Source organism: Ornithorhynchus anatinus, chromosome 9, assembly GCF_004115215.2.
Source record: "Ornithorhynchus anatinus isolate Pmale09 chromosome 9, mOrnAna1.pri.v4, whole genome shotgun sequence".
In the NCBI taxonomy this organism is placed as follows: domain Eukaryota; kingdom Metazoa; phylum Chordata; class Mammalia; order Monotremata; family Ornithorhynchidae; genus Ornithorhynchus; species Ornithorhynchus anatinus.
In genome coordinates this window covers 21,870,079-22,001,382 of record NC_041736.1, presented here as the reverse complement: position 1 = coordinate 22,001,382, position 131,304 = coordinate 21,870,079, and the positions used below count along the sequence as shown (strand labels likewise).

The window sequence follows — 131,304 nt, the reverse complement described above, 5'->3', positions numbered from 1 at the left end:
CTTTCAGAACTTTTGATTCTTGGCCCCCACGTCCTAAATTAGAACTTAAAAGGGAATTGGAGGTGTTATCTGGGATTGATTTGAAAACTCCTACAGTTATCATCAAGCTAAAATGGTCTCCGCCTTCAAGGTGGTGACCGGTAGCCCATCCAAAGTAACAGTGGCCCATGCTTTTCTTAAAGGGTTTGGGTTTCCGCAACTCCTGTCAGAAACCCGTTTACAGGGCTTTTTCATTCTGGCTGTCAAGAAAGATAATAATAAGACTTGGGATATTTGATAAGGGCTGACAATAATAATTATAATAATAATGGTGGTATTTGTTAAGCTCTTACTATGTGCAAAGCACTGTTCTAAGCGCTGGGGGGATACAAGGTGATCGGGTCATCCCACGTGGGGCTCACAGCCTTCATCCCCATTTTACAGATGAGGGAACTGAGGCACAGAGAAGTGAAGTGACTTGCCCGAAGTCACACAGCCGGCAAGCGGAGGAGCCGGAATTAGAACCCATGACCTCTGACTCCCAAGCTCGGGCTCTTTCCACTGAGCCGCGCTGCTTCTCTATAACAATATAACAGACGCATTCTAGGTTTCAGTCTCGAGGGGAAGACAGACATTACTATAAATAAATAAATAAATTCCGCACGGGCCAGGGAGTCAGAAGGACCTGGGTCCCAATCCCAGCTCTGCCACTCGCCCGCTGCGCGACCTGCAAATCTCCGTGCCTCAGTTCCCTCATCTGTAAAATGGGGATTAAGACTATGAGCGCTGTGTAGGATCGGGACTTTGGGAGGATCGAATAAAATGATGGCATTTGTCAAGCCCTCACTACGTGCCAAGCACTGTATTGACCATTAGGGCAGATTCAAGGTAATCAGGTTGGACACGGTCCCAGTCCCACATGGAGCTCATAGCCTTAATAGGAAAGAGAACAGGTACTGAATCCCCTTTGGCAGATGAGGAAGCTGAGGCACAGAGAAGTTAAGTGACTCACCCGAGGTCACACAGCAGGCAGGTGGCAGAGCTGAGATCAGAACCCAGGTCGTGTAACTCCCAAGCCCGTGCTCGTTCCGTTAGGCTGCGCTATTTCCCCCAAGATGAAGTTCCGCTAAATCAATCCCCCGGGCTTTTTGGCATGTTGCCACTGCTGTTTCAGCTAAGTTTGGAAAACGGTATTAGGTTTTTCTAACTAATTCATTCAGAAGAGAAATATTCGAAACAAGGACGTCTGTGCCGCCAGCGCTTCAGATCCTGCAGAGGTTGAGCGGCACAGTTTTCTCTCCCAAATTCTTTCACAGGCGGCTAGCTAAGCTCTTAAAGATCTTTCCAAGCTCCTGAAAAACAAACACCTCCCGATGCAGATAAGTGTCATCTCGTCTCCGCGGGTACCTTTCGGCTCCGTTTCCCTCACGAGCCTTCCCCCCCGCCAAAGTCAGGCTAGTAACTTCCTCTGACTTAGAAGATTCTTTCCCTTGAAGAGACCCTGAACAGAACGAGTCTCCTCTCCTCAGCCTGAAGCTGGAGTCGGCGTCTCCCCAGACCCCCGGCGGCTCGACGCTTCCGCAGCTTCATTCATCGGGACAGAAAATAATCGTGGCGTTTGTTAAGCGCTTACCCTGTGTCAGGCACTGTACTAAGCACCGGGGAAGGTTCAAGGCGATCGGGTTGGACACGGTCCCCGTCCCACCTGGGGCTCCCGGTCTTAATCCCCATTTTCCAGACGAGGGAACTGAGTCAGAGAGAGGTGAAGCGACTCGTCCAAGATCACACAACGGCAGAGCCGGGAATGAGAACCCAGGGCCTTTCATTCACTCAATAGTATTTATTGAGCGCTGACGATGTGCGGAGCACTGTACTGAGCGCTTGGAATGGACAAATGGGTAACAGATAGAAACAGTCCCTGTCGCGTGGCCTTCTGACTCCCAGGCCCGCGCTCTATCCGCTAAGCCACGCCGCTTCTCGCTGATCCCCTGTGAGCACAGATGCTTTCCAAAGCGTTCCTTGTGTGAACATTCATGAGCTCCCAATAAAGCAGTTCTCTTTTTGGCAGCCGTGGGCTGAATCGGTTCAAACCTCAGCTGTTTTAGGATGGAAAAATCTTTCTTTTCAGCTGACGGAGCCCGCGGTTGTGTGGGATAGGTGCACGACAGCCTGCCATCTTTCGATCTGTGACATTTTTTCGCGTTTCGTTCCAACATGTCGCCACTCCCGCCTTGGTTGTCGCGCTCCTCTCCCCCACCTCCTTTCACCCGGCCCTCCCCACGGCCCTAGGAAACTCCGTTCCCGCCAATTGCCTGCCCTCCCTCATCGAACCCTTCGATAACCAAAGTGCCGCCATCCATCCCTTCATCCTAAGGGTAAAATGGGGAATTAAAGCTCTGAGCCCCACGTGGGACAGGAACCGTGTCCGACCTGCTTAGCGCGTACCTACCCCGGCGCTTAATACAGTGCCTGGGACATAGTAGGTGCTTAACAAATCCCATTTTCCTAAAAAGATGGCTGATTTTGGTCCTTGTGGCCCTATTTTTGATCTAAGGTGGGGAAAAAGCATTGGAGTGTAATAACTGGGGTCCAGAACATCTCACGAGTGATCTAAATCCCGTGAAACTGAAAACTTCCTCTGAACGTCCCGCAGAATAACCTCACCGTGGACTGATTCTCTGATCCTAACCCAACCCTAACCCTGCTTCTGTGAAACAAGGGAAACACAAGAGGGGCCTTCATTTTCCGGAGGAAGCAACTGAGAAATGTAGAAGTTGAGAAATTTGTTGGAAGCATCTCATGAGTTGGGATGAACTGAGCTTTCCAGTATGCGTTTATATATTTGTTAAGCGCTTACTATGTTTCAAATACTGTTCTAATTTCCGGAGTAAATCGTGGGTTCCAATCCCGACTCTGCCACCTAGTTGCTCTGTGACCTTGGGCAGTTCACTCCCCTTTTCTGTGCCTCAGCTACTTCATCTATAAAATGGAGATTGAGACAGTGAGCCCCACGTGCGACAGGGACGGCCCAACCCGATTTGCTTGTACCCGCCTCAGCGTTCACTACAGTGGCTGGCACATAGTAAGTGCTTAACAAAGACCACAATTATAATTATTATTATTACACGTTAATTAGGTGGGACGTAGTCCCTATCCAACATGGGCTCACGGTCTAAATAGGAGAGAGAACAGGAGAACTGAGGCACAGGGAAGTTAAGTGACTTGCCCAGCCATTCTGATACATGTCCTTTTTTTCTCTTCCCTCTCTCTCAGGCAACCTGGTTAGGACAGAATCCGAGGTTTTGCCGTCATTCGTGTTGCGCACCTAATACTGTCGTGCATTTTAGAGGCTGCAAATTCTTCCGTCTTGACCGCAGAACTCAGAAAACCCATTTCCGAAAGAGAGGCGGGTAGGGATTTCCCCGGGAGAATCGGCACGTTGGAAAAGGACAGAGTCACGGCATCACGGATTTCATCTCTGCTGAAGCGAATTCCACAGCCTCGCTGAGACATTAACGAGCGACGGTTTTGCGCAGAGAGACAAGTGATTTACGAAGTTACCTTGCTGATTTAATAGAGTGCGAGAAAGGATTGTTGTTAGACCAAATAAAAAAAAAAAATCATAAAATGGTAATGAATGTTATAAAAAAAAGTCATGAATACTTCACTGGAAGGCAGGCCGTTGCATTTCTGGGGAGGTTAAAGAACGCACAGAATATAAATCTGGTCAGCATTCAAGACGCTTGAAGTTCACAGTAGGTGAAAAGAATAGTTTAGTCTTGACCTAAGGACATTTGGGCGTGTTTGTTCCGTCTATATGCCATATATATATATGATATACATCTACACATGTATTCAGTGTATATTTTATTAATATGCATTCATTAGGCATTTACTATGTGCTAGGAACTGTACTAGGTGCCGGGATAGAAACAAACTAATCAGGTTGGACACAGTCCCTGTCCCGCCCGGGGCTCACGGTCTTAAACTCCATTTTACAGAGGTAAGCGAAGCACCGAGAAGTGAAGTGACTTATCCAAGGTCACACAGCAGACTTGGGGCAGAGCCGGATTAGAACTCAGGCCAGTGCTCTATCCACTAAGCCACGAGTCTTCTCAGTGCCATTAGTGCCATTCGAGTGAATATAAAAATCATAGCAATGTCATTTCTGCTTTAGCATGGGCGCGAATGGGACCAAATAAAAAAATCAAGATGCGTATTTTAAACACGTTTCGGCTCGTTCCGTCTAGCCCTCTGGCTCATACTGGAGGAGGGCGTGAGCGGATTCGGGGATCTAGGACTTATCCACCGTGACAATCACAGTGGTTGCCCATCAACATCTGCATGAAGCTAAAACTCCTCACTGTGGGCTTCGAGGCTCTCCATCACCTCGCCCCCTCCTCCCTCTCCTCCCTTCTTCTCTCTCTCTACCGCCCACCCCGCACGCTCCGCTCCTCCGCCGCCCACCTCCTCGTCGTCCCCCCGTCCTCGCCCATCCCTCCGTCGACCCCCGGCCCACGTCCTCCCGCCGTCCCGGAACGCCCTCCCTCCTCACATCCGCCAAACTGGCTCTCTTCCCCGCTTCAAAGCCCTACTGAGAGCTCACCTCCTCCAGGAGGCCTTCCCGGGCTGAGCCCCCCCCCCCCTTTCCCCTGCTCCTCCTCCCCTCCCTATCGCCCCGACTCCCTCCCTCCGCTCCGCCCTCTTCCCCACCCACAGCACTTGTGTATATTTCTACACATTTCTTATTCTATTCATTTTATTGACGATGACTCTATCTGTAATTCTATTTATCTCTTTTGCCGCTATCGATGCCTGTCTACTTGTTTCGTTTTGTCGTCTGTCTCCCCCTTCTAGACTGTGCGCCCGTTGGGTTGGGATCGTCTCTGTTGCCGAATCGTACTTTCCAAGCGCTTAGTACAGCGCTCTGCACACAGTAAGCGCTCAATAAATACGACTGAATGAATGAATGAAATGACTTCAAAAGGAACCCAGGTTCAGAGAACCATTACCTCAGTTGTGCTTGACAGCCAGGACACTGAGAACGTATAAACTCCCTGATCTGCTCTCAGGATCAAACACGGAGTGAGTTTCCAGGACTCTACCGGTCTCGGCTACGGGAGGAGGGAGAGTCGAGCAGAGGCCTCCCCATCCCTTGCTTGGGCAGTGGCTAGCGGGGGGAAGGCGAGTCGAAACACTCACCCGTGCAGGGCAGCAGCAGTGAAGGGCAAAGACTCAGGTTTACCTCATGGAAAAGGCAACAGAAAACCGCTTCCATATTCTGATCCGGGGAACTCTGTGGATCCACTACCAGAACGCACGGAGATGGAGGTGGGGCGTCCACGGAGTCTCTATGGGTCAGACACGGTTCGACAGCGTAAGACCAAACAAGGCAAGCTCCTTGGGGACAGAGGTTGCGTGTTATATTTTTGTCGTTCTCTCCCGAGCGCCTAGTACTCTGAAATCAGAGAGCCCTCAACAAATGCCGGTGATGGACTAGTCGGTAGTACTCTCCGAGCACGTAGTAGGGTGCTCCGCGCGCAGTAAGCACTCGGTAAAAATGACCGAATGGACGCGATGCCATGTTTCATTCCTTCGTATCTGGTGGCAGAGACCTCCGTCAAAGTGATAAGAGCTCGAACTAGGCCGTGGGCATAATCAATCAAAGGTATTTGTTGAGGAGATATGGGGAGCAGAACACTGCACTAAGTCGAACTGGAAGAGATAAAAGGTGGGATCTCTACCTTGAAGGAATCCGCGCTCTATTTGGGAAACACTCACAGATAAATGTACAGAATGGAAAGCCCAGTGAAACTGTGCTTCCAATTCATATTCGCCCCATACCCAACCCCACACAGCACCTCTGTGAATATCTTAAATTACATATTTAATGTAATTTAATGTAATGTACATTACATTCACGTAATGTAATCTTAAATTACACTTTAATGTAATGTACACGGGAAGCAGCGTGGCTCAGTGGAAAGAGCCCGGGCTTCGGAGTCAGAGGTCATGGGTTCGACTCCCGGCTCCGCCGCTCGTCAGCTGTGTGACTCTGGGCGAGTCACTTCACTTCTCTGTGCCTCAGTTACCTCGTCTGTAAAATGGGGATTAACTGTGAGCCTCACGTGGGACAGCCCAGCGCTTAGAACAGTGCTCTGCACATAGTAAGCGCTTAACAAATACCAACATTATTATATTACAAATTACTAATTTACTCATATTAATGGCCGTCTCCCCATCTAGACCGTAAGCTCATTCGGGCAGGAAACACGTCTGCTAATTGTGTCGTATGACACTCTTCCAAGTGCTTAATACAATGTTCCGCACACAGTAAGCGCTCAATAAATACCACTGATTGATTAAATAATAGAGTATGTAAATCAGTGAGCACAAGAATCCTAAGGGAAGTTGTAAGCACATAAGTACTAAGGTGGAAATGAAGAAGCTATAACTAGAGGTGCGAAATTAATCCATCCATCAGTGATAGGAAGGCAAACTCTTCATGAGATTTGATAGTGATCGTGATTTATTTCATTCTTGATAATTAATCATATTAATTGAGCACTTACTGCGTGCAGAGCACGGTACTAAGCGCTTGGGAGAGCACCAAACAACAGCATAACAGAGTTGGAAGATGCATTACTGCCCACAACGAGCTTACAGTCTAGAGGGGGAGATAGCCATTAATATAAATAAATAAATTACGGCTATGGACGTAAATGCAGAGGGGAGGGGAGGGAGAATAAAGTGGGCAAATCAGGGAGATGCAGAAGGGACTAAGAGATGAAGAAACGAGGGCTGAGCAGGGAGATCCTCTTGGAGGACAAGTGCCTACCATACGGCTTTGAATTTATAATGTAGAAGAAGAGAGGCAGACTGCAAGCTGTCTCCCCGCCCCGGCCTGTAAGCCCGCTGTGAGCAGGGAACGTATCTGTTCATTCTCGTACCGTGCTCTCCCAAGCGCTTAGTACAGTGGTCTGCACACTGTAAGCACTCAATAAATATGACTGAACGAACTGAATGAATGAATACTGTGGGCAGCACCTCTGGCCTGGAACCTCCTTCCTCTTCATATCGGACAGATGGTTACTCTCCCCGTCTTCAAAGCCTTATTGAAGGCGCATCTCCTCCTCCTGACTAAGCCCCCCCTTTCCGCTTCTCCCACTCCTTTCAGCGTCACCCTGATTTTTTCCTTTTATTTACCCTTCCTTCCTTCTACTCTTCTGAACTCCTTAGTACAGTACGCCTCACACAGTAAGAGCTCAATAAACACGATTGATTACTTGATCGCTGGTGCTTTGACAACCGTGATCCCACAGTCCCACTTGGAAGAGGCCAAATTATTCCTTCCCTCAAACTACCCCACCACTGGCTTCCATTCTACTCTGCTGAGTTATAATGATATCACCTCCTCGGATCCGCGCTGTCTTTCAAATATGGAAATGCTGCCCTTAATTTACAGAGGAAAGCAAATTCCATTGCTTTACCCCGTACTCTCCTGCACATAATGAGCAGCACTCAGCCAAGGAAGCCGTTTATCCAGTCTGCGTCCCTTTCCGGTCTGACAGACAGAAGGGAGAGAAGACGACAAAAGATTTCCCGCAAAAGATTTGTAGTCAGAATGGGTTTTATATGTTTTCATTCATCTCGAATGACTCCGAAGAATAATCTCGCTGCTAATACAAATGCAGCGAACTGAGCCATTAAATTGACAGCGTGATCTATCCCACTTCACGGGGCTTTGTAAGTAAAATGTATCATTCTCGGGAGCTTTCTTCGGGTTAAATAATTGGAAGGAATAGATCTCTCACCGTTACTTCTACTGATAAAACCCGACGCGTCATCTTGATTCATCCTTCCACCGGTGTACTCCGTCCCCATCCGCTATGTGACTGGGATACCGAGCGCTCCAAATCCCGCTCCCGGATTGAAAGCCTCCATCCACTCGTCCGTTACTTTGTCCTGAAGGGATGCTTCAGTGTGCCATCTGTCTTCTTACCGGATCTTCACCAGAGCCGCACCTCAGGGATTCAGACTTCCATAAGGGATCTCCTTGGTTGCCCGTCCACCTCCGCCTTAAACAGAAACTCCTCACCATTGACTTTAAAGCCCTCTATCCCCTCGCCCCCTCCTACCTCACCCCGCTGCTCTCCTGCTACAGATCAGTTCGCACACTTCGCCCCTCTAATGCCAACCTACTCACCCTACCTCGATCTCGTCTAACGTCACTGCCGGCCTCTCGCCCGTGTCCTCCCCCTGGCCCGGAGCGTCTTCCCTCTTCAGATCCGACGGGAGATTACTCTCCCGTCCTCCAAGAGGCCTTCCCTGACTAAGCCCCCCTTTCTTCTTCTCCCACTCCCTTCTGTGTCACCCCGATTTGTTTCTTCTATTCACCCTTCCTTCGGCCCCACAACACTTACGTACATATCTGTGGTCTATTTCTATTGATGTCCGTCTGTCACCGTGGGCAGGGAATGTGTCTACCAACCCTGTTATACTGTACCCTCCCAAGCACTTAATACGGCGTTCGGCACACAGCGAGTGCTCAATAATTATGATTGATCGATGGATTGATTGGGACCAGTGAAGATGACAAAGCGCTCAGTGCTTTGTGCAGGTATGGCAGAGTTCAACCTACCCGGGGGCTGTCATTACTGGATTTAATAATAAGAAGAAGAAGAATAATGTTGGTATCTGTTAAGCGCTTACTACGTGCAGAGCACCGTTCTAAGCGCCGGGGGAGATACGGGGTCATCACGTCGTCCCACGTGAGGCTCACGGTTAATCCCCATTTTACAGATGAGGTCACTGAGGCCCAGAGAAGTGAAGTGACTGGCCCACCGTCACAAAGCTGACGAGGGGCAGAGCCGGGAGTCGAACCCGTGACCTCTGACTCCGAAGCCCGGGCTCTTTCTACTGAGCCACGCTGCTTCCCGTTTTGATTTGGGATGCAAGGAATGTTTTCACTGGCTTTGGAGCGTGAAGCAGGGCTATTAGGAGCCGGAATCTGGACCTGCGTATTTAAACGCCGTATATTTCCTTCCCTTCATTCATCTTTCAACTAGGCTGGTATCTCGCAGTTGCTCTTCAAGAGTGGAGACCTTTTACGTTTCCTCACTGAAGAGCATTGGCAGGCGTAAACATTTCTCCTAACACGCGAGGCCTTACCGGGGCAGCGCTGAAATTGGCAGGGGCCGGTTTTTCACTTACTGGTTTTGGTTTTCTTGGTGAAATTCTTTTATGGCTGAAAGCCAATCTTGTCTATCCATTCAGGAGCAGCCTGGTCTAGAGGAAAGCACACGGGCCTGGGAGGGAGAAGGACCCGGGTTCTAATCTCAGCTCCGTCACCCGCTTGCCGTGGACCTTGGGCAAGTCACTTCACTTCACTGAGCATCAGTTTCTTCAACTGTAAAACGCGTGAGCGGGAAAGGGTGGCCCACCCAATTAGCTTATGCCGACTCCCGTGTTGAGAACGGTTTTTGCCGCAGAGTAAGCGCTTAGCAAATACCATTAAAAACGATCAAGCAAAGGTTTAAAACTGAAACCTGAATCGGGTCTCGGTGTAGCTCAAATGAGCGTGTTTGGTCTGTGGGTGTGGGAGTGTGATACACACTCACCCCGTATCGTATAAATGATTTGGGCTCTGTTGGTTTTACACCTCAGTGGCAACCAAATCTGAAGGTGAAACTGAATTACTTTGAAAGAATTCGTATATCATTTAACGCTATCCGTTCGATTTAAGTAGTGGCTTGGGCAATTCACCTCAAACCAGATCGACTACTTTGACAAGGGATACTTGGTTAGCTTCCGCTGCCACTTTTCCGTAAGAAGCGAAACCCGTCATCCTTCCTGCTGGTGGAAAGAACCTCGTGAAGACAAAGAACACGGGGATGTACCGATTCACATCATATATAGCTCTGCGTTTCTTAAGCGAGCATATGACGAGAAAGGAGCCGTGGTTTACAACATTAACTTACCTTCTTAGTGCAAGCGCTTAGTACAGTGCCCAAGCTCTTAGTACAGCGCTCTGCACAGAGTAAGCGCTCAATAACTACGACCGAATGAACGAATCCTCTAAAAGATCTCGTTCCGGGCTCTAAGAAAACGCTTCATTCACTTCGGTGTCTGCCGTCAGAACGAAATCTCTTCATATGATTAAAATCTACAACCCCAGGAGAAACTTCGGAAGCTTTATATTTTAGCAACTCTTCTCTTTTTTCTGAAAACAATCCTTTGGATTTGCCAATTATAAAAATAATTACTCGTCGAGTGAGGTGTCCGTCTAATAATAATATTGGGATTTGTTAAGCGCTTCCTACGTGCGGAGCACCGTTCTAAGCGCTGGGGGAGATACAGGGTCGTCAGGTCGTCCCACGTGAGGCTCACAGTAAGTCCCCATTTTACAGAGGAGGGCACTGAGGCCCAGAGAAGTGAAGTGCCTTGCCCACAGTCACACAGCTGACAAGTGGCGGAGCCGGGATTCGAACCCGTGACCTCTGACTCCTAAGCCCCGGCTCCTTCCACTGAGTCACGCTGCTTCTCCATCTTCCACGTGTCTTACAAACGCCTTTCAATCGCTTAGGCGGCAGCTTGGCCTCGTGGGATAGAGCCCGGGTCTGGGAGTCAGAAGGGCCGAGGTTCTAATCTGGCTCCGCCACTTGTCTGCTGGGTGACCTCGGGCAAGCCACTTCACTACTCTGTGCCTCAGTTCCCTCGTCTGTAAAATGAGGATTAAGACGGTGAGCCCCAGGTGGGACGGGGACTGTGCCCGTCCCGATTAGTCTGTATCTACCCTAGCACTTGGTACAGCGCCTAGCACATAGCGAGTGCTCAACAAATACCATAAAAAGCTAGAGAACGTAACCATCACGTTCTCTGAGACGTACCCTTGTCCAGCCTCCCAGTCACGTCGCAACCGTGATTTGAAAGACTGTAAGCTTGCTGTGGGTGGGGAATGTGAATGCGTCTGTTTATTCTTGTATCGTACTCTCCCTAGTGCTTAGTAATAATAATAATACTGTTGGTATCTGTGAAGCGCTTACTACGTGCCGAGCACTGTTCTGAGCGCCGGGGGAGATACAGGGTCATCGGGTCGTCCCACGTGAGGCTCACGGTTAATCCCCGTCTTCAGATGAGGTAACCGAGGCACGGAGAAGTTAAGTGACTCGCCCACAGTCACACAGCCGACAGCGCTCTGCACATAGTAAGCACCCAATAAATGCGATCGAACGAATGAACCTACATCTTAGCTGAGCCCAAATTCAGAATTCCTGTGACCTAAATAGATTACTGGAGAATTATTATCATTATCATTTCATTATATTCGTTAAACCCTCGCTGTGTGTCACTGGGTTCGAATCCCAGCTCTGCCACTTGCCTGTTGTGTGACCTTGGGCAAGTCACTTCACTCCTCTGTGCCTCAGTCACCTCATCTGTAAAACGGGGATTAAGCATCACCCTATTTGTTAATGAAATGTACATCGCCTCGATTCTATTTAGTCGCCACTGTTTTTACCAGACGTTCTTCCCCTCGACTCTATCTATCGCCATCGCTCTCGTCCGCCCGTCTCCCCCCGATCAGACCGTGAGCCCGTCAGACGGCGGGGACCGTCTCTATCTGTTGCCGACTTGTTCATTCCGAGCGCTCAGTACAGTGCTCTGCACGTAGCGAGCGCTCGATAAATCCTATTGAGTGAATGAATGAATGACTGCGAGTGTCCTGTGGGACAGGGACTGCTTACAACTCGACGACTTTGTAGCTAGCCCAGCGCTTAGTACAGCGCCTGGCACATAGTAAGCGCTTAGCAAATACCATTTAAGAAGGAAAAAGCAAAGAAGCACTGTTTTAAAAGCTGGCCGTACGCAGGCCCTGTTCCACAGGGGACCCATGGGCTAATGAAAGACTGACAGGAGCGCGGCTCGCCTTTTTAGACGGAGGATGTCTTGGGGGGGGCGATTAAATGAACACGTCTGAGTTATTAATTATCGGTTTGCAGTTGGTCTTCGCTTGGCAAAACAATTCACTTTGCAAAGCTTGTCTTGGACACAGCTACAGTGAACATTTGTGTTTGCTTTAAAACCTGGCCATCCCCACATATGTTCACTGTGACTCCAGGACTATCCGCACTCGCAGTAAACAAGGTCTGCCTCATTCAAATGATGTAGACAGATAATAGAGCGATATAGGTTTTGGCCAGCTGTGTCAAAGACATAATGATATTCGTATTTACTTCACACCTTCCCTCTGTGCCTCCCAGCTCTTTGAGACGGTGACACCTTTCCTCCCCCCTCCTCGAAGGCCCAGAGATTCCATTTCAAGAAAAGTAGAAGAACAGTCGGTAATTAGCCGGCGTGTCGGTTTACGGCCAGGTGAAGCCTAAACCGCGAATCTTCATTTCTGATCGGATGGGAAAAGTGAATCCTTCCCCGTGTCCCACCTCTGTTTTTCTAAGGGGGCCTGCGGGTGTTTCTCAGACGGTTAAGAAGCGCTCCTCGGGAAACGGCAGTGTGGCCCAGTGGATAGAGCCCGGGTCTAGGAGTCAGAAGGACGCGGGTTCCGATCCCAGCTCCGCCGCTTGTCTGCTGTGTGACTTTGGGCAAGCCACTTAGCTTCTCTACGCCTCAGTTACCTCATCGGTAAAACGGGGATTAAAACCGTGAGCCCCTCGTGGGACAGGCACCGTGCCCGACCTGATTAGCCTGGATCTATATCAGTGCTCAGTTCGGTGCCTGGCGCGTAGTAAGCACTAAATGAAGCCCGTTAAAAAAAAAAGGCTATGAAGTGTGAAGTGTTGTGTCCCCGAACACCGATTTGTACACTCCAAGCGCTTAGAACAGTGCTCGGCACATAGTAAGCGCTCAATAGATACTATTGAATGAATGAATGAACACGATGAGATCATGGCCTCCTTCCTCGGGTTGGGGTGGGGCTCTGCGGGGATGGTCCTAAAAGTAGTTGACGACTACATTTTCGGGTCCGGGTGAACCCAGACCCGAAAATGATGACAATAAACACATCTGTTGTTTATTTAGATTAAGCTGTGTCTCCCCTTCTAGATCGTAAGCTCACTGTGGGCCGGGGACGTGTCTGTTATATTGTTATATCGTCCTCTCCCAAGAGTTTAGTACAGTGCTGCGCACACAATAAGCGCTCAGTAAATACGATTGACTGACCGACTGTGTAGACTCATCACCGGCAGACCCAGGGTGAGCAAATGGAAAGAGCAAGGGGCAAGGAAGCAGGAGACTGTAAGCTCACAGTGGGCAGGGAACGCGTCTGCTAATTATTTTGTATTGTGCTTTCCCAAGCTTTCAGTTCAGTGCTCTGCACACAGTCAGCACTTCGTAAATATCACCGAGTGATCGAGACCGGAGTGTCAACGTGTTTCTAGCTTTGAACGAAAGTGTTTTTTTAAGAACGCTGTATTTTCTCGCAATAAAGCCCACACCCATTGACGTCTCTATCCTCTGGTCCTGGGAGCACGGGTCGTGAATTCGTTCGACTCAGAAACGGCCGTGATCGTTCGTTAACGCTGACGGGGGGGCCGAAATCAACAATGCGCTCGGCGACGTGCAAAAGGCCGAAGGGTTATTTCTCACGCGGCGTCCACGAGACTGAGAAGGGCAGACGGGCTTGAATACTCAAAAGAGGACTCCACGTACACGAACCCTAGGATGTACGCGAAGCGATCCTCCTCTGCGGTCGGAATTAGCCGATCAGAAAGGGTGGGCCCTATCCAAGGTAGGGAGTTTTCACCTTTTGGCTCAAATCTCCACCCCAGTTTCCTCTCTCTCACACACACACACACACGCCAGTGGATGCTATCCCAGATTAGCAGGTAAATCGCCACCCTCCTGTTTGCCAAAGAAAAAATGAAGCGACGGATTCTGAAATCACCCCGTTTTAAGCTTTTGGAAATGGTACGGCCCTTTATTAATAGGACCGTGGTGAACAAAAAGAACCACAGGTGGATCTGAAAAAGCCGCCTGGTTTCCAAGGCGGTGACGTACAGAAACTCTAATGGAGGCAGATTAACTCGGGGGGAAAGAAATAACAGTCTCCCACTGCCTCTGTGGACCCGCTGCCTTTCATCAAAATGTTCCACGTGTTGTGCATCCTCTGGGCAATTTCACTTCCGAAGCGATCACCCCAGGGCTTCGGAGGGGAAATGCCTTGAAAATATTCCAAGGGTGAAATTCGCCTTCCCGCTGATTTTCCTTTTCCCTCTGCTAACGTAGCAAGCACATTGTAATTATTAAGTGCGTGGGAGAGTACAGTATAATGATAAACCGACACATCCCCTGCCCACAACAAACCTATAGTCTAGAGGGGGCGACAGACACTAATATGAACAAATTAATTAATTAATTATTTAATTAAAATGTGTCTATTAAGTGCTGTGGGGCTGGGTTCCGAGTTCCTGAGTTCCGTAAATTAAGTTATATCCCTCTGCTCCACCTCCCGCCACACGGCGCTTGTGTATAGATGTAGCTATTTATTATTCCATTTATTCTATTAATGACGTGCATATATCTCCGATTCTATATATTTCCATCGACGCTACAGATGCTTGCCTATCTTTCTTTCTCCTTTCTTCCCTTAAGAAAAGACTCACATCTCCGGAGCAGGGATCTCCGTGACGGTGATTCTTTGGCCTGCACTTTTTTTTATGATAATGAATTCCACGCGCTTAACACAAGCTGTGCTCCATCTGTTGGGCTCCAACACTCGCCGTCAAAGCTTCCGGCTTCGACGGGGGTCCCCCTCACCCCTACGTTTACGGAATCGTCGGTCAGCAAACCTGCATTCACCCTCTCCGTACCTTTCCGATCTGATCATCTTTAACCCCGATGTAGGTCAAGAAAGGCGAGAGGCTGGATCATCTTCCAGTCAGCCCCTCCGGTCCCGCTTTGCCCCATTTGAGCGGTTGGCTTCAGAGGTTTACCGAGGGATTTGGGTTCATTAGAGAATGCACTCTCCCCAGCACTTAGTACAGTGCTTTTCACACAGTAAGCGCTCAACAGATCCGACTGAACGAATGAATAGAGAAGCGACGTGGCTCGGTGGAGAGAGCCGGGGCTTGGGAGTCGGAGGTCGTGGGTTCGAATCCCGGCTCTGCCGCTCGGCAGCCGTGTGACTGTGGACGAGTCACTTAACTTCTCCGTGCCTCAGTTACCTCATCTGTAAAATGGGGATTAAGACTGTGAGCCTCACGTGGGACAACCCGATGACCCTGTATCCACCCCAGCGCTTAGAACGGTGCTCCGCACATAGTAAGCGCTTAACAGATACCAATATTATTATTATTATGAATGGATTTGAGCTCTCAGACTGACCCGCGCACTGGACCTCTTTTATGGTATTTGTTAGGCTCCTACTATGTGTCAAGCGCTATCTAAGTGCTGCTGCCCCATTTTGTCTAGTGATCTCCCCTAAGAATGCCCTCATCCGCGGTTCTATTCCCTTTTTATTTTTTTAATGGTACTTGTTAAGCTCTTACTATGTGCCAGGCACTGTACTAAGCGCTGGGGCAGATACAAGCTAATCAGGTTGGGTACGATCTACATCCCACATGGGGCTCACAGTCTTAATCCCCATTTTACAGATGAGGGAAGTGAAGCACAGAAAAGTGATGTGACTTGCCCAAGGTCACACGGGACACTAGTGGCGGGGCTGGGATTAGAACCCAGGTCCTTCTGACTGCCAGGCCCGTGCTCTATCCACCAGGCCACGCTGCTTCTCACTAGGCCCCGCTCTTTCTCCATGAGCCTTAATGGTAGCAGAATCGGGATGGCAGCATTCAATATTGTATTGAATATAAGGGGAACACGAGGGGAAGCGACGTGGCTCAGTGGAAAGAGCCCGGGCTTCGGAGTCAGAGGTCATGGGTTCGACTCCCGGCTCTGCCGCTCGTCAGCTGGGTGACTGCGGGCGAGTCACTTCGCTTCTCTGGGCCTCAGTTACCCCGTCTGTAAAATGGGGATTAACCGTGAGCCTCACGTGGGACGACCCGATGACCCTGTATCTCCCCCGGCGCTCAGAACGGTGCTCGGCACATAGTAAGCGCTTAACGAATACCAACATTATTATTATTATTGCTGATCAGCTTTGACTGTAATGTTTCCAGCTGAAGACTGACACACAACCTCTTTTGTTCAGGCTGAGCTTACTTGGCAAAATGATTCACGAATCACCTAAAGGCCTCCGTCTTTTTCAACCTCCAGCAATCCCTGGCTGACGGTCTCGAAGACGTTAGATGATGCTCAGAATCTTCGGCGTCGGAAGAATTGTCTCAAAGTTCAGAAGCGTATTCAGGTGTCTACACTCTCAAGCCTGTTGGAATGAATAGGGTCGGTTTTCCTGTGACGCAGCATTGCTTTATTGAAGAACCGTATGTCGAAGGGAAAATCACAGCATCGTACCCGCGCCTTGATCCGACACCTCGCATGCGCACGCGTTCGTTTCTTCCCGAAGTGCCTCGGGCTCCAGCTCGACAGACACGCGTCGTCGGAAGAATATTCCCCGACTCAACGGTCGACTCCCCCAAACCAGTAGCGAAACGGCACGTCGTGTGATTAACGAATGAAGGTCGAAGAGGGCTGTGCCTAGCACACAGACCCGCTTCACTCTGAACACAATAAATAATAATAACAGTGATCACCGCGGCATTCGTTAAGCGCTTACTATGTACTGGGCACTGGGTTGGACGCAGTCCCTGTCCTACAGGGAGCTCACGGGCTTAATCCCCGTTTTACAGATGAGGGAACTGAGGCACAGAGAGGTTAAATGACTTACCCAAGATCACGTGGCAGACAAGTGGTGTGGTAACACCGCTCCTCTAAGGGTAAACTGTCAAGACTACAGAAAATCACCATCTCGTCACGCCGTACGAGAAGCGACGCGACCGAGGGGATAGAGCCTGGGCCCGGGAAGTCAGAAAGACCAGGGTTCTGATCCTCGCTCCGCCACTTGCCCGCTGTGTGACAATCACTTCACTTCTCTGTGCTTCAGTGACCTCAGCTGTAGAGTGGTGATTAAGACTGTGAGCCCCGGGGTGGGATAGGGACCGAGTCCAACCTGTTTAAATCGTATCTACCCCAGAGCTTAGTACAGTTCCTGGCACTTAGTGAGTGCCTAGAAAATACCAAAGTTTTCAACTTCACTTCTCTGTGCCTCAGTTACCCCATCTGCAAAATGGGGGTGAAGACCGTGAGCCCCACGTGGCACAACCTGATTCCCCTGTGTCTACCCCAGCGCTTAGAACAGTGCTGTGCACTTAGTAAGCGCTTAACAAATACCAACGTTATTAAACCAAGTCACCAGATCTCAATTTCCAATTTCTCAAGGTCCGTTTTACCGTTTTATTTATTTCAAGCTTGGAATTATTAAAAAGACAGGTGCTTCCTCCTAGAGAGCTCCCGTTGTTTTCCAAACAACCCACTAGCTAAAAGGAGCAATGTTTTGACAGACCTCAGCCATGAACTACAATTATACCGCGAGAGGCGTGAAGCGGCATAGGGCCGTGTGTGTTTTCCATCGGTCTAGCTGTATAAAAAAAGACGTGACAGCCACGAAGGATAGCATTCATTAGGAGCGGCGAAGAAGAATCGCATGGGTTTTTACACACCCCGTATATCAAATCCCACTCTGAAGGGACAACGGAAATCAGTTCGGTTCAGGGAGGGGAGGGATTGAAATGTTCAAAGACCAGAGGGGAGAAACCACTCAACTTGCAAGGCTCTGGCTTAAATCCAGCCCCTCCTTGCAAGCGACTAAGACAAAGCCCAACTCCGTCTGAGGAAAATAAATCCCGACATAGTTAGCCGCAAACAACTCCCCTTGAAATGTTGGGCCCTTAGCTGGACCGGGGAGGGGGTGATATCTTTGTTCATTCATTCGTTCAGTCCCGTTTATTGAGACCTTACATTCATTCATTCACTAGTATCTACTGAGCGCTTACTATGTGCAGAGCACCTACTAAGCGCTTGGAATGGACAAATCGGCAACAGATAGAGACGGTCCCCGCCCTGTGACGGGCTTACGGTCTAATCGACGGGCTTACAGTGTGCAAAGCACTATACTAAGCACTTGGGAGAGTACCCTACGGCAATAAAGAGACACATTCCCTGCCCGCAACGAGCTTGCAGTCAGGGAATGTGTCTACCGACTCTGTTGTGTTGTACTCTCTCAGAGCGCTTAGTTACGGTGCTCCGCACGCAGTAGGGGCTCAATAATAATATCGATAACGATGGTACCTGTTGAGCGCTTACTCTGTGCCAAGCACCGTTCTACGAGCCGGGGTGGATACAAGTTCATCAGGTTGGACACAGTCCCTGTCCCTCACGGGGCTCACATTCTTTTCCCCATTTTACAGATGAGGTAGCTGAGGCCCAGAGAAGTGAAGAGGCTCGTCCGAGGCCGCACGGCAGACGAGAGGGGGAGCTGGGATTAGAACCCAGGTCCTTCTGACTCCCGGGCTCTATCCGCTGAGCCTCGCTGCTTCTTGATATATACGATCGGTTGATTGATTATCGATCAATCGATTGGCCTCGGCCTACTCATCCTTCTTGTGGCGGCCACCGCGCGGCCCACGAAGAGTCTGGGGGAAACCGAAGCAGAAATGAGGCTCGCGTCCAGAGTTCTCAGAGACACAGCGACCACCACAGCGAGGTAATGATGACGTCGGTATCTGTTAAGCGCCTCCTATGTGCAGAGCACCGTTCTAAGCGCCGGGGGAGATACAGGGTCATCGGGTCGTCCCACGTGAGGCTCACGGTTAATCCCCATTTTCCAGGTGAGGTAAGTGAGGCCCAGAGAAGCGAAGTGACTCGCCCACAGTCACACAGCCGACAAGCGGCAGAGCCGGGAATCGAACTCATGACCTCTGACTCCGAAGCCCGGGCTCTTTCCGCTGAGCCACGCTGCTTCCCGCTGACGCTCTATTGCGCTGGGAGTTGAGGCCTGTGTGCCAGACCGCCCGCCTCAGGCCTGTGGGGGTCTCAAACAGGGTCCTTCCGGACCTCGCGCCGAGATTCCAGGCGTCCGGATTGCCCCGGTGGCATGGCCCACGTGAAGAAGAGCAAGCGGTTCAGGTTGCCACAGAGCGTGGACAATCACGAGTGACAAGATCACAGGCCTGGGAGTCAGAGGACCTGGGTTCTAATCCCGGCCCCACCGTTTACCTGCTGTCACTCAACTTCTCTGTGCCTCGGTTACCTCATCTGTAAAATGGGGATGAAGACTGTGGGCCCCAGGTGGGACAGGGACTGTGTCCGTCTCGATCAGCTTATAACTACCTCAGCCCTTAGTACAGTGCCTGGCACCTAATCAGAGCGCAGCAAATGCCACAGTCAACGTTATTATTACATGGCAACCATCAGCCTTTCCACATCCGGTGAAGGGGCTAAAGAAACCAGACTGAAATGAGGGGAATCTGTAGAGGAGACCGGCCGGTCTGGGCCCGGCGCGCCTACCTGGCATGATGGGGAGATGTGTCCTAGCGGCTAGAGCACCGACCTGTGAGTCAGAAGGACCTGGGTTCTATTCCCGGCTCTGCCACCTGTCTGCCGCGTGACCCTGAGCAAGTCACTTCACTTCCCCGTGCCTCCGTTACTTCATCCTTAAAATGGGGATTAAGACCGTGAGCCCCACGTGGGACAGGGACTGTGTCCAACATCGTATCCGCCCTGTGGCCTCCCGCGTAGCAAGCGCCTAACAAATACCATTAAAAAGAAAAAAAAAAAAACTATCCCCTACACACTTAAGTACTCACTCCACTTTCATAACTTCTGCACATATCCTGATACTCTATTTCTTCTCCTACTGTAACTTCTTTTAATGTTCGTCTTCCCCACTAGACCGCAAACTCCTTGAGGGCAAGAATCATATCTACAGACTCTAATTTACTCTCCCAAGCACCTAGTACATTGCTCTGCACACAGTGAACGTTCAATAAATTCCACAGAATGAATGGACTCCGTCTACCACTATGTGGAAGGAAGGCATCACAGTTCGGTTCTTTTAAGACCTCTAAAGGCATTTCGATGTAGAAAAAAACCAAACCAAAACCAAAAATATGATCTTTTAACCAACCTGAAACTACGAGACCGCAAAACAGATCTATTCTTCTTTTACGGGCCCACATTTTTGCCAGAAGTGAATCCGATCGCTGCAGGGCAGACAAGTCGGAGAGGTTGAAGGGAGAGTGGAATTCAGCTTGACTTGATGCCTAACTGTCACACGATTAACAGAGCTCACTGTCAAAACATGATTGAGACAGGTCCCGGGGCTGACTGATCCTCCTTAGAAAAGGAGTATGGAGTGACAGACCAAGGAAAGGTCTGCTTCTTAAACCTGGGAAATCACCTGTCATAAACACTTCGACAACCCTGGCTGGAAAATTAGGAAGAAAAGACAACGTGCCCTGACCAAATACGGAGCCAATCTGTGGGATAATGAAGCAGCATTGGCCTAACGGACAGAACACGGCCTGGGAGTCAGTGTGACCTCGGGCAAGTCACTTCACTTCTCTGGGCTTCAGTTCCCTCATCTGTAAAATGGGGATAGAGACCGTGAGGCTCGTGTGGGGCGGGGGACTGTGTGATATGTAGCTCGTATCTACCCCAGTGCTTAGAGCGATGCCTGGCAAATAGTAAGCGCTTAACAAACACCACATTTCTTACTAATTAGGAGGGAGAAGAGGTATCCCCAGTTTACAGTTGAGTCAACTGAGGCACAGAGAAGTGAAGTGACTTGCCCCAGGTCACGCAGAAGACAAGCGGAAGAGCCGGGATTAGAACCCAGATCCATCTAACCCCCGGTCCTGCGCTCTCTCCGCTAGGCCACGCGGCTTCTTGGAATAGCGCTCTGTCCACCGTAAGCACCCAGTAAATATCAATGACGTTGATACGCACTGTACTCTCCCGAGAGGTTAGTACAGTGCTGTGAGCATAGTAAGCGTTCAATAAATACCACCGATTGATTGATATACCTCATCTATCTTTCCGAGCATTTAGGACAGCGCTAGGCCCGTGGTAAGATACTTTTACAACTGCCAAACCCGCTCTCATATTCCTTCCCGGACTGCTCGCGGAATAATGTCCTGCTCTCCGTTTTTAAAATGAGGGAGATCGGCTTAGCCTCGCCCTGTTGTGTATAATGAAAAGATAAAAACGACAGACCAAACTGGCCAAATTTAGCCCAACTAAAGCGTCGGATGGATGCCCGTTGATAAGATTATACATTCACGGTACTCGGAGTCCTCAAATAAAATGCTCTTTAGAAGACCACAGTAGTTTTATGAGAAAAGGATTGAAAACACTATCTTTCAACAACCACTCTAATCTATAATAATCTATCTTGTCACCAAGGCAGTTAAACTGTGGCTTGGTCGGAGGTTGAGGTCGGCAAGTATTACTGCAGACTGTCAGTTTGCTCTCTACGTGGTGCACCACACATTATTTTTAAATGATACGCTTGTGTTCGATATTTGATTTGACTGACGGATAACTGCATCTTTGGAATTTACTGCCGTGTTCACTTGTAGCAGAAGCGTGCAATCTGGCTTTAAAATACCACTTTCAGGCTAACAGCTAGCATAACGGAAGCCAAACTAGCAACTACCAACCTTCGCGTCTCATTCTTCATATGCCATTTGAGTGTTTTATAGTTACGTGGAAAATATTGCCGCTAAAATCAGAGATACAAATAGGACTTAGTCATCCATCTATTCTCCTTCCCTCTTCCCCCTCTTCACCCCCTACTGGGTGAAGATATTTTAAATATTTTTATTATCCAACTGGTGTTTCTGCTATTCGGTCTTTGCCACTAAAAACAATCAATATTTTCTCACTGCAGACACTTGCCACATAGCTGGCCGGGTACCAAGCCGGAATGAAAACATACGGAATGTTTAAAAAACAACAACTCGGAATTACTATTATTTGGTACAGGTCTTGATTCATCCAGGTGAAACATTAACAGCTTCATATTTTATTATCCTATTCAAAAACACACTTGCCTTTCAGAACACTTCCCCCAGTGATTTTTGCAGTGGGCTTTTTTCCTCAGTCGAACTCAAAGATAGCGCCGTGCTCTGAGGACTTCCCAGCCAACCTCTTTGTTCAACAGAAATCAATTAGCTGCTCTCCAGGAGCTCGGATCATTTACGATATCGAAGGTGGTAGACTGAGCGTTCTTGTTGCGCAAAGGGAAGAAGGGAGAAATAGATGTTTTGGGATGAAATCATGACATTTAAAGAGAAAGAGATAAATAGAATTTCACTTATCAAAGGGAGACTACCACGATCTTGGGGCTCTGGTTGCCGGTAACGCAAATGTACTTTTCTTATTCCTAAATATTTGGAAGGGGAGTCAGGGTTGTTGGACAGCTAGAGGAGGAGGATAGGAATTTCTCCAGTCTCTTAATCCCATTATTTTTCCCTAGTGTCCCCATCTCATTACTTTTCCCAAGCCTCCCCAGTCTGAAATCTCAGCAATCTAAACTATGTGGGCTCCAGACAATAACTAGATGTTAATTTCTTCACTGTGTTTTTCTGAGAAATGTGTTTCTATAAAGATAATTTGGGGGAAGTAGCGTGGCCTAGTGAAAGGGGTGCAGGCCTGGAAGTCGGAAGACGTGTGTCCTATTCCCCGGCTCTGTTATTTGAGCAAGACACTTCACTTTTCTGTGCCTCAGTTACCTCATCTGTAAAATGGAGATTGAGACTGTGAGCCCCATGTGGGACGTGGGCTTTGTCCAACCTGATGAGCTCCTATCTACTCGAGCCCTTAGTACAGTGCCTGGCACATACTAAGGACTTAACAAATGCCGTAAAAGAAATAATGAAAAAAGAAACAAGTAAGGGAAGGTGTAGTGTGGGGGTGGGGAACGAGGGGAAAAGAAATTCCCAGCAAACCGTATTCCAGAGAGAGGGAGAAGCAGCATGGCCAAGTGGATCTAGCACAGGCCTGGGAGTCAAAGAACCTGGGTTCTAATTCTGGCTCCGCCACTTGTCTGCTGTATGACCTTGGGCAAGTCATTTCACCTCCCTGTGCCACAGTCTCTCATCTGTAAAATGAGACCGTGAGCCCCATAAGGGACATGAACAGTGTCCAACCTGAATAGCTCGGATCTACTCCAGCACTTAGTACAGTGCCTGGCACACAGTAAGCACTTACCAAATACTATAAAAAAAGTCCCCGGGTTAGGCCGATCATTCATTCATTCAATCGTGATTACTGAGAGCTTACTGTGTGCAGAGCACTGTACCAAGCGCTCGGGAAGTACAGTTCAGCAACAGATAGAGACAATCCCTGGCCACGATGGACTCACGGTCTAGAACGGGGGAGACAGACATCAAAACAAGTAAACAGGCATCAGTAGCACTATTATAAATAAAAAGAATTATTTCTCCCCACCTTCAAAAGCCTTATTAAAAGCACTTCTCCTCCAAGAGGACTTCCTCAACTGAACCGTCACTTCCTCTTCTCCCACTCTCTTCTGCATCGCCCTTACATTTGGATTTTCACCCTTTATTTACCCCTCCTTCTGTCCCGCAACACTTAGGCTCCTATTTTAATTTATTTATTTATATTAATGTCTGACTCCCCCTCAGACTGTTAGGACGTTGCGAGCAGGGATTGAGTCTTTCAACTCTGTTACACTGAACCCAAGTGCTTAGTACAGTGCTCCACACACAGTAAGCACTCAGTAAATACGATCACCTGATTGCCAGCTAAAAGCGCAGTTGGCAAACACTTCGGAGCACTTTAGAGACATCAGATTCAGTACTCGATTCAAAAATAATAATCTCTTGGGTACTTTTTGAGTTGCAAAAGAGGAGACTGGAACGTTACTGCGTTAGAGTCTGCATGTAAGCAGTACGGACTAGAAGACAGAGCTCAGGTCTGGGAGAGTCGGTGGAACTGGATTCTAATCCCGATTCCAGCACCTGTCCACTGTATGACCTGGGGCAAATCATAACTTTTCCGGGCCTCAGTTTCTTCACCTGTAAAATGGGGATTCAATACCCGTCTTCCCTCCTCCTCGGACCGCGAGTGCCGTTATGTTGAACCCGACTATCTCGCACCTACTCCGGCCCACAGTAGACGTTCAAATACCACAGTCGTCATCGTACAGTGCGCTAACAAGAAGAACCAGGGAGACGGAGAAGTCTTGACTTCACGACTTCATTTCAGGCAAAATCCATACCGTTTAATATCGCCCTGCGGAGCTATCGGACTTCCTTTTCAGTAACTTCAGGAGAGCTCGTAACGAAGATAAGTCCTCACCGCCACCGGGACACAAATGACATCTTTTTTTTTGCGTGTCAGATCCACAGAGAGCGGTGAATCAGCCGTCCGGGTGACTAATGGAATTCTGCTCTCGGATGAAACCTAACGGGCTGAAACGTGACCCTGATAAGACCGTGCCGGGATTGATAGACAGGAGGAAATAATATGAGAAGTAGCCAAAAGAAGACCCCGAACTGGCAAAGGTGAAGGTATACACTTGGAAGACTATTCGATTTGTCACCGCTGCTCAGATAGAGATACTTCGGGAGCCACTGCTCATGACCGATTTTCGCTCACTCGATTTTTTGGGTCATTCCCTGTTACCACAGAGACCTTACAAAAATGCTTCGCCCGTTCATCGCACTGAATTATTTTGATAGGTTTTACCTAGGTTTAGAATATCAGATTAGGCGAAGGCTCTGCCGAGGCCCAGAGACCCATGTGGACGTTCAAATCACAGTCACCTGGTAGTAGTCATGATGTTCATTAAGCGCTTACCACGTGCAGGGCACTGTACTAAGCGCCGGGAAAGAAGACCCGGGGGAACTAGATACAGGCCCTGTCCGTCAGGGGGCTCAATCTAAAAATGCAGAGGGGAAGAGGGACACCGAAGGAGAGAGAAAAAACAACACTAAAGCTATCGTTCTTTCTGTCCGTCTCCCTGATTAGACCGTAAGCCCGTCAAAGGGCGGGGACTGTCTCTATCTGTTACCGATTCGTACATTCCAAGCGTTTAGCACGGTGCTCTGCACATAGGAGGCGCTCAATAAATACTATTGAATGAATGAATAAAGACCTGAGCAGAAACCCAGATTAAGAGCACGGCTCTATAGCGTAGATTGTGTCCATCTGCATTATTCTTTCTACGCTATCTGCGAATGCTGTAACTTAGCTGTGATACGTTTTCTTTTTATTTCTTTTCTGTGGAATTTCTTGAGCGCTTACTCTGTGCCAGGCACTGTACTGAGCACTGCGGTAGATACAGCTAATCAGGTTGGACGCAGTCCCCGTCCCCTGTGGAGCCGGCAGTCTCGATCCCCGTTGTGAAGATGAGGTGACTGAGGCACAGAAAAGCGAAGTGACCTGCCCAGGGTCACACAGCAGTACAGTGCTCTGCACATAGTAAGCGCTCAATAAATACTATTGAATGAATGAACAGCAGACAAGTGGCGAAGCCCGGATTAGAACCCGGGTCTTTCTGACTCCCTGACCCAGGCTGCGTCCATCAGACCACGCCGCTTTTCTTGCTTTCTGATATTGGCAGCAAAGAGTGTCATACGGGACAGAGATTCTCCAGCGTTGGTTCGGGGCTGTGAAGATCTTGCCTCTGGTTATTTCCAGTTAAACTCTGAGGAGTAAGCTCATTTTGGGCCGGGAACGTAGCTCTCAACTCTGTTGTAGTATACTCTCCCAAGCGCTTAGTACAGGGCTCTGCACACGATAAGCGTTCAATAAATGCCACACTGGGTGACTTCGGTGAGGGTCAACCCATTAAGTAGAATATAAATGGGGCCAGGAAAATGTCAACGTTTTGATGATTAAGGAAGGCCGATCACAGGCCGTAAGCTCCTTGGGAGTGGGAATCGTGTCTGACAACTCTGCTGTATTATACTTTCCCAAACGCTTAGTACAGGACTCAGCACAGAGTAAGTGCTCGAAGTAGATCACCGATTGATAGATAAATTGGAGTCCTGGAAAATTTCTCTCCTGTTTTACTACGTTTTGACTAATTTATATTTGTAACCACACATTTGGGATTTTCACCTCCATTCTCCACGGATTTCCTACACTGGAACCCTAGTTGAATTTAGGAAAGAGCACAGACTTGGGAGTCGGAGGTTTTGGGTTCTAATCCCACTCTGCCGCTTGTCAGCTGGGTGACTTTGGGCAAGTCACTTCACTTCTCTGTGCTTGAGTTACCTCATCTGTAAAATGGGGATTAAGACTGTGAGCCCCTCGTGGGACAACCTGATCACCTTGCATCTACCCCAGCGCTTGGAACAGGGCTTGGCCCATAGTAAGCGCTTAACAAATCCCATCATTATTATTATTATTGCTCTTACTGAGAGCATCATGCTGCTAAGTGATATTGAAACGAAACAGGCGTGTTTAGGCACTGACTCTCCCTTGTTTCGAACTTTCAGATGCTTTTTTCTTCGAATAATATTTTATAATCGGTTTTTATCTAATTACAAAAAAGTTCAACTGCTCAGAAGTGTCTTTTCTCTGCTAATTCTCAAAGATTATCTCCACCACCGATGGTATTTTTGAATGGCAAGCAAAAGATCAAATGACCAGAAGAGAGTCAGTCAGTCAATCCTATCTAGTGAGCGCTTACCGTGCGCAGAGCACTGCACTAGAGTGCAATGTGACAATATAAGAGGCCCGTTCCCTGCCCACAATGAGTTTACAGCCTCGAGGGAGAGGCAGACATTAATATAAAAGAATGTTCTGAGGTCATCACTTCTTTCTACCGCTTTTGCCTTTTAACTCGACTTCCCCTCATCACACATTCAGGACACATTCGGATCTTGGTATGTTTAATGATGAGATTCAAAAACAGCATCTGAACGAGGAAGGTTCCAAGATGAGGATTAAAATCTATTTATCGGCCCCCAAAAGATCTAGTTCCCAGATATTTACTGTGCCCAGAGTACAGATAACGCTGCACTGGGTGCCTGTGGTGTGTGTTGAAGAATCGGCATAATCCTAAATCACTAGATGCTCGAGGCCTACTGCGGGAAACAGGACAGATGAACATACAGTCCAAAAATGTCAACGCAGAGGCAGTGAGCACTGCGGTCAGTGGAGCGGAATGGTTGGACGGTGGAGGAGGTCGGAAAACGGAAAGTCAGACGGAGCGAGAAGAAGCGTCGCCCAGTGGCTAGAGCGTGGGCCCGGGAGTCAGAAGGACTTGTCTGCTGGGTGACCTCGGGCAAGATCGGTTGGGCGAAGACCCCGTCCGACATAGGGCTCGCAGTTTTAATCCCCATTTTTACAGATGAGGTAACCGAGGCCCAGAGAAGTGAAGCGACGAGTGGCAGAGCCGCAATTAGAACCCAGGGCCTCGGAGTCCCAATTTAGTTTTGCCCTCCTGGAAGACCACAACCTCCCGGCGTCACCGCCTCTCCTAGAAAGCTCGTTCTGTCAAGGGCAGCGTTTGCATGGGGCGAGATGTTGTGTCGCATTCTGAGAAGAGAGGGCTTTCTAGAAGCTTCTAAGAATGCTGGAAACCTCCTCGCCCTAGCATTAAGGCTCTTGACAGTCCAAAATTACTCTCTGAAGAAAGATGGGGAGGATGAGATTCTGCAGAGTCCTTGTTTCATTTCCCAAGGGACACATTCGTTTTTATACCTGCAAATCCGTTCCTAAACCTTCGGGATCATTTTCGAGGGATAGAAATTGTTGTTGACAGAGTTTTAGAAATTAGGATTAAGCTGCTGGCAACTTCACTGCCAAGCAGCGGAGCAGAGAGTAAAAGGATGAAATGTGAGAAGACGGGCTCACTGTGGAAGAAATAGATCTCAGGGCCACAGTTCTCTCAGCCAAAGTCTATTTAAATGATTTTTTGTCCATCAAGAAGACCATGATTCTGACATTCTAAAGCCCACCACAGATTACCGTGTCTTAACCTGTGGCTGCTGCTGCTTTTTTCTTCAACCGAAGACAGGTAGCTCTCTGTAATTAATCACTAGCAGCTGCCACTCTGGGCTAGCCCAGCTTGGCTAAATATTCTCCTAAACTGTTTCCCCTCAACTGAAATCATAGACCATGGCTCCATTCGCCATCTTCGGGAATGTCTGACGATTAGAATAGACGTAGCTGATGGATGTTGATCATGAAGCAATCCAAGATTTTAGCCTCCGCACGCATCCATCAGAAATTCTCTCCCGGTGCCTCTAGATTCAATTTACTCATGGTAATCTAGCAGTCGAATTTTCCGGATTGCTCTAATGAAGTTGATTTTCTCATCTTAATTTTCGAGTTTGTTAAGGGGCCTCACTCCTTATTCGTTTCCACGATTCCATCCTCTAGACGGCAAACTCATTACGGGCAGGAACCGTGTCTCCTAATTCTGCTGCACCGTGCTCTCCCGAGAGCTCAGAACAGTGCTCTGCGCGGAGTAGGCACTCGATAAATACCACTGATCGACGAAGGGGGTTTGCTCCCGCTTTCAGCCTATCGCATCTCAGGTCTACGGAATCCTGTCAGGTCCTGGGTCACCAAAAAATTCAACTGTCAGATTTTCCCCTCCACTTGCAGATGTCAGAATGTTCTAAGCTTGGTCCTCACTGCGCTTCGCTCTTTCCCTAAGAGTTGGCCTTTGCATTTGAACCTACACTGGTGGCCAAATTCATATTTGTGAGAAACGAATACCATCCCTTTTTCTGGTAATATCCTTATCTTTGGATTTCAGTCGATCAGTCGATCGCATTTCTTGAGCACTTACTGTGTATCGAGCAGTGTAATAATAATAACGGTAATAATGTCGGTATCTGTTAAGCGCTTACTATGTGCCGAGCACTGTCCTAAGCAGCTGGGGTAGATACGGGGTCATCAGGTTGTCCCACGTGAGGCTCACGGTTAATCCCCATTTTACAGATGAGGTAACTGAGGCCCAGAGAAGCGAAGTGACTCGCCCACAGTCCCACAGCTGACGAGTGGCAGAGCCGGGATTCGAACTCACAATAATAATGTGGGTACCTGTTGAGCGCTTACTGTGTGCCGAGCACCGTTCTAAGCGCTGGGGTAGACGCGGGGGAATCGGGTCGTCCCACGTGGGGCTCACGGTCTTCATCCCCATTTTACAGATGAGGGAACGGAGGCACCGAGAAGTGAAGTGACTTGCCCAAAGTCACACAGCTGACAAATGGTCGAGCCGGGATTCGAACCCGTGACCTCCCAAGCCCGTGCTCTTTCCACTGAGCCACGCTGTTTCTCTACTGTGTACTAAGCGCTTGGGAGAGTACGATATAACCAGAGTTGGTAAACACATTCCCTGCTCCCAAGGAGTTTACAGTCTAGAAGGGGAGACGGTCTAGAGCGTCTGACAGATGCTGCAATTATTATTATCTTTCTATCCGAACAAAGGTATCTACACTATTTTAAAAGACCTTACTGCCAGCTCGACTTTCTGTTTCAGTTTAGTCTATCTTTCCCTCCCTAGCTGAGGTTTCAGCCCTAATGAACCGACGCTAATCACTTTTGTGGCAACCTTAAGGGGGTGTATCTAGACAAGGAAATTAAATTTTGCTACAGAAAGACCCACCCTCTCAGCCTACGAGCAAGGGAGGTTCAGAAGGGTTTATGCCTGGCACCGAGAAAGCCGGCCACCTCGTCACTTTAGCCCGAAAGGTGCTATCTCAGCCTTTCCCGCTCGCCTTGGCCCTGCTGGTCAATCAACCATTAATCAATCATATTGATTGAGCGCTTACTGTGTGCAGAGCACTGTAATATTAATAATAATAATAATAATAATAACGTTGGTATTCGTTAAGCGCTTACTATGTGCCGAGCCCTGTTCTCAGCGCTGGGGGAGACACAGGGGAATCAGGTTGTCCCGCGTGGGGCTCACGGTCCTCATCCCCATTTTACTGATGAGGCGACTGAGGCCTAGAGAAGTTAAGTGACTTGCCCACAGTCACCCAGCGGACAAGTGGCAGAGCCGGCATTCGAACTCATGACCTCTGACTCCCAAACCCGGGCTCTTTCCACTGAGCCACGCTGCTTCCCGCGTACGACACAACAGACACACGGCCGTCCGGCTAGCTCTGCTGGCTCTCAGCACAGGTCTCCGAGGTATTTTTGTTTGCTTTTTTCTTTACTTTATGGTATTGGTTAAGCGCTCACCGTGACTCAAGCACTGTTAATAATAATGTTGGTATTTGTTAAGCGCTTACTATGTGCCGAGCACTGTTCCAAGCCCTGGGGGAGATACAGGGGAATCAGGTTGTCCCACGTGAGGCTCACCGTTAATCCCCATTTTACAGATGAGGTAACCGAGGCACAGAGAAGAGAAGTGACTTGCCCACAGTCCTAGGTGCTGGTGTAGATACAACTTAATCAGATAAGGTGATGGGGGGCACAGTGGAGGGAATTGACTTGCCCAAGGTCACACAGCAAGGGTTTGGCAGAGCTGGGATTAGAACCCAGGTCCTCCGACTCTCAGGCCCGGGCTCTTTCGACTAGGCCACGCCGCTTCCTCTTCCCTTCTCAGCCTCGTTTGGAAGACGACGTGAACCAGTGTGGCCAATTAGCCCGGGGCCTTATTATGTGTGCACTGACTTCCCACTGGCTACATAATAATAATAATGATGTTGGTATTCGTTAAGCGCTTACTATGTGCAGAGCACTGTCCTAAACTCTGGGGTAGATACAGGGTCATCAGGTTGTCCCCCGCGAGGCTCGCAGTCTTAATCCCCACTTTACGGATGAGGGAACTGAGGCACAGAGAAGTTAAGCGACGTGCCCACAGTCACCACAGCCGACAAGTGGCAGAGCCGGGGTTCGAACCCATGACATCTGACTCCCGAGCCCGGGCTCTTTCCACTGAGCCACGCCGCCTCTCTGACACGTGATCATGAGACCGATTGAGGAATAAATACTCATTAACTACTGATTATGTGATGGATTCGTGGACTGGTTGAGAAACCATAGGAGTCTTTTCTGTCATCGTAAGATATCGGCAAAGTGCTTACTACGTGCCCAGCACCGTAGTAAGCACTGCAGCAGAAACTAGCTAATCAGGGTGGACACAGTCCAGGTCCCTCTTGGGGCTCACAGTGCACTGTAAGCTCGTCGTGGGCGGGGAACATGTCTGATCATCGTTATATTGGCCTCTCCCAAGAACTTAGCACAGTGCTCCGTGCACACAAAGTGCTCAAAAAATACGACCGAACGAATTCGTCCGCATTTTACAGCTGAGGGAACTGAGGCTCGGAGAAGCCAAGTGACTCGCCCGAGGTCACACGGCAGACGAGTGGCGGAGCAGGGATCAGAACCCAGCTCCCGACTCCCTGGCCCGTGCTCTTTCCACTAAGCCACGCTGCATTTTCAACTTCTCCAAGTTCTTGGTTTAAATGTCAGAGCTTGAGTTTTTCCCACTGCCTGTCCTCAACCTCTTTGCGCTCTTCCGAAGCGTTTTTTCTTTTTATCTCTTCCTTCGTCCGGAACTCTCCTCTTCTCGAGCAATCTTCGACTACCCCCGACCGTGCTCGGCCCCGCCGTCTCCTCTCCGTAATTCAGTCTGACCCCTCCTAACTTCGTCCAGAATTTGTGCTGATTCACGCTGGTAAATGACAGCGTTCCGTAAACCGACTTATCGTTTCATGGAGAGCTCGCTCTCTCTTCCCGGCTTTAAGTGAACACGCCGCTTCGGTTTTCCAAATGTCAGAGTTAGTAATGACTCTTCGGAAGAGTAAGAAAACACCTTTTATCTGACGGGAATAAAGTGCTTTTTAACTACTACTTAATCCCGAGAGGTATATTTCCATGCCGCGAGATGAACGAAAATCGCGGGAGCCGCCTTCGCCAAGTTCTGCTCCCCTTGGACGGCTGAGTTCGCGACCGTGCGCTGAGATGGTTCCCGGCCATTATAAACGATAGCCAGAAGAGATTCGCTCACGGATCCGGTCGAAGAAAACACGCTTTGAGGAGAAAACCTTTTTATTCTCTAATAATAATAATAATAATAATAATAATAATAATGTTGGTATCTGTGAAGCGCTTACTAGGTGCAGAGCACTGTTCTAAGCGCTGGGGCAGATACAGGGTAATCAGGTTGTCCCGCGTGAGGCTCACGGTTAATCCCCATTTTCCAGATGAGGGAACTCTATTCCAGCGCCCCACCAGAGTGACTGTTTGTGGTCTGTGATTTGGAAGCCGTGTGGCCCGGTATAAAGAGCAGGAGCCTGGGAGTCCGAGGACCTGGGTTCGAATCTTGACTCTGCCGCTCACCTGCTGTGTGAGCTCGGGCAGATCACTCGGCTTCTCGGTGCCTCAGTTCCCTAGCCTGCAAGATCTGTATCCGGTACCCGTTCTCCCTCGTACTTAGAGCGGGAGCGACGCGAGTGACCTGATTCTTTTGTAATAATAATAACGATGACGGTGGCATCTGTTAAGCGCTTACTATGTGCCGAGCACTGCTCTAAGCGCGGGGGTAGATAACCGGGTGATCAGGTTGTCCCGCATGGGGCTCGCAGCCTTAATCCCCATTTTACAGACGAGGTGACTGAGGCACAGAGAAGTCAAGTGACCCGCCCCAAGTCACACAGCCGATCGGCGGCCGAGTCGGGATTAGAAGCCACGACCTCTGACTCCCAAGCCCGTACCCTTTCCACGAAGCTACTGCAGCACTCGGTAGAGTGCCTGGAATAGAGTAAGAACTTACCAAGTACTACAGTTATTATTATTACTATTATTAGCGTTATCACCGGTAGCCTGGGTACGTATTCCACAGTGGATTGCACAGTACAGAGCACTCGTACCATCTGCTTGGGGAGACGGGCGTCGAACGTCATTTTAGAGAAATGACTGGGGCAGCAAAGTGAAGTATACCCTGGAGAGGAGAGAGTCTGGAGACAGATCGGCGAGGAGGCTTCGGCCCAAATCAACCCGAGCGGTTGAGCGGCGTGGGGGTTGTTCGGATGGAAAGGGAGAGGCGAATCCTGGAAATGTTGAGGAGGAAAAACCAACAGGATTTGTCAACTCGATTGAATACGGAGGTTGACAGAGAGGGAATGGTCAAGGATGCGAGAAGCAGTGAGGCCTAGTGGATTGAGCCCGGGCCTGGGACTCAGAAGAAACTGGGTTCTAATCCCAGCTCCGCCACTAGTCTGTGGTGTGACCTTGGATAAGTCACTTCACTTCTCTGTGCCTCGGTTATCTCATCTGTAAAATGGGGCCTGACTGAGAGCCCTAAGCAGGACACGGACTGTGTCCAAACGATTCTGCGCCTATCCCGGTGCTTAGTACGGCGGCTGGCACATACTAAGCGCGCAACGAATACCTAAAAAAAAAAAGGTAATGACAAGGTCGTGGCTTTAGAGAAGGGGACGCTTACGTACACATCTGTAGATCATATATTTATAATGGTAACGGTATTCTTTAAGCACTTACTATGAGCTAGGCAGCGTACTGAGTGCTGGAATTAATGTCTGTCTCCCCCTCCGTTAAGCTCGTTGTGGGCAGGGAATGTGTCTGTTTATTGTTATACTGCATTCTCCCAAGCGCTCACTACAATATTCCGCACAGAGTAAGCGCCGAATGAATACGAACGATCGGTGCCATCAACTGTGCCGGGGAAGTTAGGTGGAGGGGAGGAGGTCTTCGAGAAAGGTAACGTATTACTCGGCTATTTTCCCACCTCTGAAACGGAGGCGGTTATCTTCCTGACTTCAGCCTGAAGGACGTGCCCGTCGGAAGGACGGAACTCACGGGGGCAAAACATCTTCATAGAATGTCAGATGAGGCTCAGTGGACTGAAAGCGATTTCCATTTTTCTACAAAGACCGCTGGCCCTGTGATGGACGAACGCGGCCAACTCTCCTCCAGGTCTCCACGGCGCTTCGGCGGAACTGGGCCGAGACCCCCTGGCCTCCTCTGACCGGAAAAATGGGGCTTGTCTGGGTTTGTCTCCCTTCGGGTATCTTTTTTTCCTGGCCGTCTGCACCCTCGAGGGTTCAGCGCGCCGCGGGGGGTGGGCCGCTAATGGAAGGAGGTGTTTTACAACGTCTGACAGACTATCCTTTGGGTTCTGAATTATGAACCGTTCCCAGAATACGCCTCTTCTGATCCTGTGATAGTGACTAGGGCCTTGTGTTATATTCGGATATTTCCCGGAATTAGAGCTAATAGAGGGAGAAAAAATGATCGTCGGGAGTGATCTTTATAGCCGACTGCAATGGGGAGAAAAAAGCATCATTCTGCGAGTGTTTGGGGTAATTATTCATTCATTCACCCGCCAACTGCTCTGGGGGGAAAAAAGCATCATTCTGCGAGTGTTTGGGGTAATCATTCATTCATTCATCCAATCATATTTATTCAGTGCTTCCCGTGTGCAGAGCGCTGTATTTAGGGCTTGGGAGAGGACAATATAACAGTAAACAGACGCATCCCCTGGCCACGGCGAGCTTACGGTCCAGAGGGGGAGACAGACGTTCACATAGATAAAGAAATTACAGATATGTACAGAAGTGCTGTGGGGCTGGGAGCGGGGAACGAATGAAGGGAGAGAGTCAGGGTGATGAAGAAAGGAGTGGGAGAAGTGAAAAAGAGGACTTATTCAGGGAAGGCCTCTTGGAGGAGATTTTATGAATTATGCCCCCATCCCTGGAGAAAGGGGGCAGGTCGCAGCGGGAGAAAAATAATAAGGTAGCCATTAAAGGAAAAAAAACTGACTTTTGCAAGCGGATGGAGAATCCTCCTCAGTGTCAACCACATTAGAGGGAAACTCTTCCTCTCGTTCTGAATGTTAAATTTCCACCTGTGGAAAACAAGTAGATTTCTATGATTTAGGGATAGCTATGATTTATTCCAGCACGGGCATTTGCACTGGCAATCAATACTTGCTGGAAAACAATAGCATATTTCCCGGCAGAAACGATCAGTCTTCCCTTGACTATATAGACTTTCCTTTAGGAAACCCAGGAATGATTTATTTTGATTTACCAATTGGTCCGCCATGTGACTCGAATCAGAGAGGGCTTCCCTCTCTAAATCCTGATTGATTAAAAATTGAGGGGAGCGTTATTCTGGGCCCCGCCTGTCAAAAGAAATACAAACATGTTCTCCGTTGAGAAGGAGAAAAGACGGGAAAATAAGCGATGTCCTCTTTCTGATTTTGACAATGTGTAGGAGTTTTCGGTTGTCTAAGGTAACAACAGGGACATTGATCACGGGTACAGGATGATGTGAAAAGCATCCCTTTCAGGAACTGAACGGATTCTAACAGAAAAGATCTGCATATGCCCCTGCTTATCGAAGAAGAAGCCACAGACGGGGAAATTCCCCTACGGCTCCATTTTTTTGGTTTGTTTTTGCTTTTGTTTCTAATGGATCTGTGTCGGGCACCGGGGTAGACACGGGCTGATACAGGTTGGACCCAGTCCGTGTCCCACGTGGGGCTCCGTCATTCCCCTTTCATAGATGAGGGAACTGAGGTGCAAAGAAGTTAAGTGACTTGTCCGAAGTCACACCGGACGTGTGGCAGAGCCGGGATTAGAACTCAGGTCCTATGTCTCCCAGGCCCTTGCTCTATCCACCGGGCCACACTGTGTGTGGCCGAATAAGCCCCCGGAGGATCCACAAACCCAACACGCCGTGCACACGCAAAGGCTGACCTCTGTTACGCTGCTCTCAACCGATCGATCCATCCATCAACGTATTCAGCAACGGGTGCGGGGCACCGTACCGAGCCCTTGGGTAAGGTACAGTACAATGGCTCACTGTGGACAAGGAACGCATCTGCCCACTCTCTTCATCTGTACCCTCCCAAGTGCTTAGTACAGCTCTGTACTCAGTAAGCTCCCAATAAATATGAGAATCAGAGTGGCTCAGTGGATAGACCATGCGCCTGGGGCTCAGAAGGACCCGGGTTCTAAGCCCAGCTCTGCCATATATCTCCTGTGTGACCCTGGGCAAGTCACTTCACTTCTCTGGGCCTCGGTTACCTCATCTGTAACATGGGGAATTAAAACTACGAGCCCCACGTGGGACAGGGACTGTGTCCAACCTGATCAACTTGCCAGGGCTTAGTACCGTGCCTGGTTCCTAGTATGTGCTTAACAAGTACCAGGAGGATTATTATCATCATTAATTATTATATACGATTGATGATGACGACGATGATGATGATGATGATGACGGCGTCCTTACCGAGACACTCTTTGGGGGCCAAACCCCTGGATCCTTTCCCCATTTCCTTTCCCTCCAGAGCCCTCTCCCATCACCGCTCTGTGGCCTACTCCCCCGTCCTCCCTCCTACTTAGACCGTGAGCCCCATCAGTCCATCCATCGACGGGATCTACCGAGCGCTTACTGTGTGCAGAGCACTGTATTAAGCGCTTGGGAGAGTACGGTACATCGGAGTCGGTAGACAAGTTCCCTGCCCACAGAGAGCTTACAGTTTGGAGGGGGAGACAGACGATAATAGAAACAAACGAGTAACGGATTTGAGTATAAAACATTCTGCGCCTGGGACAGAAAGATCAGTCCACAAACTGGCACGGACGACCTAAAAATTCAAAGCCCACACGTCGCTTGGCCACAGGCCCTGAGGATTTTTGCCCAACCGCACAAGCTTTCCTATCCACCTAACACTGAACCACGTCATCACGTGGTGACCGGTTAGAGGGTGATAGATCCCTTTTTGATACCTGAAAAGAGTGCGACTGTCCTCCGGTGCCCATAAATTGTCAAATCAACTTCCAAGGCCTTCCTCAGATAATGTGAACCTTGGGAATATCCGCATTTTCCCCACAGATAACATACATATCATCGGAGTAAACTTCCAGGAACTTGGTCCGCGACTCTCACCGTCCTTCGAGCAGCCATCCGTCAAACTTACAGCGGTCTTTTGAGATAGTCTATTAGCTCGGTTCATGACTACGCTTTCCCAACCTCTACTCCGTGGGACCCCGGACGGCTTTACCTTGTTGCAATTAAGGTCTTATTTCTGGTCTCTCATCCGAGCGGTAGCACTGAGTGCCAATACATTACAGGACGACGGCCTTCCATCGATGAAAACACACGGCAGAAGGTTGGCATGCCACTAGAGAAACTGGCTTGCCCATACATCACCCTGTTTGCCAACATCATTTATCAGAATATTAAAAGAGGCACTGTGAACTCGATCATTTTAAGTCTCCAGCACAGAGGAATTCTGGGCTGGGCATCTCAGATGTAAGCGAAGTGGCTTTCGTACTTCGGTGAAAGGTTTTATTATGCTTGTTCCTCCGATTAATAATAATAATGCTGGTAGTTGTTAAGCGCTTACTATGTGCCGAGCACTGTCCTAAGCGCTGGGGTAGATACAAGGGAATCAGGTTGTCCCCCGTGGGGCTCACGATCTTCATCTCCATTTTACAGATGAGGTCACCGAGGCCCAGAGAAGTGAAGTGACTCGGCTGACGAGTGGCAGAGCCGGCATTCGAACCCCTGACCCCTGACTCCCAAGCCCGGGCTCTTTCCGCTGAGCCACGCTGCCTCTCCACAATTAATGAAATCGGATCTCCTAAAATACTTCCCACAACCTCGATTTAAACCCAGCCGTTGCACAGCTCTCTAGGATGACAGTGTCTACGGCTGCGAATAACAACTTACGGACTTTGGCGAAGGTTACCCAAAGTGGAAAGACTTATTATTGCCCTTCCGCTTATGTGGACACATATTATTTAATTCAGTGAGCTCTGTAGTAGCTCGTGGACTCGATATGCCTATCCATAGACTGTCCCTTTGAGTCCAAGGAAACCGTCATGATCTAAAACAAGAGGATATAAGATGGCTCCTACCCAAGCTTTTTAGGGTTGAAAATGGAAAATAGTTTGGCGTATCAAATCACACTCACTGATTTTCACATACACGCTCTCACACACACACACACAGAGTTTAGTACAGTGCTCTGCCCCCAGTGAGCGCTTAATAAATACGATTAAATGAATGAGTTCAGTAGTTAGAAGCAGCACGGCTTAGTGGATAATAATAATAATGTTGGTATTTGTTAAGCGCTCACTCCGTGCAGAGCACTGTTCTAAGCGCTGAGGTAGATACAGGGCCATCAGGTTGTCCCACGTGAGGCTCACCGCCTTCGTCCCCATTTTACAGATGAGGGAACCGAGGCCCAGAGAAGTGAAGTGACTTGCCCACGGTCACACAGAGCCGGGATTCGAACCCATGACCTCTGACTCCCAAGCCCGGGCCCTTTCCACTGAGCCACGCTGCTCCTCTGGATACAGCAAGGGCCTGGGAGTCAGAAAGACCCGCGTTCTAATCCCGGCTCCCCCGCCTGTCTGCTGTGTGACCTTGGGCAAGTCACTTCACTGCTCTGGGACTCAGTTCCCTCAGGTGTAAAATGGGGATTAACCGTGAGCCTCGTGTGGGCCACGTACTACGACCCACCTGATTAGCTTGCATCGACTCCGGTGCTCAGTGCCGTGCCTGACACATGGTAAGTGCTTAAGAAATACCAGAAGATCTTAAAAAATGTTGTCTTCATTTGGCATCCAAGCAACGTGGCATTTTAATACTTAAAACACATCCCTTTCCATCGATCTGGGATGGGACTGGGCCACAGACAAGGTCTTATGTAGTGACTTATTTTTTAACCGGTATTTCGTTTCACGCTTACTAATGGTAATAACGTTGGTATTTGTTTAGCCCTTACTCTGTGCCGAGCCACTACTCTAAGCGCTGGAGTGGATACAAGGTAATCAGGTTGTCCCACGTGGGGCTCACAGTCTTCAATCCCCATTTTACCGATGAGGTAACTGAGGCACAGAGAAGTTAAGTGACTCGCCCAAGGTCACACAGCTGACAAGCGGCGGAGCTGGGATTAGAACCCACGACCTCTTGACTCCCACGCCCGGGCTCTTTCCACCGAGCCACGCTGCTTCTCAGGTCCAGCACTGTTCTAAGCCCTGGGATAAATTCAGATTGGACGTAGCCTCCGTCCCCCATGGGGCTCACAGTCTAAGTGGGGAGGAGAACAGGTATTAAATCCACATTTTACAAGGTAACTGAGGCGCAGAGACATCAGGTGAGTTGCCCAAGATGGCACAGTAGGCAAATAGCAGAGGCGGAATGAGTGAGAACCCCGGTACCCTGACTGCCGGGTCCGAGCTCTCAGTGGAAAGAGCCCGGGCTGCGGAGTCCGAGGTCATGGGTTCGACTCCCGGCCCTGCCACCCGTCGGCTGTGTGACTGTGGGCCAGTCACTTCGCTTCTCTGGGCCTCAGCGACCTCGTCTGGAAAATGGGGATTAACCGTGAGCCTCACGGGGGACGACCCGATGACCCCGTATCTCCCCCGGCGCTTAGAACGGTGCTCTGCACATAGGAAGCGCTTAACGGATACCAACATCATCATTATTATTAGGCCACGATGCTTCCAGTGGAATGGATTGCCCATTTTAATACCCTGGATTCGGAACTTTCAAAATTCTGAGATCTTCTTTGGAAGTCGCCACTGTGTAAAAACCCCCGGACGTTTACAGGAAGTGAGAGAGAGAGAGAGAGAGAGAGACTGCGGTCTAGTAGAGACCCCAGATCAGCTGACCGCACAGTAGAATAACCAGACGGAGGGTCAGGAGGAAACAGACAAGCAAAACGGAAAAACCCCATCATTGATAGGCGGAGCGAGTGAATATATCTACAGGTCAGGGATGGGAGAGCCACCGGGTTGGAAGAATGGGGACTGAATGAGTAAATCCGAGTGATTTGCTTTTCCGAAGCAGCAAGAGAAATTGTCATTTCAGCCGCACGATTTGAATATTGCTTTAAAGCAGGAACGTTAAGATGAAGGCCCCCCCCCCCACCCCGCCCTTATTCAGTCATTCATCTAATCATTCGATCACATTTAATGATGTTGGTATCTGTTAAGCGCTTCCTATGTGCAGAGCACTGTTCCAAGCGCCGGGGGGAGATGCAGGGTCATCGGGTTGTCCCGCGGGAGGCTCGCAGTCTTCATCCCCATTTTCCAGATGAGGGAACCGAGGCCCAGAGAAGCGAAGGGACTCGCCCACGGTCACCCGGCTGACGAGGGGCAGAGCCGGGATTCGAACTCATGACCTCTGACTCCCAAACCCGGGCTCTTTCCACTGAGCCACGCTGCTTCCGGGCTTACTGTGGGCAGAGCACGGTACTGACTGCTTGGGAGAGTACAACGCAACGACGAACAGCCACATCCCCGGCCCACAGCGAGCTCACGGTCTCGGTGGGGGGGGACGGACAGAAACGAATAAAATGACCGGATACGTACGTAAGTGCTGCGGGGCCGGGAAGGGGGAATGAATAAAAGGAGCAAGTCGGGACGACGCAGAAGGGGGTGGAGGAGGAAAGGAGGGATTAGTCAGGGAAGGCTTCTAGGAGGGAATGCGCCTTCAATAAGGCTTTGAAGGTGGGGAGAGGAATTGTCCGTCGGATTTGAGGAGCACTTGTGCTCTCCCACAAGTGCGGCTTGCAAGTCCGAGGTCATGGGTTCGAATCCCGGCCCTGCCGCTTGGCAGCTGTGGGACTGTGGGCGGGTCACTTCGCTTCTCTGACCCTCGGTGACCTCATCTGTAAAATGGGGATTAACCGTGAGCCTCACGTGGGACGACCTGATTACCCTTTATCTGCCCCGGCGCTTAGAACGGTGCTCTGCACACGGTAAGCGCTTAACAAATACCAACCAACATCACAATGCTCCGCACACAGTGAGTGCTCGATAAATACAATTGCCCGAGCGACTGAACACGTGACTTTATCGCTAGGAATCCATTATAGCGGCTCACCCAAGAACGGATCCGATCCCTCTCATACCCCCTGATTCCACAAGAGTCGACCCTCCCCCCCAGTGAGAAATAAATAAAACGTAAGCAATTTATTCCATGAGCTCAGTAAGATCGACGACTGATAGCCGTAACTTGTGCGGTTAAATTCTGGGTTTCTCAAAAAAAAAAAATACAAATTTTTTTTTTGCTAAATAAAGATATCTTCCAACATTATCTTTTTATATCCAATTATTCTTCATACCCCATCGTACAGGACAACTAGAAAACGCCACTTTTAAAATCGTTTTGACAAACGGCAGAGAAAGTACATTACACAGACAAGATAATGCTAAAAATGGGAAATTCAACTGACAAATACACAGGAACGAAAATGAAACCTTTGGGTCTACGGTCAGAGAGATTTCCTTTTATTATTGCAAAAATACGCGACTGGATTTTCCAAAACGGAATGATGAGCTCTAAGGAACGTCAGTCGTTTCACATGATGCTGATGCACAGGAGATGATTTGACTTAATAACGAAGATGAGAAAAGATAAACCATGAACCAAATGCAGCTTGCAGTAAGGGCGCCTACGCTGGAGGGAGAAAGTTGATACGTGAAAGATTAAAAAACATTATTCATCTCCTTCTCACTGCGGGGTGTCTAAACTATCACCCAACAAGCAAGCTTCCTACGCCCTCTGGAGCTCCTTTAACAGCCCGAGGTGAACGCGCCCGTTGAACTACTTTCACGCCCTCAACCGAAGAAAATCCAAGCAGCTACTGGAACAAATGCCCCTTGCTTCCTACCGACTGAAGCGATTCGGGTTTTCAGACCGAGAAGGGCTGGGGCCAAAAAATGTGCTGCGCCATCCCCGCAGAGATTGGTTGATAAAAAAGGGCTTAGCATAGGGCTCTGCACACGGCAAGGGCTCGATAAACACGATCGAATGAATGAATAAAAAGGAAAAAGACGAGCTTAAATCCCGTCGTTCCTTTGCCAGCGGCCGGTGAGCCCGCGAGAATCTCATTCATCTTGTCTATCTCACCGCCGGCCCCTCGCCCGCCTCCGGCCCTCCCTCTTCGTATCCCACGGACGACGACTCTCCCTCCTTCAAAGCCTGAATGAAGGCCCATCTCCTCCAAGAGGTCTTCCCTGATAATAAGCCGTCCTCTCCTCTTCTCCCATTCCCTTCTGCGTCGTCCTGACTTGCTCCCTTTATTCATTCCGTCTCCCGGCCCCACGGCACTTCTGTACGTATACGTGACCTATTTATTCTTAATAACGTCTGCCTCCCCCTCTACATCTCCCCCTCTGGGCCGTGAGCTCTCTGTGGCCAGGGAGCGTGTCCGTTTATTTTTACACCGTACTCTCCGGGGCGCTTGATACAGTGCTTGGCACACAGTAGGCACTCGGTAAATGCAGTTGACCGAAGGAGTGACTCACTGAATGACGCTCGTCGCGCGATGCTTGGAGGTCTGCAGGACAACTATCCCTCCTCTTCGAGTCGATCCTGGGAAGGTGACCAGAGCTTCCCTAGACTCACATCGTGTCGGGCGGATACGGCCGGCTCCATCTGCCCGAGAGGGTTTTGAGCTGGTTCGACCTAAAGGCGAGGGGTTGGGGCTTCTTCACCTCTCCGCGTTCCATCCGACCCTACAGTAATAGAGTAATCGGACGCGTTGAGCACCCAGTGTGTGCTAAGCACTGGGAGAGTGGCACGCGGATGAGATCTCCACAAGGTTCTGCCTGAGGGCTTGCCTAAGAGAACGCCCGGTGACAGAGAAGGAAGAGGAGGATAGACGAAACGCGTATAAGAAAGACCGGAGAGACGCCGCGCTCCTCCGACGCCAACCTCCTCGCTGTACCTCGATCTCGCCTACCTCGCTGCCGACCTCTCGTCGACGTCCTGCTTCTGGCCTGGGACCTCTTCCCTCTTCCTGTCCGACAGACCATCACTCTTCCCACTTTCGAAGCCTTCCTGAAGGCACGTAAGAATAATAATAACGTCGGTGTCCGTTAAGCGCTTACTATGTGCGGAGCACCCTTCTAAGCGCCGGGGGAGATACGGGGTCATCGGGTCGTCCCACGTGAGGCTCACGGTTAATCCCCATTTTACAGATGAGGCACCTGAGGCCCAGAGAAGTGAAGTGACTCGGCCACGGTCACACAGCGGACGAGTGGCAGAGCCGGGAGTCGAACCCATGACCTCGGACTCCGAAGCCCGGGCTCTTTCCACTGAGCCACGCTGCCTCTTCTGCACGAGCCCTTCCCTCACTGAGCCCTCGTTTCCTCTTCTCCCCAGCCCTTCTGCGTCGCCCTGATCTGCTCCCTTTATTCCCCCCCTCCCTCCACCCCACAGCACTTGGGTACATATCCGCAATTTGGGTCGGGGACTGCGTCCAACCTTATCACAGTGCTCCGCACACAGTAGGCACGCGATAAATACGACTGGATGAACGCATGAACCCGATTACCTCGTATCTACCCCAGCCCTTAGGACAGTGCGTGGCACGTAGTAAGGGCTTAACAAATACAATTATTATTATTATTATTATTATTAAAAGGGGGATTAATGCCGTGAACCCCCCCCGTGGGACATGGACTCTATCTAACCTGATTAGCTTGAATTCCCCCAGTGCTTGAAACAGTGCTTGACACATAGTAAGTGCTTAACAAATACCATCCTTATTAGAAATCGCTGTTTCATCACTTGATGAGAGAGCCCACTCTGATGGTATTCACGGAGCCCCTGACGCAAAATGACACGACGCTCTGGCCACTGGGGCATCCTGTGGCACTTTCAACCCGGACAAGCAGCGTGGCCCAGCGTGGAAAGAGCCCGGGCTTTGGAGTCGGAGGTCATGGGTTCGAATCCCGGGCTCGGCCACTTGTCAGTCGTGTGACTTGGGGCAAGTCCCTTCAACTTCTCCCGGTGCCTCCGTTCCCTCATCTGTAAAATGGGGATGAAGACCGTGAGCCCCACGTGGGACAACCCGATCCCCCTGTGTCTACCCCAGCGCTCAGAACGGTGCTCGGCACATAGTAAGCGCTTAACAAATGCCAACGTTATTATTACTATTGACCGAGGCCCTCCCAGGCGAAGACAACAGAATCCACCGGCGAATTCAGCACCGCAGACGCCCGCCTCGAAAAAAGGGGTTGTTCCATCCGGGAAGCAGCGAGGCCTCGTGGCTGGAACATGGGGCTGGGAATCGGAAGGACCTGGCCTCTACTCTGGCTCTGCCACTTGCCTGCTTGTGTGACCTTGGGCAAGTCACTTGACTCCTCTAGGGCCTCAGTTCCCTCATCTGTAAAACGGGGATTAAAAGTGGGACCCCCCCGTGGGACACGGACTGAGTCCACCTTGATTAGCCTGTAACTACCCCAGCGCTTAGAACAGTGCCCGGCAAAGCAAGCGCTTCACAAATGCCACTGAAAAACAGAACAAAACACACAAAAAGACGGGTGCCTTAACAGATGAGGATTCGACGGCTTGCAGTGTCACAGGAGAAGCACGATGTCGTACGAGAGGCAGCATTCATTCATTCATTCATTCAATAGTATTTATTGAGCGCTTACTACGTGCAGAGCACTGTACTAAGCGCTTGGGATGAACAAGTCGGCAACAGACAGAGACGGTCCCTGCCGTTTGACGGGCTTCCGGTCCGATCGGGGGAGGCAGCGGGGCTTAATGGATGGAGGACAGGCCCGGGAGTCGGAAGGACACGGGTTCTTATTCCGGCTCTGCCGCTCGTCTGCTGTGCGGACCTTGGATATATCGCTTGGCTTCTCCGGGCCTCGGTTCCCCCATCTGTAAAATGGGGATCGAAACTGCGAGCCCCAGCTGGCGTCCTAACTGGACCGCGTCCAACCTGATTAACTCGTATCTACCCCAGTGCTTAGAACGGAACACATAGTAAGAATTTAACGAGCGCTTGTTTTCTTTTTTCGAAAGCTCGGGCCCAGGATTACCTCACGCTTAATGGGGGGAGAAGGGAACCCTCTTTTCGTTCGTTCGCTCGTTCACTTAGCATCTTAAAAAGGAACTCTCAAAGCCCGCGGGCCCGAGATCTATCCCACCCTTGGGATTCGGTCAAACCCCGACTGCGGGCGGGCTCCCCCAAACCCCGCATCTCTGTCACCGCAAGACCGGGGACCCCCCCCCATCCTATGTCATTTGTGCCGATGTGGTCCGGCGGGGCTGCGGGGGATCTATGAGGGCGGGAATTCTGGAGGGTTTCTACCAGGCCTCGGAGTCGGGAAAAGATACCTCGGCTCGGGATGATGCAGAGAACGGGGCAGAACCAAAAATCGGCTCCTAAATAGGCAGCACCATCTAGTGGGCTTGGAAAAATGCTTTCCAAACACTGCGTGTGCCTTTTATTCCCAAAATGGAAGAGCCATCTTTCTTCAAGGAATTCACATGGTGTGCCAAGGAAAAAATGGCACCTGGGATTCCACAATCCCCAGGGCTCTCGGGGGGGGGTCTTCGCAACGGTGGCTCACCATCTAGAAGGGGACACAGACGTTGATACAAACAAGCAAATGACAGGTTCGATAGTATTTACTGAGCGTTTACTATGTGCAGGGCACTGTACTAAGCGCTTGGAATGTACAAATCGGTAACAGGTGGAGACGGCCCGGCCCTTCGACGGGCTTACGGTCTAATCCGGGGAGACGGACGGACGAGAACCACGGCGATAAACAGAATCGAGAGCGATAGATAGAATCAAGGACATAAGTGCCTCGGGGCTGGGAGAGGGGATGAACAAAGGAGCGAGTCAGGGTGATGCTAAAGGGAGTGGGAAAAGAGGAAATGAAAGCTTAGTCAGGGGAGGCCTCTTGGAGGAGATGCGCCTTCGATAAGGCACGTCTATTTGTCCTAAGTCAACTTGGCCACCCGGATGTGGCTTGAACCCTCGTTTTCAAACAGCCGATCGAACGGAACGATTTGTATATATTTTTATTACTCTATTAGTTCTGTTAATGAGGTGTACATCCCCTTGAATCTATTCATCGCTATTACGTTGTCTTGTTTTTGTCCGTCCGTCTCCCCCGACTAGACTGTAAGCCCGTCAACGGGCGGGGATTGTCTCTCTCTCTCTGTGGCCGAATCGTACATTCCAAGCGCTCAGTCCAGCGCTCTGCACATAGCGAGCGCTCAATAAATACTACCGAATGGACGAACAAACGCCAAAGAGCTCACAAGGGTCTCGGGGCTCACAGTAATAGATATCTTTCAAATGTGCCCCTCAGAGAGACATCGCAAGCGTTAGACTAAGTTTTCAATACAGAAGAGCCACCCGAGATAAAAACTTGAAACCCGGCCATAAAGCAGAAAACCGGTTTCGTGTCATATGTTTGGAAGCTGGTATTAATCTGTGGTCCTAAATTCCCAAGAGACTTTAGTAAAGAAATGAACCGCTAAGGGAGATGGGAGAATCCCCGATCGTCCTCTGTTTAACGGCATCACGTTACTTCATCCCCTCTCGGAAACCTGTAAATTCCTCCGCTCCTGTTTACGATTAGTTCCCATACACTGATTTATTCATTCAGTCGTATTTACTGGCCGCTTACTGTGTACGGATTTACTCTACCAGCTAGTGCCAAAATAAACCCCCCTCCCACCCATCCCCCCGAATCTCCTGAGAGAAATGCTAGCAAGGCAGGGATCGGGCTCACAACCCTGGAAACAATCACCGTACGGTCCACGGCAGAAGACGGAGAAGGGCAGTGTCAGAAGCACAGAAACTTCCAGAAAATAAAAATAATGCCGGTTTAAGTTCGCCAGAGGCCGAGGAGATGAGATTGAGACATAAAAATGATAATAATGGCCGTGGCATTTTTTAAGCAGTTACTGTGCACGGGACTAAGCGCTGGAGTAGAGTCAAGCTAACCAGGTTGGACACGGTCCCTGTCCCATATGGGGCTCACGGTCTTAATCCCCAGTTCCGGATGAGGAAACTACAGGTCAGATAAGTGAAATCAAAACAGACAAGCGGCAAAGCCAGGATGAGAACCTAGGTCCTTCTGACTCCCAGGCCCGGGCTCTAGCCACTAGGTTACACCGCTTCTTAGGGTGAGAAGCTCCTTTGAAAAGGAGTGAAGGGTGTGATAATGATGTCGGTATTTGTTAAGCGCTTACTACGTGCAGAGCGCCGTTCTGAGCGCTGAGGTAGATACGGGGTCATCAGGTTGTCCCAGGTGAGGCTCACGGTTAACCCCCATTTTCCAGATGAGGGAACTGAGGCCCAGAGAAGTGAAGTGACTCGCCCACAGTCCCACAGCTGCCGAGTGGCAGAGCCGGGATTCGAAGCCGTGACCTCTGACCCCCGAGCCCGGGAAGCAGGCGAATAAGTAAGAGGGAGAGAAGTTACGGAGCGAAGCCGATCGCAACCGCCTTGCCAGCTGTTCTCTAGCGCGTTCCTGATCGGAAACGACATTTCAGTCCGTTCCCACTTTCTTTGTTACGTTTAAAATCGCCTCGGAACTTCCAGAGGGGGAGACCCAACGGAATGTTGATTAGCGTCTTCAACCTAGGGATCATAGCGGGTTAGTGATGGGACACGCTCTGTCTGAAATGTTGGTAATTCCCATAACCGACGGTCTTTAACACTCCCTCTTAATAGGTCTCGCTGGACCCGTAAAAAGAGTTTGCTTCTGTTCCCATCCCCAGGTATGGATTGATACTTCAGGCTAGATAAGAGCATGTAGGCAGGTAGCTAGAAGGTAGGAGTGATGATTTAAAACACCTTTTCCCGGATTTATAGATTCTACTCCTGAGCCTTTAATTCCCTTCCTGTCTAACGGAACTGGGACCTGCCTACATCGCAGAGATTTTGATGCTCAGTGAATTCTCGCTCGATAATTATATCACCTTCGAGAAGATCTATCACGCCGGCCGACGTATCCCACGGAGGTGCATCCGTTTGGTCGATTCCGATTGCAAAAATCCCACGGAGTTAAAAACACCAAATTGAATTCGTGGGCTAAGCGAACTAAGACGGGGCTCTGGTAAAATGACACGAGTTCCACCGGGGCCGAAGGCAGCGATGCAGGGGTGTTTCGAAAGGAGAGGAGCGGTTCGGTTCATCGATCGACTGATATTTACGACTCCCCTCTCCGGATCGCACCTGGAGAGTTTCCAGTCCTCTGCCAGCCTGGGGTAGGGGAGGGAGAGTCAAGCAGAGGCCTCCCCATTCCGTTTCCAGCTCGGCCGGCGGCTAGCGAGTGGCGGGCGATCCGCCACGGGTCAAAACTCACCCGTGTCGGGCAGCAGCAGCCCGGGAGAGGGTCGAGGGCAGGGAGTCGAGCTGACCGCGTGGAAGACGGCAGTGGCAAACCACTTCCATACCTTTACCGAGAAAAATCTACGGATCCCCTGCCAGAACCATCGCAGATGGAGGCGGGGCCTTCTGGGAGAAATGCGTCTCTATCTTAGGGCCTCTCTTCTCTACTAGATCATAAGATCTCTGCGGGGCGGGAATCGTGCCTATCGTTCATTCATTCATTCATCCAATAGTATTTCTCGAGCGCTCACTGCGTGCAGAGCACTGGACTAAGCGCTTGGAATGAACAAGTCGGCAACAGATAGAGACAGGCCCCGCCCTCTGACGGGCTCACGGTCTAATCGGGGGAGACGGACAGACGAGAACGATGGCGATAATAATAATGTCGACTCCACTGTCCTCCCCCTGGCACTTAGGACAGCGCTCCGGCACGGAATAAGCACAGTCTATTGATCATTAGGATGGCGGACATCATCGCATCGTTGTTATTCATGATTATCATGAATAAGAGCGATTATTATCATTGTTAAGGATAACGATAACGGTATTTGTTAAGCAGCGCGGCTCAGTGGAAAGAGCGCGGGCTTTGGGGTCAGAGGTCATGGGTCCGAATCCCGGCTCTGCCGCTTGGCAGCTGGGTGACCGTGGGCGAGTGGCTTCACTTCTCTATGCCTCGGTGACCTCATCTGTCCAATGGGGATGAAGACTGTGAGCCCCACGCGGGACGACCCGATTCCCCCGTGTCTACCCCAGCGCTTAGAACAGTGCTCGGCACATAGTAAGCGCTTAACCGATACCGACATTATTATTGTTAAGCACTTATCAGATGCCACTTCAGTAAGTGCTGGGAAAGACATAAAATAATCAGGTTCCCCGTGGCTCTTCCAGGGTAAGTAGAAGAACAGGTATTGCATTTTGCAGGTGAGAACTGAGGCACAGAGATGTTGAGTGATTCGCCCGACGTCACCCCGAAGACGAGTGGCAGAGCCACTTGACTGGTTTTTCCACAGCTCGATCAGAGGGGCCAAAGTGTCCCCAGAAGACAGACGAAGCCAGGGGTGAAATGTCCCTGAGCCACAGCTTCCGGCAGCTTGCTAAGCTTCGAGGCTGGGCCCCGAAACCTGCCCACGTTGTCCCCACTTCCCTGCGAATCCCCCGGAAAATCTTCGGTGCGCGGGGCGGGCGGGCGGTAGGGAGGGGTGACGGTTGCCTGGCGCTGAGGGGAAGAAGCCGCCGGAGATGGATGGAGTGGAAGACCAGTGTGGCCTAGCGGTTAAAGCCCTGGCCCGGGAGTCGGAAGGACCCGGGTTCATTTAATATTCGTTCAGTCGTATTTATTGAGCGCTTACTGTGTGCAGAGCACTGTACCAGGCGCCTGGAATGGACAATTCGGCAACAGATAGAGACGATCCCTGCCCACTGACGGGCTTACGGTCTAGTCGCTCCTCTGCCACCTGACTGCTGGGTGACCTTGGGCGAGCAGCTTCGCTTCTCTGGGCCTCAGTCACCTCATCTGTAAAACGGGAATTAAGATCGTGGGACAGGGACCGTGTCCAACCGGATCGGCTTGTATCTATCCCCGCGCCTAGAACGGTGGCTGACCCACAGTAAGCGCTTAACGAGATAAGATTAAAAAAGAGAAAAGAAGAGAGCCCACAGCCCCAGGTCACACAGCTGACAGGTGGCGGAGGCAGAATTCGAACTCATGGCCTCCGACTCCCAAGCCCGGGCTCTTTCCGCTGAGCCACGCCGCTTCGGGTCCTGACTCTCGGGCCGGCGCTCCCTCCATCGGGCCACGCCGCTTCCCTACCTCCACCCCCGGATGGACCTCCGGTATAATTCCAACAGGACGAGAACACGAAGGGCTACAAAAACCGTGAGTCAAGGCTCACTCGATTTCTCAAGACTTCAGAGTGAGAAACGATGAACCTGAAATCCCGACAAGGCCCGGCACTCCTTTCCAAGCCGGCTGCTAAATCTCCCAGTGCCCCCTCGTCTTTAAGTCTACCGGGCCCTTCCCTAAATCCCAATTCGAATTTAGATTTACGGATATCCCCGGAAGCTGCGAGAACACGGAAATAAACCGGTAGGAAGCGAAAACTCTCACTGGGAATAAAATTAGAAATTTGCGACTCGGGCAGAGTCAAGTCGGCAGGGGATAAAGGAGGCCAGAGAAAAGAGTCCGATAAATTGGAAAGGCCACACGGGAGGAAAATCACCGCCTGAGAAGAGAAGAGCGGCTAGCGTACCGAGAGAGGACAAGGGACGGAGAAAAATTCAAAGAAGATAGAAGAGTTTCACCCCTTTAACCCTCTTCATAGCCGAAGGGCCCCGAAATATTCCATTTAACATTTCTTCGGCTTTGGAACGTACTGCACTTTGAAGGAACACACGATCGATCGTTTAGAACATTCCGTTGGAGGTTGGCAAAATTCCAGCGGGTCATAGGCAAGGTAAAAAAAAAAAAAAAACGAGTCTTACATGAATAATTTATAGCGACTAAACCCGCAAAGCCCTACACCCCAGTTATCCTGCACTGAACACAGATCTCCGTGGGAACCTAAGTGCCCCTCGTTATTATAGCAGGTTTAGTTTCTGAGACCACTGACCCGTTCGCCTCATCGCAGACTCCAGCCCAGGCCCGGAGGCATCTGAAGCAAAAGACGGCGCTTAGTACGGTGGCCGGCACATGGTAAGCGCTTAACAGATGCCCAGATTATCGCGGATTATTATCAGAGCTCACTCGGGATTTTCCGGTCACCCATCTTGATTCCCTTCCTTGGGGCTCACCTACTGGGAAGGGGAAGAGCCCCTTCCCAGAGTCCAGGGAGTCAGCGCGGCTCAGCGGAAAGAGCCCGGGCTTGGGAGTCAGAGGTCATGGGTTCGAATCCCGGCTCCGCCACTCGGCAGCTGGGTGACCGTGGGCGAGTCGCTTCACTTCTCGGTGCCTCGGTGACCTCGTCTGTCAAACGGGGATTAACCGTGAGCCTCACGTGGGACGACCCGATGACCCTGTATCTACCCCAGCGCTTAGAACGGTGCTCTGCACGTAGAAAGCGCTTAACGGATACCAACGTCATCATTATTATTTGCGGTAAGGGTTGCCAAGCACCTTCGACGGCAGCTATCCGTCAAACACCTCCCGGGCCAATCGAAAGGCATGTTGGAGGATGAACTGCCAGATCCCGGAGGGTGGGATTGTGTCTATCAGCTCTATCGTAATCTCCCAAGCGCTTAGTACGGTACTCTGCCAGTTGCTTGCTGTGTGACCCTGGGCAAGTCATTTAACTTCTCTGTGCCTCGGTTTCCTCAACTGTAAAATGGGGATACCTAGTCTCCCTCCTGTTTGGACTGTGGACCCCATAATGATGATGTTGGCATTGGTTAAGCGCTTACTATGTGCAGAGCACCGTTCCAAGCGCTGGGGGAGATACAGGGTCATCGGGTCGTCCCACGTGAGGCTCACGGTTAATCCCCATTTGACAGATGAGGTCACCGAGGCGCAGAGAAGGGAAGCGACTCGCCCACGGTCCCACAGCCGACGAGTGGAGGAGCTGGGATTCGAACTCATGACCCCTGACTCCCGAGCCCGGGCTCTTCCCGCTGAACCACGCTCTCGTATCTACTTCGGCATTTAGTACGGTGAAGCAAGCACTTAATGAACATCTTAAAATGAGCTCAGTAAATACTACCGATCGACTGATTGAATCTCACGGGGGAGAAAAAATAAAAACGTGCGCCCGACCCCAAACGAGTGCTTTTTATTTTTTTGTAACGTGTCGAAACTGTGACATAAAATACGGCTGGCGAACTCCCCGATCGTTAACTGGCTAATGAGGCGCATTTCATTAGGGCCATTAAGAAGTATATGGATTTTCAAAAATGTTCTCCAAACTGACATTAGGTTTTCTTTATGCGGATTCGGTCATTGCCTCTCTTATTCCTCAGGCGACTGCGTTAGGAATCTTGAACTATTTCACATAGTTTAGCTAGACCAAAACATTCGGAAATTGAGTTGGACGGACCCTAAATTAAATCGGGATGAAAGAAAATCGTAAGTGCCTTAGGGATCGATCCACCCCAACTTAGTCCACACAGACCAAGATGATGATAATAATGACGTTGGTACTTGTTAAGCGCTTACTACGTGCAGAGCACCGTTCTAAGCGCTGGGGGAGATACGGGGCCGTCAGGTCGTCCCGCGTGAGGCTCACAGCTCAGCCCCATTTTACAGATGAGGTAACTGAGGCACAGAGGAAGTGAAGTGACTCGCCCCCGGTCACCCAGCTGCCGAGTGGCGGAGCCGGGATTCGAACCCATGACCTCTGATTCCCAAGCCCGGGCTCTTTCCACTGAGCCACGTATTTGTTAATCACTTACTATGTGCCCAGGCACTCTACTAAGTGCTGGGGGGGAAATACAAGCAAATCATGGTTGGACTCAATCCCTGTCCCCAAGGAGGCTCACAGTCTACATCCCCATTTGAAAGATGAGGGAACCGAGGCACAGAGAAGCGAAGTGACCTGCCCACAGTCACACGGCTGACAGGTGGCGGAGCCGGGATTCGAACCCCCGACCTCTGACTCCCTGACCGGGGCCCTAATCCACCGAGGCCACGCCGCTTCTCCAGATGCCAGCCGGAGGTTGAAGAGGGAGATGGGAAAACGGTTTAGCGGAGGCCTCTTCTCTCCTAATTTTCAAAACCGTACGTGGCTCGGTGATTGGCCAGGCACCTCCCGAATTCCTCTAGGTGGTCTCATCCGACCTCAGAAGATTTAAGCCTCCCGGTAAATTCCACAAAATCTAATCCTTGGGAAATGGAGATCTTGGGAATCATAGTTCTCAGGAGACGAGGCCTGCAGTAATTATTCCTCCTTCGACTCCCTCTGATTACAATTCCATCTCCAACGAAGACCTGGGTACTTCCACCACCATATCTGCAGATTTATAATTCAAAATCAGTTATTATTTCTTGCGACAGCCCAGTGAGCCGGGGGGCGCTGATTTCCTTCCATTTACACCCAGCGAGAATTCAGAACTTACCTGACCAACCAGACGAATGCCTAGAAAGAGTGAGGCTCTTTTGGGAGAAATTTCTATTTTAAAAGAGGTGGCGCTTTTTTTTTTTTTCCCAGTAGCGCTTCGATCCTTTGGTAGCTACATCCAGTCATACCACTTGGTACGGAAAGAAGAAATACACCCTACCGACTTCCATCCACATCCCGCCTCTGCCACGTGTCAGCTGCGTGACTGCGGGCGAGTCGCTTCACTTCTCGGTGCCTCGGTGACCTCATCCGGAAAACGGGGATTAACCGTGAGCCTCACGTGGGACGACCTGATGACCCTGGATCTCCCCCGGCGCTTAGAACGGTGCTCGGCACGTAGTAAGCGCTTAACGAATGCCATCGTTGTTATCAATGTCTGTATCCCCCACTTGACTGTAAGCTCGCCGCGGGCAGGGATCGTGTCCACCAACTCTACGTTGTACCGTCCCAGATGCTTAGAACAGCGCTCCGCGCACGGTAACGAATACGGCCGATCGAGTGGTCGATGGAGACCACTGCAGTTCAGATAGAAAATCACCACCTCGGTACTGAAACCCGTCTGTGTCCCTGCTCCGGAGACACCGAAACTACGACCTCGTCTCAGAGACCAGGACGGGGAAGCTCTGTCTCCCCTGGGAAAAAAAGAAATGAATAAGATCAGAAGGTTCTATTTTTCATTCCTCCCGTAGCAGACTGCAGCCAATCTCCCTGACGTGACCTGTGATTGATTCATTCATTCAGTCGGTCGTATTTAGTGAGCGCTTACTGGGTGCAGAGCACTGCACTAAGCGCTTGGAAAGCGCTCGGGGGAAGCAGCGTGGCTCAGTGGAAAGAGCCCGGGCTTCGGAGTCGGAGGTCATGGGTTCCATTCCTGGCTCTGCCACTCGTCGGCTGTGTGGCCGTGGGCAAGTCACTTCACTTCTCTGGGCCTCAGTCACCTCATCTGGAAAATGGGGATGAAGACCGCGAGCCCCACGTGGAACAACCCGATCCCCCTGGGTCTACCCCAGCGCTTAGAACAGTGCTCTGCACATGGTAAGCGCTTAACAAATACCAACATCATCATTGTCATTATCTCTGGAAGGTAAGTGTTCTGCCCGGAGCGTTCGATAAATACAATGGATCGATTGCCTGATTCTGCTTCTGCGTTCTCTCATAGATTGTCTTTCAGCTTTTTACTTCCTCACCTCATTAAGCCTCGTTAAAGTCACATCCGCCGATCCCCACAGTCGGAGACGTCAACGGGACGGAAGCCGAGGCCTGGATTTTCCGAACGCCGGCCTAAATCTGCCACTTAACCCTCAAACTCCTCACTTTAGAAACAGTTTCTAAATTTTTAGGAAAGATAATTTTTAGGAGGTAATTTCAACTACCATCAGAACACAGGAGGGCAGCATTTCCCTAAAAATTTTCTCTGCTATCTCAGAAGGGCATTTCCCTCCGATTCGGGAAATGAAAGCCAGCGGCGGCGCAATTCACTATCCACGTCGGCTCCGTCACTGGACCACGGGCAAAGGGAGACAAACCCGATAAGCTACACTGCTTGACTCAATCCATCGGTCCTATCTACTGAGTGACTGCTACGGGCGGGACACCGCATTAAAACATAATGGTATCTGTTAAGCAAAGCACCGTTCTAAGCGCTGGGGGGGGGGGTGGGGTACGAGGGGATCGGGCTGTCCCACGTGGGGCTCCGTCTCAATCCCCATTTTACAGAGGAGGAAACTGAGATGCAGAGAAGCGAAGCGACCTGCCCCAGGTCACACAGCAGGCACGCGGCAGAGCCGGCATTAGAACCCACGTCCTCTGACTCCCAGGCCCGGGCTCTTTCCACCAGACCACGCTGCTTCCCTTCCACGGACTCTTTCGGGTCTCCTACCTCCCGTTGCCGAACCAGCCGTTCCTATTTTTGAAAGAGCTGCCGTAAGGCCTCTTCTTAAGCTAGCCTCTCTGCCCACGGACAGTTTCGACACTCTTCAGAGCCGTGAAACGTCGAGCCAATTTATCTCGGTCCCTCGCGCGGAGGTTCCGCCGTGGGCCTATTTGAAAACGAAGCCCACCGTTCTGCCGGATGGGAATTACCTTTTTCTTCTCTCTACGCTACCCTCCACTGAAATTCAGCGGGGTCTGGGGTCTGGGTTGGCTTCTGAAGCGGAGAGATAGCGTACGGAGATTTCCGTAATAGACCGAGGGGGTCACCGTCATCTTTTTGCGATTACTCAAGGGAAAACATCGGACTGATCGACCTACAGGCCGTACCGCCGCGTAAACGCGTGTGTGGGTATAGGGGCGCCGCGGGGGATAACGCGGGGTAGAGCCTGAGGGAATAAGGGGCACTAAGGTTTGAGAGGACAGGGAGGAAGAACGGGGTTGGAGGACTAAAAGTAATGAGCTCTCCTACATCCCACAGCCTGCAGAGTTTGGGCACAAAGGCCGAGTGGATAGAGCTCAGGCCCGGCAGTCAGAAAGACCTGGGTTCTGATCCCGGCTCCGCCACTTCCCTGCGCCTCACTTCCCTGCGCCTCAGTTCCCTCATCTGCAAAATGGGAATTAGAGTTGTGAGCACCGCGTGGGGCCCGGACTGGGTCCGACCTGATTAAGAAGCAGCGTGGCTCAGTGGAAAGAGCCCGGGCTTTGGAGTCGGAGGTCGTGGGTTCGAATCCCGGCTCGGCCGCTTGTCAGCTGGGTGACCGTGGGCAAGTCACTTCACTTCTCTGGGCCTCAGTGACCTCATCTGGAAAATGGGGATGAAGACCGGGAGCCCCACGTGGGACGACCCGATTCCCCTGTGCCTACCCCAGCGCTCAGAACGGTGCTCTGCGCACAGTAAGTGCTTAACAAATACCAGCTCGGGATCTCCCACAGAGCAAAGGGGGAAATGATAATAACGGTATTTGTTACCATGTGCCAGGCACTGTATTAGGCGCCGGGGTGGACACAAGCAAATCAGGTTGGACGCAGTCCCTGTCCCACCACGTGGGCTCGCGGTCTCAATCCCCATTTTATAAATGACATAACTGAGGCCCAGAGGAGTGAAGTCACTTGCCCGAGGTCACACGGCAGGCATTAGAACCAGCACACGGTAGCCGGGATTAGAACCCGTGTCCTCCCGACTCCCAGGCCCGTGCTCTATCCATCACGCCCCGCCGCGGCAAAGTGGCAACCACCTGGGAGGGGGAAGGGGGAGCGTACCTCGTGGGCATCTCCACGGTGGGGGCGGGGATACGGCTCCCTACTCTGCTTGGAAAGGAGTCAGTTGACGGTTCCTAAGGCGGCAAAAGTCAATCCTCGGACAGGTCGCCCTTAACGCGTTGCTCCCGGCTAACTCTCTGGGCCACCCCATCTCGCCTCCCCTTATGATGCCGCCCGGATTTTCCCGACGAAGAGGTCTCAGCCCCAGGTTCACATTTTCAACGAGGTTTCCCGGTCACCATCGCCCGCCCTGACCCGCTCCGTACATCTGTGCCACGGAGAGAGCGGAAACGATCGTATGCCGAACGGACGGACGGTCGCACGAGAAACATCCATTTCTAGCTCCTCGTGGGCAGGGAATGTGTCTACCAAGTCTCCTGCGCTGTACTCAAGTGTATAGTCCAGTTCTCCGCCCGCCGTATACACGGAAGAAATATCACCGATGGGTTAATTAACTCGGGCTAAGATTTTCCCTTTTCACCTGGAAGTCCGCTAAACAGGTCTGGGGGCTTGTACTGAAGTTGTCCGGAAACTCGATTCCTTTACCGTCGCCTGATCCGATGCCGGCGGTGATGGGTTCCAGCTCCCTCCCTGCCCGTCTAATTCACCGCCTGTAAAATCCACATGGCACCCGGTGGGATTTTTCAACGACACGGCTTCCGCGCGCTTGAGCTCGGCAGGCCGCGTTTTCTTCCGCACAATAGACCGGATTAGCTACCTGTTCGTCAGGCTTCCCAGGTAGCTTCAATTCCTCTGGACCTATATCCGGGGAAGAATCGATGCCAATATTCAGGGCAGGGACCCTGCCGCTATTTCAACCCCCGGTTTTAAAAGATTTGCTTCTCTGCCATCCTTCTGCAGTTGGCAGATCTATTCACCTTAAATGATATTTGGGCTCACTGAACGACCAAACGAATGCTTAATGGTAACGGCGATCGAAGATGATAAAGAAGTTGCTCTCCGAATCAGTCGGTGGTGTTTATTGAGAGCTTACTGTGTGCAACTTTTATTTTCAATCGATAAAACAGAGTTGATAGACACGTTCCCTGCCCACAGCGAGCTTACAGTCTAATCCAGAAAAGTCCATCTTATTATCTCTGGTTTTACAGTATCTAGATCTCCCCCGTGTAGTCTCTCCCAGATCTTGGTACAGTTCTATGCCCACGGTGAGCACATAATGAATACAATTTTTACATTTAGATTGCTATATTAGATCTGAAACTTCTACAGATAGTGGAATTTAGCTCTAGGTAAAAGTAAGAACTAGGGTGTGTCATTCCGGTGACTCGTTCTGGTCATCGTAAAGTCAGGGTGACTCGTCTCTTCAGGGAATAGGTCGACCAACTCTATCGTAATGTACTCTCCCGAGCGCTTAATACAGTTCCCTGCACACAATAAACATTCTGTAGATACCACTGATTGATTCTTCCGCTCTGATCATGAAATCAGGCCTAACGGATTTGGAAATGTGGATTTTAAGAACTCGAAACCTTCCTCTTTGGGTGGAAATGTCCGCCAAATGCTTCTGAACAGCGTTGGAACTGACCCGCCTTATCGAAAGATCCTGAAAGAACCTACCTCGGCCATTTCCGAATATGATCTAAAACATCCGTCGGGTCGGACGATACTCTAGAAGTAGCTCCGGCAGGGTGACGCTTAACGGTTTTTCTGAATTGGCATGTGGAAGCGTCGTTGGGAATTCAGAGGACTGTCGTCTTTGATATTGCAGCCGAACTACGATAAAGACTCGAAGTCTTCCCTCTGTCGATGACATGAGTCTGCAAGTTCATCTGGATCTGGTTGAGGTCATTAAGAAAGCTCAGCAGTACATTCATTTCACAACTATCATTTAACAGGCGAGGACACTTGCCAGCGTGGTGTATTAAGCGACGACAAAGTGCTGGCGGGTGGACAATACTCAGTCAGTCGATGGTATTTATTCACTGATTTCATTTTCTATGGTATTCGTTAAGTGCTCAGTCCGTGCCAGGCACTGGATTAAGCGCTGGGGCAGATACAAGCTAATCGGGTTGCACACCGTCCCCGTCCCACGGGGGGATCCCCATTTTACAGATGAGGTAACTGAGGTCCAGAAAAGTGAAGTGACTTGTTCTGAGGTCACACGGCAGACGGGTGGAGGAGCCTGGATTGGAACCCAGCTCCTTCTCACTCCCGGGCCCAAGTGCTCTATCCACTAGGACGCCCCGTCCTCAAACGGGCTGCCTCAGGAGGGGGACCGGCGCCGCGGCACGTGACCGGGAGCTCGTCGTGGGCAGGGAATATGTCTGGTTTATTGTTCTATTGTACTCTCCCGAGCGCTTAGTACAGTGCTCTGCTCACAGTAAGCGCTCAGTAAATACGAGCGACTGACTGACTGCCTGAAGTGGCCCACTTGGCCAAGGAGACGTTCTCCCTCCCGGACCCTCGGCCACAGAGACGCCATATGTCACTTGGCTCGGGGCGCTGATGACAGCCGCTCGCACGGGATGCGCCAGAAACACCATATGAACCGGCTTGTCCATCCCACAGCGGGAACGTCCGGCGCTCGGGAGCCTTCCTGACTGCCCCCGGAGGGGAGAGCTATTATTCAGACCGCCCGTGAAGTCCAAAGCCCGTCCCGCGGGACTGAAGGATTCCTCTCCAAAGATGTACCGACTCTTCAATGATTACAATAATCCTAGTGCTCGTTAGGTGCTCAGCACGTGCCGAGCACCGTTCTAAATGCCGGGGTAGATACAAGTCAATCTCTGCCACTTGTCAGCTGTGTGACTGTGGGCGAGTCGCTTCACTTCTCTGGGCCTCAGTTCCCTCATCTGTAAAACGGGGATGAAGACTGGGAGCCCCACGTGGGACGACCCGATTCCCCCGTGTCTACCCCAGCGCTTAGAACAGTGCTTCTGCACATAGCAAGCGCTTAACAGATACCAACATCATCAGGTTGGACCCAGTCCCGCACGGGGCCCGCGCTCTTAATCCGCGCATTTTCCAGATGAGGGAACCGAGGCCCAGAGAAGTGATGCGACTTGCCCAAGGTCGCACCGCAGACACGTGACAGAGCTGGGATTAGAACCCGGGTCCCTCTGACTCCCAGGCCCGGGCTCTGTCCACCGATCCTTAGGGGCGGGGGACGCGTCCACCAGCTCCACGGGACTGTACTCCCCCGAGCACTTAACACTGTGTCCTACGCACGGTAAGCACTCGATAAATACCACTGATTGAATAAATGGATCACAACTCCATCCGAACGTCTGTCGCTAAAAACGAAACGCATCGCACTGGGGATTTTAGCCGTCGCCTGCCCCGACCTCCGCTGGTACCCACCGAGGAGAATCGAGTTTAAATTAGGGATCTGCTTAGTGTCTCCCCGATGTTTTTCCCAGGTAAGGGCTGCGGGGGAGGCTCGGGTTTCTATCTCCCTTTGGGACAATAGTGGGGCAAATGGCTCTTTTCCCTCCAGAAGACAGCCCCGCGTATATTCAATCAGTTCTCACCGACGATTCAAACCACAGCTGCACCTCCGTCTTCAGAACGTTTAATCCCCGCACAACTCCCAGATGTTACCGGGATGAACGGGAAGCCGTCCGTGAGGCGCCGGTTAAACAGCACGTTGCTTTGGTTTTTCGGCATGGCAGGGCGGTGATAGAATGCAGCGGGTAATAACAATAATAATAACGTTGGTATTTATTAAGCGCTTACTACGTGCAGAGCACTGTTCTAAGCGCTGGGGTGGATACGGGGTAATCGGGTTGTCCCACATGAGGCTCACAGTCTTCATCCCCATTTTCCAGATGAGGTAACTGAGGCCCAGAGAAGTGAAGTGACTCGCGCCCAGTCACCCGGCTGACGAGTGGCAGAGCCGGGATTCGAACCCATGATCTCTGACTCCCGAGCCCGGGCTCTTTCCACTGAGCCACACCAGATGATGTGACGAGTCGGCGCAATGTTCGGGGGAGAGGGACAGTAAGAAGAGAAGGCATCGAAAGGCAGCGTACGTTCGTTTTCAAACAGGGGATCATGGAGCGTTCTGGCCTCAAGAAAACATGGATGGACGGTTGACTTCCTGCCCTTCAATCGATCTGCGCTCCCGCCACCTGTCTGCTCCGTGACTGTGGGCAAGTCACCTCACTTCTCTGGGCCTCGGTCACCTCATCTGTAAACTGGGGATTGCCACCGTGAGCTCCACGGGGGAGAGGGATTGCGTCCAACCCGATTATCCTGTTTCTCTCCCCGGGTTCGGTACAGTGCCTGGAACATAATGAGCACTTAACGGATAGCATCATTATGATTATTATCCCTCTCTCGCTCCTCTAATAATCTCCCACTAGCCAATAAACCACGAACAGACCCTCGCCCATGTTTGGGCCTTCTAACATCCCGCTGCCTTGAGAACTAGAGTCGTAAAAAAAGGGGGACACTGGAAGCAAGTTCAAATTCCAACCGGCTACCACAGTTCCCGCTATGACTCCCTCCATTTCTTCGAAGAGACGATTATCTTACAGCCACCGCAGCATTCAGGACAGTGATCGGCACATAATAAAGCACTTAATGAACACCACGGTTTAGTTCCCAAAAAATTCCATTCGCTCTCTCCGGGGTTCACGACCCCGAGGGGGGTGGAAACGCTTCAGAGAAGAACCAGCGAGATCGTCGCGATCCTCTCTACCTTCCCTCTTCATTACCTTCAATTTTCTGTGGCAGCGACTCGATATGCCAAGCAGATCAGTGGAGCCGAAGGTTGCGTCCAGAAGTCTTAAATCAATCCTATTTGCCCAATACGGTTCATTTAATTCAGGCTTGGCTCCGCGCAGTAGGAAATTCTAAAACAGAGTCACTTATATAACGCAATCCACGATGAAAAGACAAACTGTTTAACTGTTTCAGGCGGCAGAGTGCAGAGTCGGCGCCTCTTCTTCCTCCCACTTAGACTGCTAGCCCCACGTGAGAAGCAGCGCGGCTCAGTGGAAAGAGCCCGGGCTCGGGAGTCAGAGGGCGTGGGTTCGAATCCCGGCTCGGCCACTTGTCAGCTGGGTGACCTTAGGCAAGTCACTTAACTTCGCTGGGCCTCCGTTACCTCATCTGTAAAATGGGGATTAAGACTGTGAGCCTCACGCGGGACAGCCTGATTCCCCTGTATCTACCCCAGCGCTTAGAACAGTGCTCTGCACATAGTGAGCGCTTAACCAATACCAACGTTATTATCATGTGGGACAATCGGATTACCCTGTATCTACCCCAGTGCTTAGAACAGTGCTCTGCGCATAGTAAGCGCTTAACAAATATCAACGTTATTATGTGAGACAGGAACTGTGCCCGATCTATCTCCTACCGACCTCAGCGCCTAGAAAAACGTTTAGCACGTAGGAAGTGCTTTACGGTCCTCTAGACTGTAAGCTCGTCGTGAGCCGGGAAGGCGTCTATTACACTGTACTCTCCCAAGAGCTTTGCACACGGTAAGCGCTCAGGAAATACCACTGACAGACTGGCTTTAACAAATGCCTCCTTTAATACCTGAGCTTTATGTCTGACCTTGTCTTAATTATCCTATTTTTTATCATCTTCTTCCCCGTTCCACCTTCTCTTTTTATTCTTCCTACCGCCTCCTTCTCCACTGCCATGTATCGTCCATTCTGCCTTCTTCAGGACTCAGAAAGAGTTGGTTTCTAGGAGTTCTGATCTCCCATTTTCTATTCCGGGTGTGATCAGTGAGTTTGATATTTGGCACTCGTAATTTCCCAAAAAATTATAGCTTTAGGTAAAAAAGAAGTAACAGAAAGTAGATGAATTTCTACGCAACCCCGTTCCTTATTTTCATGCTGAAAGAGTGACTAAGGGAAGCCACAGGGAAAGAGATTATGCAACTCACATCGTGAATGGCTTAATTGTTTCTACGCAGAACTGACTCAGATTTTTCACGACAGGCCAATATATCTATAAAAACTTTAATAAAATTAAGCAGTTTTGAAGTTGTGCTGTACAATTCATAAAGGCTGAGTGATTTTGGAAGCTAAATGGAGGAAACTCCCAGTAGGCAAGTAACCGGAAGCAGCGTGGCTTAGTGGTAGACCCCTGGCCTGGGAGTCAGAAGGATCTGGATTCTAATCCTGGCTCGGCCACTTGCCTGCTGAGTGAACCTGTGCAAGTCACTTCACTTCTCTGGGCCTCGGTTACCTCATCTGGAAAATGGGGATTAAGACCGCGAGCCCCATGTGGGACACAGCCTGTGTCCAACCTGTTTACTTTGTACGTATCCTCGTGCTTAGAATAGTGCCGGGCACATAATAAGTACTTAACAAACACCACTAAAAACAAAGGTTCTTTACAAATCAGGGGCGTTTTGTGAGCATTTAATTTGTGCAGGGCACCGTACTAAGCACTTGGGAGAGTATAACAAAACACGTTTCTAAATAACTTGTTCTCCCTCCTACTTGGCCTGTGAGCCACACGTGGGACAGAAACTATGTCCAACCTAATTCGCGTGTATCTACCTCAGCACTCAGAACAGTGATTGCCACATAGTAAGTGCTTAACCAATACCACAGAAAAATGAAAAACCCTGCACTGAAGGATTCTCAATGCGTTATTCAAGTCTTGGCACGAGAACAGCCATTTCTTTCAATATCACACTGTGCTACATTCAAGCTAGACGGGCATGGGCTGAAGAACATCTCCTAATTCCCCACCAGCACTCTTTCCGAACCGTGGAGTGAAAAAACGTATTACGGGAGACCTGACTACACTGTAAATCCCTCGTGTCGACTGAAACTTTAGATGGAAATTAAAATTCCTTTCCAGTTTCCGCCAGATTCATATACTCTGTTTGCGTTCGAGAAATCCGGCATTATACTGTGGCCTAGCTTACCTTTCCGATATTTTCACAGGTCCTTTCATTCCAGAGTGATCTTCTAAATGTCAGTGGGCCTTTCAGACAGCCTTGTCTTGGTAGGGCACCTCTTGGTATAATTTCACCAAGACAACGAGGGCACTTCGGTAGAGGAAGACCCTAAAGAACGGGACCACAAAAGGGGCAACAAATATACCGACGAGTAGATGTGGTATCTATTAAACGCTTATGATGAGCCAAGCTCTGCGGGAAGAGTTGTGGGAAATACCACATAATCAGTTCAGGCCCACGCTGTCCTACAAGGGGCTTACAATTTCGGTTGGGCGAAAAATCCCACAGAAAAAAACGGAATAAGTTACAGATGAGAGCATTTAAGGCTTCAGCAGTCGATTATTTATAAGAATAAACAAGAGGGGTCATTCTGGGTTCCTCTACGGTTCTAGGCTACCGTCAGTCCCTGGGGAGAAACCAGCCATTGAGCTCCTTGAGGGCAGGCTTTGGATAATAATAAAAATGACTGTGCTATTTGTTAAACGCTTAATTAAATGCTTACTACGTGTCAGGTACTGTACTAAGTGCCGGGGTAGACACAAGCTGTCGGGTTGGACACAGTCCCACATTGGGCTCAGAGTCTTAATTTCCAGGTAGTTGGGAAACATTCTGAAACAGAGCTGGTCAGACGCATTCCCGGACCTTAAGGAGCATACAAGAATTTAGCAGTAGGTTCTCTTCCCAAAGATCAAGAAGATACCCCAAATATATGAAGAGCGGCGTGGCACAGTGGAGAGAGCCCGGGCTTTGGAGTCAGAGGTCGTGGGTTCTAATCCCAGCTCTGCCACTTGTCAGCTGGGTGACTTTGGGCAAGTCACTTCACTTCTCTGTGCCTCGGGTATCGCATCTGTAAAATGGGGAGTAAGACTATGAGCCGCCTGCGGGACAACCTGATTACCCTGTATCTTTGCCAGCGCTTAGAACAGCACTTGGCACATAGTAAGCGCTTCATAAATGCTGCCATTATTATTACTATTATTATTATGAAGGAATAGCTGGTGAATAGAATGGCCGTGGATAGCCGATTGGGATAATTCAGGCTAAATGTGACCTTGCGTTCAGGGAGCGTGTCTATCATCTCTGTTATATCGTTCTCGCCCCGGTGCGCAGTTTAGTGCTCTGCACACAGTAAGCATGCAATAAATTCCATCGGCCTGGATCTCCCTCCTCCTTCATATCCTACAGACCAACACTCTCTCCACATCAAAGCCTTATTAAGATCTTATCTCCTCCATTCATTCATTCAATCGTATTTACTGAGTGCTTACTGTGAGCAGAGCGCTGTATTAAGCGCTTGGAAAGTACAATTCAGCAAGAGAGAGAGGCAATCCCTGCCCACAAGGGGCTCACAGTCTAGAAAAAGCTGTCATTCCCTCTACTTCCTCTCCCTTCGGCATCACCCCTTCACCTGGATTTGCATCCTTAATCATCCCCCTCCTCGGCCCGACGTTACTTACGTACACGATCTGGTGAAACATCTATTTAGATTAATGCCTGGCTCCTCCTCTGGACCGTTAGCTCCTCGTGGACAGGGAACACGCCTATCGATTCTGTTCTATTGGAGTCTCCCCAGGACCTAGCACGGTGCTCTGCACAAAGTAAGCCCTTATCTGGAGAGTTACCTGAACTCTCCCTTCTGCTCGCTGCAGACCCAGCTTTCACGTTTGAAAAGCTCTTCGAGAAGCTTCGATGAGACACGCTATGACTGCCAAGAAGCTTCACCTGTCCGTACAGACAACCGATTAGAAATATTTCAGGGATTAGGCTGACTCCGATAAAACACCGATCCGGAACCAAGAAATGCAGATTTATCACAATGCTAGTGCTGCTTAGCTACCTTTTGTCCTTCCAGAGCCATCTGATATTTTAGTAAATAAAGCACGAGATATTCTTCTTGGCAAATGAAAGCAACCTCTTGTTAGAGCCACTGTTTTTAACAGAAATTTGGTAAAATAAAATACTCCCTCCCTTCTTGTACATGAGAATAAAAGGAAAAAAGAGGGAGCGAGGGACAGAATCAATCGTATTTATCGAGCGCTTACGGTGTGCGGAGCACTGTATTGAGCGTTGGAGAGACTGCAATATATAACAGATGGCAGACACATTCCCGCTCACAATTTGCTTACAGATTAGAGGGTGAGCTTAAGGTCTAGAGGCAAAAGAAAAAGAGAGAAAGGGAGAGAAAGACAAAGAGAGTGGGAGAGGGAGAAAAGGAAAGGGAGAAAGAGAAAAAAGGAGAGAGAAGGGGAGAGAGGGAGAGAGAGAACTCATTTTCAGCCGCAGTGTTGCTATAAATAATGTGTAGTATTCGTTAAGCACTTACTGTGTGACATCCACCCTACCAAGCGCTGGAGCCGTGATCTTTTTATGGTCGTTTTTTTAATGGTATGTGTTAAGCGCTTACTATGTTCCAGGCACCGTACTAAACGCTGGAGTAGGTACAAGGTAATCAGGTTGGACACAGTCCAGGTCCCACTTGGGATTCACGGTCTTAATCTCTATTGTACAGATGAGGTCACTGAGGCCCAGAGAAGTGATTTGCCCGAGGTCACGCATCAGATGAGTAGCGGAGCCAGGTTTGGAACCTAGGTCTTCTGACTTCCAGGCTGCCGGTCTTTCCACACTGGGCCAGGCTGCTTTGGAGTTGCAGCTGCCCCAGAGAAGCCCCCTGCCATGTTACTAAATAAAGATCTTCTCGCCGTAGTAGACGCTTTTACGGGCCACCCAGCGGTACTTCATTTTCAATACTCCGCACCCGTAACGTGAAAGGTTTAAGACCCTGAAATCCAACTGACCCGCATTTTAACTCATTTCTGTAGTAATGTTCTTTCCTTTTTCATTTTTTTCGGTCCCGCGAGGCTCTAACGCCTGGATATTCGATCACTGGCTGTGCAAACGGCCATCGTCGCTTCCAACGCCACAACAGGAGATTCTGTGGTCTTATTTCAAATTCTCTGATCATCAACACCAGCCACGAACAACCGCCTCCCCAAATTAAACTTTAACTCTACCTAAGCCTATATTCGAGTAGGAGAAATCCCCATTTGACACCTTTATTGCTTTTCTAGCGAACGTTCAATTCAGAATTAATCCAGAGATTAAAGAGCAAACGCTTGAGTATTGGAAAATATCGAAGGGATCTCCTTCTGCTCGTGAGACATTCCAACCATCGCTTTTGCCAGACTCCGATTTAAGATCGTTTGAAGTCAAGCCTTGGCCTTGTGTGCCTTATTTATGGGAAAAGAAAGCTAAGTACCCAAGAAACCACCAGATTGTCCGGTGGCTAGAGCACAGGCCTGGGAGTCAGAAGACCGGGGTTCTAGTCCCGGTTCTCCTACTTGTCCGCTGTGTGACCTCGGGCGAGTCACTTGACTTCTCTGGGCCTCAGTTACCTCATCTATAAAATGGGGATTAAGACTGTGAGCCCCATGTGGGACGTGGACTGTGTCCAACCTCATTACCTTGTATATGTCCCAGCACTTAGAACGGTTCCTGACGCATAGTAAGTGCTTCAAAAATATTATTTAAAAAGTCCGCATACAGTACCATCAGACCCTGTGGACCTTTTTATTTAACGACCCTTATAAAAACTTCCCGATTAGGAAGCCGTGAATTATAAGGGATTTCTGCTAGGAAGATAGGGTGGAAAGCATTAAGTTCGGATCACACGAACAGGCTGTCCACAGTTCCTGGTTTCAACTGGGAAAGTTAGGGATTCTTGTAGGGATCGGGGTGACGAGGTGTCAAACGGGGATTTTGTCGGGAGATTCCTGGGTGAACAGTCAGCTCGCCTCGCAATAACCTCCAACTCTTTGTACTCTCTTTAAAGAACAATAATAACGGTTGTGGTATTTGTAAAGCGCTTACTATGCGTCAAGCGCTGTTCTAAGCGCTGGGGAAGATACAAGGTAATCAGGTCAGACACAGCTCCTGTCTCACACAGGGTTCACAGCCAAAATGGGAAGAAGAGATAGCAAATCTCCATTTTACGGATGATGTTAGGAAAGCCCAGAGAAGCGAAGTGACTTGCTCAATAAATACCACCGATCCGTAGTTACGAATCTTGTTCTAATGTTAAATGCCTACTGTGTACCAGGCACTGTACTAATGCCCGGGGTAGATACGAGCTAATCGAGTTAGACTCAATCCATATCCCACATGGGGTTCGCTGTCTTCCTCCCCATTTTGGAGATGAGGGAACTGAGGCACAGAGAGGCGAAGTGACTCGCCCAAGGTCACACAGCAGACAAGCGTCAGAACGGGGATTAGAACCCAGGTCCTTCCGACTCCCAGGGCCATGCTCTCTCCACTGGGCCACTCTGCTACACGTCAGTTGGCGTTTCACAGTATTCTGGGACCGATAGTATTGGTTGCCCAGCATCTTTTTCCCCTTTTCTCCCAGGTTCTGTTACCCAGAAAGATGAGGGGGACGGGTAAGGCCGGGTTGGGGTTCCAGAGTCTCGGATTTCCAAAAAACGGTACGGTGAACCAATGCGGACAGGGTGGGTTTTTTTGTAAGATTATATTTTCTGCGGAGCATCCTGAATCTCTGGGAGTTCACTCGCTTGCCAGTTGCCTCCCCGGGTAGCCGGTAAACCTAGACTACTTGCCTTAGCTCTCTGCCAACCTTCCCGGAGCAGGCCGGATTGCCCCCGCCGGCGACAGGATGGGAATCTGGGACGGGCACTGGAAGCGTCCCAGATTTCATGTCAGTCAGATGGTCAGGCGGCCTCGGATTTCCTGGGATGAGATCTGAGGTTGTGTAAGTGCTCTGGGGCTGCAAAATCATTCATCCTCCCCGGAAGGAGGAAACTCTGCTAAGGTTAGCTTGGCACTTAAAGTTAATTTTGCCCCGGGCACGTGTGGCCTAAGAAGTCATTTCCCACCATAACGTGACTCCCCAAAAAGGAAACCTACATGTGAATGACTTCGATGGTCTTTTTACGCAGTGCAAGGCCAGAAAATCGGCAGTCGCGTCTTTATAATTGTTTTCTCGGGTTTTGCCACTGAATGATCCGCATTCAACTCTCCAGAGATGTGAAATTAAGAAATGTATGGATCGAGGCAGCGTGGCTCAGTGGAAAGAGCCCGGGCTTTGGAGTCGGAGGTCATGGGTTCGAATCCCGGCTCTGCCACTCGCCAGCTGGGCGACTGTGGGCGAGTCGCTTCACTTCTCGGTGCCTCAGTCACCTCATCTGTAAAATGGGGATTAACTGTGAGCCTCACGTGGGACGACCCGATGACCCCGTATCTACCCCGGCGCTTAGGACAGTGCTCTGCACATAGTAAGCGCTTAACAAATACCAACGTTATTATTCCTACCTAAATGGATCAGCTTTTTCCAACCCGGGTATCGCTTCCGGCGTTCGGGTGGCTGGCGTTTTTAAGAACCACACTGTGGAAAGAAGGGATCGGGAGAAAATGTGTTTTAACCGACGTGGGGGGGGGGGGGGGGTCAATGAAGTCCTCAAAAGGGATCAGCTCAACAGCCCCGAAGCAGTTCTCGACAACGACACGCATCGATCCATCAGTGGCGCTTTTTGAGTGCTTACTCTGCGCGGGACACTGTGCTAAGCTCCTGGGAGAGGACGCCACTCCAGAGTCGGTGAAGACGATCCCTTCCCTCAAGGATCTTCTATTCTAGTGGGGGAAAGAGAGCAGCACTGGGTGAGCCATTGGAGGGGTATATATTCAGTCACGTTACCTGAGCGCCGACTGCGCGCAGGGCACTGCGCTAAGTGCGCGGGAGAGTACGGAAGGATACTCAAGCAGACGAACTCAAAGGGGGCTTACGCAAGTCTGGAAGGTAGTTTTTGCTCAGACTGAATGAAAATCAATGAATGCGCTATAGCTGCTGGAAGACGGTAGCCCAGGTTCCCCCGGCAGACCAGCGGTGAAACTGGGATTAGAACCCAGGTCCTCTGACTCGCAAATCCGGGCTCTACCCACTAGACCCCGTTGCTTCGCTTACTCTCTCATCGGTGAAATGGGGGTTCGATACCCGTTCGCTGTCCCCCTGAGGCTGAGTCCCAGGTGGGGGACAGGGATGGGACCCAACCTGATGAGAAGCGGCAGGGGATGGTGGAGAGACCACGCGCCCGGGAGTCAGAAGGACCCGGGTTCTAATCCGGGCTCCGCCACTTGTCTGCTGCGAGACCTTGGACAGGTCACTCCACTTCTCTGGGCCTCAGTTACCTCATCGGTAAAAATGGGGATTGAGACCGTGCGTGAACCCCGTACTAAGCCCCGGAGTGGTTACAAGCAAATTAGGTTTGACACAAGTCCCCGTCGCACCTGGGGCTCACAGTTCCGATCCCCATCTTGCAGATGAGGTAAGTGAGGAACAGAGAGGTTAAGCGGCTCGCCCAAGGTCACACGCCTGACGGGTGGCAGAGCAGGAATCAGAACCCATGATCTCTGATTCCCGGGCCCCTGCCCTAGCCCTTATGCCGCGCTGCTTCTCTCCCGAGCGCTGAGTTCAGTGCTCTAATAATAAAATAATGATTATTATTATGGTATCTGTCGAGCGCTTACTATATGCAAGGCACTCTTCTAAGTGCCGGAGTAGATTCGAGATGATTGAGTTGGACACAGTTCCTATCCCACAGAGGGGTCACGGCTTAATCCCCATTTTACAGATCAGGGAAACTGAGGCACCGGGAAGTGAAATGACTTACCTAAGGTAATGCAGCAGACACAAGGCGGAGGGGGGATTAGAACCCATGACCTTCTGACTCCCAGGCCCATACTCTATTCACTATGCCATGCAGCTTCTCCCCCAAGCGCTCAGTATAGTGCCGTACACGTAATAAGCGCTCAATAAATACGATTGGCTGAGTGACAATTATCCAGAGTCACTCCAAAATGACAGTCCCTCTTGATTGCTGTTTTGTACTTTCCCAAACGCTTAGTACAGTGCTCTGCCATAGTAAGTGCTTAATAAATATGAATGAAGGAATGAGTGTTTAGACTGTGACCCCGTTATTGAGCGGGGATTGTCTCTATCTGTTGCCCAATTGTCCATTCCAAGCGCTTAGTACAGTGCTCTGCACATAGTAAGCGCTTAATAAGTATGAATGAATGAATGTTTACACTGTGAGCCCATTATTGGGCAGGGATTGCCTCTATCTGTTGCCGAATTGTACAGTCCAAGCGCTTAGTACAGTGCTCTGCACATAGTAAGTGCTCATTAAATACTATTGAATAAATACTATTGAATGAATGAATGAGCGAATGGATGAATGAGCGGATGGATGGATGGATGGATGGATGGATGGATGGATGGATGGATGGATGGATGGATGGATGGAAGAATAAATGAATGGACGGATGGATGGACGGACGGACGGACGGATGAATGACTGAATGGATGAATGGATGGATGAATGAATGAGTGGATGAATGGATGAATGAATGAGTGGATGAATGGATGAATGGATGAATGGACGGGTGGATGGATGAATGAATGGATGATGGATGAATAAATGGATGGATGAATGAATGAATGAGTGGATGGACGAATGAATTGATGATGAATGAATGAATGGATGGACGGGTGAATTAATGAATGGATGGATGAATGAATTGATGAATGAATAGATGAATAAATTGATGAATGAATGGATGGATGAATAAATGGATGAATAAATGGATGAATGAATGGATGAATGAATGGATGCATGAATGAATGATGGATGATGAATGAATGGATGGATGGAGGAATGGATGGATGAATTGATGAATGGATGGATGAATAAATTGCTGGATGAATGGATAGATGAAAAAATTGATGAATGGATGAATGCATGGATGGATGAATAGATGGATGAATGATTTGATGAATGAAAGGATGGATGGATGGATGGATGAATGAATGACCGCCTGCCCCCGCCCTCCCCACCCTGTCTTCAAACCTTCAGGCCAACCGCCAACGCCGTGACGTCACCCTACGTGCCCCGCGCGGCTCCTCGCGCGGCGGCCCCAAACTCAAACTCCCGGTCTGCCCCGCGCGTGCGCGCGCGTGCGCCTCCCCCTCCTCCCTCCCCGCCCCCCTCGGGCGCGCGTACCTGCCGTGGCCCGCTGGGCCTTGTAGTTCTTTCCCCGCCGCCGCCATCTTGGTAAGGTGACCAGCGCGGCGGGTCCGATGGTCCCCGTCTGCGGAAGGCGGGCGGGGGAGGGAGCCCAGGGAACGGGAGACGCCCCGGACCGTCCGAGGCGGAGAAGTAAAACAGACCCGGGTGGGGGGCGGGGGGGGGGTCCCGCTAGCCGCCCGAGCGCGGGCCCCGCCGCCCCTGCGCGCCCGCCGCGGGAGGCCGGAAGTGACGTCAGCCCGGCATGATGGCGGCGCCGAGCAGCTGCAGGTAGCGGCGGGCGGGTCTGGGCCTGGCGGGCCGCGCCCCGGGCCGCGGGGTTTGGGGGGCCGACGGGGCTCCCGCCCTCCGCTTCACGCTGCGCCGGGCGGCGGGGCCGGGCGGGAGCAGCCGCGGGGGCCCTCGCCGCCCCCAGCGCCTCCTCATTCATTCATTCATTCATTCATTCCCTCACCCTCCTTCATTCATTCACGCCCAGTGATGGGGCGCTGGCAAGTGGGCGGAGCACTGCGCTAAGCGCTCGGAATCTCCGGCCCGGCAACAGAGACGATCGCTGCCCTCCAACGGGATCACGGGCTAGACCTCAGCGTCATCATAATAATAACGGGATGATGGTATTTATTGAGCGCTCACCACGTGCGGAGCACTGTACTAAGCGCTCGGACTCTACGGTTCGGCAACAGACAGAGGCGATCGCTGCCCTCCAACGGGATCACGGTCTAAGCATCAGCATCATCATCATCATCATGGGATGATGATGGTATTTATTGAGCGCTTACCACGTGCGGAGCACTGTACTAAGCGCTCGGACTCTACGGTTCGGCAACAGAGAGAGGCGATCGCTGCCCTACAACGGGATCACGGTCTGAGCATCATCATCGTCGTCATAATAATAATAACAGGATGATGATGGTATCTATTGAGCGCTTACTATGTGCGGAGCACTGTACTAAGCGCTCGGACTCTACGGTTCGGCAACAGGGAGGTGATCGCTGCCCTCCAACGGGATCACGGTCTAAACATCATCGTCGTCATAGTGATAATGACAGGATGATGATGGTATCTGTTGAACGCTTACTATGTGCAGAGCACTGTACTAAGCGCTCGGAATGCACAGTCCGGCAACAGAGCGAGATGATCGCTGCCCTACAACGGGATCATGGTCTAAGCATCATCATCGTCATAATAATAATAACAGGATGATGATGGTATTTATTGAGCGCTTACCATGTGCGGAGCACTGTACTAAGCGCTTGGAATGGACAATTTGGCAACAGATGGAGACGATCCCTGTCCGACAAGGGGCTCACAGTCTAAACGTTATCATTCTCGTAATAATGACGGTGATGATGAGGGTATTTATTGAGCGCCTACTATGTGCCAGGCACCAGACTGAGCGCTGGGGCTTAGCACAGTGCTTGGCACATAGTAAGCCCTTAACAAATACCAACATTATCATCATTATTATACGATCAACTTGAGTCGGCCTGGTCCCCGTCCCACGAGAAGCAGCGTGGCTCAGTGGACGGAGCCCGGCCTTGGGAGCCGGAGGTCGTGGGTTCTAATTCCGACGCCATCCCTTGTCCGCTGGTTGACTTTGGGCAAGTCATTTCACTTCTCTGTTTTTCATGCTGTGTACTTTCATTACCCTATCTATTTTGTTAATGAGGTGGCCATCCCCTTGATTCTGTTTATTGCAAGGTAATCAGGTTGTCCCACGTGGGGTTCGCGGTCTTCATCCCCATTTTACAGAGCAGGTCACTGAGGCTCAGAGAGTTCATTCATCCATTCAATAGTATTGAGCGCTTACTATGTGCAGAGCACTGTACTGAGCGCTTGGAATGGACACATCGGTAACAGATAGAGACGGTCCCTGCCCTTTGACGTCTAATCGGGGGAGACGGACAAGAACAATAGCAATAAATATTTACTTAGTACTTAGTGTAGCCTCCGTATTTACCGTAATCACTTAACTTCTCTGTGCCTCAGTTACCTCCTCTGTAAAAATGGGGACAGTCTGATGGCCCCGTATCTACCCCAGCGCTCAGAACAGCGTTCGGCCCATAGTAAGCGCTTACAGATACCGTAATTATGATCATCCGCCTCCTCGCTGACCTCCCTGCCTCCGGCCTCTCCCCCTCCAGTCCGACACTTCGCTCCGCTGCCTGGATCTTCCACAAAAGCATTCGGTTCCCATTTCCCCACTCCTCGAGAACCTCCGGCGGTCGCCCGTCCGCCTCCCCGTCGGACGGAAGCTCCTCACCGTCGGCTTTAACTCACTCGATCAGCTCGCCCCCTCCTACCGCGCCTCGCTACTCTCCCGCCGCAGCCCGGCCCGCGCACTTTGCTCCTCCAGCCTCCAGCTTGCTCCCTGTGCCCCGATCTCATCCGTCCCCCCGCCGACCTCTTTGCCACGTCTTCCCTCTGGCCGGGACCTCCCTCTGTTTCTGCCCGACCGCGGCTCTCCCCTCCTTCAAAGCCGTAGTAAAGTCTCATTCATTCATTCGGTCGTATTGATCGAGCGCTTACTGTGTGCAGAGCACTGTACTAAGCGCTTGGAATGGACAGTTCGGCAGTAGACAGAGACGACGACGGGCTCACGTCTCCTTCAGGCAGCCCTTCTGCTTCATCGGTGCACTTGGGACTGTGTGCCACTTAATAATAATAATGATAATGTTGGCATTTGTTAAGCACTTACTATGTGCAGAGCACTGTTCTAAGCGCCGGGGTAGATACAGGGTCATCAGGTTGTCCCTCGTGAGGCTCACGGTCTTTATCCCCATTTTGCAGATGAGGGAACCGAGGCCCAGAGGAGTGAAGCGACTTGCCCACAGTCACCCAGCTGACCAGTGGCAGAGCTGGGATTCGAACCCATGACCTCTGACTCCCAAGCCCGGGCGCTTTCCACTGAGCCACGCTGCTTCTCCGAGTCGGCTGTGTGACTGTGGGCAAGTCGCTTCACTTCTCTGTGCCTCAGTTACCTCATCTGTCGAAGGGGGATTAACTGTGCGCCTCACGTGGGACAACCTGGCGACCCTGTATCTCCCCCAGCGCTTAGAACGGTGCTCTGCACATAGTAAGCGCTTAATAAAAACCAACATCATTATTATTATTATCATTATTATTATACCCTTGGGGAATTTGGTGTTCAACCCACCCACGAGAGCCCCACAGCACTTCTATACAGGCCTGTTAAGTATTTATATATATTAATGTCTCCCCCTCTAGACCGTAAGCTCATTGTGCGCAGGGAATGTGTTTACCGACTCTATCATATTGTACAAGAGCTTAGTAAAGTGCTTTGCACACAGTGAACCCTCAGTCGATACCTTTGATTGATGAATTGAGGTCCAGCTGTCACCATTAATCAACATCCGGTTCCTTCCCGAATTCCTCGAAATCAGTTCTTAAGTTACGAGTCGCGTTTTAGGGGACGGTCGTTAAAATGTTTCATCTTTGCCGGGGGAGCGGAACTCAACCTGTTTCTTTTTACCTCCTCCGAGGGGGAATATGGTATTTTCAACTTCTCGGCGGGTTTCCGCGCAGGGTCGGAACGCTCCTTACACATGCCCCTACGGCCCTCTAGACCGTAAGCCGGTTGCGGGCAGGGAACGTGTCGGTTTATTGTTTTATCGTACTCTCCCGAGCGCTTAGAACGACGCTCTGCGCGCGGTACGCGATCGGTAAATGCGGTCGAATGAACGAGCGGCTCTTTGAAACCCAGAAGAGTAGACTCCTACCTGTTGTCAAACGAGGCGTGCTCGACAGCACTCCTTTTCTAGAGAGCGGGTGCGATATTACCCGATCGGTCGGGTCACGGAAAGAGTCCGATTACGCCTCATCGTAAAAACCCACGCTCCGTAGCGATGCTAAGAAGAGCAGGGAGAGCCGTAAACGCTGTAAGAATTGCTCTTCGTCTCATGAATTTCCAGTTACCCGGCGCGTACGTGTCGAACTGTTGGAGACTTCCCCAAAGACTCGTCTTGGGTGATTGTCGGTGATCACACCGGTGCTACTCTCGCACCCCCGTCTTTCACAGTGCTTTAGGTTAGTGCCGCGGGAGGTGCCTTGGGGAGCCGTCACTCTCGCGCTCGGACGTCGGCTTCACGTCGTTCGGCTGTTCCTGGTGGCCAAGCTCGTGCCGCAGTGATTTGAAAGGGTGTCAGAGACTGGGGAAAAGAGAGACATTAACAGCTTGTGTAAATTCAAGATGAGGGACGCTAGAAATAATGAAAAGCAGACGGAGAAGATGAAACATCGAAAATCCGGTAGGGGAGGCAGATAAAAAGTGGACTAGCAGAACGGGTCATTCCGTCTTAATGAAGAGTATTCATGTGGCTCGGAAAAAAGCGGCTCTAAATGGATAGCTAAGATAAATACCGTGGATGCGATTTAAGTGGATTGGCGTCCCCCCCGCCTTTGAAAGATGTATGCCGCTGCCTATTTCGGATTTAAAAATACGGAGTTGCGGTATTACATTAGACATTTATGTATGGAAATATCCACTGTTGAAGCACTCTTTTCAAATAGACAAAACCTATACATTGGGAGACCTTGACTATGTTTGACTCAGTTCAGAAACGTTTCCATTTTTCTATTAGGGTGCTCAAATGGACTAGGGGTAGATCTTTGTTGGAACCTGAATTAAAAGCACTTTGTGAGAGGCCCAGCCCATTTCCATAAGGTGGCTTCCCCAGCAGAACGCTTGGCAAACGTTTGTCTCACGGAAACACTTCCTGTTTATCGCTTGCTTGGATTGCTCCGGTCCTGCTTTAAGGCATTTGCCAAAATGCGCTACTCTAAGAAATAGGAAATCCTCTACTGGGCCATCTCAGTGCTGGGGGTGAAGTGGAAGAGGGAGCGGTGATTAATCGGGCGGTGGTATTTAGTGAGCGCTTACTCTGCAGAGGGCCGTACTGAGAGCTTGGGAGAGTACGTGCAACAGAGCTGGTAGACACGATCCCTGCCCACGGTGAGCTTACAGTCTAGAGGGGAAGACGGACGGCAAGATGATGGGAGAAAGGTTTTGTAACTGAGAGTGAGTGGCTACCGGGATCCAAAAAGCCTCTGAAGAAAAAAAGTGAACAAGGACGGTCAAGATGGGCGAGAGGGTTTGGGTTATTGGATGTGACTTTTTACGGTTTTTAAGTGCTTTACCATGTGCCAACCCCTGTGGGGTAGGTGCAAGCCAATTAGTTTGGACACAGTCGATGTCCTACATGGGGCTCACAGACTTTTTACAATTTTTACTCCTTTTTTACAGTTGAAATAACTGAGGCACAGAGAAGTTAAGGGCCCAAGGTCACACGGCAGAGTTTCGGCCAGGTACCGGCGTATTAGAACTTATGCACGTGCCTCTAAAGTATAAGTGATAATTATCCATTTATTTCTATCGATGTCCATCTCCCCCTGTAGACTGAAAGCTCGCTGTGGGCCGGAAATATGTCTGCCAACTCTGTGTCGTACTCTCCCAGACTCTTCGTACTGTGCTCCGTCCGTGCTCAGTAAATACCGTTGATGACGATTAGACGGTCTCTTCCCCCGATTAAGGTTTAACGGATGGAATTAGTTACCGGAGTTATCCTCTCCTGTCACTACTGCTATGACGATGCTGTTCCGCGGTTGTTGTTTCGAATGACTCTCGGATGAGTTTTCGGAAAATGCTTCGTAAGTGATTTGACGGGAGACAGTTTGACTGTGAAGTGCTCAGTTTAACTGGTGGCTTCTCCGAGAAGTCAGGTAAATGGATAAGCTTCCAACTTTTTTCCAGTGTCAACTTGAAACAGGGAATGTCACATGCCATTTCAGTCTCAAACCGAGGAGTGGATGGCGGTCTCGGGCCCAAGTTTGAAATTTGGCTAATAAGAACTTGTCAGAAAAAATGGGCTGTTGGAAATATAAATAAAAGTCAATTGGAGGGGTTTATTTGGAAACCTCGAAACGGCAATTTCTATTCATAAGTTTCCGTGTTCGATACAGCTTTCAGAGCCAGTAACGTGTAAAAGTAATTTTGCCCGCTTGATTTCTCAATACTTTTCATAATCCGCATATCCTCCAAGAAGTCAGTGTAATGGAAAATGCATCCCAAAGTACCGAGGTTCCAGAGGTCTCCCCAGACTTCCGGGGCAGAAGAGAATCAGTCGAGCACTTACTGCGTGCAGAGCACTGTACCGAGCACTTGGGAGAGTACGATACACAGAGTCGGTAGACCCGATCCCTGCCCTCCAGGAGTTTAGAATCTGAGTTCTAATCCCAGCTCCGTCGTATGTCTGCTGGGTGACCTTGGGGCAAGTCGCTTCACCTCTCTGCCTCAGTTTCCTCAGCTGTAAAATGGGGATTGAGAGTGTGAGCCCCACTTAGGACAGGGACTGTGTCCAACCTGATTAACTTTTGTCTCCCCAAATGCTTAGAACAGTGTTTGGCACATAGTAAGAGCTTAACAAATATCTCAGTTATTACTACAGGGGGAGCTCAGCGCTCAGAGTAGGATGTACAGTTCTTTCTATTGTCCACTCTCCGTTGCTCTTCAGCGAGTCAGCTTCCCTCTTTCTCTTACTATTTGAGAAAGTCTATTAGGATGGCTAATTTTGCTCTTGCCTTTATACTGGGGATCACCGTGGCTTACGTGGGGCAGTCGGAGGCACAGAAAGAGACAGACCCAGAGCCCGAAGCGTCGAACGCCTCTCAAAAAGCTAACAGATTTAAAATTACAGTGGGGGGGGGGCCTTAGATGCCTGGGTTGCTTTTCCTCATTTTAAGATGATTTAGAGTGTAAACTGTTGAAACAGAACACCTCAGGATATCACCGGAGCAAACTTTTCACTGAAACCTATAGATTTAGGTGAAGAGCTGTATGTAACCACTCCAGTGAGCTCTCTCGAGGTCCAGGGCCATTTTGGCATCGTGGAAGCCAGGTGATCAGTTCTCCTTTTGCTTCTGTTTTGTTTTTTATGGTATGTGTTAAGCGCTTACTGCGGGCCAGGCGCTGTACTAAGCGCTAGGGTAGATACAAGCTAATCGGTTTGGACACAGTCCGTGTCCCGCATGGGATTCGCAGTCTTAATCCCCGTTTTAGAGATGAGGTAGCTTGGGCCCGGAGAAGTGAAGTGACTTTTCCCAAAGTCTCCCAGCGGACAAGTGGCAGAGCTGGGATTAGAACCCAGATCCTTCTGACTACCGACTAGGCCGTGGTCCTTAACCCAAACTTTACCTGTAGACACCTCATGCCAGATCCTGCTTTCTTCTCTCTTGGGGAAGCAGCCAGGGGCCGACAAGAGCCGGGAATCGGCAAGTCCAGGCTCTAGTCACCACCCTTCCAGTTTGCTTGCTGCGGGTCCCCGGGCAAGCCTCTGAACGTCTCTGGGCCTCAGTTTCGTTCATTCAGTAGTATTTATCGAGCGCTTCCTATGTGCAGAGCACTGTACTGAGCGCTTGGAACGTACAAATCGGTAACAGATAGAGACAGTCCCTGCCCTTTGACGGGCTCACGGTCTAATCGGGGGAGACGGACGGACAAGAACAGTAGCAATAAATAGAATCGAGGGGATGAACATCTCATTAACAAAATAAATAGGGTGATGAAAATACATACAATTGAGCGGACGAGTACAGTGCTGAGGGGAGGGGAAGGGAGAGGGGGAGGAGCAGAGGGAAAGGGGGGAAGAGAGGGTTTAGCTGCGGAGAGGTGAAGGGGGGTAGAGGGAGCAGAGGGAAAAGGGGAGCTCAGTGTGGGAAGGCCTCTTGGAGGAGGTGAGCTCTAAGGAGGGTTTTGAAGAGGGGAAGAGAATTAGTTTCCTCATCTGCAAAATGGGGTTGAAAAATTGAATTAGCAATTCTCCCTCCCTCTTTGACCGTATGCCCCTCGTGGAACAGGGACTACTCTCCTCTTCATTAGGGCTAGAAGAGGGAGCGAACCCTGTAGTGCGAACAAGAGTTTGCACTTCTTTTCCTTTTGCTTTTCTTGCCTCACCTCTCTCTTCCTCCTTTGTCTAGACCCACTGTTTCTCTGCCTCCTCTTCTCATTTTCCTGTCTTCCGTAGCTTCCCTAGCTTTTCTCGTTACCTCTGGGTGTCTAAAGGCCTTTCCCCAGCTGCCTTTTCAAATTTCCATCGGCACTTGATATTAAGCACTTGATATTCACCCAGCCCCATTTCGCTTAGGTACATATCGCTAGCGTCTGCCTTCCCCCTCGAGATTGTAAGCTCTTTGTGGGCAGGGAATCTGCCTCGCAACTCTGTTGTACTCTCCCGAGTGCTTAGTACAGTGCTCCGCACACTGTAAGCGCTCGATAAATGCGATTGAATGAGGAGACAGATATAAAATCCGGAGAGTTACGGAGAAAAGTGCCCTGAGTGATGAAAGGTTTTTTTTCCCTTTTTTTAGAGGAGGGGTTTGGTCCGCTTGGTATATCGAAGACTGAGTTGGATTTGTAACAGTGAAGTCATTCTTCCCCAGAGGGATTGTATCGACCCCATTCCCATTCTGACCGTTCTGTTTTCCTTGGACCTTGAGGACACTCCTTTATTTTTAAGTTGTCTTTTGATACTTCAAACAGTTATGGTAGCGTGCAAGTGTATCTGGTTCCATCTCCTCCTGAGATCACCTAAATCGGCCTTGAATATAGTTCCGGATATTTACCAGCACACAGAATCATTTTAGCCGCCTCCTTCCCTAAAGTCGTATTCAAGAAGAGAGATGAGTCCAATTCTGGGATCCAAGTGCTAGAAGCCTGAATGAAACAGTCTGTTTGCCCGTCCCTACTCTCTCGCCGTCCCCCTTCTCTCTCGGAGCGCGCTTTGTTGACCTTGACCTCCCCGGCCGTTGTAAAGAAGCTCATGCATTAGAAGCCCAGGGTTGGAAAACCCTTCTTTCTGCCTCCCCTTGGTGATTCTGGCTCCTGAGGAGGAGATTGAAGGGGGAGTCAGGGGTGGGTGCCTTTTCATCTATACCCAGAGAAACAGTGTGGTCTAGTCGCTTGGACATTGCCCCGGGAGTCAGAAGGACCCGGGTTCTAATTCCGGCTCTGCCCCTTGTCTGCCGGGTGACCTCGGGCGAGTTGCCTCGGTTTCCTTGTCTGTGAAATGGGAATTCAATTCCTGTTCTCCCTCCCCCTTAGATTGTGAGCCCCATGTGGAACAGGGAGTGGGTCTGACCTGATTATCTCGTATCTATCTGCAGTGCTCAGTACAGTGCCTGGCACATAGTAGATGCTTAATAAATACCACACAATTATCATTACCTAAGGGGGACGCATTGGTGTGCTCTCTGGATTTGTGAGGCAAGTATTTCTCTGCTAAATCAGTAGAAACCAGCCTTTTCTCCTCTCCCAACATAAATTACTACTCACTGGAAACAATTGGTTTGGTTCTCTGTGCAAGATCGATTGGGAAGTGAGTATTAACCACAGAATTCAGCCGAGGGGAAACTTTTTTTTTAATGTCATTTATGTTTTCTCAGTTCTATAGAGGAATTTTACCAGGTAGATGCTGCCTGAGTTAGAGTGGAAAATGGTAACACCTCTCTCGAGGTGATCACAATGTAAAATCTCCATAATGTTGAAGTAACATTTGTAAAAATTCAAATATCAGTCTTCGTTTCTAATCAGGATGTGCGTGTATGTCTGCGCGTGTTTTGCAGATGAATTTTTTTCCAATAAGAAGACCTATCAAGGAATCCATCATTTCTTCTGGGAATCTCTGACTATTGGTACCACCACGGGTCCAGCAGAAAATGAAAAGTAGTGTGGCACAGATCAAAGTAAGTATCTTAATGTGTTTATTCCACCCGGGAAAACGTAAAGAAAAGGTCACTGTTAAGTCCTCTAGGGAAATGAAGCATTTATCGGGTAGGGCCTGTCCTTGTTCCAGTTCCCTTTGGAAATATTGTGAGCAGGGAACATATCTACTAACTCTGTTGTCTTTCCCAAGGTCACACAGCGGACAAGCGGCGGAGCCCGGCTTAGAACCCAGGTCCTTCTGACGGCCGGGTGCTCTATCCACTAGGCCACACTGCTTCCCATGGAGCAGCTTAATCAACACCGGTGTATTCTTTGCAACACCCAAATAATTCCATCCAGGGAGGCACCTACTTGTTTTGCTCGCTTCCCACCAGAAGCAGCGTGGTCTAGTGGAAAGAGCACAGGCCTTGGAGCCGGAGGGCCTGGGTTCTAAATCCCAGCTCTACCGCTTGCCTGCTGTGTGGCCTTGGCAAGTCACTTAACTTCTCTGTGCCAGTTACCTCATCTGTCACCTGGGAATTAAATCCTCCAGCGTCGACGGCGAGCCCCATTTGGCACAGGGTCTGTTTTCGACCTGATCACCTCGTATCTACCGCAGCGTCTAGAGAGGTCCGCAGCACATTGCGAGTGCCTAGATACCATAGAAAAAAGAGACTTTTTACAAAAGAACTATTGGGTTTAAGGGCTAGATTTCTAAACTTGTATCTGGTTAGCCCTAGCTTTGTAGAAAAACTGCCACGCCACCTACTTAGTTGGCAAAGCGCCTCTCTTCTAAAATGCCAAGAGATGAGCAAGGAGTTGATCTGCCAGGGAGAAATATTGAAATATCTCTGACTTGGTTCCAGTCTAGTGATACTGAGACAGCTTGTCTTGTAAGGAGCTTCTCCTTCAAGATGCCAGGAGAAATGCCAACGCCATTCCGTCTTATCGTTTCCTCTGGCTCCACGATGTAGGTTTGAGATTTCAGTGAGCTAGGATTCGTTTTCTCAGAGGGAAGAGAGAGAGATTTGATCTGCAGAAATGGCTCTGTGGCTTGGCAGACCTAAGTTTTAAATATCTCATTTGGGATCAGAAGCCCATTTATAACTTCTTAAGAACGGGAACGCATTTCTGATTGTTGAGAATCCTGAGCGACCTTAGCACTCTGATCTGAAAAAGTTATATTGGGGTAGAATGAAAGAAGGTTCTGGGGTTTATTTCTGGGATGTAGGGGTGTGGGTTTTTTTTTTCCTTTCTGTGATCGGAGCCTTTTTCTCTAAAAGAAGATTTTAGTGATGTCACAGGTAACTTGAGGAAAAGAAAAGGGCTACCAACCATGGTTGGCAGTTTTCTCTTTCGAATGTGGGACCGAAAAGGGAGTGAAGCAGCAGATGCTTGGGAGCGTCAGGCTGTGAAGAGCCGATCTGGGGGTCTCGTCTCACCGGTTTGGAATAAAACTCTTTTCAGTCCCGCTTGGAAGGTCTTGGGTCTGGTGAGGGGCTTTCTAGGGGTGCAGACCGTGGCTTCTCCCCTCAACTGGAAGCAGGAACAGCGGCTGATCTCCATAGCCCACAAGCTACTTCAAAGGAATTCTGGAACAACTGGTGTTGACCAGAAGGGAAATGTGTATTTCGTTACCCACCTAGACATACTGTTGACTCGGAAATAAATGCATTTCTCCTGATAATGGTAATGATTGTGGTGTTGGTTAAATGCTTAAAATCCCTGAACTGAAGCGCTGGGGGTTGAACACAGTCCCTGACCCACAAGGGGCACTCAGTTTCAATCCCCATTTAACAGGTGAGGTGGCTGAGACACAGAGAAGTGCAACGACTTACCCAAGTCACCCAGCAGACAAGTGGTGGAGCCGGGTTTAGAACCTATGACCTTCCGATTCCCAGGCCGGTGCTCTATCCACTACGCCGGATCCAGTTAGGAAGTTAAAATAGTCAATAAGCTACACTTTCTGACTATTTTACATCTCCTTCTCACTTTTTAATACCCTTTCCTCCCTTTTTTCTTTCAAGCACGCCTCCAGTCATGAAAGAAGAGAAACCTATAGTTCTCACCAGAGGAGTCCCTCTCCAGAGGACAGGTAGGAATTATTCTCAATGTGACCTAACTCCAGTTCACACGCTGAATAATGAAGAAATCCAGCCAAAGAATTGTGAAATGTGGTGAAAGACCTTTGACTTTTAGAGGTTTTTTAAGAGGCCTAATTATAGGCTCAGTAGAATTGTCTTAGGTGGATATTTATATAATTTAATTAAAGGTGGTTTTTTTCGTAATGAAAGTGGCAGTGAGATGAATAGTAATGAAAAGATGGGGAAAATGGGGGAAAATTCCTTGTCTGCCTCAGATTTAGTTGCTGTTTTTGTTACCATTATTCTGACTGACCAAAAAAGGGCATTTCACAACTTCATAATACGGCACTTGAATTACGTCAGCAAGCCGGGTCGTTTTTTTGGTGGTGGGATGATTATTAAGAAAAGCATTCTCTCAGAGTGCTTTCTTTCCAGTAGTTTTCTTGTTAATGTCTGTGCCTTTATGCCTAACTTCTTTAATGCATTATTTGTCTTCCGGGTTTTCTTCGTGTCCTCAAAATGGATTTCGTCCCACAGCCAAGCAGCGACTCTTTCCAAACCTCCTTGGTGACCCACTTATTCCTAATGTCTTTCATTCACTTTCTATATATCTTTTAGGCTTACTCGTTTTCTCAAACCTCCGATAAGCTAGCACAGTGCTTGACACCTAGTAAGTGCTTAACAAATACCATCATTCCAACTGCAGTCTGCTTTCCAGTGATAGAATTTGGGCCTAAAATGATGAGAGTTTTATATCGTTGGATCTGCAAAGGATTCACAGCTTTAAGAAAGGACTCAAAATATGCCATTCAAATCGTCTTAGGTACCTGAGTAAATTGTTTCCGTTTGTATTGTTTGCGTTCTGTCTTTGGATGTGTTAGGTGTGCGGAACGGCAGAGATCTCTGTCCCCTCCAGACCGAGATAACTTTAACCATGGCAGGTCAGATCAAGAGTATTCTGGAAGGGGACGGTCTAATAACAGCAGCGTGGAACCCAGGTTGGTATTGCGCACTTTTAAATCTGAGAGAATTTTGTTCAAGTTTTTGTTGTATTTCCTCGAATGTGGTCGCGTGTTTGAAAGTCAGGCATCTCTTGTGGCCACAGCATAGAACAAGGAACCTCTTCTCATTCTCCTATCTCTCCGACTGCCACTCCTGAGTCTCTTTTGCAGGCTCCTCCTCCGCCTCCCACCCTCAATCTGGCGGGGTCGCCTCAAGGCTCGGGTCCCTTTCTTTTCTCCATCTACACCCGCTCCCTCGGAGAACTCATTCACTCCCCATGACTTCAACTACCCCCTCTAAAACAGATGATTCCCCAATCTACCTCTCCAGCCCTCACCTCACTCTTTCTCTGCAGTCTCTCTTTTCCTCCTGCCTTCAGAATCTCCACATGGATGATCCACTATCACCTCAAACTTGACACGTCTGCAGCAGAACTCCTTATCTTTCATCCCAATTCCTGTACTCCCTCTGACTTTCCTATCACTCGCCATCCTCCCTGGCTCACAAGCCCATAGCTTTGGCGGTATCCTCAACTCATCTCTCTCTCTCTCTCTCTTTCTCTTTCCCTCTCTCAACCCACAGTCATTCTGTCATGAAATCCTCTCAGTTCTACCATCGAAACAGCTTTAGAATCTGCCTTTTCCTCTATATCCAAACTGCCACCTCAGCGATTCATTCAGTCGTATTTACTGAGCGCTTACCGTGGGCAGAGCACTCCGAGCAGTCGTCATTTCCTGCCTTGGCTACTGTATCAGCCTCCTTGCTGACTTCCCTGTATCCCGTCTCTCCCCCTTTCGGTCCATACTTCATCCTGCTGCCCTGCTCATTTTTCTGAAAAACCCTTCAGTTCACATCTCCCCACTCCTCAAAAACCCCCAGTGGTTTCACCCATCCACCTCTGCAACAAAGAGAAGTTCCTTATCATCCGCTTTAAGGCACTCAGTCAACTCTCTCCCTCCTACCTAACCTCGCCGACCTCCTCCTGCAACCCAATCCACGCACTCCACTTTTCTAATTCAAGTCTACTCTCCCTACCTTGAGCTCATTTATCCCGCCACCGACCCCTTTATCCCCATTCCCTTCTGGGCCTGGAACTCCCTCCCCCTTCATGTCCAACGGTCCGCCACTCTCCCCACCTTCGAAACCCTCCTAAAATCACCTCTTCCCCAAAAAGCCTTCCCAAACTAAGCCCCTTTGTTCTTTTTCATTTTTTAATGGTATTTAATTGCTTACCATGTGCCAGGCACTATACAAAACACTGGGGAAGATACAAGCTAATCAGGTTGGACACAACCCATCTTAAATCCCCATTTTACAGATGAGGGAACTGAGAAACAGAAAAGTGACTTGCCCAAGGTCACACAGCAGACAGGTGGCAGAGCTGGGATTAGAACCCACGGCCTCTGACTCCCAAGCCCTTGCTCTTTTATCCACCCACTCTTCGGTGCCAGCTACTCCCTTGGCAGTGCACCCCTGAGCAGTTTGATACCCCAGACCTTCGGCTGTTATGTCCGTAGCCGTAACTTAATGTCCGTCTCCCCTTCTAGACTGTAAGCTCGTTGTGAACAGGGAACACGTCTGCCTGCTCTTGTTATATTGTATGCTCCTAGGCGCTTAGTACAGTGCTCTGCACCCAGAAGCCCTAAATAAATACAATTGATTGATTGAGGGGAGGGATCCTGTCCACCAATTTTGTTGTGTTGTATTTTCCCGAGCAGTTAGTACAAATCTCTCCATCCCATAAGCCCTCAAGTAGTATCATTAACCAACTGATGCGAAACGTATTTATACCGTGGGTAAGGTACCGTGGGCAAAATAAATACGCTACCGATGCCCTCGTCTTTCCGACGATGCACCTAGCTGGTTTGTTTTTAATCCTTCGTGGAACAGAAATCTTATTTTTTTCCCCATTTCTCTTCCCCCTCTCCCCCCCCAATATAGAGGGAGGGAGAGAGATAAACGCAGAGAGAGAGAACGAGAGCGAGAAAGAGACAGAGATGGTGAACGCCGAAGGTACCGGAAGTCCCCTTCACCGGGCAGGCGAAGTCCAGAAAGATCCTTGACCCAGGGCTCGTCGACTCAGGACGAACCCCCCACCAAGAAAAAGAAAGAAGAACTGGATCCAATCCTCACCCGCACCGGGGGAGCGTACATTCCTCCTGCCAAGCTCAGAATGATGCAAGAACAGATCACGGACAAGAACAGGTGGGTCACGATGGCTAGCGGGTCCGGCAGTAGGGATGGTCCAGTCAGGAAAGAGCATGTCAGATCACAAGCAACCCAGACACCACCAAGCATGCGTTGGTTACGATAAAAGAGCAGAAATCAAAGTCAGGCCCTCATCCTAAGCAAAGACAATTTAATATTCAGCCTCAATTTCCTATTGAATGGTACAGGCAGAGTTGTAATATGGTTTAACTGATGTAGAATCGTAGTTACTGTGTACGTCACAATATTTTTTTCTCTTTTTTTTCCCTCTTATTTCTGTCCTTAGGCATGTGAGGTCTATAAAAGCTAATCAGGTTGGACGTGGTCCCTGCACCACATACGGGCTCATAGTCTCAATCCCCATTTTGCAGATGAGGGAACTGAGGCACAGAAAAGTGAAGTGACTTGCCTAAGGTCACACGGCAGACAAGTGGTGGAGTCAGGATTAGAACCCAGTTCCCTCTGGCTCCCTTGACCACTTGACCGCGTTGCTTCTCAGTCTCTGTCACCAAAGTAAAATAAAAAGAGGCTATATTTGTAACGAAGTTGTGTTTCTTTTTTTTTTAGTTCCCTAAGTGCTGTTATCCACAGTGCAGCACATTTCCTCACCCCTGAAATGTCCGTGTTTTATCATCTGTGTTTTTTTGTCTTATAGCTTAGCATACCAAAGGATGAGCTGGGAGGCCCTGAAGAAGTCAATTAATGGTCTCATCAATAAAGTGAATATTTCAAACATAAAGATCATCATTCAAGAACTTCTTCAAGAAAATATTGTTAGAGGAAGGTAAGTGTCGAGGAAGTTCCAAATTTCACAGTGTTTTTCAAAATAGGAACAGAATAGCCCTCACCGTGTCCCCTTTTCCCAGGACCCGAAGTCACAGCCTAGTAGGTCTTAGGCACTCTGGGAGGACTATTAGGTTTTTTTTAAAGGTATTTGCTACACGCTTACTATGTAACAGGCACTGTACTAAGCGCCGGGGTAGATACAGGCTGATTAGGTTAGACACAGTCCATATCCTAGATGGGACGCACAGTCTTAACTCCCATTTTACAGATGAGGGAGCTGAGGCACAGAGAAGTGAAGTGACTTGCCTGAGGTCACACAGCAGACAAGCATCGGAGCCAAGAATAGAACGCAGATCCTTCTGACTCCCGGGCCCGTGCTCTAATAACGAGGCCACGCTATTTCTTTCGTACCTCCGGAGGTGGGTTGATACTTTGCCCTCGAATCATTATGGGGCGGTTTAGTGCAGGTTGGACAGTGGTAATAAATCAGACTCCCCCTCGGGATCCGAAGGAGAAAGTTCTTCCGAATGTGCCAAACTCACCAGGCTCACTGCCATATTGTTCGGCTTCTTTTCAGCGATATTTATGTATTTATCTGGGGCACAATTGTTTTTAAAAAAGGTTTCTAATACGTCAATAATTTAACTGCTCTCTAGTGCCTTTCTTGAGACTTTATAGAGTCATCTGATCTTGAGGGCAGACAGGGAGTGTGTCCTACTTTATTCTGTTATGCTCACACAAGCTCTTAGTACAGTGCTCCGCATAGAGTAGATGGTCAGTAAATACTCTCAATTGATTAATTTACTTTTCTTAAGGTAAGTTGATGTCCTCCGAGCATCCCTTTCTCCATTCTTGGTGATTCTTTTTTTTCCCTTGTCCTAATTCTAAAAGAGGGACACAGATACCTCCTTAGTCTCTTGGGAGGCCGAACTCTACCGGCAAGCAGGCTGGACTAAAAGTAAGATTGATTAAACACCGGAACAGGCTACCAGGGAAGGGTATAAAAACCTCACCGCTGGAGATCTATAAAAATAGGATCAACATCGTCTGACTCGGATGATTTAAGTGAATGCGGGTATAGAATTGGACCAGAGTTTGCCAGCACCTTTCCAACTCCGTGATTCTCTGCATGCATCTCCAAGTATTGCAGACTCGGAACAAATGTCTCCTCTCACATCTATGAGGAGAAATGTCCCCTCTCAAGTCCGTCAGTGGGATAGACTGCAAACAAATGGAAGTCTTGTGGACACGACTGCTAATGGAGGCGCATCCATTTGTCCATTCTGAAGAGAGGATTTGCCCACCAAGTCTCATCTTATTCCCACCAGTTGTAACCACTGATGACTAGATAGTGACAGCTTGCGGTCTAGTTTCAGATCTCTCTCTACAGAGACAGAAACGTTGACTGCTTTGAATAAGAGATCTAGAAAACCAGAGAGAGCCGTGCCACGATTTCTCTAAGACTGAGGAGGTTCAGCTGAGCGGTCTCAGCTGCCTTTTAATATATTCACACTCAGTGAATCACAGAGCAGTAGATCAATAAAAATAAAATAAGTACAAATGCCGGGTTGAAAAAAGGAACTTCCCTCCGCTGAAAAACTCAGGCCTAGATAAATGTCGTAGATTCAATTGTTGACTATCGTTGGACCAGCTCAGCGAGCTGTTTTCCATTAGAGACAAATTCCAATCAATCGATCATATATTTTGAGTGCTTGTTGTGTTCAAAGCACTGTACTAAGTGCTTGGGAGAGTACTACGTAACAGAGTTGGTAGCCACGTCCCCTCCCCACAGTGAGCTTACACTCTTAGAGGGGGAGGCGGACATTAATATAAATAAATCATGGATAGGTGCATGAGGAGCAGAAGGAGGTGTGAATAAATAGTACAGATCCAGGTGCGAGGGAGATGCTGACGGGAATGGGAGAAGAGGAAATGAGGATCTAGTCAGGGAAGGGCCCTTGGAGGAGATGTGCCTTCAATAAGGGTTCGAAGGTGGAGAGGGCCATCGTCCGCTCTGATATGGAGAGGGAGGGTTTACAGTCAGAGCTAAGTTAGGCATCGCACTGGTTCCTCCAGTGTGAGGGCTACAGGACCACATTTCCTTGACCTCGCCTCCGATAAGGTCCAGAATGGAGGCTGCCCAGACTTCGCTTCATGCATTAGTTTTCATCCACGATATATGAAATACGTTACTTCTAATAATATAAATCATCTTTTCGGAATCATTAAAATGACAGTCGTCATTTAATTTTCAAGAGATGCAGTAATTCATTTTCTAAAAGAAATCAGCCTGTGGAGCGTTCCAATTCTTTGATAGCTCTCCTGTTGGCAAAAATTCTTTCGATATCCAGAAAGCAAAATTCTATGAATTGTATGAAATTCTTTGAAAAGGTGGAGTCACTAATAGCAACTCAGATTGTTGAAGTGTCCTCATCTGCTGGTATAAAAGCATATGTTTTGCATTTTAATCATAAATACTACATGGAAAATAGAAATAGCCTGTTTCATTTAGTGTCAGTAGAGCCAGTTATTCTTTTAAGCGATCCCTGTGAAAATCTGAGATGAATCTTGAAGCCAAATATTCCTAAAATTGGAATAGTGGAACAATCAGTGCTCTTTATTGAGCACCTATTGTGTATTGTGGTTTTAAACCAAAAAAGTTCACTTTGCAGCCAGGTTTTTTCATTCCCAGAGTTTTAAATAAAACAAAAAATAAATGTTGGTATTTGTTAAGGGCTTACTATGTGCAGAGCACTGTTCTAAGCGCTGGGGTAGATACAGGGTCATCAGGCTGTCCCACGTGAGGCTCACAGTCTTCATCCCCATTTTACAGATGAGGGAACTTGAGGCCCAGAGAAGTTAAGTGACTTGCCCACGGTCAGACAGCTGCCAAGTGGCAGAGCCGGGATTCGACCCATAATCTCTGACTCCCAGGCCCGGTGTCTTTCCACCGAACCACGCTGCTTCTCTTCGTGTGGTAGATTTCCGTTATCTGTTATCAGAAAATAAGGTTTAATGAGAACAAGTACGGTTATTTAAAAGTCTAAGCAAAGTTATTAAAATCCTAAGACAGATGTTGGGTAAAGATTACAACAATAAGAACTAGTCAGTAATTACCCTCCAGCTGAGTCCCAGTCTGGAAAAGAACCAAAAGAACTCTGAATTAATTCCAGTATCCAAGAGTAATTTGGTTATGGGAAGCTCTTTAGTAGAGGCGTGGTGTTTGATTTATACTTCAAAATTTGAAATTTCCTAAGCCATCTCCAGTGCAATAGTTTTGTTCCAGAAGCGTATCTTAGGGACCAACTGCTTTTATAGTCTCTGCAAATTTTGACATAAATGTATTTGATTAGTTTGCCTCCTTAGTTTTCCCCTTGCAAAATGCCCTCCCTACATCGAGTTGGCATCGGCCGGCAAAACCTGGTCATACAGTAATTTTGTTCTGTTCCTGCCTTTAAATTTTCCTTTAGGTGGAGAGTATAAATGTCCGAGATCTGAATGATCTTTTTCCTCTTAAAAGAAGTTAAATGCAGAGGTTTGTCTTGTGAAATGATTATTTTCGTTTATTCATTTCGATGACCTCAGTCTGCATGGACTTTCAGATGGACGCAAACTCGTTACGAGCCGGAAACGATTTCTGCTGATTCTGTGCATTGTAGTCGCCCAAGCGCTTAGTACGGTGCTCTGCACGTAGTAAGTGCTCAATTAATTCCCATAATGGATTGGTTGCCTTTAATCTACTAATAGAGTGTTGTGACCTTTCACTTTTTTTAAGAAAAGCCAGATTCAAACCAATGAGTTACTGCCTAGGCTTTCCCCCTCTATCAGAAGGGTCTAAGCTGATGAGCGAGCCCTATTGGAATAAAATTCAAACTTCTTTTGAAATAAAGAGTTGAAGTGGGATTGTTTTTCTCTACATGAGCCTGAATATCACCATTTCCATTTTTTAACCGGAGGGTGGGCTTTTGGCCTCTGCTTTGCCAAGGCCTTTGAAAATCGGATGTCATGGTATTAGGGAGCTGTAATAGATGACTAGCAGTAGGAGAAAAACAGATTTTAAAGGAGCAGAGTTTCATTTTAACTCTTGAGGACTGGTGTCTTTCAAACCGTATTTGCATTTCAGAAGCAGTGTGGCTTAATGGAAAGAGCACGGGCTCGGGAGTCAGACGTTGTGGGTTCTAATCCCGGCTGCACCACTTGTCAGCTGTGTGACTCTGGACAAGTCACTTAACTTCTCTGTGCCTCAGTTATCTCATCTGTAAAACGGGGGTGAAGACTGTGACCCCCACGTGGGCAACCTTATATCTACCCCAGTGCTTAGAACAGTGCTTGGCACACAGTAAGCACTTAACAGATACCATCATCATCATTATTATTTAATGAATTCTTAATAAAAGCTATATACTGAAACTGAAATAATGAATTTCATGCTCCGCTATGGCATTTGGGATCGCTTTCCATTTATTATGGGGCAAAATATTGGTTTTTATTATAATCAGGAACAAAATGCAATTTTCATTTTTGCGTGATGCCTATCGATGTGCTTCTCTTTTCCTCCCCAGGGGACTGCTGTCTAGATCGATTTTGCAAGCCCAGAGTGCTTCTCCAATTTTCACCCATGTTTATTCAGCAGTTGTAGCGATTATCAACTCCAAGTTCCCTCACATTGGAGAATTAATCCTCAAGAGGTTAATTCTTAATTTCCGCAAGGGCTACCGCAGAAACGATAAGGTACGTGTGGGTGGGGGGCTTCGCGTTAGAAGCGCTTGTCGTTGCTCTAGTGGAAGTTTTAAAATCCCTCTGCCGAGCCGGAACGTCTTCATCCTTTAGATTATTTTCCCTGGTCGATGATGAATCACAAGTAACGATAGTCCCCGGAACTTACAGCCTACCTAATGTAGCTGCAAATGGTACTGTTATTCATGTGTGTAATCCTTTTATTGATTCTCACCCAGCTATTTTCCTCCAGTATCTTGCAACAGTGTGTTACACATACTAATTAGATGTTGGATAAATTAGGTGTGATCAGGGGCCCTAGGTTTTGCAATTATACATGAAGGATTAGGAATCGGGGAAGGGGGAGGTTGGGGGGGGACTCCAGTTCACTGTATAACTTCTGTTCTTTCATTTTACAGCAACTCTGTCTGACTGCTTCAAAATTCGTTGCCCATCTCATTAACCAGAATGTGGTAAGTAGCTGTTTTCTCTGAAAGTGCATGACGCTCCCTGCTCTTTTGCAAGACAGTCTGAAGGGCGGTTAATCTGTTGGCACCTCTCAAGTAATGTTTATTGCCGAGTAGGATTTGATTTCAGTGTATTGGTGTCTGCAGTGATATCCTGTCTTTATAAAGCTCCCGTGTGCCTCAGAGAGGATCTCTAGAAGCAGCGTGGCTCAGTGGGAGGAGCGCGGGCTTGGGAGTCAGAGGTCACAGCTTCTAATCCCGGCTCCGCCGCTGGTCAGCTGTGTGACCTTGGGCAAGTCACTTAACTTCTCTGTGCCTCAGTTTCCTCATCTGTAAAATGGGGATTAAAACTGTGAGCCCCACGTGGGACGACCTGATCACCTTGTATCCCCCAGCGCTTAGAACAGTGCTTTGCACATAGTAAGCGCTTAACAAATACCACGATTATCATTATTATTATTAGACACAAAGAATCAAAAAAACATTTAAAAGGGCGACAGTCTGAAAGCACTTAGGAGTGCCTCACGACAAACCAAACTTCCACATATCGTGGAACTTTTGTTCTGACTGAAATTGGGGCCTCCCTCAACCGAATGAATGGCTTACTAATCCCTCTCGTCGTTCACTTTGTTTTGTAATATGTGGACTGTTGGAAATGGCAGGGTTCTCATCCCGGCTCCACCACGGGCAAGTGTCACGTCTCTGTTCCTCAGTTTCCTTATCTGTAAAATGGGGATTAAATACTTGTTGCCGCCCCGTAGATAGCGAGCCCTACCTGGGTCACGGACTGTGTCCGATCTCTTCGTATCTATCCCAGCACTTCCTGATGCTCAGTAAGCACTGAACAGATACCGTTATTCCGAGGAGGAGGAGGAAGAGTAGAAATAGTATCATTAGTTATTATCTTCATTATTGTTATCATCATCTAATGGTAAGTCCACTTGCTGTTTTGGCCTTCTCCGCCCTTAAACACCTGAGAGGTCCTTAGATATGGTCTGCCTGACTCAGTTAGAAGAAAGATGAGTGTTGAACTGCACGTGTTTTCAAAATCTATGATGAATAACAGAACACAGGCAAGCCAGAACAAATCGACTTAAAAAAAAAAAGCCGAAACTGTTGTATATCTCTTCCTGCCTAGTCACCTAATGGAAACATTGAACTGTCATTGTACATCATTTTTTATCGTAAGTTTACATTTTTTATTCTTATGCTGTTTATCATTGTTTTTCCCCACGTTGGCATTCCAACAGTTTCTTTTTTCTCCCAGCTTAAAAAGAGTGTGGAGGTGGAAATGTTGGAATGTTGAGCAGCCCTAACCTAATACCTTTCCTGACACAAATTTTGTTTTTACTCAAAACGCTTCTTATAAAGAATGTATTCCCAGCGTACTTGTATTTTTTTTTCCTGCATCGATTCTGACCAAGTTTGCTTAAGTTTTCTGTGCAGCCTGAATTTTTTCAAAGCATCCATATTTTTGATTTAACAAAACCTTCGTCTTTCTCAGGTATTTCTACCCGAGTAATTAGATATTGCTTTGGAATAGCAATCTGTCCCCATCCAGGATTTATGAGGATTTATTACAAAATAAGAATACATGTTATGAATAAATCTATAAACTCTTGATCATCTGGGACTGTAAATGTGGGCATGTGGGGCATTTGTAAGTTTAGGAAATATGTATCGATTATCTGCTACCTTATCCCTCTGCATTAGTGTGGGTAATTGGTAGTGTATCGGGGAGTACCTGGCTCTCGGCGGGGGGAAAAGAAATATGCTCTATAATTTTAAAATGTATTACTAAACCATGATCTATCCCAAGTAAATATTTTAAAGGTAGATTTTCTGTAGCACTTCAGTGGTAAAGCAATTTGACTTTGCTCTGAATATTTAGAGTACAGCACTCTATACACAGTAAGAGCTCAGTAAATACAGTTGATTGATTAGAAAAAAAATTCTTAAAATGAATACCAACGAGCAAACAAACCCCATTTCCGGCCTTGCCCGTTAAAAATTTGAAAGAGTTATACTGAATTCCTTAATATGGTTTAGTGAAAGCGACCTAAACACAATAATAATTGTGGTATTTGAGTGTACTTCCTGCTAAAGAGTTTAATCAGATCAGACACCATTCCTGTCCCACCTAGGGCTCACGGTCCAAGGAGAAAGGACAGTGCAAAGCCGAGGCAAAAAAGGTTAAACGATCTGACCAGAATCCCTCTGTAGGCAAGTGGCAGAGCCGAGATTGCAGCATAGGTCTCCTGACTTTGTCCTGTGTTCTAAGGAATTTCTATTTTTCATTGTTCCGGTGTTACCCCAGAGCAAACAGTAGAAATTCTAAAATCTATTATTTTATATTCCTGCAAAACCCCAAAAGTTGATTGATGACATCGAAGCCATTTAGAATAAGAATTTGTGCAGGATGTAAACTTTTCTCCAAATAGCTCCAATAACTTTTTCTTTCTCCTCGAGGCACATGAAGTTTTATGTTTGGAAATGCTCACCCTGCTTCTTGAAAGACCCACAGATGACAGCGTCGAGGTATCGATCTCGTTTCTAAAGGATTGCGGCCTAAAGCTGACGGAAGTGTCTCCTCGGGGCATCAATGGTAAGGGAGCGCCTCTGTGCGTGGCGTTTTTGTTGAACGCGCTCCCTTTTTGTTCATTTCATTCTCTCTCGTCCCTTCGACAGCTATATTTGAACGCCTGCGCAACATCCTCCACGAGTCGGAGATCGACAAGCGCGTTCAGTATATGATCGAGGTGATGTTTGCCGTCCGTAAGGATGGGTTCAAGGACCACCCCGTCGTCCTGGAAGGGCTGGATCTAGTGGAGGAAGAAGATCAGTTTACTCACATGCTTCCGTTGGAGGATGACTATAACCCAGAGGATGTCCTCAGTGAGTGAAATAGATGGAGCCATTTCGCAGTCTACTTGGTATTGATGACGGCGATCAAGCGTCACACTTCTGAGATTTCTCTGTTGTTTGTGTTTTTTTAGATGTTTTCAAGATGGACCCTAATTTTTTGGAAAACGAAGAGAAGTACAAGACAATTAAGAAGGGTATGTGTGATCTTCTAAAAATTATCTAGAGGGGTTAACGGTTAGGGGAAAAAAAGAACACACGAAAAGCTTAAAGGGACAACCCATGCTCATCTGGTCTGACCCGGTATTCTCAGCGGCCACTTAGGATGCTCAGGTTGAAAGTATTTATATATAATGGTACTTGTTAAGCACTTACTGTGTGCCAAGCACTGTTCTAAGCGCTGGAATAGATACAGGTTAATCTGGTTGAACACAATCCTTGTCCCAGTGGGGCTCATACTCTTAATCCCCCTTTTACAGATGAGGTGACAGGCCCAGAGAAGGGAAGTGGCTTTTCCAAGGTCACACAGAAGACAGCATCCAGAATTAGAACCCAGGTTCTTCTGACTCCCAGGACTGTGCTTTATCCACTAGGCCTCTCTGCTCTTTCTAGCCACACTGTACCTTTCGATCTGTCTTTGTATTACATGTGATCCATTCAAAGCCCTAACTTTTTTCCTAAGATGCCATTTTGAATCCCCTGTCCACAAATTTATCTAAACCTTTCTTGAATTTGTGTTTTTTTGAGAACACCAATACCATATCCTTACCCCATACTCTGAATTGGGGTTTTTTTGCCTCTTGTGTTTGTTCTGAACTATCACTTTGAAACTCCCGATGGTGGTATGGGATTTGGTGAATAGTAACTCCTGCATGCCTTGCACCTCTCGTGATTTTTTTAAATTTTAATCGGGTCCCGTGTCAGCCTCACCTTTTCGGAGAAAAAAGCCTTCTCGTCCTAGGAGACGACAGGTGGGTATGATTTTAATTTAATGCTCCATTCTCAAACAGTCTCCGGGTTTTGAGAAAACCCAGAAAAGAAAAGATGCAGTTGATGCATAAAAGATGCCATTTTTAGAATGCCATCGTGAAAGATTTAGGGAACCAGAACACTTTTAAGAGACAAGGTTATAGGTCTTTGATGTCCTTGAAAATAACGCCTAGAAGTAGGTCCAAAAGATTATGTTTATGATCTTGTCAGTAGTGAAGAGCAGTGAGATGCCATTCTTTCTTACCATTTTTCACCTTGCTTCTTGTATCTAGGATGGGAGTGGATTCTCTGGGCTCCTAGGATTCCATTTTGACTAAAGACCATGGCACGGTACTGTAGATTTATATTTCTGCTGGATGTCAAATTCAGGAGACTCGTGGGGAATAGTATCGAGATCTTTCCCCCGTCTATGTTGACTTTCAAAAGTGCCAGGCAGCCGTAGTACACCTGGACTCGGGCGGCGGCTAAGCAGATTGGACGGGAGGCGGCTAATCATTTCAGAGATGGAGGCACCTAGTCTTTACCCCATTCCCCTCTCGCTGTTATGGGAAAGCAGAGCTGTGGATTAGATCCGGTCCTATTGAACTAATTTCCTGCAGCCGTGCATAAAAGGGCAGCAAGGGATCTGGAAGACGGTTTTCTCTGGGAGATATGCCCCATCTCGAGCTTTTTTTTTTTTTCATTTTAATGGAACTTGATAAGCACTTACTATGTGCCAGGCTCTGTACTAAGCTCTGGGAGAGGTAAAAGATAATCAGGTTGAACACAGTCCCTGTGCCACGTGGGGCTCACAGTCGAAGTGGGAGGGAGGAGGATTTAATCCCCATTTTACAGATGAGGAACCTGAGGCAGGGAGAACTGACTTGCCCGGGGTCGCAGCAGGCAAGTGTGGCCTGGTGGAGAAGGCCTCATGGCCAAATGTGTGAGAGGCAGCGTGGCCTAGTGGATAGAGCCTGGGCCGGGAGTCAGAAGGACCTGGTTTTAATTTTGACTCTGCCTCTTGTCCGCTGTGTGACCTTGGGCAAGTCACTTACCTCCTTTGCAAAATGGGGATTGAGACTGAGAGCTCCACATGGGACATGGAATGTGTCCAACCCGATTGGCTGGAACCTACCCCAGCAGTTAGCACAGTGCCCGGAACATAGTAAGCACCTACCAAATAACAAGAAAAACAAAAACAAACCCAGAACAACAGAAGTGGTGGAGCTGGGATTAGAACCCAGGTCCTCTGACTCCCAGGGCCCTGCTCTTTCCTCTGGGTGACGCTGCCTCCCATTTACACAGTAGCGATGAAATTCCTGGCCCAAGAAGTGCCAGGTCTGGTGGAAGTTCCAGAAGGTTCATCAAAAGTCCTCGAGACAGTCACTGGGGAGCAGCTGCTCGCTGCCGACAGGGCTCCGGAAATCCGAGACGCCACGTAAATGACTCGGAACTCTTTTGCAGAGTCAGTTCAGTGCCGTGAGCCGAAGCTATTTCTGAAGATCGTGCCCTTGGTCGTAATACCTAGGAAAACCCGCACCCAAAGAATTCTATTTTTCACAGTAAACTCAAGGCTAGCCCCGAACGCTGACGAGTGATGAGCACGCTGCTCGGTGATTCTCCGTTACGTTGAGACCAGTCACTAAGGTCAGCATAGACGTTAGAAGTCGGCAGGTTTTTGTATTATTTTATGGTATTCGTTAAGCGCTTACTATGTGCCAGGCACTGTTCTTAGTGCTGGGTAGATATAAGCTAATCGGCTTGGGCATAGTTCATATCCCACATGGGGCGTACAGTCCATAATGGAGCAGTTTTGTGAGCGCTGAGGTAGATACAGGTTAACCGGGGTGGACACGTTCCCCGTCCCATATAGGGCTCCGATTTTAAGGAGGAGGGAGTGAGATTTAATCCCCTCTTTACAACTAAGAAGTGAAGTGACTTGCCCCAGGGTACGGAGCAAACAGTTGGAGGAGCCGGGGTGAGAACCAGGTCTTCCCACTCGCAGGCCCGTGTTCTTTCCACTGGTCCTCGCTGCTTCTGTCTTGGAAAACGGTCTCTTGGCCACATTTACGTAGGCTAGTGAAAAGCGCACTTCGACCCTGTCGGCTGTGGGGCCGGTAAGGCACAGCCCAGGAATGGGCTCTGGCCCACAGTAAGGCCGGCTACAGAGGCAGAGGAGATCAGTACCTGGTCCTGGGAGGGTCAGTCGAGAGAGAGGACCAGATTTCTCCACAGCAGGATAGATTCTGCCAGCCTCTTGTTTATCGGTGAAGCGAAAGCTGCCCGTTATTTGTATCATTCTTCAGTATGGCGGAAGGACCCGAGACCAACCACTCCTGTAATCCCCTTTCTGAAACGGTGTGCCGACTTGAATTTTTCTGAAAGGTCTTGGATTCAGTTTTAGTTTAAAGCGTATAACCGCTTTGGGGTCAGCTTTTAAAATGTTCATCATTTGGAGTTTGGGAGATTCTCAGTCCCCTTTTCCACGCAGAACCGTTAGATATTTTAAAAACTTGAACTGGACCGACACAGTGTCGAGAGCCTCTTTCCTTCTGCTTCTGAAGTCTGCTCGAATCTCCTGGAGTTCTTCGAGAGAGTTCTTCGGGAGAGAGTTCGCGTTACCCAGCGTGAACGTCTCGACCCCGTCATCTGTCTTTATTAGCTGACAATCCTCTTTTGGGAGGTAGATATTCTTTAAGAAATCCCTAAGAGCCTGTTTCCAGTCCAACACCATTTCTAAAAAGGTGCCGGCTACTTTCGTCTCTCATTCTTAGCTCGCCCAAGTCTCGTGATGTGCTCTTTCCCTCAGGTAAAGGAACAAGGGCATTTGATCACGTCCAGTCAAGAGTTTCACGCGTTCTCGTTTCCCGGGGAACTCCACGAGCCTTGTGATAGCCGCTTATTTTCTTTGTTCTAGAAATTCTCGATGAAGGTGACACTGACTCAGACACGGATCAAGATGCTAAAAGTAGTGAAGAGGATGAGGAGGAAGACGAGGAAGGTGATGAAGATGAAGAAGGTAAGCGTGGTCTGTTTCAAGTCAGGATAACCCATAAAATGCATTTCCAAAACAATCTTAGAATCTTTTAAAGCTAAATACTTCAGTCCTGAGGCAGCATCGTTTTGCATGACCCCGTTATGTCCATCTCATGCGCCAGACGCCGGACTAAGCGCTGGGGTAGAGACAAGCTGATCAGGTTGGACACAGTCCATGTCCCATGTGGGGCTCAAAATCTTAACCCCATTATACAGATGAGATAACCGAGGCACAGAGGAGTGAAGCGACTTGGCCGTGATCACACAGCAGACGAGTGGCAGAGCTGGGATCAGAACCCAGATCTTTCTGGCTCCCGGGCCCACGCTGTGCCATTAGGCCTCTCTGCTTCTCATCCAACCGGTAACGTTATTAATATCCCTACGTAAGCGCTAAGTGATTTTAAGTAGAATCAATACACTGGTATTTAGTTCGGGGGCTGTAGAGGAGAGTTGTCCTGGGGGGATTGATCATCAGTTGGGTAGAACATCCAGAGCTCAGGAGGATTTTAAAGATGGAAAGGAACGTTGGCTTGGTGGGCTTGAAGAGGAGGGACATAGACAGACAAGGAACATGCAAGTTGGGAGCATCGGGTGAGAGAGAGTCATGAGTATAAGTTATTGAATGACTTCCTAGGCACCTGAATCTATTTATTTCTTTTGCTGTCAGATCAGTGCTATGATGGATGGTATTTATCAAGCCTGTACTGTTATATTTTCAAATGGCGATTTGTAATCATTCTTGGTCTTAACGTAAACGTTCGAAAAATACCATCGCGGTTATAAGCAGTTCACTCAACAGAGTGAATGTCTCCTCTCTGATAACCAATTCGTCTTTTAATGCTTAATGAATCCGGGCAGTCTCGGAAGCCACCCACCGGGTTCCTAACTGGCTACCGGTCCCTGGACGAACGCGGTCTATCCTAGAGGCTTTTAAGAGTTAACGCAGCTTCCGAAATAACCCGATGTGCCCCGAGCAGCCTACGGTTGTGAAGATGCATGTCCGTGATTTCTTAACTATTATTTTTGATTCCATTTGCTAGTGAAACTGTTTCATTTTCTCCCCAGGACAAAAAGTGACCATCCATGACAAAACAGAAATTAACCTCGTCTCATTTCGTCGTACGATTTACCTTGCGATCCAGTCAAGGTAAGGGGCTGTGAGGCAGACTTTTATTTTTTTCAAATCTATTTTAATGGTAATTGTTAAGCACTTTACTCCCTGCCAGGCAGTCTGCTGGGGAAAGATAAAAGATAATCAGATTGGGCCCAGACCCTGTCTCACATGGGGCTCCCAATCTTAGTCTTCATTTTACGGATGATGATGATGATGACGATGGTATTTGTCAAGTGCTTACTTTGTGCCATTGTCCTACATGGGGCTCACAGTCTTAATCCCCATTTTACAGACGAGGTAACAGAGGCACAGAGGAGTAAAGTGACTTCTCCAACGTCACCCAACGGACAGGTGGCTTACTCTGTGCCAGACACTGTGCTGAGCTCTAGGATGGATACAGGCGAGTCGGTTTGGACTCAGTCCCTGCCCCGTGAGGGCGTCTCCGTCTCAATCCCCATTTTTCAGATGAGGTAACTGAGGCCCGGAGAAGTGAAGTGACTTGCCCAAGGTCACACAGCAGACAGGTGGCAAACTGAGGCACAGAGAAGTGAAGTGATTTGCTCAAGGTCACACAGCAGGCGCTTGGTGGAACCCAGATTAGAACCCAGGTCCTCCGAGTCCCGGGCCCATGCTCTTCCCAACAGACCACATTGCTTCAAGACTATATATTGCAAGACTACATGGGTGCCGTGAAATTAATGCCAAGCCTAGATTATCTCACAAAAGTAGGATTCCTCTAAAGTGACGCACACTGGGGGTAGAAGTCGGGGGGACTCCTGTCCGTTCCCGAAGCAACTCGGTGGAATAGTGGAAACGAGTGGAAATCACTTCCCTCTTCTGGTTCTGAGCCGCATCCTGCAGTAGCGGCTCTCTGACGGCGTCGCTGTCCATGCCAGAGGGAACTGATGTAGAGGAAAAAGGTTCTGGCAAGAAGCTCACGGAGTCATCTTCCGGGGCCCTCTGAAGTGAGGCTGAGTGCGGGAAGTCAGGATACGAAAATCAAGCCGGTTCCCTCTGGACCAGGAGCCTGTGCATTTAGTTAAGAGAAACACTCCGCAGTGCTAAATAGTTAATGCATCTGTTGTTTGGGATGTGAAGAAACCTATTGAGATGGTAGAGACGGTGTTTACATTTTATTTGGGAGGCAGGAATGTTTGCACAGATTTGTTTTGTTACTAGGCTTTGTATATTTCCACTTGGTATGATGTAATAGCAATAATGATTCATAAGTGGGAGTCATCTTGTTTTCAGTCTGTCTGAAAATGTCTTGGCTTTGGATTCCTCTTCAAATACAGGAATGTTCAAATAGCAAAACATCGGTTGGAAATTTTTTGCTTGGTTCTCCCTTCTCAAGCCCCCTAAGGAGGAGGAAAAAAACAAAGTTAAAACACTTCCTTTTGTGATATCAAGTTAAGGATGAAAATGATCTCTTTAAATTACAGCTGACACCCTTGAAGAATAATTTTCCCTTCCAAAATTTGTCCTCTTCTAATTTGTCAAATTCTGTCTTGGTCTCTGCTACTATTAATAGCAGTCCAAACTCCTTGGGCTTTATTGATTGTGAACAGCAAATGGACCTTATTGTGCCTAAAGATGGAAAAAAAAAAACCACCTCTACCTTTATTAACGCTCATGACTTTGGGGAAATAAAACGAGCCTCTGTAATACACTTTCCAAAGTGAAATGTATCTTTTTCTGGGATTCTAGACCGTGGAATAAATTAAAACACATGAGCTGGAAAACCACAGTATAAATCTTAGGGTTTCAGCTCCAACAGCTTTAGCCATCCCAACAGCAGGTACTACTCTGGAGGTGTTGGGAACTGGTTAGGGAAAAAAAAAATGTCTAGGCTACGAGCCGCGTTAAAGATGTCCAGAGAGAGTTTAGACAGACCCTTCCGGTCTTTGACCCCGAGAGCAGTTGGTGTTGAAATGTAGTCTCCTCTCACCCATTTTCCTGCGTTGCCCAGTGGATAGAGCCCGGGCTTGGGAGCCCGAAGGACCTGGGTTCTAATCCCGGCTCCACCCACTCGTCTAGTGTGAGACCTTGGACTAGTCACTTCACTTCCCTGGGCTGTAGTTACCTCAGCTGTAAAATGGGGATTAGGACAGTGAGCCCCATGTGGGACAGGGACTGTGTTCAACCAAATTGGCTTGTGTCCGCCCCCACGCTTAGTACGGTGCCTGATACATAGTAAGCGCTTAACAGATACCACAATCAGTATTATTAGTTCTCTTCCCCAAGCTCCCTGGATAGGGATATTGTCACCGAGTTGTGTTGTGTCCCCGTATCTCCACTTCCTTATCACTAGGTTAACTTTTTTTTAATTAGTTGGCACTTTGGGCGATTCATGATGCGTCCTGTATATGGCCTGGGAATTTTTTTTCTCCAAAATTCATCTGCTAACAACATTATTAAGTAGGACTAGAAGTAGAAGCTCGTTGTGGGCAGGGAATGTGTCTACCAATTCTGTTACATTAAACTCGCCCAAGCACTCAGAACGGTGCTCTACACACGGTAAGCGCCGTTTGAATATTGTGTCTGTTGGCCAAGAGGAAAATGCCCAAGTGATTTAGCAACGACATGAAAACAAAAACAAACAAAAAGTCATATGGTTAACTTCATTATGGGCAGGGAACGTGTCTGCCGACTGTTTTATTCTCCCAAGCGTTTAAGTCTAGTGCTCTGCGCATAGTACGTGCTCAATAAATGCGGTCGATTTATTGGCTTTAAAAAATTGTTTTCTTAATAGCACTTCTCTTTTTTGTGGCATGAGTTCTTATATTTCATTAATAGTATTCTGTTATTTATCTGTTATTTGTTAATGCAGTATAAGGTCCATTAGCACAGACAATGAGTAAAGCACCGTTCTGAGCGTTAGAGTGGATACGAGTTCATCGGGTCAGACACAGTCAAAGAGTACAGTGCTTTTTAGCACTTTCTCAAGCTCATCCTCTAGACTGTAAGCTCGCTGTGGGAAGGGACTGTCCCCGTTTACCGTTATATCGTACTCCCCCGAGTACTTAGCACAGTGCTCTGCACTCAGGAAATGCGACTGACTTCAAAACACTCGGGTTTTGCAGCTTGTGCACTCCTCGGCTCCAACTTCTCCCCTCCACCTCTGAAGTACTCGGGCTGATGTGAATGAACACCCATCAGCCCCAATTTCAGCCCCTCTTTGTTTTCTGCTCGGCTACGGCTAATAATGCTCACTCTTGGGGATATTAGCCCAAGGTGCCTTTTTGCAGGGAATCTGAGGCGCAAAAATAAACACTTGTTAGACTAAGCATTTACATACGTCCATATGCCATTTTTAAGCACTATTTGATCATAGTGATAATTTCAGTTAAATTTTTTAGGATCTTAGGTGTGCATTGATTTACTTTATGACTTCAATTCATTCGGTAGTATTTATTGAGCGCTTACTATGTGCAGAGCACTGTACTAAGCGCTTGGAATGTACAAATCGGTAACAGATGCATGGCATTCACTGAGCGCTCACTGCGTGCAGAGCACTGTACTAAACCCTCGGGAGAGAACGGTTCAGCAGAGTTAGTAGACATGGTCCGTGGCCTACGGAGAACTAACAGATCGTGATGCTTAATACTGCGTTGTTGTGGAACTAATTAAGTACTTGTTTTGTAGAAAATTTGATTTTCCCTAAACACTAGTTATTTATATTTGCCCAGGTTATTTTCCATTCATTTTGTCCTGGATGGAATTTACTCTGCAAGAGTGTTGCCCAATCATCTTTATGACTGCAAGTTACAATCAATCAATGGTATTTATTGAGCGCTCGCTTTGGACGGAGCACTGCCTACAGCCCTTCAGGAGAGTACAGTACAGAAGAGTTACAGACACATTCTCTGCTCATAATGAGCTTAGTGTCCGGAGGGAAACGGGGTGTTTTAATTTTCCATCTGGTCGTACACTTGAATATTAGCAAAAGGCCTCCAAATAGTTAAAGATATTCAGTTGATCGGATCGAGAATGGTGGAGTTGAATTTCAAGGAATAGTCTAACCTCAGAATATGTCGCTTACTGTTGTAATTATTCCTTTTAATGTGGAAGGAAGAGTAGGAAAATATGAACTCAGTTATTTAGCAGGTGATAAGAATGACAGTCATACTCTCTTATGTGAGGCAGTCGGCTCAGTTGAGTGGCAGGCTGTCTGATTTGACCTTTGATGTTATATATTTGATGCCCGCCTTTTACCGTCCTGTGTTTCCAGAACACAGTGTGCGAAGCATAGGTTTTTGAAGAGGCATAAATGGACTTTAAAATTAAATTTATAGTGACTCTATTCCAGTGATGAATATTTTATATTGTTATTATAAGTTTAAGTAAAATAAAACGCAGGGTTAAGAATTTCCCTTCGAACACATGTAAAGTAATACATCTGGTTTATCCCTCAACTGAGTTTAAATTGACTCCTAAAATGCCTTAGAGAGTAAACTCTTTTTCCTTTGAAAGATATAATAATGTTGCCCCTTTCTTCCGAGCTCAGGGTTAAAACTCTTCTTTTCTAGTTTCGAATGATGGCAAAATGCAAATACCGGCATTTACTGCCTTGAGCATTTGATTTCTCACAGAGCTCTCTTCACTGGGGTCAGGGTGAAATGAGTTATTACTGTTGGGTTTTTTGGGTTTTTTTTTAATTTTTTGACATCTTCCAAAATCCTGAAACTACCATCAGTAAAGTAAAAAGTTTATAATACTTTGTAAATTTTAGGCAAAAATGATTTGGAGCTGTGTTTATTTTCTTGTCAAAGCTTTGGTGATCTGTGTGAGAGAGAGCGCTCTCCCAGTTCCCGGCTCTAATTTCTTTGAATGCAACCAGTATACTCGATGAAAATGCACTGTCACTCTGCATTTCGGTGGCAGAATTAGGGTACTTTTTTCCAAAGGTGTTCACGGGTCTGAAAACGGATGAAACGTTGGAAGAAACCACCGCAGCCCCTCCAGTTTTAGGTGAACTCGGTGTGGAGGGTTTTTTTTGTTGTTTCTTTGTTTTTCAGTGGTATTGGTTAAGTCTCTAATGTGTGCCTGGCGCTGAGTGCTGGGGTAGATTCAATTCAGTCAGATCGGAGGCCGTCTCTGTCCCACGCGGGGCTCGCGGTCTAAGTCGGAGGGTGAAGGATTTAATCCCCATTTTGCAGCTGAGGCACAGAGAACTTAAGTGATTTACCCAAAATCACACAGCAGACAAGCAGCAGAGCCAGGATTAGAACCCATGTCCTCTGACTCCCAGGCCCGTGCTCTTTCCGCACACTGCTCCAAGCTGCTTGGGTTTTTTCGTGTGCGTTTGTTTTAAATGGTATTTGTTGAGCACTTACTACGTGCCGGGCACTGTTTTAACCACTGGGCTGGATAGGAGATAACCAGTTTGGACGCAGTCCCACTTGGGGCTCACAGTCTTAATGCCCATTTTATAGATGAGGTAACTGAGGCCCAGAGAAGTGAAGTGACTTGCTCAAGGTCACCCCAGCAGCCCGGGACCTTCTGTCTCCCAGCCCTATGCTCTGTCCACTAGACTACGCTGCTTCTATCTCTGTGTTATCTTTGGATTTCATGAATACTCAATTATTGAACAGTTCTAGGTATTTGGACCTCACTTTTGCAGTTAATGCTCATTTTGCTGAAACCCTCCTTTCTTGTAGAGCTGTGAGCCGTCGTTGCTTGTGTGTGGAATCTAAATCAAGTTAATCTTCCTGCCACTGTTTACATTTCTTGGTTTTACGTTATTAGTATAATGAATGGATTGACCTTTGAAGCCATACACATATGTTTGTAATGTTCCATCTCATTTTGCCACTCTATTAATATGAAGTTAAATGTTGCGGGGTAGAGTTATTGTTGCCGGAAATAAATATTGTGGCTTTTATAAGCGATATTGAATTTTAAATAAGGATTTGTGAAACGCAAATGATTTTTTTTCTATTTTTTAGTCATTTAATTGGGTCTAAAAATGAGAGTAAATAGTTTAACGGAGCGTCTCAGCCATTCATCCACTTGAGTAGAGAATTTCCGAGAGATAAATTGGAATTCATTCCCGGCCCCAATTTCTTAACCTGCCTGGATTTAACCAGCCAGGACCGTAACTTCATTGTCCAGGAGGTCCCTTAAAAAGAAAGCACCACCAGCCCAAAGAGCTTCTTGTATGGGAGTCTGTCAGCCTCCTGCCTTGAAATCCGAGCATCTGTTCTGTAGGGGATTGGAAACCCAGAATTCAGATATTAAAATCCATCTGATTTAGTCCCCGGATTATCGAGAGATTTAGAGTATGTAATGTCTCGTTTCTTTTTGGTTTGACTTGATTTTCATCTGTTTTTCCATTTAAAAAATTACACGATCAGAACTTCCTGGCTACTAGTAGAATGGAATGAATCAAAAAGCCATAAGATGGTCCTTAAGCAAGAACAGTTAGAAAGAGTAGGGGAATAAAAATATCAAAGTTTTTAGGGTGCTTCAATGCCCCAGACTTGTTTCCATTCAAGGTATATGTTGTTGTGATTCCTCTCTGTTCTGAGTGTGTCCATGTTGACACTATAGGTAATAAAAATGATGGTTTTGATATTTAAGTGCTTACTATATGCCAGACATTTTACTAAGTGTAGGAGTGGATACTAGGTAATTAGGTTGGACACAGTCCATATCCCACATAGGACTCACAATCTTAATCCCCATTTTCCAGATGAGGTAACCGAGGCCCAGAGAAGTGAAGTGACTTGCCCAAGATCACACAGCAGACATGTGGCCGAGCTGGAATTAGAACCCAGGTCCTTCTGCCTCCCAGGCCCCTGCTCTCTCCACGAGGCCACGCCGCTTTAACTTTGTACTGCAGCTACATTTTCCTCTATGAATAATGGCACTTAGATGTTAAAAATTGCCCCAAAACATCATTGAGCAATCTCTTTGAAAGTAAGATCTTTACGTCTGCAAGCATATTAGATTTTAAATGTTTCTTGTTTTTGTTTTTTCTTAATCTCCACAGTTTAGACTTTGAAGAGTGCGCACATAAATTGCTGAAAATGGAGTTTCCCGACAGCCAAACGGTAAACGGATTCTTTGGTTGCAAAGTCGATGTTATGCCTAAGCTTAAGGGCTGGTTTGCTTCTGTGGTTCGATAAGAAGGTTTGCTCCCTCTTTTGCCACGCAACCAGCTACAGTAGGTGTCTAATCAGCGCAAAGTATAACATGCTTGATTATCTTGTGTTTTTTTAGAAGCATCCAGATTGCGGTAAAGAGGTTTTTATTGGACAAGGGTGCCATAAACTAGAATGATTTCAATATGCTTAGTTCTCCCAAACCCTCAGTTTGACACTTTGAGAGAAGTATTAACTCTTTCAGACCAACGAGAGGAGAGGATTAATGTGCTTGAACTCTCCCGAGCACTTAATACAGTGTTCTGCGCACAGTAAGCACTCAATAAATACAATTGAATGAATGAATGAATGACTACAACCATTATGTACACTGATCAGTAGTATTTATTGAGCGCTTACTGTGTGCGGAGCACATACTGAGCACGTGGGAGATTACAGTACAACAGGGTCAGTAGACACGTTCCCTGCCCACTGTGAGCTTATAGTCAGAGGGAGCTGAATGGTCCCGTACGGCTCTGAAAATGACCGTCCCGGTCCCAAACTTTATAACTTGGACTATATCAAATTTGGGCACTGGGAGAATTGGGCCGAATGAGTTTGAAGACTATTTTCACACGTAGAGCTCGTCACGGGCAGGGAACGTGCCTACCAACTCTGCTGTATTATGCTGTCCCAAATGTTTAGTACAGTCCTCTGCACACAGTAAGTATTCAGTAAATACCTGCAGGTGATGATAATGCCTAGAAGCTGAATTTTCAGCCCCTTATTACTATAGAGCAAATGTGAAAAGCAAAAGCCACAACAAAATTCAGAAAATCACACTATCGTTGGAAGAAGACCTTTTTTGGGGGGGCAGTATAGTTAATGATGATATTTTGTATTTTATCAGACTCATTCAAGATGTAATCTTTTAGCTGAATTTTTAAAGTCCTCTTATCCCAGAAATATGTTGCTGTGTGATCCTCTGTTAATATTGCATAGAGGAAAAGATCACCTCACTGCGACCATTTCACCTTCCTGCTTCCCCCAGGAGCTTGCCAAAGTCCACTCCGGTTGTTCAGAATATTAAACACTAAACCCTTTCATGCAGGAATGGAAGCCCCAAATGCCAGGAGAGGAGGAGCAGGAAATAAGAATAAGACGGGGGGTGGGCATTACCAACACATATACCATTCCTAGTATTCTTAGGTCTTTTTTGGGAAATCATCTACAAATAGGAGTGGTGATGATGCTAATAATTCTGCCTGCTGAATTGCCTATAAATAAGAGTGTTGGGGTGGTTTTGTTTTGGGGGGTTTTTTGGTGGTATTTATTACTGAGTGTGCCAGGCGCTATACTAAGGACTGGGGTCAGTACAAGTTACGCCACAGAGAAGTAGAGTGATTTGCCCAAGGTCACACAGCAGACAAGTGGCAAAGATGGGATTAGACCCCAGATCCTTCTGACTTCTGGGCCCGTGCTCTATCCATTAGACCACGCTGCTTCTCACTGTGTCACCACCCCTAAAGGTTATTGAAACTATTCCCTGGGAGGGAACTCAGATCCTCTGCCGTTCCTCTGGACCAGGAAGTACTGCCTTCTGCCCCTTCTCCAGCCAGAAACTAATACCAAAAAAAAAAGGGGAAATTTTTATAGCTTAGGAAGAGAGATCTGGATTTTTATCGTGGAGCCTGAACCCTTTCACAGTCAATTTTACATGGTGTTTGCCTTTTCTGCCCTATGGATAAAAGGCCAAATCCATGTGGCCAAGTTTTCATTAGCCATTTGAAGAAATCCAGGAGTTCCAGAGTTGATACTTCAGACTCTACGCAGTCTTTCTCCCGTGATACCCATGTGGCTGGCTAAGAGAACTTTAAACACTATTTCTTCGTCCAGTTTAAAACCATCCTTTCGGAACTAGCATCCTGAAACCGTTGACCTTTTAACGGTTTAAAATATATCCTCCTTCCTCCCTATTAGGGGAAATGTTCTATATGAGGCACCTGAATCGTTGGATCTGAAATAACGTAAATATTTGACGACTTAACGCAGAAATTGCCAAGAACTTTATCTTGTGCTGCTTGATAGCTGTGGAGTTTTCCCTGGCTCTTTCTCTCTTGGAAAATTCAAAGGGTAAAAGAAAAATTCACCTGAAGGAATGATGATTATTTTGCTTTAGCCTCCTGAGCATTTCTTTTCTGCAGCTTAGTTTAGGACTTGGTATTTTATGGGTGCAATAAGACAGAAAATATGAAGGTTCATTAAAAACAATTTCAGTTGCCAAGTGAATTAAGGAAATAGAGACATTGTTTACTAGTAGAATAAACTTCTGCTGAGAGCTAGCTAAAATGAACAGAAGTGATAACTGTTAATTGAGCATGCAGAGAGCCTGACGAAAACTTGTTGAGAAGCTTTCTCTTCCTTACGGATCTCACACTGCATTATATAGTGTTTTTTTTAGATGATAGTAATAGCACTTATGGCATTTGCTATGTGCCAGGCACTGAACTAAGCGCCAGGGTGGATACAAGCAAATAGGGTTGGCTATACAGTCCCTGTCCCACAAGGGGCTCTCAGATGAGATAACTGAGGCCCAGAGAAGTGAAGTGACTTACCTGAGGTCCCACAGCAGACAAGTGAGCCCTTTGTGGATGGGAATTGTCTCTCTCTGTTTCTGAATTGTACACTCCAAGCATTTAGTACAGTGCTCTGCACACAGTAAGCGCTCAGTAAATACGATTGAATGAAGTGGCAGAGCCAGGATTAGAACACAGGTTCTCCCGACTCCCAGGCCCGTGTTCTGTCCGTTAGGCCACGCTGCTTCTCAGTGGTTAGTACCGATAATTTGTTCTGTTGCTCTGAGAACACAGCCTGGTTTCTTTCAGTCTTTTCCAAAGGAGGTTGATTTCTTCTTCATAGTTTTGGTATTTCTTTTGACTTGCCTCAAAGTCCCATTTGTCATTTTGGCAATCTTTAGTCTATATTTGTAGAATAATATATGTGCTCTTTGTTAACTACTTTTAAGGTCATATTAATCATGCACATAGGATTTAAATATTTCATCCTCTCGTTTTTGCCATCTTAACATTTTGTCCATAAATCCAAATCAGTTGTTTGGAAGTATAGTGCTCTTGGACTAAGGAAAATGAGATAGTGATTTTTGTGGAGCGTTTTGGCCTTCGTCCCAAAATTTCGATATGGGAAGGGATTTGGTCAACATCAAAACATCGTTAAAAAAGATTATATGCGTAAGTAATAAACCCGTAGCCTTGTGGAAAGAACTAGGAAAGAACTAGTGGCGTAAGCGGAAAGAACTTGGAGGAGAACTAGGAAAGAACTTTCATTCATTCGTTGGTATTTATTGAGCGCTTACTGGGTACAGAGCACTGTACTAAGTGCTTGGAAAGTACAATTCAGCAACAGAGACGATCCCTCCCTAACAACGGGCTCACGGTCTAGAAACGGGGGAACAGAGAATGTAACTCTTTTGTACTGTATAGTGCTCTCTCCAAAGTAAGCGCTCAGTAAATACCGATGATTGATTGTAACTTGCAATCACAAAGATAATTGGGCAGCACTCTTACAGAGTAAATTCCATCCAGGACAGAGTAAATTGGGGCTGGGAGTCAGGAGATCTAACTTTTCTGTGCTTTGCTTGTCTCATCTGTAAAATGGGGATAAGATAGATGCCTTTCTCTTAGATCTTATGTCTGGTATAGAGAAGGGGCTGTGCCCAATCGAGCCCGTCATTGGGCAGGGATCGTCTCTATCTGTTGCCGAATTGTACATTCCAAGCGCTTAGTACAGTGGTCTGCACGTAGTGAGCGCTCAGTAAATACTATTGAATGAATTGAATGAATGATCTCGTATCTGCAACTCAGCGCTGAGGGCCACACTCAGCACGTTATCAGTAATTAAGTTATCTGGTTAAGTCTAGCTTAGAAAATGCCTTTCGTACGATACCGCTGCGTTATGCTGCATGCCCAGCCTAAATCGCGAGATCTCTAGGAATGTGGCTGTGGATGGGTCACTGAGATCCTAGTCTTGGGATGTTTAAGAGATGAGAAAGCATGACCTAGTGGAAAGGGCATTGGCCTGGGGTTCAGAGCACCTGGGTTCTAATCCCAACTCTGCCACTTGTCTACAATGTGACCTTGGGTAAGTCACTTCACTTCTCTGTGCCTCTGTTTCCTCATCCGCAAAATGGAGTTTCGGCGCCCGTTCTCCCTCCCTGTCAGACCGAGCCCCATGCGGGACGGACCGACTGCCATCTTCGGCCGTTCACTTTCCGGTAGCTCCTTTCCCGCTGTTTTCAACCATGCCGGTGTCTCCCTTATCCGAAAGAAGCCCTCCCTTAGTCCCCCAGCTCCCTCCAGTTATCACCTTCCTCCCCCTCCTACCATGCATCTCCCAACTTTTTCCATGAATTGTCTACACCCGCTGTCACCACTTCCTCTCCTCCGATTCTCTCCCGGGCTCCTTCCAATCCGGCTTCGTGCTCATTTCACTCCACAGAAACCCCCCTCTCTAAGGGTCACCGATGACTGTCTTCTCGCGAATCCGACGGCCTCTACCCCATCCTAAAGCTCCATAACATCTCAGCTGCCACTGCCACTGTGGATCACCCCCTTCTCCTGGAAACGTTGTTTAACCTTGGCTTCACGACACTGTCCTCTCCTGGTTCTCTTTCCAGCTCTCTGACTGCTCCTTCTCAATCTCTTTTGTAGGCTCTCCTCCTAACTGTGGGGGTGCCTCAAAGCTCATTTCTGGGTCCCCTCCTCTTCTTCATCTACACACGTTCCCTTGGAGAATTCATTCACTCCCGTGGTTTCACCTACCGTCTCTACATGAGTGATTCTCAGATCGCTGTCTCCGGGCCTGACTTTGCTCCTTCTCTGCAATCTGTCATTTCCCCCTGCCTTCAGGATATCTTTACTTGAATGTCCTACCAACACCTCAGATTTAACATGTCCAAAACTCCTCGTCTTCCCACCCAAACCCTTTCCTCCCCCTGACTTTGCTATCACTGTAGGCAGCGCCACCATCCTCCTGTCCTCCCTGTCTCACCATCCCACCCTCTCACCTTGTCACTCTCCTTGACTCATCTCTTTCATTCGACCCACGCATTGGACCTGGCACCAAATCCTGTCGATCCTACTTTCACAACATCTCTAGAATCCACCCTCTCCTCTCCGTCCAAACTGCAACCCCGCTGATCCAAGCATTCGTCATATTCCGCCTTGACTACCGCATCAGCCTCCTCACTTCCCGTCTCTTCCCTCTCCGGTCAATACTTCACTTTGCCGCCCGGATCATTTTTCTGCAAAGCCACCGAGTCCGTATCTCCCCACTCTTCAGAAACCTCCGATGGCTGTCCATCAATCAGTCGGTCCATCGATCTCCTCAGCCAACAGAAACTACTTCTCATCTGCTCTGAGGTGCACAGTCAGCCATCTCCCTCCTACCTAACCTCGCTGATCTACCCCACACCCACACTCCACCTTTCTGACACTATCCTACTCTCTGTGCCTCGATCTTATCTACCCCTTGCCCACATTCTGTCCTGGGCCCGGGACTCCATATCCGACAGTCCGCTACCCTTCGAAACCCTCCTAAAATCACAACTCTTTTCAGAGGCCTTCCCGGACTCGGCCTTGTATTTCCCCACCCACCCTCCCCTCTCCATCCTCTATAAACGTGGCCCAGAACTCCTTGTAAGTTCTTTGCTACTCACCTCAGCCTCACAGTACATATGTAAATATTCTTATACTCTACTATTTATTTCCTCTACCTGTTAATTATTATAATGTCTGTCTTCTATAGCCTGAAAGCTCCTTGTGGGCAGAGGTCATGTCTTCCAACTGCGTGGTGCTTTAATGATAATAATAATGTTGGTATTTGTTAAGCGCTTACTCTGTGCAGAGCACTGTTCTAAGCGCTGGTGGGAATCAGGTTGTCCCACGTGGCGCTCGCGGTCTTAATCCCCATTTTACAGATGAGGTAACTGAGGCACAGAGAAGTTAAGTGACTTGCCCACAGTCACACAGCTGACAAGTGGCAGAGCCGGGATTCAGACCCATGACCTCTGACTCCAAAGCCCGTGCTCTTTCCACTGAGCCACGCTGCTTTAGTGCTCTCTGCACACAGTAAGCACTCAGTAAATACCATCGACTGATCGATTTGGGGTGAATGAATTGTAAACTAAAACCTGGTTGCGGGTTCAGGTGGTTTATAATTTCTTTGTCCTCCCCCGCCGCACCCCAAAGCTAAACTTTAAATGTCCTTCCGAATGTTCAAGAAGCAAGCTGGCTATAATAGATTTTCTTTTTTTAATTTTTTTTTGCTCATTCTCATTCCTTTAAGCTTGAGAAAAATCCCAATCTTTGAACCACGGGAATAGTGCATATTTATTTGTCCAGCAACTAATTCTGGGTAAAGTTTACTTGTCCGAGGTCAAATAACCGTATTTTGAGTCGTGACACGGAGACGTAGTTTTGTGATTGCCACTGGTGAGGATGGATAAGAATTTGGCATTTCGCTTCATGAGCTTTTTGTTTTTGTTAATAAAAGGCCTTCGGCACCGCAATCATTTTTTAATGGTAAATCAGCTTGTGTAGTGTTATTAAATAATACAACACTCCACAAACCGATAAATTATTCCATTTTTACTTCTGTGGTCGAGGTTTGAAGCTATAAGGAAGGTTTTAAACTAAAAACATGAAAAATTAACGAATTCTGCGACTCTATTTCTGTCTATAGGTTAGGCATAACAAAAAGGTTTCTAAAGCTCAGAGGAGTGCTTTATAATTCAGCAAAATGAAAGGCGAAAGAACTCAAAAAAAAGAAAAAGATGCAGCACGGAAGCATCGTCTAGAAAATAATTCTGAATCGTCTGACTAAGCAAACCTCCCTCCCCCTGCAAAATAGAGCTATTTTAACAGCACCATCCCATAGTGCTTTTTTACCTTTCTACCAACCTAAGCTAATCCGTGGTTTAAAGCCAAAGTCTTATTTAAGTACAAGATAAAAATTCGTGTTAAGCATATAATTATTGAAGAAAGAGAGCCGAGTTTCTGGCAGGGATGCTATTTTATAAGTGTACCTCACCCAGAGTTCTTTTTTGAGCAGTCGGTCGTGTCGCTCGAGTGCCGCACCACCTGTGTGCGGAGAGCTGTTCAAAACACTTGGAAAAATACAACAGAGGTGTAATTCCCAAACCCCGCCCTAGAATATCAATCAATTAATGGTCTTTATTGAGCACTTGCTATGGAAAGAGCACTGTACTGAGCATTTGGGAAAGTCCGAAGGTGCTACGGGAGGTTGTGAGTCTATAATCGGTCGTATTTATTAAGCATGTACTGAGTGCAGAGCACTGTACTAGGCGCTTGGGAGAGTACAATACAACAGAGTCGGTTCCCTGCCCACCAAGTGCGTAATAATAATAACTGTGGCATTTGTAAGCCCGTGATTAGACTGTAAACCCGTCAAAGGGCAGGGACTGTCTCTGTCTGTTGCCGATTTGTCCATTGTTGCTCTGCACATATAAGCGCTCAATAAATACTATTGAATGAATTTGTTAAGCGTTCACTATGTGCCAGGCACTCCGCTAAGCGCTAGGGTGAATACAAGCAAATCGGGTTGGACGCAGTCCCTCTCCTATGTGGGGCTCACAGATGAGGGAACTGAGGCACAGAGAAGTGAAGCGGCTTGCCCAGGGACACACAACAGGCAAGTGGCGGATCTGGGATTAGAACCCATGACCCGACTCCTAGCCCCGTCCTCTATCCACTACGCCATTCTGCAGCGCGTAGTGCTCAGGTGTTGCAACCTACCTTCTCTATAGTACTCCCGAGTGTTTAGTACAGTGCTCTGCACCCAGTAACCACTGAATAAATGTCATCGACCGAAGTGATTAGATGATAGTTCTGCTGCTTCAACCTTGAAAGAAGAAAAATGAATCAGAGACAGCCTCGCGTATGAGGGCTTTGAAGATGGGGAGCGGGGTGCGAATTTGGGAGGTACACAGGGGGTGAATGGGGTGTAGTGGGATAAGAGGGGGGGGTAGGTGCTCTCCAAATGCTCATGCTTTCCCAAGTGCTCAGCAGTGCTCTGCATTCAGTAAGTGCTCAATAAATAGCCTCGCCAGATTGACGGGTTAGGGGGCTATAAAAGGATGGAGTGTCTTGAAGCCAAGGCTCAGTAATTTTGAAGAGTGAGAAGGCGCCGTGCAGGTGGTCATTTTGAAAAGGGGAGGGTTGACGAGCAGCGTGGCTCAGTGGAAAGAGCCCGGGCTTGCGAGTGAAAGGTCATGGGTTCGAATCGCGGCTCTGCCACTTGTCAGCTGTGTGACTGCGGGCAATTCACTTCACTTCTCTGCACCTCAGTTACCTCATCTGTAAAAGGGGGATGAAAACTGTGAGCCTCACGTGGGACAACCTGATTACCCTGTATCTGCCCCAACACTTGGAACAGTGCTCTGCACATAGTAAGTGCTTAACAAATGCCGACATTATTATAGAGAAGCGGCGTGGCTCGTTGGAAAGAGCGCGGGCTGAGGAGTCAGAGGTCATGGGTTCTAATCCCGGCTCCGCCACCTGTCAGCTGTGTGACTTTGGGCAAGTCCCTTAACTTCTCTGTGCCTCACTTCCCTCATCTGTAAAATGGGGATTAACTGTGAGCCTCACGTGGGACAACCTGATTACCCTGTATCTCCCCCAGCACTTAGAACAGTGCTCTGCACATAGTAAGCGCTTAACAAATACCAACATTATTATTATTATTATTAGATAATTCAGAAACTCAGTCAGCTTCCATTTTGCTCTGTGTAGCCCAACCTCAGATAAGTCATCTAATGTGAAGGGATTTCTTTATACCTAACGTATCATGGGAACTCTTTCCCCGATGAAGGGGGCTTAATGGGAAATCGTTAATTGCCCTCTTTCTCGGTAATTAATTTGTCAAATTGTTGAGGATATTTCCACCTTAACTCTCTTCGAAGAGATAGTTCAGTTCCGGCGTCGTCCAAACTCGTTTCAGGTTTAGGACGCTAAGGACAAATGTTCTATCTATAGTATTTATTTATGAGGCCCGAAAAAGGGAGCATTAGAAAACAATTAAACAGAAAAGCCAATTTCTCTGCACTTGTCTTCTTTCTTTCAAGTGTCTTTTCTGCAGGGGGATGAAAGGAATGAGGCAGATCTAATTTCAGACTATTCCCACCGCTCTTCTCTTTGAGGAGCCACGACACCTGTTTTGTTTCCTGGCTTTTGAAATATTGAGAAATATTTCATTAGGTAGTGATTATAGAGATGCTCATTTAATGTGTCCAGATAGAAATCTATAGCCATCTACTAGCCATTCACTTCATTCCGTGTAAATACTCTTGAGCGAAATGGTTCATCTTTAAAAATTAAATTTCAAAACTCCATAAATATAGTTCGGTTACTGATATTGGTAGTTATATCCAACAAATTGTTGTCTACCTTGGATTTTGTATCAGTGATGTCATTGGATAGAAGTAAGTGTGCCAATTAACCTTTAAAATTCTAATTAAAGCTGAAATTGCTATGTGAATGTGTCACATTTCTAACTGCAGTCTGAAGGAAAGTATTCTAGACCAAATGGCAACAACTTTGGTAGCTCTTAAAAGAATGTTTTAATGGGCAGATCTATTCATGCATGGGGTTATCCACAATCCCTCCTGCTAAAATCATTCTAAGAGTTAATTAAAATGTTAAATTATTTAATTATTGAAAACCAAAAGGGATAACGATGTAATTGCTTTTCGGCCGTGGCAAACAGTAATTTGTTTTTCAAATACTGCTGACTTTATTGTACCGGCATCTTATTACATTTTATTGTTTGAAACCCGATTAACCGCAACATTACTGTAAAGCAGGAAGGGCAAGACGTCGAGGTGTTTTAATATGTCAGGCTGATCTATTGTGACAGGATTCAGAAGAATGGCTTTCATTTTAAGGCTGGGATGCTATTCCCATGTACAGTTCTCACTTGACAAGTTTTCTCTTTCCAGATCAAACTTTTGGGGGGGGCATACTATACTGTTATTTCTCGGTTAGCGCTTTTAATTGGTTCCATGAAAATAGAGTGGGAAGTGCTAATCAAAGTAGTTCCCCATGGGAAATAACCCCAGGTGCATTACTGCATAAAGAAGAGCCAAAAAATTGACCCTAATAGCAGAAATAAAATAAAACCCAATAAGTGGGTCTTTTGTCCCTATTGAATGCCACTTTCGGCACTTATACGTGGAGTGCAGTATCTGAGCACTTAGTATATGTAGTCAATTATTTATTCGGATATTTCATCCCAAAGTATGTCCTCCTTCCTGCTCCCACTATAAGGAAGTTGCTTGAAGACAAAGAAAAAAAATATTTTGCTGAACTCTTCCAAGCACTCAGTGTACCGTGCTTTCACTCAGCTGATGCTCAATTAATACCAATCGATTGGGTCGATATCTGAAAATTGGAGATAGTAGGGACAAGGTGTACATACAGCCCATTACCAACATACGGCCGTCAACCTGACAAATCATTTTTTTAAAAAAGACATCCAAATGGAACGGGATTCCTCTTTTTCCCTAGTTCAGAAATTTGTATTGTAAGACGTTTAAACTGTATAAATATTTACGCTCTGACATTTACATTCTTCCCTAGTGTAGATTCCTAGCAGCATCTGAAGTCGGCCGCTATGTTCATTTTCCTCTTTTGTCCCCTAACAGAAAGAACTGTGTAACATGATACTCGACTGCTGCGCTCAACAAAGAACGTATGAAAAGTTTTTTGGCTTATTGGCTGGGGTAAGTTCCTCCCTTGGTCAGGCCTTGAGACAAACCTATCTGCTCTACTGAATCTTGAAATAATAATAATAGAAATTGTGGTATTTGTTAAGGACTTAATCTGTTTTGATACTTTTCTCGACTAGAGGAATTAGGCGATGCTTTCTGACCTACACTTCCCGATTCCCATCATTATCCCACAGCATCCCGAGACCAACTCTGTGGTCAATCAAGCCTGCTAGCAGTCTGAATACTTTTTTCATATGAACCCCAAGCTGGGAAGCAGCGTGCCTAGTGGGAAGAGACCTGAGAGTCGAGGAGATCTGGGTTTCAATCTTGGCTTTTCCACTTGCCTGCTGTGTGACGCTGGGGAAGTCCTGTAACCTCTCTTTGCCTCAGTTTCCTCATTCGTAAAATGGGGATTCAATGCCTGGTCTCCCTCCCCCTTTGACTTTGGTCCCCATATGAGTCGGGGACAGTGTCCGACCTGATTGTTGTGTATGCAGTCCAGCACGTATAGCAGTGCTTGGAACACAGTAAGTGCGTCATTGTCATTCAGCCCTTCTTCAACTATTCTGCCTGCATTGATTAATGTATATACGTATATGTCTGCACCTACAGAGGTGGGTGTGTGTGCTTGTTCACCTTTAGATTTCCCTTTAATATTCGTGTCATTGGTAAGACAGTATTGTATTTTTGACGTGGCTTTTATCGGCAGCTAGCATAACCCGGTGAGATGAATGTATTTAAAAAATGCTATCTGATGACCATTCGTATAACGTCTGTGCTTTTTGACCTCTGGATTTCAAATTTTGGGGCTGCGTGCCAGACCCATTGATGTTTAATATTTGAATGTTATTTCAGCGCTTCTGCATGCTCAAAAAAGAATATATGGAATCATTTGAGGGTATTTTCAAAGAACAGTACGATACCATCCACCGCCTGGAAACCAACAAATTGCGAAACGTTGCTAAGATGTTTGCTCATCTCTTATACACCGATTCTCTTCCGTGGAGTGTAAGTAGAAGTCTGCTTCACAGCTTTCTCCCACATTCTCCGTCGTACACCAAGAGTGGATTGAAAATTGCCTGATCGTCTTTCCCATTTTGAAAGTAAACTTTCCAAAAAAAAAAAAAAAGTTGGCCTTGCTAATTAAGATTCAGGTTAGGGTCTAATCTTCCTCTAGGTCCGCTTTTGTGTGATGACTGGTGAAAAGATTTTGGAATTGAGTGTAACCACGTCTCCTACCGTCGGAGTCACGAATCAACCCGCGTATTCCCTCTTCTGTCCCCTGCAGGGGAGGAAATCAGGTCATTTTAGACTTGGAGGTGGGAAGAAAGATGAAGTTCACAGCACAGGGATGCTTGGTTTTCTTCCCCTCTGCTTCTGCCAAGGAACACTGTAGCACTCTCAGGAGATCAGGCTTGGTTGAATACAAAGGGCCTTTTAATATTTAAGGAACTAGTTCATCTTTGTCATATAACTAGCAGAACTATTTATCCTCTGCCTGAATTTTGCACTGCTCCTTTCCTTTAAGGAAATTTCCTATTGCTCCTTATCCGTATGCCTACACCGTTAGCAGTTGCCAATCCCCAAATTTCATTCACACACACAAACACACGCACTCTCTCTCCGTCTCTCCCCCGTTCCTCCCCCAACCCTTCCCCCCTCTTTCTCCATTGTGCGGGAATTTGACCCAACCCAAGTTGTCTTAGAGAGAGTGGATTAATTAGAACTATAAGGATTACTTTAAACTGTAGGTATCTTTGCATCTTTTGAAAGCCAGAGAAAAATTTCATTGGGTGTATTGTTACCTTGTGAGCCCCCTCAGGGACAGGGACCCGTCTCTCTGCCACCTGTGTATTCTTTCCCAGGGCTTAGTTCAATGTTCTCCACACAGCGCTCATTTAATAAAGACTATTACAACCGTTCTAATTTGCAGGTCCTTGAATGTATAACATTGAGTGAAGAAACCACTACGTCGTCCAGCAGAATTTTTGTGAAGATATTCTTCCAGGAACTCTGTGAATACATGGGACTTCCTAAACTGAATGCAAGACTGAAAGATGAGTAAGTGATCATTTTTTCTTATCCATTCTCCACGTATTCTCTTATCATTCAAAAGCGTAAATAGCTTTCCGGTGCGGGTAATGTTTCTAAACCTATTTGAGCCTTTTTTGCACGCTTCATTTACACCGTCTAACAAATTTTTCTCCATTTGTAGACAGATGTAAGTTACCTTTTGGTGACTGATGATCGATGAGGCTTTTGAAGCTCTCCGCTCTTTCTTCACATGTATATTATATTTACGTACACTGGAATCATTCTTTTAGATTGTGACTTGAAAAGGCATTGGTATTTGACTTGATTTTCTTGTCTCATTTTGTGACAAGGTAGTTGACCATTTCACTCTGCTATTAAATTATTAATCAACTTTAACACAAAAAGTGTGTTTAAGGGGATTTCTTTTTGTGATTATAAAGATCCATTTAAATAGCAAGCAATGCACATAACCGTGCGCCTCTTAGGACGTACATACTATGGAAAATGATTGTAGTGCTTAGAGTAGTTCAGATTGGAGATGGAAAATTTGCATTTAACTGAGACTACCTGCAAATTCACTCACACGCCGATACAATTCTGGGAAAATGTCAGCTGTGACATTAAGATTAAAAAGCGTCAAAGGGTATATCCTTACGTATTTTTAGGTATCCATTTTAAGAGATTGTGATTCTATAGTTTTAGCTATCTGAATCGTGCTAAGGAAGCATGTAACTTTTTTTGAGAATGATTATATGATCGTATTCATTGAAGGAAAGAAGTGATACTCTGGGAACACTTTTAAAAATTCTCTTAGAATATCTATTTTTATAATCGGTTGATACCCTGAATTTATGTTGTCTTTCCTATTCTTATTTTCATCAGAACCCTACTACCTTTCTTTGAAGGATTACTCCCTCGGGACAACCCAAGAAATACACGGTTTGCCATCAACTTCTTCACCTCCATAGGTCTTGGAGGTCTAACGTAAGGAATTTTCGGGAATCTCTTTTCCTCTGGGCGTCTTTTGCACTTATCGAGTTAGCTCGTGCTGTCCCTTAGAATGTGACTTCAATGTGACTTTTCTTTTGACTAGGGATGAATTGCGCGAGCATCTCAAAAATGCCCCAAAGATGATTATGACCCAGAAACAGGATGTTGAGTCGTCAGATTCTTCCTCCTCCTCTTCGCCGTCCTCCTCGTCAGACTCCGACTCCTCGGACTCGGATTCTGACAGCAGCAGTAGCAGTTCAGATTCTTCCAGTGATAGCGATTCCTCATCTACCAGTGGCCGCAGTTCGGACGCAGGTATCGGACATCCTCTACTTATCTCACTCTCTCTTTAGGCTGACTGTACCGATAATGCTACGGCGAGAGAGAGTAGCGATGGGCAGAAGTGATTTCCCAAGTCCAGGGACTGAAAGGTTGCTGAAGTACCTGAAACCAAAGCCCAGTAGCACTGTCTGAATGCAACATCTACAGGGCTTAAGACGACAGAAACAAATCCCAAAGGTGAAAGATATTTTGCCTCTGGGATTACTAGAGGGAGTTTCTTCAAATTTTCAAAATACCGTACGGCATGTCTAATTTTAGGGTGTAGAAAAGTTCTCGGTTACTATTTTTATCCCAATTGTTCAGCCACCCCATGGCCTATTTACATGGAGTCGCAAGAGCTGATCAGTCGAGAATTATTAAGAAAAGTGAAGCGACAGTGACGTTTATATTAACGTTGGGTCCTCTCGGCTATCTTCCCTGGCTCAGTAGGGGTCTTTAACCCGGAGCGTTCTGATTTTCTTGGGCTCAGACCGTCCGAATATCCCAATCTTCCTTCACCATGCGAGTCACTTCAAGTGTGCTTTCCTCTTTTCATGTATTTTTAAATAGTATTTAATAATTAATAATAATAATTATGGTATTTGTTGAGCACTTACTACCTGCCAAGCCCTGGGATAGATACAAGGTAATCAGGTCGGACACAATCCCTGTCCTACGTGGTGCTTACAGTCTTAATCCCCATTTTACAGATGAGGTAACTGAGGCACAGAGAAGTGAAGTGACTTGCCCAAGATGACACAGCAGACAAGCGGTGGACCCGGGATTAGAACCGAGGTCATTCTGACTCCCGGGCCCGTGCTTCATCCAGTAGGCCACGTTCCATTTTTAGAGTTCAAGCAAGCGATGGCTAAATTGCCCACAGTCCTGTTGTTCCTTCCCAGTTGGGGGTTCCTGAATCCTATTTTGAATCCCGATCTCCAAGGCGCAATGCAGCATTTCTGGGTGCGTCGTCGGGTCCGATAGGTGACCCTGCTCTTCTCCCTTCAGTCCCGATGGTTCTCTGTGGGGAGGGCGTTGAGCCCCGCAGGGTTTCCCAGAGGAGACGGGCCATCCGCTGACGTAAAACCTATTTCTGACGTGAAGTCGAAGACGTCCTCTCCCTCGGTGCTGTCGGCGTAGTCTCATCCGAGGGGACCTGGTGTTTTATTTAGTCCGTTTGGAGACCAGATGATTCCCCAGCGTGAACTCCCGCCGCTTGCTGACTGAAAATGAATTTGACCGATTGTGAGATTTTTTTTTAAAATAGCGAGATCTTCAAATTGGCCGAGGAATAAAACACCCAGGCAGGGCGAGAGCTTCAAAAACCTGTCACATTGAACGCTGTCCATCGGGTAGGGGAAGTCTGACACGATTTTGCCTCATTAAATACCGGGGACGATCTTCCGAAGAACGAAGCCCAAGAGGAGAGCGCGGCGATTCAGGGTCGTAGGGGCTTGGTTCAGCCAAGAGCCAGATGGCTTCGGCATGGACAGCTGCAGCTCAGTTGAGATGCTTGCTAGGAACCAGAGAGGTGAAGGTTCTTAGTGACAAGCCCACTGATTTGGCCGTCTGTCAGGGATGAAGGAATTGGGAGGAATTGGGGAGGAAGGGACCAGCGGCAGCAAAGGGGTGGCTTTTCATTAAGGCTAGAGTTTCTCGATTCTCTCTCCTGGCAAGAGCCCAATGCCAAACGAAGTAAAAATGTTGGTCTTGTAAGCGGTATTGTCTATTTCTAGGCCCAAACGAGGAAAACACAGCAAAGGTAATTCTATATCAAGAGGTAGCTCAAAGGTATGAGGTGATCAGATTTAGTATTATTATCATTATTGTTCTAGTTAAGCACTTGCTATGTGCCCAGCGCTATTCTAAGCACTAGGGTAGATTCAAGTTAATCGGGTTGGGCACAGTCTCTGTCCCAGTTTAAGTAGAAGAGAATAGTAGAATTTAATCCCCATTTTCCAGGTGGGGTAACTGAGGCCCAGAGAAATGCGGCGACTTTCCCAGCAGACGTGGGAGAACCAGGATTAGAACGCAGGTCCTCTGACTCCCAGACCTGGCTCCTTCCTCTTGGCCATGCTGCCTCTTCTTGTGACTTAATATTCACAAACGGGCTGGAGCCTGACAAGCTCTTTTCTCAGGAAAACAAAGCTTTTGGGGGGTGGATAATGTAGCCGAAAGCTTTTCAGCGTAATTTAGATTAGCCTAGTAAAGAGAATTCCAAAAGTAGTCTGAGAAAGCATTTCCCGAAATGTCCTTTAACCAAATCGGTCAGTACTCTCCCAGCGGCATGTCACGGTAAAATTATCAATCAGTCAGTCGATCAGGGGTATTTATTGAGGCTTACTGAGCATTTGGGACAGTACAATAGTGCAATACATCTGAGTTGATAGACAGGTTTCTTGTCCACAAGAGACGCATTCCTGCTATAGGCGTATACAGAGAAGCAGCATGACCTAGTGGAAAGAGCACAGGCCTGGGCGTCAAGAGGACCCGGATTCTAATCCCAGCTCTGCCGATTTCTTGCTCTGAGACCTTGGGCGAGTCACTTCATTGCTCTGGACCTCAATTGCCTCAACGGTAAATTAGGGATTCAGTGCCCGTTCTCCCTCCTACTCAGACCGGGAGCCCCGTGCGGAACGGGGACCGTGTCCGACCTGATTAACTTGTATCTACCCCAGCGCTTAATACGGTGGTCGATGCGTTTAAAAAAAAACTGGTAAGAACATAAATGAGCAAAAATTGAACTGACAAACCTTTCCCTAATTTACTACACTCCGATAGCAACAAGCCCACTCCATCCTCAGCATTTATCCCTCTCCTCGATACCTGGGCACATTATCAATCAGTGGTATTCACTGACAGCTTAGGCACATTATCAATCAGTGGTATTCACTGAGAGCTTACTGGATGCAGAGCACTGTACTAGGAATTTGGGAGATTACAATAAGAGCGTATTCCCTGCCCGCAAGGTGCTTATTTGTATGTTCAGTTGTTATTTCAGATTTTGTCAGCCTGGTTCAGCGCTTTCTATTTACATCCTTGTTCGTCCTCCCGCTCCCACTGTTTGTGAAGTGATTTTTGTCTGTCCGCCTCACCGGATTATAAGGTCTTGGAGGGCAGTGTACGTGTACCTTGCTCTGGTTGTAATCAGTCGTGGGCATTTATTGGGCACTTACCGTGTGCAGAACCCTGTACCAAGCGTCTGGGCGAGTACAATACGGTAGAGTTGGTAGATATGACTCCTGCCCCCAAGAGACAGCTTCATGCGGGAGACAGATATTAACTCTCCCAAGCGCTTAGTGTAGTGCTTCACACTCAGTAGGTGCCATCGTTGAGGATGAAGAAGATGCTAAAGATGCCCAGTGGGAATGTATCAGAGCGGTAGGGATAACTCGAGTAGTGCCGAAAGTTAGCAAAATATTTACGGGTGGATCGGCCAGTAGGAGCTGTAGCCTGGCTTAGTGGATAGAGCCCGGGCCTGGGAGACAGAAGGTCATGGGTCCTGATCCCTGCTCCGCCACTTGTCTGCTCCGTCACCTCGGGTGAGTCACCTCACTTCTCTGGGCCCCAGTTACCTCATCTGTAAAATAAGGATCGAGACCGGGAGCCCCACGTGGGACGGGGACTACGTCCAACCCGATTTGCTCGTATCCACCCCAGCGCATAGTACAGTGCCTGGCACATAGTAAGCACTTAACAGATTGCCGTTACTACTGTCTGATCACTCCAGTAAATACTACTGCCAATTTCCACGTGGCCATTTTTAACTAAACAGATCCCATCACCCAGCTTGCACGCACAAGTGCACACGGGTTCTGGTTTTGCTGTAACTTTTAAGCGATGCTCTATTCGGCGTGATGTTTCCAAGTGCAAGCATCCGGTCGCTAAGGAAAACTGGAATTTGCCCATATAGCATATTTATAAGAAGGTTAACTGACTGAAGACAGTGTTAGATGCCACGAGGATTATTTGGAGATTCCGAAGGCCAAGCAGTGTTACGTGTTAAAATGGAGAATAATAGCAGTCGTCCATTAAAGGGAGGTTTTTCTTTTTCCAAATCCCTCGCAGTTGAGAACTGATCTGTACCTCATTTATAGATGCAGCTAAAGGAAAAAGGAAAGTAGAGAGAAAGAAGAAAAGTAAAGAAGCAGACAAAGTCACCCGGAAAAAGCAAACAGATGAGCAGAAACACCTAGAGAAGAAAATGGAAAGAAGGGGTCAAGAGACAAGAGCTGAAGAAGAAAGAAACCCAGAGAAAAATTCGGAACGAAACGTCAGGGATCCACATCGGAGAGATGGATCAAAGCATGTCCCAGACAGAGACGTTTCTTCTGACCGCAACAGTCACTCCACCGGGAAGGACAGGGATCGTGACAAGCACGCAGATTTCGCAGATAAGTACGGAGAGTCGAAAAAGAAGAGGGGAGAGCGAAGAAATTCCTTTTCCGAAAACGAGAGACCCCGACACCGGAGCAAAGACCGGGAGAATCTCAGTAGAAGAAAAGAGAGATCCAAGTCGAGAGAGAGGACCAGAAACGATTCAAGCCCCCAAGGTGAGGAAGACCGATACCGGAACGGCTCAGAAAGACGATCTGGAAAGCCCAACAGACACTCGGAGCAATCCAGAGAATCGAGGAAACATCAGGAGCGGCGAAGGGAGAGTTCTCCACCAAGGCGAAAATAAATGCTCTTCTGCAGTGTCAAGAGAAACATGCCTTTGGTCCCATTTAAATTGAACATTTTTTTACACGATTGGTGAACTGTGTATCCAAAAGGCAACCTTTGTATAAAGTGCCGGTTTGTATTTGTAAACTTGAGCCAAAATTTTTAAGACTTTTCAGTGGAACCTCTTTTCTAATATCAATTTTACAAGGCCTATCTTTGGGCTTATTGGAAGTAACTATTCCATTTGAGAGAGAATGCGAAGTTTGCTTATATTTTGTGAATAAAATCATCAGAGTCTCAGTGAATGAGTACATTTGTCAGTGACTTCAAGTATTTTTCTTGTAAGTATTTCTCACAACTCTAAGAGCCTGTGATGGAAAATCATAGTTCTTGTCTTAAGTAACTGCAGAGCTAGTTACGTGGGATCAGAGCAAGATAAATTAGGCTTTATGGGTTTCTGTAATAAGTTTGGCGAAATTCCTCATTTTAAGAAGATTGAGGCTCACACAAATTAAGTTGCTTATTAGTTTTTGGATATTTCAGGAAGCATAATCTCTGTCCTCAAAATGGTGCGGTGAAGCTATGCAAATGTGAAACCAGTGCATAGATGAGTTATTTACCAATTTTGCTCTATCCCTTTGGACTGTTCGTCTTGCCTTTGTAATATAATTTGTGAACGTATTAACAGACAGTACAGTTCTGTCTGTTTTTGTTTGGTTTGGTTTCTAGAACGTTGCGGAAGGATACGTACGTGTGAGAAATACGAATGGCAAAGCTATGAAATTGGTCATTTCCTGAGAATATATTGAGAATAATTTAATCGCCCATCATTTTGTAATGCCCGCTGCTTGAAAAGACGGCAATTTTTTGTTTTTATACTGCTTTTTAAATAAAACATTTCCCCCCACCCCGAGATGTTAGATGTTTCGGTAGCCATTTAACACTTTGGCTTCTCTGTCACCTCAAAGATTTTGTGACCCTATTCACGTTCAACCGTCCAAATGTTTCTTATAATGCGTTTAAGTGGCTGAAGTTAAAAACTAAGTCTGTGTTTGGATTTAAAGCTTGAACATAAAGAATATGCCAAAATCATAGGTAACTGAAAAATGTTTGGGAATGAGAAGAGGTACCTATGGAAAAGTCCCTAATAAGTCAAGTCTCATGAAGCAGCACTTTTGAGAATGAATCTCTTTTTTTAAGTTGTGTTACACACAACTTATGCTGAGTACAAAATATCACCAATTATACCTAGGATATAATTTTGAGGTTGAACAGAACTCAAGATCCCAAATAATGGTTCAAACGATTGAAACCTGTGCCGCTTTTATTAAGGTATCCGTCTGAAAATTGGACACGCAGATGGTGAACTAAAAAGAGTCATTTCAACCTATCAAATGAGAAAAAGAATACCAACGTTAAATAGAATTCTAGAGTTTAGAAATCAAGCTAAAGGATCGGATGCATTACAAACTGAAGACTAAAATGGAAAAGTATTTGGAAAACACCCAAAAAAAGAAACTTCTGCAGGGTTCACCACACTGTATGGAATCGAAAGCTTGAAAATCCCTTAGCTAAGCCATTCCGGTTACAGGGAATGACTATTTTGAAGTGTCCAACGTGAAGTCATTTGTGTGAATGAACTTAGCGGATGACATTTACCCCTAGGAAAACAGACCGTGGGGACTTTTGCATTGGAAATTAGGCCTGGAAGCCCCAGTCAGCCCTTAGGAAAGGTCTAAGAGAAAGGTAAGGAATGCATCTGTTACGTTGTTATATTGTACTCTCCCAAGTGCTTAGGCCAGTGCTCAGCACACAGTAAGCACTCTGAGCCGGCTGTGGGCAGGGATTGTTTCTATTTGTTGCTGAATTGTACTTCCCAAGCGCTTAGTACAGAGCTCTGCACACAGTAAGTGCTCAATAAATACTATTGAATGAATGAATGATTTATTAGAGAAAGTGAAAGGGTCGCTTGTTTTCGTACCAATCCTGGAATGGAAATTCCTAGGACAGAAATAGGCAGGAGAATGAGAGACATCAAAGAAGAGTGAGGAAGAACTTCTTCACTAGGAAGAAGAAGGTATTTCTACTGTGGGGAGGGCTAGGGTGGCAAAAACAATCATAGACCGACGGCTGAACTTCCAGAATGTCTCCCAGACCTTTTCCCTGACTTTGGGTACTTGGGTACATCACAGCAGATGTTCCTCTACTTCCTCCAAGGGGAATATGAGAATACTATTCTTTCCAGGAGACACTTTTATGGTCTTTCAATGGAAGGTCTCCGATGCTTAGTTTTCGGCTCACTAATTGTCCTTTCTTCCCAAAATGTATCTTCCCCTTGACCTAATCAATCAGCCTTGTCCCTTATTTTGCTGGATTCTGCCCTCTTTTGAGGGTGTGTAAAGTTGTCTGGCACATGGGTATGGTGAGCAGGAAAATCCTGGTGGTTTGCGTGATGATATGTTTTTCCCTTTGCCACCAGATGAGCTTACCCTACAACACGGTTTGGAATCGAGGTCATGGAGTCAGACCGCTAGTGCCCATTGGCTGCTTTACTTTGTTCCACCCAGAAATTTCCAACTGCGTGAAATCAGCTTTGACCAAACCTAATGGAGTCTCCTTAAAGGTGTGGGAGAAAATTCAGCTCTACCTCAGTATTCCTGGTGGTTTCTAGTAACTCCTTCATTTCTAGATTTTTACATTTTGGCGTTTGTTGTGTTTTCTAATTTGTCCAAAGTGCCTACCACACCCTTATTTTTCACGTTTTTCTTATTGGTGTTTCTCGTCAACATTTTGTTACTCCCCAAAGCCATGTAGTATGTTTTTCTGTTCTTTTTCTTTCTTTAAAACTTGGTGGGTTTGAGATTTATATTCTTTTTCATTGTTGTGGTCTCAAACACTTCCTTTTGTGATTTACCTCGTGGGTTCTCTTTAACCACTGACTTGAACCCTTTCTTTGTCCTGCCTCTTCCTGCTCTATCTTGGTTTTCTCAGGTCTCCTGGTGATAGTTCTAAAATTAAATCATCCAAAGTAATATTTCTGCCTCCAAAATGGTGTACGGTTAATTCTGATGCTGTCGTGTATCCTTTCCTTGTATTCCTTACTTCCAAGTTTAATTTTCTTGTATACTTTTGGATTATCTTAAAAGAAAGGCCATTCCCTTTAGACAGCTAATCCTGGGCAGGGAATGTGTCTGTTTGTTGTTATATTATACTCCCCCAAGCGCTTAGTACAGTGATTTGTGCACAGTAAGTGCTCAACAAATATGATCGGTCAGAAAGGGCCCTGGAAGTTCTCTTTTTGTTTTTCTTCTATTGTATGGCTTACTACGTGCCAGGCGTTGTACCAAGCACTGGGGTGCATACAAGCTAATCAGGGTGGACACAATCCATGTTCCACATGGGGCTCATGGGGTGTCGGAGGACCTGGGTTCTAATCCCAGCTCTGCCACTTGTGTTACCTGGGGCGAGTCTCTTCACTTCTCTAGTCCTCACTCCCCTCACCAGGCAAAATAGAGATTGAACTGGGAGCCCTCTGTGGGACAGGGACTGTGTTCAATACAATTATCATGTATATATCCGAGGGCTTAGTTCAGTGCCTAGCACATAGCACTGAACAAATGCCACTATTGTTATTATACAATAGACTTAGTAAACATGATCCCTGCCTTCAAGAAACGTACAATCTCTATGAACCAGCTTAGACCTGGGCATGGAGAGAATGAAGCCATCGGAGTTTCAGAACTGAGGCAGTTATTGGAGTACACAGAAGTAAATGTGTATCTCCGAAATAAATGTTTGTCCCTAGTTTTCTCATCCGTCCCTGGAATGAGGTGAATCAGATGCTCTACTTTTTTCTCTCGACTTTCTAACGAATCATTATCATTTTAGAACCTATCTCAAAATTTATAGCTTACCCTTTCATTATTTTAGCTACCTACACTCCTCTTAATTACCACCCTGTACTTCGGCAATTCAGTCAGTCCATCGTTATGATTATGAGCACAAACTGTGCTCCAAGCACTGTACTAAAATGTTAGGGAGAGTATTCCAGAAGAAAAAAACAATAGTGCCTGTCCTGGGGGGGGTTTACAATCTAATGGGGGAGGTGGAAAGGGAAAATGATATCCAAATAAAAGGAGCAGGAGGAAGAACAAGGAAAATATGTCAGAATGAACTAGATGAATAAATAATTGAATGTTCAATTTGCTATAAATATATTTGTAAGTGCTGAGGCTGGATTTTAAATCCAGGGTTTTAAAGTTTCTAACTTAAAGCTCCCCTTGGCATTATTCCTATTAATGGTCTTGTGAGAGTCATTTCGTTCAAGAAAGCAACTCTCCCAATGTACCCAGGACCTTGCATTCTTTGGCCGAAGAGGAAATGGAGAGAACTTTAGCTGGCCTCTACCTTAAAGAAGAATAACATTAGGGAACTTCAGTGCTCAGATGTCAGTCCACCTCACGAAATCAGCCTGTTTAATGTGTGTTCCGTGACAAATACACAGGAAACGGTGTGGTCTAGTAGAAAGAGGTGTCTAAGGACCTGGGCTTTAATCCCAGCTCCACCACTTGTCTGCTCTATGACCTTGGGTAAATCACTTAACTTCTCTGTGCTTCAGTTAACCCCATGTGTAAAATGGGGATGAAGACGGTGAGCCCCATGTGGGTCATGGACTGTATCTAACCTGATTTAGCTTGTAGCTACCTCAGAGGCTAGCGCGGAGTAAGTGCTAAAAATATCGTTTTAAAAAAATGTCAAGAAAAGAGTTTATTGCACCCTTCTGGGAATCCGGTATTTACTATTAAAAAAAAATGGGGCTTAGTCCTCATCGAATCCCGGCTCCGCCACTTGTCAGCTGTGTGGCTTTGGGCAAGTCACTTAACCTTTCTGTGCCTCAGTTACCTCATCTGTAAAATGGGGCTTAAAACCGTGAGCCCCACGTGGGACAACCTGATCACCCTGTATCTACCCCAGCGCTTAGAACAGTGCTCTGCACAGTAAGCGCTTAACAAATACCAACATTATTACTATTATTATAGTGTCAGCAAGAAGCCAATGGTTGTATAGGTGAATTAATTCTCCTAAAAGCTATGAAGTTCTATTCATTACACCACCTCTTCCAAGGAACTTGTTTTTAAATGATTCCTCACTGAATGTGTCTGTTGTTATATTGCACTCTCCCAAGCGCTTTGC

The 131,304-nt window shown here is 47.8% G+C and overlaps 1 protein-coding gene and 2 long non-coding RNA genes across 5 annotated transcripts; 1 reads left to right on the top strand and 2 right to left on the bottom strand.

The window, feature by feature from the left end:
• Positions 1 to 41,147: 41,147 nt before the first annotated feature.
• LOC114814225 lies at positions 41,148 to 42,665 on the bottom strand. The gene is made up of 3 exons (XR_003761981.2): positions 42,626 to 42,665; positions 42,189 to 42,398; positions 41,148 to 41,337 (listed from the first exon to the last, which is right to left on the bottom strand). It is a non-coding gene; the product is annotated as an uncharacterized LOC114814225 (long non-coding RNA).
• Positions 42,666 to 68,484: 25,819 nt separating this feature from the next.
• On the bottom strand, positions 68,485 to 71,420 carry LOC114814223. Its single transcript, XR_003761979.1, has 3 exons — positions 71,230 to 71,420; positions 68,716 to 68,803; positions 68,485 to 68,558 (listed from the first exon to the last, which is right to left on the bottom strand). It is a non-coding gene; the product is annotated as an uncharacterized LOC114814223 (long non-coding RNA).
• CWC22 (CWC22 spliceosome associated protein homolog) lies at positions 71,215 to 127,018 on the top strand. Of its 3 annotated transcripts, none has more exons than XM_029071804.2 (20): positions 71,215 to 71,280; positions 80,890 to 81,009; positions 82,996 to 83,063; positions 83,934 to 84,050; positions 85,996 to 86,259; positions 86,918 to 87,046; positions 91,611 to 91,779; positions 92,184 to 92,237; positions 94,701 to 94,836; positions 94,920 to 95,126; positions 95,228 to 95,290; positions 98,980 to 99,081; positions 100,164 to 100,245; positions 107,207 to 107,267; positions 118,036 to 118,113; positions 118,957 to 119,109; positions 120,035 to 120,162; positions 121,018 to 121,119; positions 121,229 to 121,440; positions 125,544 to 127,018. In XM_029071804.2, exons 2-20 carry the CDS (start codon positions 80,983 to 80,985, stop codon positions 126,128 to 126,130), a joined length of 2,739 nt encoding a protein of 912 aa, XP_028927637.1. In that variant the 5' UTR covers positions 71,215 to 71,280; positions 80,890 to 80,982; the 3' UTR covers positions 126,131 to 127,018. The 3 variants fall into 3 exon arrangements, with proteins under 3 accessions (XP_028927637.1, XP_028927636.1, XP_028927638.1); XM_029071803.2 differs by lacking the exon at positions 71,215 to 71,280 and adding an exon at positions 71,446 to 71,523 and having other exon boundaries at positions 125,544 to 126,420; XM_029071805.2 differs by lacking the exon at positions 71,215 to 71,280 and adding an exon at positions 75,280 to 75,300.
• Positions 127,019 to 131,304: the final 4,286 nt, after the last annotated feature.

Bases quoted from the DNA above. Each gene is read 5' to 3' on its own strand.
- CWC22 (XM_029071804.2), top strand. From the start codon at position 80,983: ATGAAAAGTAGTGTGGCACAGATCAAA. The intron at 81,010-82,995 runs GTAAGTATCTTA...TTTTCTTTCAAG, and splicing joins GTAGTGTGGCACAGATCAAA to CACGCCTCCAGTCATGAAAG. The intron at 95,127-95,227 runs GTGAGTGAAATA...GTGTTTTTTTAG, and splicing joins TAACCCAGAGGATGTCCTCA to ATGTTTTCAAGATGGACCCT.